A 121896-nucleotide genomic window follows, 5' to 3' on the forward strand; every position below is an offset into this window, starting at 1 on the left:
TGCATTGACTCCCCATGTTATGCGGCCCTTTCCAAAGCAAGGATTGGATGTGAGGAGGCGTATTTTCAACTACTGGTTGACTCGTGCCCGTCGGTATGTTGAGTGCGCTTTTGGAACACTCTAGCAAGTGGAGGGTGTTCTTGTCATCCATACAGATGGATCCGGAGAATGCTACCCTGGTGATTCAAGCTTGTGTTGTTCTACACAACTTCACCAGGATTAATGAGGCTTCCTCTTCTGTTGACATGGAAGATTTTCATACGCCATCAGGTTTGGGTTTGGAAAGGACCCTGCATAGACGACCTGGGACTGCAGTTCTGGAACTCTATGCAGACTACTTTTACAGCCCAGAGGGCTCCTTGCAATGGCAGAGGGACGCTATTCGTGGCAGTTTTTGAAATCTTCTGGGCTCTTTAGTTTTTTATTATTTTGCAGATAGATTATGTTAATTTATTGTGGTAGTTGAGTGTAGGGACTCGCAAGAGAATGAGGACCCTTGACGTGGGCTTGCGGGCTGAGGTTTTTTGGCCATCACATAGTTAAAAGTAAATATCAATACTAATGATGTTTTCCACAAAATGCCAACAACATTAATATCGTTAGTATTTAGTGTAATGGTCCAAAAAATCTAATACCTCATGTTCACATTACCCAAATACAGATTATGTTCCTCAAAATATAAATCTTTGTACATTGGGAACTGGTGTGCGTTTATATGTGTTTATGAAATGTGTTGAACTGTAAAAGTTTGGTGTATTTTAAAAATTAACACAAGCCAATTTAAATTTGGAAATCAAAATTTTCATTTAGAAACATGTAATGAAATAAAGGATACACAAACAAGAACAATCAAAAAATTTCACATTTTCAGAGCATCTGACATTAAATATCAAAAAGGTCTCGTGTAAATGAGCCATGACCATAGGAGGATTGTGGCCCTACATGGCCAGGATCAGTGGCCCCAGTTGCAAAACTGTGTGGGTAAGTAGGTGCTGTCGGGTCTTGGGACCGTTGGTAAGTTGGTGGGGGGGGGGGGAGATGGCCCTTCAGGTGGGTGTGGAGGCTGGTGGTAGCTGCGTCCATGCTGCTGTGTGTAGGGGGGGGGGATATTCAAGATCTGCTTGCGCAGATCATTAATTTGGGAGTGTATGTCTCCCTGGTAAGGGGAGGCATACATTTTAAGAACAAGGGCCATTGAAGCCACACATTCGTGATGCCTATCACTGGGCACTTGCTTCAATAAAAGGAGCAAGGAGCGGAGATAGGGTGGGCTTGGCCTGTGATGGCGGGTCCGGCTCCTCAGCGGGCGTTGCGGCAGGACTAGTTGCCGGGGAAAACACTGCCGGCGTATCACTTAGGGCCGTCTTAGAGTCTTCAGGCTCATCCAGACTCTCCACAGTACTGTATAGAAAAATGACATGAAAACATATATTACATCATTTGCCCACTACATTACAAAAAGTAGTTCGTTTTTTAAATAAAAACAACTGTGTGTGAACTACATATACATTGTGCATGCATATATGACAGATTTGATCATAATTTTGGATTATCACTTTCAATGTGAATTTTCCCTATAAAAAAATAAAACATTTTTTTATTAAATTAGCTCACAACGCCAAATGTGAAACTATTTGTAAAAAATTGATTTGTGTTTGGATCAGTCCAGCACAAAACGAGGTATACACATTCAAGGACCAAAAGCAGTGCTGATATTCTGTCAGTCTCTTCTGTATCTGGCCTGCGTCTACCATCTGTATGCAGGGCCGGCCTTTGAGGTGTGCGAGCTGTGCGAGCTGTGCGGCCGCACAGGGCGCCATGGCAACAGGGGCGCCCGGCGGCCGACACAGCCACTGGCGGATCCAGGGGGGGGCAACGGGGCAATTGCATCCCCACCGAGCTGGCGGCGCGGTAGGGGGCGGTGGCGGGGGGCACAGGGAGAGGAACGCTTCCATTGTGGAAGCGCTCATCTCCATAGTCATCTGTATCGCCGTCCTCAGGACAGCGATACAGATGACTGTGCTGAGGCAGGGGAGGGAGAGGCGTGTCCCTTTCCCTTCCTCTGATAGGCTGCAGGCACTAGGCCGGCAGCCCATCAGAGGCCGGCGCAGGTGGCGCGATGACGTCATCACGCCGCCTGAGCCTTACAGCGCGGGACACAGGCCGGAAGAGGCCTGCATCGCAGACACTGAGGTAAGTATAAGTGTTTTTTTTTTTTTTTTTATATATATGCAATACTTTTACTGCCACATTGGGGGGCTGTTATTACTGGCACATGATGGGGGGCTGTTATTACTGGCACATGATGGGGGGCTGTTATTACTGGCACATGATGGGGGGCTGTTATTACTGGCACATGATGGGGGGCTGTTATTACTGGCACATGATGGGGGGCTGTTATTACTGGCACATGATTGGGGGGTTGCTCTTGTTACCGGCACATTATTGGGGGCACTATAGGGGCAACTACTGAGGCCACAAAGAAGGGTTATTTTATATGGGGGGCTCTGTACAGTAGAATTTTATACTGGGACACATTATGGTGGGCACTATGGGGAAGGGGGGAGAGGAGTACTATGGGGTCATCTTTGGGGGGCACTAAGAAGGGGTATTTTATACTTGCAAATTAAGGGGGACACTGAGGGCATCTACTGGGGCATTTTACACTGGTACATTATGGGGGCACTAGAAGGAAGGGGGGAGAGGAGCACTATGGGGGCACTGTATAGGGGTATTTTATACTGGCACATTATGGGGGCACTATGGGGACATTAGCTCAACTGGGGGCATTACAAGGGGGTATTTTTTGCACTGTCACATTATAAGGAGAATTATTTCTACTGGGGGGGGGCATTATGGTGGGCTTTATTACTCCCCCATGGTATGACCCCCTAGTAGCAGCACCAGCCTGTCACGGCTGAGGATGGGGGAAATCCTCAGCCGTGTGGAGCCCGGTGATGTTACGGCTGCTTGGCCATGAAGACAGGATTAGGGAGCAGGTCACCTCCTAAACGCATCCCTAACCTGACCCTGGCTCCTAGCTACATGAGCCAACCTTGATGGTAGGAGGGCCCATGCTCCGGAACCTAAAAGTCCCTGCTAGCCCTCAAGATGACCCTCACCTAGGAGCTGAGTAAGACAAGCCCACTCCTCCTAGACACGGAGGAGCAGGAGTCTCAACGGCCAAGCTGCAGGAAAAGGGGAGACATAAACAGCTCTATGGATATGGCAGGTGAACAAAGAGTTCCACCTACCTGCCACAGCCTTGCTGACTGGATCCCTGTGTTAGCAGGGTGCAGATCACAAACGCATCCCCACACAGGGACCCAGATCCATAGCTGCACAAAATCACATATAAAACATCACACATAACTAGAAATAACTTAAAGCGACATTATGGTTATGACCACAGGGGTGGCTCTTACTGGCAGGTAATAAAGACATGAGGCTGCTCTCAGCTAAGCATGGCTGAAGCAACCTGCAGGCCTGAAAAAGCAGTGAGGCTATATAGGCCAAGAAGCCACACCCCACAGTCGGACACACCCAGTGCACACACACACACTAGGAAGGAGATTAACCCTTCCAACACCAGGGAAGGGAAAACACCACTAAAAGGGGACGTGCACACAATAACATAAAAGGCAAGTGCACACATACACACATCATACAAAACCGCACGCACAACGTAGCGAGCTGCAATGGCACAGCTCCGACTGCTACGCTGCCACATCCATACTGTTGCCAGCGGCAACCACAGGTGAGGCAAATACCACAGCCCTCACCTGTGATTGAAGACCAAAGAAAACCGCTGACAACCGCATGCGGTTCAGGAGTCACGGTCATAGCCATGGCCGTGACACTCCCACCCCTCAAAGCCCCCCCACCAAAAAAAGAAACTGGTGAGAGACTCGCACAAGGGGATAGGAGAAGGGAACGTCCACTCTCAGGACATGGTTCCCAGAAAGTCGCCGTCAGCTGCATCCTCTCCCAGCACAACACAGCCAGTCCGACGAGGCCTGCAGCCCACACCAGCGACACAGGAATGGAACCACTGAGAGTGGACGAGGGGACTCTCCACTCACGTCCCCACTCCAGTCGATGCCAGCAGACACTCCTAACCAGCACGCAGCCGGACCACTTACGGAGTGCTGCCAGCAGACGACCAGAGATGGGAACATGGAGAGGGACGAGGGATCCCCAACACGGACACGGAAGGTAAGGTGGCGGGGAATAAGCCACCAACCGTGCCGTTAACGGAGAACCCCCAGGAACGCTCTCCCTCCGGAGAACGCGCATGCAGGCCACAAGGATATGGCACTGCATGCTGCACCCTCTTTCGAAGGTGTGCAACTCGCACACCAAACAAACACCCTAGTGCTATAAAATCAGGGGGACGCCAAACGAGGCAACGGTGAAGGGAAGGCGGGGAAACGCCACTCACCGCGCCGTCAGAGGCGAAACCCCCAGAACGTTCTCCCTCCGAAGAGCGCGCATGTAACCCTTCCGCAGAGGGCGGTACATGCTTCACCCTCTTTCGAGGGATGCATACTCCCACCCCTCAAAGCCCCTCCCAACAACAAAAGGGGAAAGTTGGTGAGGCATAAGAAACAATGGGAGGGGGGGGAGGGGAAAGACAAACAAAAAGGGGACACCAACACGGACAACGGTGAGCTGGGAATGCCACTCACCGCGCCGTAAATGGTGAAAGCCCCATAACGCTCTCCCTCTGGAGAACGCGCATGCACCCCATCCGTAGATAGCGGTGCATGCTTTACCCTCTTTCGAGGGACCGCCACGTAAGAAGCGACTGTGGTCATACTGTCACGGCTGAGGATGGGGGAAATCCTCAGCCGTGTGGAGCCCGGTGATGTTACGGCTGCTTGGCCATGAAGACAGGATTAGGGAGCAGGTCACCTCCTAAACGCATCCCTAACCTGACCCTGGCTCCTAGCTACATGAGCCAACCTTGATGGTAGGAGGGCCCATGCTCCGGAACCTAAAAGTCCCTGCTAGCCCTCAAGATGACCCTCACCTAGGAGCTGAGTAAGACAAGCCCACTCCTCCTAGACACGGAGGAGCAGGAGTCTCAACGGCCAAGCTGCAGGAAAAGGGGAGACATAAACAGCTCTATGGATATGGCAGGTGAACAAAGAGTTCCACCTACCTGCCACAGCCTTGCTGACTGGATCCCTGTGTTAGCAGGGTGCAGATCACAAACGCATCCCCACACAGGGACCCAGATCCATAGCTGCACAAAATCACATATAAAACATCACACATAACTAGAAATAACTTAAAGCGACATTATGGTTATGACCACAGGGGTGGCTCTTACTGGCAGGTAATAAAGACATGAGGCTGCTCTCAGCTAAGCATGGCTGAAGCAACCTGCAGGCCTGAAAAAGCAGTGAGGCTATATAGGCCAAGAAGCCACACCCCACAGTCGGACACACCCAGTGCACACACACACACTAGGAAGGAGATTAACCCTTCCAACACCAGGGAAGGGAAAACACCACTAAAAGGGGACGTGCACACAATAACATAAAAGGCAAGTGCACACATACACACATCATACAAAACCGCACGCACAACGTAGCGAGCTGCAATGGCACAGCTCCGACTGCTACGCTGCCACATCCATACTGTTGCCAGCGGCAACCACAGGTGAGGCAAATACCACAGCCCTCACCTGTGATTGAAGACCAAAGAAAACCGCTGACAACCGCATGCGGTTCAGGAGTCACGGTCATAGCCATGGCCGTGACACAGCCTCTCCCTGCTCTGCTATCCCTCTGCCCTTTCTCCAAATCCTTATTATGAAATCTTTCTCATTAGGATAAAACACATCAGCTCCACCGAGCCCCCGGCCAAAGTGTTGCAGTGGCGTCCGAGACCCCTAAGGGCCAAGCCAAGTCATTGTAAGTTTTTATATGAAATATGTTTGTTATACACATATAGCCTACACCGTGCCACACAATATGCAGTATACCGCTACACTATGTAGTCTGTTCTATAAGCACCATTGTTTTGTGGCGGCGGACAGAAAATAATCTGGAAGTGCCCCTCCCGAGACCAGGCTCTGGATCCGCCACTGGACACAGCTCACAGTCGGTCTCTTACAGCAGGCCAGCCCGAGATTGTGTGAAAAACAGTTTGTTACAAAGATTGTTTTCCTCTTTGTGTATGTTTAGGTGAACCGGGTGGGGGGGGGGGGCACAAGATTAGCTCGCACAAGGCGCCTGAACACCTAAGGCCAGCCCTGTCTGTATGTAATGTAAACCAAAAAGAACATAATTTCCTAATAAACAACATGGACCACGCATCACAAGACCATGTTGGTAGAAGTAGTTACTATTCAGCTGTACGGACACTGTTGGAGCATCATTATACTCTATTATAAGCAGATTCTGTATGTGTCATTTTATATAGTTGAACTTTGAAGACTCCATGTTGAGGTTTATAAGCAAACATTAAAACTATGACAATTACAGTACAGAAGAGGTACCAAATCCTAAAACCACCAAAATAAAATTTGCGTGTATGTTCCACAGATTATGAACATAACAAAACATACCCAAATGGGTACGCTATTTAGGGCCACAAAAAGGCAACAGGCTTTTTCATACCTTTTCACATTTATTACCTATCCACAGCATAAATACACAAGATCATATTAGTGGGGAAACAGCCGCCCACCATGACGATGCGTGCAGTGCGCACGGGCCATCTCCCTTCTCGATTCCTGCTCTAATTGCTGAGATCTATGTGTCTTGTTCTAGAAAATAGTGGCACTGTAAGACTGTGAACCGGGGAGGGACCCCCAGGATACAGCGAAGTCATGGAATAAGGAAAGCGACACGGACACCAGCTCCTGATGCAAAAACAGTAACTTTACTGAACAGTGGTATAAACAGATATTACAACAGCAAGTATAGAGAGTATATATCACATATATATCAAATACAATGAACACCTCATATTCCTTTCTCTTGCCCCCAAATGACACTGTTCATGTGCCCCGAGTACTCCCAGCCTGGACGCTGGCGTGGCCTTGTAGTGTAGCAACAGTGGAGTGTCCTGAATACCCTATACCCCAGGTCAGAGTCACGGTACCAGCCCAACAGAAAAACCGTGGGGTGGATGTCTGATTAATAACAAACATACATATCTAAATGGCGGGGGGCGCACTTGGGCAGCTCAGCCTCTGTTTGTGGTGGACCTTGTCCCAGCCCTGCTAGCAAGCCACTCACTGCCACACCACACTAGTGGATTGCACCACAGGTGGCTAGCAATTAGCATAACCTGTGACCTTGAACTTCCTGTATGTTATTTATTTTATTTTATCAGGGATCTCAAGTCTCCCGGACTTTCAATGGGTCCGTGGAAAACTCGGAAAATGCACCGTTTGTCATCCGCGTCCGTGATCCGTGTTTCCAGACCTGTCCTATTTTTTGGACGGACAACGGTTCGCGGACCGATTCAAGTCAATGGGTCCGTGAAAAAACACGGAGGCACACAAGATTGTCATCCGTGATCCGTGTCCGTTTTTTTCCTATCATTTTCAAGGCAAACTTGACTTAGATTTTTTTTTCACTTTTCTTGTCTGGTGATCCTCCAAAAATCAAGGTAGACACACGGAAAAAAAAAATACGGACACGGATCACGGAACAACGGAACCCCGTTTTGCGGACCGTGAAAAAATACTGTCGTGTGCATGAGGCCTTAGTTAGAGACTCATTCGATTCTTTGAGTTAAAAGAACCGGGAGTCAGACTCTAGAACAGGTTACACTGAGGCTGATGACCAGGCTGCAGCAGTGATAAGGTTAAGGGACAGACTGGCAGTCAGCAGAGAGATAAGAGAAGTGACAGGACAGAGTTTAGATTACAGGTTGAATTAACCCTTTAGGGTCAAATTGGCTTCTCAAGGAGATCTATATGTTAAAATGCATCCCTTCTTCTGTCTCATTCAGTAGCTATATAACTATTGAGAGAGATGTATTTTTTTTTTTAAATACATTTACACATTTAACCCTCCATTTTAATTATATTATTTACCCCAGTGTTAAATTCACCCCCCCCTGGATGCTTGTTTTTTTCCTACAATGGGGTAGATAATTACACACAGGGTTTTAAAGAATAAACTTCCTGACTCAGACCAAGAGCCGACTCAGCAAGTGAATCGAAGCATCCGCGCATGCGCATTGCGCAACCTAAGCTTCGGTTCACTTGCTTCTTGTCAGCTCAGCGAATGAACCGATTCATGTGAAAGATCCGAACTTCCCATCTCTAGTTTACTCGCAGTAAACCTTTCCGGCAATCTGTAGCAGTGTCCCCTTCTTGGCGCGTGCAAGAAGAAGCCGATGCCAGCAGTCCGCAACGGCGCATAAGGCTGAGCCTGTGCGCACGCACGGGATCTCAAAGCGGGAGGAGGGAGAACTGAGAAGTAGAAGGCGCCGCGGGGCACGAACGGCGATGCATGCGGCCGGGCACCATGCATCCACAGACCTCCCTGCTTGGGCACCTTAATTCAATGATTGACAGGTTAGTAAAACCGGTTTTTCCGCAGAATAAAGCCACAAATAGCTTTTATAAGGCCACCTTAGAAATCAGAATGCTACCCTGGACATGAGCATATGTTTAGCTCACAGGGCTTATAGGTGGTGACAGAATCCCTTTAATCATATACATAAATATGATAATTTGGGGCAGGGTAATGAGCCCAGTCCTCCACACCATAGAGCAAAGTGTGCAGATACTGCATATGTTTGGTAAATGTAATAAAAAGTTCGTAAAAGAAAAGAAAAAAAAGAAAAAAAAAGGGAAGAAGAAAACCTCCCTGAAATGAGTTTTTGCAGGTTGGGATGTCTGTTTTATTGGCACAAGTTCTGGCAGACAGTTTTGCCATGGGAAATTCTAGAAATAAAACGGACGCGGACAACAATTGGATGAGCCTCTGCATTTTTTAGCAGTCCCATTGACTTAAATGGGTCCGCAAACTGTTTTTCGCGGACAAGAATAGGACAGGTTATATTTTTTTGACGGACTGGAACCACAGAAGCGGATGGCAAACGGTGGACTATGCGCATTTTCAACGGCTCCATAGAAATTAATGGGTCCGCATCTGAAACGCTAAAATCGGCGGAACGGACGCGGAACCAAACAACGGTCGTGTGCATGAGGCCCAAATTAAAACATCAGTGTTTATTCACACATTTGGCAAGGTCACAAAACAAAAGTGACTTTGCAGTCTAAGGGTCCATTCACACGTCCACAATTTTGTTTCGCAAAATTGCAGACCCATTCTTTTCTATGGGGCAGCACGATGTGCTGCCCGGACACGGAATTGCGGACCCACACTTCCGGGTCCGCAATTCTGTTCCTGAAAAAAATAGAAAATGTCCTATGTCCTATTCTTGTCCTATTCTTGTCCGGCAATGTGCGGTCCGCAAAATGCGGACCGCGCATTTCCGCTGTCCATGTTTTGCGGATCCGCAAACACGTTGCAGACGTGTGAATGGACCCTTAGGTCCCTTTCACACAAGCGAGTTTTCAGCGCGGGTGCAATGCGTGACGTGAACGCATAGCACCCGCACTGAATCCTGACCCATTCATTTCAATGGGTCTGTGTACATGAGCTTTGTTTTTCACGCATCAGTTCTGCGTTGCGCGAAAATCGCAGCATGTTCTTTATTCTGCGTTTTTTACGCAGCCCTGGCCCCATAGAAGTGAATGGGGCTGCGTGAAAAACGCATTGCATCCGCAAGCAAGTGCGGGTGCGATGCGTTTTTCACTGAGGGTTGCTAAGAGATGTTGTTTGTAAACATTCCGTTTTTTATCACGCGCGTGAAAAACGCATCAAAACGCATTGCACCCGCGCAGAAAAAACTGAACAACTAAACGCAACCGCAGACAAAACTGACTGAACTTGCTTGCAAAATAGTGCGAGTTTCACTGAACGCACTCTGAACGCATCCGGCCCCAATCCGCAACGCCCGTGTGAAACCAGCCTTAGGCCGGGTTCACACGAACGTGTGTGACCCGTGCCTGTGCAGCGGCCCGCAAATAGCGGGCCGTAATGCACGATCGCCGGCCGTAGGTCAGCTGCATCGGATCGCGGACCCATTCACTTTAATGGGTCCGCGATCCGGCCGTTCCGCTAAAAGATAGGACTTGTTCTATCTTTTAGCGGAACAGAAGTACGGGACGTAACCCCACGGAGGCACTCCGTAGTGCTTCCGAGGGGTCCCGTCCCGTGCAGCCGTTCCGCGATTCCGGATTAGCGGACCCATTGAAGTGAATGGGTCCGCATCCGTGATGCGGAATTCACACGGAACTGTGGCCGTGTATTGCAGCCCGCGATTTACGGGCCGCAATACGGCCACAGATCACACACGTTCGTGTGAACTTAGCCTTAGTGTCCGTTCTCACACACACAGAAAGTTCACAAAACAAAAAGTCACCTTATATCCTAGGGGTTAGTTCACACCTGGCTGGAAGTTCTGCCTCAAAGAGTCCAGACGCCTCTTTCCCCTCACACCAGGCACAAGCCTCAGATCCCGACACAGAGACATCTCTGCTGAGCCCAGCTGCCTATTTAAGAATAGCCAGGTGCTGTCAAAACCCGGACCAGCACTTAGAGTCCGGTCCGGTATTTGACCTCACCTGGCAGGAAATCAGCCCTGCAGCACATATACCAAAAAAAAAGAAAAATAAATAAATCGCACATCCAGCTTTAGTAGAAAACAGCGCTAAATAGCACATGTGTACCACCTCCTATGCTACACGAGGCATTAGTGTACATTTTGATCAAAAGGCATAAGCCCAGGGCTCGAGTCCTGCAGAAACGTGTGGGAACGGCGGTCCTGCACTTTATTCATAGCAGGAACGCTGTTCCCTTTCAGGGCCGTCTTTAGCGCCGGGCAAAAGGACCAGTAGGCGGTGAAGGCTTTGTACTCACCGCTTCTTGGTCCTCGGCGGTCGCCTGTGCAGGGCTGCGTACAGGCATGAGGGCGGTGGCGCTCTGTGACGTCACCCTGTGCGCAGCCTTCACAGCACAGCCGACAGTAGGAGGATGCAGATCGCGTAGGAGGAGAGGAGCGGCGGTGTCCAGGAGCAGGAGAGGGTAAGTGGTTTATTTATTTTATATTTTATGAGGCTGATGGAGAGGCTCTGACTGGGGGCTGGTGAGAGGCACTGGGGGCTGATATTTGTTTATTGCATGTGAATTTTGCAGTTGTTTGTGTAAACTGGCACTTTACAATAAATGTTGCACTGAATTTTCTGCGATATATATATATAAAAAAGAAAAGAAAAGAAGCAGCACTCCAAGAATGTGTGCGGGTGCAAAAAGTCCTCCTTATAAGACCTGTGACCAAGGTCCAGATTGTAAACATACAGCAAAAACGAAGGCAGCACTCCAATTTGTGAAAAAAGTGGAAGGTTTATTCACCCAACCAGCCGCAACGTTTCAGCTCTCTCTATGGAGCCTTTGTCCAGCTGAGTAACATGTGCATAATGGCATACATATATAGTGACAGTGATTAACATGATTACAAATCAGTTCCAATTGTCATAAACACAAATAAGATAAATACAAAAATTACAGTCATATAAATAGTATAGTTCATCCATACAGCTGATATACATATAGTAACGAATAAGTGCATACATAAAAATCCATAATGTGATTAATATTGTGTACAGTATACCCCGATCTTGCATAATTGGTAATTATTGCATTAGTGAACAAATGTGTGAATATATAAAAGAATATAGTTAAAAACCTTTGAATGGGTAAGAGGCTGAAGCGGCATGGTGGAGACTGCTGGCGTCCGGAAACAGCAGCGGCGCATGCGCCGCACTGTATATTATCGCGAGACTTGTACCGAAGCTGAGTATCGTTGCTGACCATAACAAAGATGGCCACAATGGAAGCATGATCTAAGGGCGCATGCGCCACAGGGCGTTAACGCCCATCCAGCTTAGAAAAGCACTGGTTGATAGAATATATACCGCATGTTCAGCAGAGAAGCCGATCCATAGATCGGGGGCCGGCGGTTCAATGCCGGTCACCGTCAGGACATCCGTCTTGACAGGGGGGCGTGGCTATCATACCAACTCCACCCCGTCGTCCAGATATATCAGCATGTCACATCACACTGACGGTTGCATAATCCTGCTTTCATCTTTTTCATATTGGATTAGTTACTACATGACAGGTATGAGCGCTTTGGAGTGGATGCGCCGATATATCTGGACGACGGGGTGGAGTTGGTATGATAGCCACGCCCCCCTGTCAAGACGGATGTCCTGACGGTGACCGGCATTGAACCGCCGGCCCCCGATCTATGGATCGGCTTCTCTGCTGAACATGCGGTATATATTCTATCAACCAGTGCTTTTCTAAGCTGGATGGGCGTTAACGCCTTGTGGCGCATGCGCCCTTACATCATGCTTCCATTGTGGCCATCTTTGTTATGGTCAGCAACGATACTCAGCTTCGGTACAAGTCTCGCGATAATATACAGTGCGGCGCATGCGCCGCTGCTGTTTCCGGACGCCAGCAGTCTCCACCATGCCGCTTCAGCCTCTTACCCATTCAAAGGTTTTTAACTATATTCTTTTATATATTCACACATTTGTTCACTAATGCAATAATTACCAATTATGCAAGATCGGGGTATATTGTACACAATATTAATCACATTATGGATTTTTATGTATGCACTTATTCGTTACTATATGTATATCAGCTGTATGGATGAACTATACTATTTATATGACTGTAATTTTTGTATTTATCTTATTTGTGTTTATGACAATTGGAACTGATTTGTAATCATGTTAATCACTGTCACTATATATGTATGCCATTATGCACATGTTACTCAGCTGGACAAAGGCTCCATAGAGAGAGCTGAAACGTTGCGGCTGGTTGGGTGAATAAACCTTCCACTTTTTTCACAAATTGGAGTGCTGCCTTCGTTTTTGCTGTATATATATATATATATATATATTATTTATTTATTATTATTATATTTTTTTTTTTTTTTTTTTGAGGGGGGGGGGGGGGGGTTGGGGTGGCAGTGGATCTTGGGTGAGTTCCCACACTTTTTTTCCCCAGGACTTTACCCCTGCATAAGCCCACTCACCACGCCAAAGGTTTCCTCTATGAGTGGGTCTTACTCTAAAATTGGCGCAGCGCTGCACGGCGACCACCAATCCGGCAGGTGGCGGGACCCAGCAGCCAACCAGCACCTCTGCTGCCTGACTATGCCATAGTTAGCATAGTTAGAACAGTTGTCAAAGCTCACAGGCTACTTTCACACTTGCGGCAGTGTGATCCGGCGGGCAGTTCCGTCGTTGGAACTGGAAGCCGGATCCACCGATCTGCCGCTGACTGAAAGCATTTGTGAGACGGATCCGTCTTGTATATTTTTTCACATTTTTACTGGCCTGTGCATGCGCAGACCGGAAGGACGGATCCGGCATTCCGGTATTTTGATTGCCGGATCCGGCACTAATACATTCCTATGGGAAAAAATGGCGGATCCGGCATTCAGGCAAGTCTTCAGTTTTTTTTGCTGGAGATAAAACCGTAGCATGCTGCGGTTGTATCTTTTGCCTGATCAGTCAAAACGACTGAACTGAAGACATCCTGACGCATCCTGAACGGATTACTCTCCATTCAGAAATGCATGGGGATATACCTGATCAGTTCCTTTCCGGTATAGAGCCCCTGTGACGGAACTCAGCGCCGGAAAAGAATAACGCTAGTGTGAAAGTAGCCTAACCTGAAGCTCTCAGGAACTCCAACTGGGAGGAAAATACCTGCCTTGCCAGACACAACCCCTCGCTCTGTCACTATATATATATATACACTTGGTGTGTGGAGGGGAAGCATTCAGGCAGAGTAGGTAATGAGGGGAGCAATGTCGGGCAGCCTGCCGCACCGGTTGCCCTGCTGTCAGCATGTGCTGAGGGGGGGGGGGGGCACTGCTGTCATCTCTGCTTTGCTGTTCCCAGATAACCGCCTCAGATATCTAATATAGGCAATTAGTAAAATGATGTATTGTCTCCCTTCCAGCCACCATTGCCCTGTTAGCGCAGGAGGCAGGGGACGCGTTACATAAGGCTGTAGTAGGCGGCCGTGCACATTAGGCGTGGGGGCAGTGCGCGGTAACGTCACAGGAGCTCAGTGCCAGTCATCCCGGGGAGGAGAGTCCTTGTGGAGGTGAGTGATGCAGCTGGCAGTGCCGGATAATCACCCTCATCATCCTCCTAATCCCCGCCTCTCCCCGGGCACACACCGCTCACTGCCTGTTATTACATTCTAGGTGGGAATAAGGTAAGGAGGGCGAATCCAGTCGCTGACTGCGGGCATCTGTGTGCCATGACCGTGTGCTCCAGGGCATTGGTATAGTGCCTGGATGTGGGCACCGAGGCATCATATCCATCATGTAACTGTGTATGCATCGTGCATGGATGATGTATATGTAGGCGCCATTCATGTCTGTGACTGGGAAGCCGCAGGGCTCTTTACAGCCTTTGTCACACTGGGATTTAGCCTCCTCTCCTTTCCAGCTTCTACAATATTGTGGACATATTGCCGGCTCTAGCAGACCTCCATTTTAGAAATGTTGCAGGCAGATACATTTCCTTTGTAGGATGGAACTAAGACTTTTCATGTTTTTGGAGCCTGGTATAGATGCCAGGACATGGGCACCAGCTGAGATGCTTCACATTTCTATCAGTATTTTCTTCAGACATGTAGATTTTGGGTGAATGGTTATGTGTGTATTACTATAGAAAGACTGCCCGCATCTACTAGAGAAGTGCTGCAACCATGTGCCCACTGCACTGGCATCATATATAGCGGTGTTCATATGTGCCCATACCTCATTATTCAGTCTGACATTATACAAGTGCTATACCTAGAAGTGTTACTATATGGCCACTGTTTACTATCCTGGCATTATATATACAAGTGTTACTATATGGCCACTATTTACTGCCCTGGCATTATATATATATATACAAGTGTTACTATATGTCCGCAGTTTACTGCCCTGGCATTATATGTAGAAGTGTTACTATATGGCCACTGTTTACTGCCCTGGCATTATATGTAGAAGTGTTACTATATGGCCACTGTTTACTGTCCTGGCATTATATGTAGAAGTGTTACTATATGGCCACTGTTTACTGCCCTGGCATTATATATATACAAGTGTTACTATATGTCCGCAGTTTACTGCCCTGGCATTATATGTAGAAGTGTTACTATATGGCCACTGTTTACTCTCCTGGCATTATATATACAAGTGTTACTATATGTCCGCAGTTTACTGCCCTGGCATTATATGTAGAAGTGTTACTATATGTCTACAGTTTATTGTCCTGACTTCATATATCGGAGCATTACTATATGTCTACGGTTCAATAACATCATATATGTGTGCTTCTATGTGTTATGTTATGTGTCCATTCCCTGCCATCATGTATAGACTTATTATATACCCACAGCTCATTACACCAGTTTCACATATGGAAGTGTTACTGGGTGCCCACAGCTCACTATTCAGGCTGGCATGATATATGGAGACAAGTGTTACTATATGGCCACTGTTTACTGCCCTGGCATTATATGTAGAAGTGTTACTATATGGCCACTGTTTACTGCCCTGGCATTATATATACAAGTGTTACTATATGGCCACTGTTTACTGCCCTGGCATTATATATATATACAAGTGTTACTATATGTCCGCAGTTTACTGCCCTGGCATTATATATAAAAGTGTTACTATATGGCCACTATTTTCTGCCCTGGCATTATATATACAAGTGTTACTATATGACCACTATGTACTGTCCTGGCATTATATGTAGAAGTGTTACTATATGGCCACAGTTTATTGTCCTGACATCATATATCGGAGCATTACTATATGGCCACAGTTCAATAACATCCTATATGTGTGCTTCTATGTTTTATGTTATGTGTCCATTCCCTGCCATCATGTATAGACTTATTATATACCCACAGCTCATTACACCAGTTTCACATATGGAAGTGTTACTGGGTGCCCACAGCTCACTATTCAGGCTGGCATGATATATGGAGACAAGTGTTGAGCGAATTGAAGTATACACGAAGTGGACTTCAATCCGAATTTCAGGGAAAATCTGATACGCTGCAAAGCCGAATTTCCTCATTCTTCGTTCTTCGAGCGCGAGGAGGCCGCCGCGGTCATCTTTATTTAGGATCCCACTTAAAACCTCGTGGTGGTCACATGCGACGTCACTATGCTGGCCAGCGTGATGACATCATCATGTACCGTGCAAGATTTCGCTCTGGATCTTCAATCAAGATGGCCGCGGCAGACTCGGGATAAGACCAGTATTCAAATTTTCTTATTTTTCATCTCAGATGCCGTGATCAGCGATGAATGCAGCATCTGAGGGGTTCAATGATGGCGGGCGGCGCAATCTCCATTCTCCATCATTATACCCACTACTTACAAAGTAATGTGCTTTGTGACAAAGTAATTCTTCGCAAAGCGAATTTCTTTTCAAATAGAAACTTCACTCATCTCTAATAGAGACACCATGATGTGCTCACAGCTCATTGCACTAGTGTCATGTATGGAAATAGCCTTCTATGCCCACTACTTATTGCACTGGCACAGTATATAGAAGCTTTCTTGTATGCAACATATTGCCCTGGCATTCTGTGTAGAAGTGTCACTATATGTCCACAGCTTATTACACTGGTATTATACGTAGAAATGTTACTATATGTCTTCAGCTTATTACACTGGTATTATATGTAGAAGTGTTACTATATGTCCAGATTGTATTACCCTGGTATTATATGTAGAAGTGTTACTATATATCCACTGTGTTTTGCTCCTGGCATTATATGTAGAAGTGTTACTATATATCCACTGTGTTTTGCTCCTGGCATTATATGTAGAAATGTTAGGCCCCTTTCACACGGGCGAGTATTCCGCGCGGGTGCAATGTGTGAGGTGAACGCATTGCACCCGCACTGAATCCGGACCCATTCATTTCTATAGGGCTGTGCACATGAGCGGTGATTTTCACGCATCACTTGTGCGTTGCGTGAAAATTGCAGCATGCTCTACTTTCTGCGTTTTTCACGCAACGCAGGCACCATAGAAGTGAATGGGGCCGCGTGAAAATCGCAAGCAAGTGCGGATGCGGTGAGATTTTCACGCATGGTTGCTAGGTGACGATCGGGCTGGGGACCTGATCTGTATTATTTTCCCTTATAACATGGTTATAAGGGAAAATAATAGCATTCTGAATACAGAATGCAAAGTAAAACAGTGATGGAGGGGTTAAAAATTAAAAAAATTAACTCACTGAGTCCACTTGATCGCGTAGTTGCGGATCTCTGTCTTCTTCTGCAATGTTGAGCTGCCGGCTAAGGACCTGTGGTGACGTCACATCACATGGTCCAATCACATGGTCCCTCTCCATGGCGATGAACCATGTGATTGGACCATGTGATGAGCACAGTGACTTCACCACAGGTCTTTTGCCAGGTCCTGAAGATAGAACAGAGACCGGCAGCTATGGAGCAGGTAAGTTAACTTTTTTTTTTTTTTTAACCCCTCCAGCCCTATTGTACTATGCATTCTGTATTCAGAATGCTATTATTTTCCCTTATAATCATGTTATAAGGGAAAATAATAAAATCTACACAACACCGAACCCAAATCCGAACTTCTGTGAAGAAGTCTGGGTTCGGTTCTGGGTACCAAACATGCCGATTTTTCTCACACGCGTGCAAAACGCATTACAATGTTTTGCACCCGCACGGAAAAAACGCAAACATGGAACGCAATCGCAGTGAAAACTGACTTGTTTTAGTGTCAAAATCGCACCATTTTCCCTGAACGCATCAGTTTTTCTGTTTTTTGTTTCCGTTGTGTTTCCATTTCGGTTCCGTTTCTCCGTTCCGTTTTTCCGTATGGCATATACAGTATACAGTAATTACATAGAAAAAATTGGGCTGGGCATAACATTTTCAATAGATGGTTCTGCAAAAACGGAACGGATATGGAAGAAATACGGATGCATTTCCGTATGTGTTCCGTTTTTTTTTGCGGACCCATTGACTTGAATGGAGCCACGGAACGTGATTTGCGGACAATAATAGGACAAGACTCAAAATGTAGCAGAACGGAAATGCGGACATACGGAAACGGAATGCTCACGGAGTGCATTCCGTTTTTGTGGACCCATTGAAATGAATGGTTCCGTATACGGAACACAATAAACGGCCCGTATACGGAACGCAAAAAACATTCATGTGAACGAGCCCTTAATGGAAATAATATACAGAGAAGGGGGTGATGTACCAGTAGGGTGCTGCACCTAGTGTGGCGTCCCACACGGTGAGAAGGGCTGCACCCTGACTGTGATTTACCTTCTTAGTAAGGTGCTAGTGTCCCAGCTGTTAGTGCATCCTTACTGCGCTCCGTAATGGCCACTCCGATGTTTCGGCGTCCCACGTGGATGTGAGGTCACCTGTATGGCATATCACGTCTCCTTCCTTTGTTCGATTCACGATCGCTGTATAGCGATCTTTTTTGATCCAATAGAGGGGTAAAGTCGATTAATTGGAAGCGCTTCCAGGATAGTCTTGTAAGCAGGTTTATTGGGGAATCACCAAAGATATATAGATGTGTTACTATATGTCCACATCTTATTACCCTGGTATTTTATGTAGAGGTGTTACTATATGTCCACAGCTTATTACCCTGGTATTTTATGTAGAGGTGTTAGGCCCCTTTCACACGAGCGAGTTTTAAGTGCGGGTGCAATGCGTGACGTGAACGCATAGCACCCGCACTGAATCCTGACCCATTAATTTCAATGGGTATGTGTACATGAGTGTTTTTTTTTCACGCATCAGTTCTGCGTTGCGTGAAAATCGCAGCATGCTCTATATTCTGCGTTTTTCACTCAGCCCTGGCCCCATAGAAGTGAATGGGGCTGCGTGAAAAACGCATTGCATCCGCAAGCAAATGCAGGTGCGATGCGTTTTTCACTGATGGTTGCTAAGAGATGTTGTTTGTAAACCTTCAGTTTTTTATCACGCGCATGAAAAACGCATCAAAACGCATTGCACCCGCGCTGAAAAAACTGAACGCAATCGCAGACAAAACTGACTGAACTTGCTTGCAAAATAGTGCGAGTTTCACTGAACGCACTCTGAACGCATCCGGACCTAATCTGTCACGCTCGTGTGAAAGGGGCCTTAGGGCTGTTTCACACGAGCGAGTCCATTGCGGGAATCGCGCTCCGTGTGTGAGTGTGAACCTCCGCTCTGGACTTGCAGGAGCGCACGGCATTATCATGATTTATAATGCTATGTGTCTCTGCATGACCTTTTTTCCACAGAATCATAGTGACATAAAGCTGTCAGTATGATTCTGTAGAAATAAGGTCAAGCAGAGACACCTAGCATTATAAATCATGATAATGCCGTGCGCTCCTGCAAGTCCAGAGCGGAGTTCCCGCAATGGACTCGCTCGTGTGAAACAGCCCTTACTGCATTTCTTTAGCTTATTACACTGGTATTATACGTAGAAATGTTGTTATATATCCGCTGTGTATTGCTCCTGGCATTATATGTAAAAGTGTTACTATATGTCCACAGCTTATTATCCTGGTATTATATGTAGAAATGTTACTATATGCCCAGAATTTATTACCCTGGTATAATATGTAGAAATGTGACTACGTGTCTTCAGCTTATTACCCTGGTATTACAGTCAGGTCCATAAATATTGGGACATCAACACAATTCTAACATTTTTGGCTCTATGCACCACCACAATGGATTTGAAATAAAACAAACAAGATGTGCTTTAACTGCAGACTGTCAGCTTTAATTTGAGGGTATTTACATCCAAATCGGGTGAACGGTGCAGGAATTACAACAGTTTGCATATGTGCCTCCCACTTGTTAAGGGACCAAAAGTAATGGGACAGAACAATAATTATAAATCAAACTTTCAATTTTTAGTACTTGGTTGCAAATCCTTTGCAGTCAATTACAGCCTGAAGTCTGGAACGCATAGACATCACCAGACGCTGGGTTTTATCCCTGGTGATGCTCTGCCAGGCCTCTACTGCAACTGTCTTCAGTTCCTGCTTGTTCTTGGGGCATTTTCCATTCAGTTTTCTCTTCAGCAAGTGAAATGCATGCTCAATCGGATTCGGGTCAGGTGATTGACTTGGCCATTGCATAACATTCCACTTCTTTCCCTTAAAAAACTCTTTGGTTGCTTTTGCAGTATGCTTTGGGTCATTGTCTATCTGTACTGTGAAGCGCTGTCCAATGAGTTCTAGAGCATTTGGCTGAATATGAGCAGATAATATTGCCCGAAACACTTCAGAATTCATCCTGCTGCATTTGTCAGCAGTCACATCATCAATAAATAAAAGAGAAACAGTTCCATTGGCAGCCATACATGCCCACGCCATGACACTACCACCACCATGCTTCACTGATGAGGTGGTATGCTTCGGATTATGAGCAGTTCCCTTCCTTCTCCATACTCTTCTCTTCCCATCACTCTGGTACAAGCTGATCTTGGTCTCATCTGTCCATAGGATGTTGTTCCAGAACTGTGAAGGCTTTTTAAGATGTCGTTTGGCAAACTCTAATCTGGCCTTCCTGTTTTTGAGTCTCACCAATGGTTTACATCTTGTGGTGAACCCTCTGTATTCACTCTGGTGAAGTCTTCTCTTGATTGTTGACTTTGGCACACGTACACCTACCTCCTGGAGAGTGTTCTTGATCTGGCCAACTGTTGTGAAGGGTGTTTTCTTCACCAGGGAAAGAATTCTTCAGTCATCCACCACAGTTGTTTTCCGTGGTCTTCCGGGTTTTTTGGTGTTGCTGAGCTCACCGGTGCGTTCCTTCTTTTTAGGAATTTGTTCCAAACAGTTGTTTTGGTCACACCTAATGTTTTTGCTATCTGTCTGATGGGTTTGTTGTGTTTTTTCAGCCTAATGATGGCTTGCTTCACTGATAGTGACAGCTCTTTGGATCTCATCTTGAGAGTTGACAGCAACAGATTCCAAATGCAAATAGCAGACTTGACATGAGCTCTGGGCCTTTTATCTGCTCATTGTAATTGGGATAATGAGGGAATAACACACACCTGGCCATGGAACAGCTGAGAAGCCAATTGTCCCATTACTTTTGGTCCCTTAACAAGTGGGAGGCACATATGCAAACTGTTGTAATTCCTACACCGTTCACCTGATTTGGATGTAAATACCCTCAAATTAAAGCTGACAGTCTGCAGTTAAAGCACATCTTGTTCGTTTTATTTCAAATCCATTGTGGTGGTGAATAGAGCTAAAAATATTAGAATTGTGTTGATGTCCCAATATTTATGGACCTGACTGTATATGTAGAAGTTTTACTATATGCCCAGAATTTATTTCCCTGGTATTATATGTAGAAATGTTACTATATGTCAAAAATGTATTACCCTAGTATTATACGTAGAAATGTGACTACATGTCTTAAGCTTATTACCCTGGTATTATATGTAGAAGTGTTACTATATGCCCAGAAATTATTACCCTGGTATTATATGTAAAAGTGTTACCATATGTCCAGAATGTATTACCCTGATATAATATGTAGAAATATATGTCCACTGTGTATTGCTCCTGGCATTGTACAGTATATGAGCCCAATGTATTACTCTGGCTTTGTATGTAGAATATACAGTGCTCCTAGCTGGCTGCTACTTTTTACTCTAGTATTTTATAATTGTATATTAAAGTGTTGTTATCTGTCCTAATCAGAGCAACTGCACAGACGCAAGATTGACAGCGCCAGGCGAGATGTTTGGCCCTGTCAATCAATGGGGTGAGAGGAGACTCTTGTGAAGTGGGTCCTGCCCCTCGCTGCTCAAGCAGACTGATTTATTAACAAATTTGATTTATATGAATCAGTTTGCTCATCTCTAGTTCCTACTTGTCCACAGCTTACTACCCTTGCATCATATATAGAAGTGTTCCTCTAGGCCAACTGCTTATATATAGACCGTGTTCCTGGTGGGAGGAAGTATTGGTTCTATTACTTGCACATCTTACGTCTTATTATCTCTAATGTTATGTACTGTATGCTGCAGTTGTGCTGTTTTTATGGAGAATTCTGTAGTATTCATAAGGTATTGCAGAGAATGAGGGGTGTAGTCCTTGACAAGCCCAGTGTGGATGGTGATTAATGGCCACCCTGACAGTCCAAAACCAGAGCAACTTTTCCAGGTAATATAGCATGGGAGAACTGAGATTATGAGTTTTGGCCTGAATATTTCTTTACTGAGTAAATTATTATTTTACTGTTTTGTCTACTATGATTAAAGAGGGAACAAATTACTATGTATCATGGTTCCTGTAAATTTATTTTCATTGATAGTTCAGTAAGGCTTAGTGCACATGACCGTATTTTTCATTTGTGTGCTATCTGTGTTTTTTACGGATAGCACATTGACCCATTCATTTCTATAGGGCTATGCACACATCCGTATTTTTTGCTGCAAATTAAAGAAATGTCCTATTCTGGTCCATATTGCGGACACGCATAGTCCTTTCTATTGATGCAGTGGGAAAAAATGCATAATGTACACAGAAGAAATCCATGTCTTGTAGATCCATTGTGTGCAGACCAATATATGAAAACAGCCATGAGCATGCCGCCTATGGCTAGATCTCCATATATCCATCCACCAGGTGTAGTTTCCCTCTGGTGTAGACCAGAAACGCTGGAGGGAAACTCATAGCAGAACTGATCCCATGGTTTTCTGTGGGATTGTTTCTGGCATCCAGTACATCATTTCCAATGTCTGATGCCTCTCAACACTGGCCAGAAAACATACAATAGGAATTCATCATTTCCCCCACGTCAACATGGACGTAAAAAAAAAGTCGTTGTGTTTGTGACTATGAGGGGAAAAAACGGGTGTTCCTGAAAAAATGCCTGGTTAATTTCATTAATACGTTAGCATGATTTTGAGAATATTATTTTAATTTCAACTGTAACTTATTTTTACTTATCTTACTAAGCAATAGAAAAAAAAAGTGACCTCCGGGCTTGCAGCATGGGAATATGGATTGATAGAAGTGTTTCTTAACTCTTCAAGTGTTTCTTAAGCCCTCAAGGAACCCAAACAGGTCATATTTGGAGGAGGTGATAATAGATTTCTTCATGGCTGGCAAAGGTCTTCCTTCCTTCTAAGAGGTTCAATTAAAAAATGACCTGTTGATGTTTATTGTGAATACAGAGAATGTGATTTGTGGCATTCTCCGTCATGGACTTTAATGTTCTTGGGTTCCTGCCCAGTTGTAGAATGAATGCCCAAACAGATACTGATGACGCTAATAGCTACAGACCTGGAGATGTGGTTCGTGGAAATGGTGGGATGAATAAGGTGGAGATCTGTTGTTACAAGACAAAATGTTCATGTTTCATAGAAGGCAAGTTTTCTCGTAAAGTGGTTGTCTCACGAAGACAAACCCTATCCATATGCTCTGTTACAGCATATGTATGTTATAGAGGGGTGGTTTCCCACTTGGGCTCTCATTCTGGTGGACTTTAGCCATCTTGTATTGCATAGATGGCGATTCCTCTGAGGAGCCGTCATGTAATGCCACTTTGCCCCTGGAGTGGCTGTTGGGTGGGAAATGCCTGGTTGGCAGGGGCGTAGCTAAAGGCTCCCTTCCCTCAGTGCTTTGTGGCCAAGGGCAGGGAAACACATTGCCTTCGTGTTCCCTGAGTCAAAAATTGAAATGGAGTTGACCAACATACACTTTCTATAATTCCGATGTCTTTTTATGTGGCACAAGGGTATTTGGGCCCCCTCAGACTCCTGGGTCTGGTAGCGACTGCTACATCTGCACCCCTATAGCTATGCCTCTGCTGGTTGGTCATAGTTTATTGTTAACTTCACTTTTAGGCCCTGTTCAGATTGGTAGCATGACTATTGTTAATACTGTAAAAAAAAAAAGTATAATACTGTGTTAGACATCAGACATACATTTGATGTACACAAAAAACATATAGGTTAACGGGTGACTCAGGCAGATGCCATACAGTGACATCTGTCACCATAGAGTTCCATTGTAAAAAAAAAGTTTACGTTTTTTGGCTGGACTTTGCAGGATGGAAAAACGTGGTACACTATACTTTCCCATCCTGCAGAGTCCTGCAAAAAAAGTCAACTTTTTTTTTTTACAATAGAACTCTATGGTGACGAATGCCACAGTATGGCATCTGTCTGAGGCACCCGTTAACGTATAAAAAAAATGGTGTATGTTAAACATATGACAAAAACCCTCCTTTATATATCAAGGGGAGAAAAACATAACTGGATCGCACATCCACAAAGCGAGTTTATTTAGATCTAAGCATAGCATTGTGGATGTGCGATCCAGTTCTGATTTTCTCCCCTTGATAAAAACCCACCTTTTATGTTCATGTTTTAAAGCTCCTTCCGGTACGGAGCTTTGCTACTGGTTATTTCAGGCACTGACAGCATCGCCGTGCTGCCAGTGCCGTTCACAGGGTGCCCTGCTCTGATGAATGGCAGGGAAAAATCTTAGGCCAAATGCACACGGCCGTGAAACATGGCCGTGAGCGGTCCGTGGTATCCCGGCCTGGCATCCGGCTGACAGCAGGAGCGCATGGTGTCATTGGTTGCTATGACGCCGTGCGCTTCATGCCGCCGCTGCACTACAGTAATACACTCATATAGATCATATGAGTGTATTACTTTAGTGCAGCGGCGGCATGAAGCGCACGGCGTCATAGCAACCAATGACGCCGTGCGCTCCTGCTGTCAGCAGGATGCCAGGCCGGGATACCATGGACCGCTCATGTCCGTGTTCCACGGCCGTGTGCATTTGGCCTTAGATGTTTTTTAGAGCGTAAAATGACTTGTACAGGAACTATTGCGACCTCTGCCTGCAGGTACGATACCTGTTTAACTGCTAACAAAAATAAAAGCAATAATGTTATATAGCGAGCTTTCCAGACAACTTAGATCTCTTCACCAGGCATAATATATGCACATGATGAAATAAATGGCCATTTTAAACAAAAAGAATAAGGTCTCATGCACACGACCATAAGTGGATCCACATAATACGGATGCCATCCATGTTGCATCCACATTTTTGGGGACCCAATGATTTCAATAAGTCTGTGGTCTGCATTTTACGGCCAAGTATAGGACATGTTGTACCTTTTTGTGGAACGGACATACAGATGTCGAAAGCATCCCTATGTCCGTTCCACAAAAAGATAGAATATGTCGCAGATTCTACTGCAACATGGCATGAGACAGGATCTGCGCCAGATATACACCACAAAAGTGAACCTACCCTAAGTTGTCTGGAAAGCTTTCTATGAAACATCATTGCTTTTATTTTTGTTAGCCATTAGGCCTGCACAATATATCGCCAAAGCAATCGCAATAAATCGCCATATCGCAATCGCCAATAGGCCGACCCAAAAATGCTGCAATTGTATTACCATATTTTTCGCTTTATAAGACAAACTTTTTTTCCCCCAAAAGTGGGGGGAAAATGGTAGGGCGTCTTATAAAGCGATGGTTGACTTTTTACGTGGCTGACACGGATGTATCGCCGGCCGCTATGTTGCACAGCGGGGAAGGAGGAGGGCTGGAGGCAAGTCGTTATTTTAATGAACAAATGTTCTTCTATTTATTCTGTTTATCTGTTCTGTGCAGTGCTATTAAGAAAATGGCAAGTTTTGTATTTTGTACTTTTGCAGTAATGCTAATATGTTGTTTCATTTAGTAAAAGATGTTTTATTTTGAAAAACACTGTGCATTTCAGTTCTTGAGTTAAGCATAACTACATTTCAGCATTATCAGTAATTTCTGTGTGCTTTTGCCTTGAAAATCCAGGCAAATAGACCTCTAGCACAATTCCCTTAAAATATCGCATTGCATATCGTTATCGCAATTTTTAGGGCCCTAATCGCAATCGCACAAAATTCCCATATTGTGCAGCTTTATTAGCCATTACAAAATATTACGTCTGGAAGACTTTTTTTTTGTTTCTCTTAGGGCTCATGCACACGACAGTATTTTGGGTTCAGTATACTGGCCGTTTTTTGAGTTCAGTATGCGGTACATATACTGAACCATTCATTTCAATGGTTCAGCAAAAAAACTGAAGTGTCTCCGTGTGCATTCAAATCACGGTGCTTGGATCCATTCAAGTCAATGGGTCCGCAAAAAAACGGAACGAAATTGCGGATGTGTGAATGGAGCCTTAATGAGAGAGGTAAAACATAATAGAAGAGATTTATCGAAACTGGTGTGGAGTAGAACTGGCTTAGTTGCCCATAGCAACCAATCAGATTCCACCTTTCATTTTTCAGAGCTCCTTTGGAAACTGAATGATGGAATCTGATTGGTTGTTATGAGCAACAAGCCAGTTCTTCTTTACACCTGTTTTGATAAACCTCCCCCAATATGTAATGGATCCTAACAAATTTTGAGGGAGCTAATTGACTGATATTGGTTGTCTTTAGGCTAACGATTTCTCACAGCAGACTACACTGATCAGAAAACAGTGAAGACTAGTGGCACTAGTGTGAACAGTGCTTTTTTTTCCATTGTTTTTAGCAAGCTACTGTCTCCTTCTTTCTCAGTGTCTTTCCAGTGATGGTCTACAGCTAAATTCACCCCTTGTCTTTATAAGGGCTCATTCAGACGGCCGTATGCTGTCCGCAAAAATGTGGATCCGTTTTTTTTGCGGACAGTTCAGCATGTCCGCAAAAAAACGGATTGCATTCCGTTTTTTTGCTGGTCCATGGACTTCAATAGGGCCATGTCCTGATTTTCACTGACAAGTATAGGACATGTTTCATTTTTTTGCTGAGCTGTGCAATGGAAGAAAAGGTCCCCATAGAAATGAATGGGACAGCATCTAATCCGCAAAAAAACAGATCTGCATTTTTGCGGACAGCATATGGCCGTCTGAATGAGCACTTAGGGCAAGGCCTCTTTCACACGGGCGTCGCTTGTGAGGGCCGGATAGGATGCGGGTGCGTCGCGGGAAAGTGTGCGATTTTTCCGCGCGAGTGCAAAGCGTTTTAATGCATTTTGCACGCGCGTGAGAAAAATCGGCATGTTTGGTACCCAGACCCGAACCCGGACTTCTTCACAGAAGTTCAGGTTTGGGTTAGGTGTTGTGTAGATTTTATTATTTTCCCTTATAACATGGTTATAAGGGAAAATAATAGCATTCTTATTACAGAATGCTTAGTACAATAGGGATGGAGTCCACCATGTGCGGCTTAGAGCAAGTTCACATCACCGTTATTTTTACGTTCTTCTTCTGTTTCGTCATAAAGATCAGTTATGCACATTTGGCATCCGTTTGAGCCATTTCTGTCAGAAATCCATTATTTTAGACAGGAAAAAATGCAAAATTTTGGTAAGGCTGTGGGCACTATTGGAATGGGTTGTGAATCAGAGGGTTTGGGTGGGTCTCTACTACTCTTGTCATCAGAAAACCCGTGTTTAAATCAAGTATTTATATATATATATAAAGAGAAAAATGGCGGCACTGGCTACAGAGAGAAATTGCGGGTGCACGTCCCTAGGGGAATAGACTGGTGTCCCCAATAAATAAATCCGGAAAAAAGAGCGGCATTCCAAAAAATAAAAGCAAGTGAACCTTTATTCACCCCAGTGGTGCAACGTTTCGGCTCTGGTCATGAGCCTTCCCCTTGAGGAAGGCTCGTGACCAGAGCCGAAACGTTGCACCACTGGGGTGAATAAAGGTTCACTTGCTTTTATTTTTTGGAGTGCCGCTCTTTTTTCCGGATTTTTATATATATATATATATATATATATATATATTTTATCAGTTATTTAAAATTTTCCATGTCACTGTCTATATTCTGTTGATTTTTTTTCTGTAATTTAAACAAAATAGTAACTTCCTGCAGTTTTCACACTAGCCTACCATACACGATACAGAGCAACAAGGCAGGCTAAACTGGCTGAAAATGTTCATCCTGTCAAAACACATTTTTGAGAGATGGCGATTGCAAATGATTGTTTGCACTATTTTTTTTCTCCAAATAATAATGAGCCAAAAGGTCACTTCACATGGAAAGGTGCTTACACATGAATTTTGCTCTGCCACAAAAAAAAACAGATAACGCTAATGCGTTTTTTAGGGCACCTGCATTTTTTTGCTGCAATTTATTAGTAGCTTTTTTTTCTAAATGGTTCTGTGAACTTTTTTTTTGTTTTTTTTTCCTTACAGCAAAGGAGATGTAAAAACGGTGTAAAAAAAGCTCAAGCAACAGCATGCTGCCATTTTGAAAAGAAGGCAGAAAGACAAAAAATGCCACCTACTTAAGAAAGATGCCAGTAGAAAAAAAAAGCTTGTGTGTCCTGTATTTCATATTTTCCATAGACCTTCAGCTAACATCTGGAGCAGGCATTTCTAACACACACACACAAAATTAAAAATTCCACAAAAAATGTAAAAATACAGAAGAACCTATGTGTGAAACCACCCAGCCTAATAACTGGTGCCACTTCCTGGTCTATACAGATCACTTTTTAACAGTCATCTCATTATCATTGGCAGATATCACCTAAATATAGATAACACAGCATAATAATAGGTCAGAAATCAGCAACCTTCCACACTCCAGCTGTTGTGAAACTACAACTCCCAGCATACACATTTGCTTGGCTGTTATCGAAACTCCTGTAGAAGTGAATGGAACATGCTGGGAATTGTAGTTTCTCAACAGCGGAGTGCGAGAGTTTGCTGTCCACTGTAATACGTGATGGTCACATCTTATCTATTCCCTTCTTCCTTGTACAATGACCTCTGCACAGGGCAGGCATGCCTAGAAAACTCTCCCATAGAAGTCACTGAGGTCTCCTACTGACCATTGTGTCTATGGCCTAGGTGGCTACTGTAAAGCCTATCTCAGAGTCAGGAAGTCTTCACATATTATTAGGCCTAGTGACTAGTGTGAAACTGCATGATATAAAGATTTTTTTGAGATCACCAAAAATTGTGAAAACATGAATTAAACAATAAATCATTTTTGATGACATATGATCCTGAGGTCACGGGTCCTCCTTAAAGTCATGCAGTAGTCAGCAATAAAGGACAACTGGGTGTTACAGTTGGGGTCGTGTCACTGCACAGTCTGACACTGGCAGCACTGATTGAATAGTGTCAGGCTGTGCAGGGACATATTCCCACACCTAATTGGACCTTTATTGTGGACTGCTAGAAACAATTGGGGGTTGGCAGATTATCATCCTTACCCCAGACCCCTCTCTTTTCTAAACCTCATCTGCCTCACCTCTATTATATCCCTAGGTTTGGATTCTGATCAGGAAAAGGGATAACAGTGTAACTGTCATTTGAGAAAACTTCTGACATGTCCTAATGAGACCGATCGCTCAAATGAAGAGACAGAAGGCTTCAGCTGAGCACCGTGGTATGCACTTTCCCTCAGCCAGTAGACCACTAGCCCTGACTCTCCAAGGATGAATCAAACAAAACCAAATGGGCACGGCGCTCAGCTGAGTGCATCTGCCCCTTCATTTCAGCAATCGGCGGAGGTCTCAGCATTTCTGCACCACCGATCAAAAGCTCGGACACGTCATTATGATGTATCAGAAGTTTTCTGAAATTGGAAGTAATCCTCAAATGGGTTGTTCCGGAATAATTTGTATTTAGCTAATGTCCACAGTCTGCCTCAGTAGATTTATAGTTACCTGCTCCCTGTCGTTTCAGTTCTCTGCGATGGCTCTGATGTGTCCATGTTCCAGATCATGGCTTTGTTTATTTCTGGTGCAGCATGGGATCTGTTTCAGTCAATGGCTGGATTCAACGGCACAAACAAAAATGGAAGAGCAGCACAACCGGACCTTTAGACCAAAACCGGAATGCAACAGCCGCGATGGGACCGCAGATCCACAGCAGTCCAGGAACAGCAATGAAAAATGGAAGTCACAGCAGCATATTCAGTGCATCTTTTATTGGAAGCCTTGAGTGCACACACAAAGTACGACGTTTCAGCTACGCAGTAGCCTTTGTCAAGATACTTGACAAAGGCTACTGCGTAGCCGAAACATCGTACTTTGTTTGTGTGTCCACTCAAGGCTTCCAATAAAAGACGCACTGGATATGCTGCTGTGACTTCCATTTTTCATGGCTGGCTTCAACGGTGACTTGCCGTTTGTAGCAACTTCACCACTGATGCCAGTCTTTGCACTGGAACATGTGACTATTTTATACTCATGCCGTGCCAAAAGTAAACAAAGACAGGGACTGCAACATGGACACACCGGAATCATCAGGGAGGACCGAAGCGGTGGGGAGTAGGTAAGTATGAAGCTTCCAATTACTGAGGCAGGCTGCAGCCATTAGCTAAAAATGAATTATTCCCGGACAACCCCTTGTATCCAACACATAATACATTTAATTTTTTTGTTGAATTCCGAAGTAGGTATGAAGTGGCCAGATATTCCCTTTTTTTAATATTAAACAGGTGGAATTCAGTAATCAGCAGAGATCAGGCAGAGGTCAGGGCCAGCAGCAGACAGACATTAAGGTCAGGGAAACAAGTGAATCATAGCCGTAAACAGCAGGAACAAATGCACACTGAAGCTGACTGGAACAAAATGGACCTTAGTTCTCAGTCCCAGAATATTATGGACCCTTATAAGGCCTGGGACATATGACCATTGGGTCCGGAGAACTTAGTGTGCACCAGCCCTTTGAGAGGCCAGGAGGTGGTGCATGCACATGACTTATAGCAGAAATGTGCACTGTGGGAGGGGAATGGTGGCCAGGAAGAAAATGCTGAGCACCCAGAACCATTAGTTGGAGAATCGTGCCACCTACCCAGTGTATATTATGTAATGCGTTCTCAAAGTCTTCAGACTGTTACGAGCTTGTGCTGAAATAAAAAAATAATTTCGTTTTCCCCCATCATTCTGTTGTTCAATTTCTTTTATTGAAAAGAGCATAAAAGGACAGTACCTCAAAAGACAAAATCAGCTCGATGACAAGTCGAAGCTGCGTACAATTAAGAGTATACACTCAAATGTTCAACGGTACAGAGAGCAATAATATGCATAGAGGGGTACAACCAGAGGTCAGTCATTACATTTAAGTGTCACAACTTATTCTGATAGTATATGTATAAGAGTAAGCGCTCAGAGGAATACATACACAGATAAACAGGTGACAAAGACGAGGACATACACAGAAAAACAGAGGAGGGGGAAGGGAGAGAAAAGTCCTGACCATAGATATAGAAAGACAAAAGTCGAAATAATAGGTTCCAATTTGAGTGAGCCAGTCTAACAAGAGAAAAATATACCCATTTCAGGTGGAGTAAACTTCCTGATAAAGGGAATAGGGTAGTGAAGATCTAGGGAGGGAGCCAAAATCTCCTCAGGGACTGGCATCATCCCTGTTCAACCAATTTATATATTCGCTAGAACCCTTAAACAAAATCCAGGGAGTCCAGATTTTTAAGAATTTGGTGGAATTGCCCAAGTCCTCCGCCCATAATTCCTCCATTCTATAGATTTTCTCAAAGGTGATTAGCCAGTCCCTAAGGAGAGGGGCAGATGTGGATTTCCAGAACCTAGGTATGACCAGGCGGGCAGCTTGAACAAAAAATCGCAACAGGCCCTTCCTCAGGGTGGAAGTAGAGCCGGGGAACATGGAGAGTAAAGCACCCTCTGGCGTCCACCTAGTAGAACTACCACAAACCAAGTCGTAAAGGTCATTAATGGCCTCCCAGAAAGGTGTAATTCTTTTGCAAAGCCACCAAATATGGGACATATTACCCTCTTCACTACCACATCTCCAACAAGTATTGGGGCATGTAGGAATGAAGGAATGTAACAGGGCCGGGGTCCTATACCATCTGGATAACACTTTAAAATTATTTTCCAGGAGTCCGCAACTAATAGAAGACTTATAAGAAAGCTCAAATGCCTTTTCCCACTGATCAACAGGAAATGTCTTCCCCAGTTCTCTCTCCCACGCCTTTACAAAGGGTAAGGTGGAGATGGTGTCGTCCTTCCCCTGGAGTAGCCCGTAAGCCAGAGACACTAAATGTGTAGGGGGGGATGTTTGAGTGCACAATCCCCCATCATTCTGCAATCAAAACCCCTTAATAAAAAAAAAGTGAAAACTGAATTTTGGCAACAAGTTATTTAACCCCAACTGGTGCAATGAGTTGCTTCTCATTTCTTAAACAACAACCATGTCGAAAGACACATCTCGTGGTCGTGGAAAACATGTTAGTCTGTTTGAGAAGGGTCAAATCATTGGCATGCATCAAGCAGAGAAAACATCTAAGGAGATTTTAGAAACTACTAAAATTGGGTTAAGAACTGTCCAACACATTATTAAAAACTGGAAGGATAGTGGGACCCATCGTATTCGAGGAAGAAATGTGGCAGGAAAAAAATCCTGAATGATCATGATCGGCGATCACTTAAACGTTTGAAATCAAATTGACGAAAAACAACAGTAGAACTCAGGGCTATGTTTAATAGTGAAAGTAAGAGCATTTCCACATGCACAATGTGAAGGGAACTCAACGGATTTGGACTGAACAGTTGTGTAGCCGTAAGAAACCACTAATCAGTGAGGAAAACCAGAAAAAAGGCTTGAATTTGCTGGGGAGCATAAAGATTGGACTTTGGAGCAATGGAAGAAGGTCATGTGGTCTGATGAGTCAAGATTTACCCTGTTCCAGAGTGATGGGTGTATTAGGGTAAGAAGAGAGGCAGATTAAGTGATGCACCCATCATGCCTAGTGCCTACTTTACAAGCCTGTGGGGGCAGTGCTATGATCTGGGGTTGCTGCAGTTGGTCAGGTCTAGGTTCAGCAAAAGTATGTGCTCCAAGAATGAGGTCAGCTGAATGACCAGGTTATTCCATCAATGGATTTTTTCTTCCCTGATGGCACGGGCATATTCCAAGATGACAATGCCAGGATTCATCGGGCTCAAATTGTTAAGGAGTGGTTCAGGGAGCATGAGACATCATTTTCACACATGGTTTGGCCACCACAGTGTCCAGACCTTAACTGCATTGAGAATCTTTGGGATGTGCTGGAGAAGGCTTTGCGCAGCAGTCAGACTCTACCATCATCAATGCAAGATCTTGGTGAAAAATTAATGCAACACTGGATGGAAATAAATCTTGTGACATTGCAGAAGCTTATAAAAACAATGCCACAGCAAATGCGTGCCGTAATGAAAGCTAAAGGCGGCCCAACGAAATATTTTTGGTGGCGACTTTTTTTTTGGACAGGCAGTGTATTTCACATGGTGGACATTAGTATTCAGACCCTTTGGAGTTCACCTGTGGTAAATTCAGTTGATTGGACATGATTTGGAAAGACACCCCTGTCTACACTCACCTAAAGAATTATTAGGAACACCATACTAATACGGTGTTGGACCCCCTTTTGCCTTCAGAACTGCCTTAATTCTACGTGGCATTGACTCAACAAGGTGCTGATAGCATTCTTTAGAAATGTTGGCCCATATTGATAGGATAGCATCTTGCAGTTGATGGAGATTTGAGGGATGCACATCCAGGGCACGAAGCTCCCGTTCCACCACATCCCAAAGATGCTCTATTGGGTTGAGATCTGGTGACTGTGGGGGCCATTTTAGTACAGTGAACTCATTGTCATGTTCAAGAAACCAATTTGAAATGATTCGAGCTTTGTGACATGGTGCATTATCCTGCTGGAAGTAGCCATCAGAGGATGGGTACATGGTGGTCATGAAGGGATGGACATGGTCAGAAACAATGCTCAGGTAGCCCGTGGCATTTAAATGATGCCCAATTGGCACTAAGAATCCTAAAGTGTGCCCAGAAAACATCCCCCACACCATTACACCACCACCACCAGCCTTCACAGGGGTAACAAGGCATGATGGATACATGTTCTCATTCTGTTTACGCCAAATTCGGACTCTACCATTTGAATGTCTCAACAGAAATCGAGACTCATCAGACCAGGCAACATTTTTCCAGTCTTCAACAGTCCAATTTTGGTGAGCTCGTGCAAATTGTAGCCTCTTTTTCCTATTTGTAGTGGAGATGAGTGGTACCCGGTGGGGTGTTCTGCTGTTGTAGCCCATCCGCCTCAAGGTTGTGCGTGTTGTGGCTTCACAAATGCTTTGCTGCATACCTCGGTTGTAACGAGTGGTTATTTCAGTCAACGTTGCTCTTCTATCAGCTTGAATCAGTCGTCCATTCTCCTCTGACCTCTAGCATCCACAAGGCATTTTCGCCCAAAGGACTGCCGCATACTGGATGTTTTTCCCTTTTCACACCATTCTTTGTAAACCCTAGAAATGGTTGTGCGTGAAAATCCCAGTAACTGAGCAGATTGTGAAATACTCAGACCAGCCCGTCTGGCACCAACAACCATGCCACGCTCAAAATTGCTTAAATTACCTTTCTTTCCCATTCTGACATTCAGTTTGGAGTTCAGGAGATTGTCTTGACCAGGACCACCCCCCTAAATGCATTGAAGCAACTGCCATTTGATTGGTTGCCTAGATAATTGCATTAATGAGAAATAGAACAGGTGTTCCTAATAATTCTTTAGGTGAGTGTATATCAGGTCTCACACCTGACAATGCATATCTGAGCAAAAACTAAGCCATGCAGAGGAAAGAGCTGCCTGTAGAGCTCAGAGATATGATTGTAATCGGGGAGAAAGTGCCTTAGTAAAAGAGGTGTCCAAGAACCCAGTGGTCACTCCGGCTGAGCTTCTAAGATCCTGTGTGCAGAAACTTCCAGAAGGTCAACCATCACTGCAGAACTCCACCATTCTGTGCTTTGTGGCAGAGTGGCCAGAAAGAAACCTCTCTTCAGTAAAAGACACATCAAAGCCTGCCTGGAGTTTGCAAAAAAGCACCTAAAGGACTCTCAGACTCAATTCTAAGCTGCATGTTTAGAGGAAAACAGGCAGTGCTCATCACCTGCCCAAAACCATCCCTATAGCGAAACACGGTGGTGGCATTATAATGTGGCTGGGACAGGGACAGAGACAGGGAGACTGGTCAGAGTAGACAGAAAGCTGAATGGAGCACAGTACAGAGATAAACCTGATCCAAAGTGCTCTTGACCTCAGACTGGGCCGAAGTTTCACCTTCCAACATGACAATGACCCTAAGTTCACAGCCAAGATAACACATGAGTGGGACAACTTTGTGAATGTCCTTGAGTGGCCCAGCCAGAGCCCTGAATTGAACCCACTCAAACATCTCTGAAGAGATCTGAAAATAGCTGTCCACCGAAGGTCTCCATCCAACGTGACAGAGGTTGAGAGAATCTGTCGAGAAGAATGTCAGAAAATCCCCAAGTCCAGGTGTGCAAAACTTGTGTCAACGTATCCAAGAAGACTGGAGGCTTGAACTAAGCTTCAACTAAGTTCTGAGAAAAGGGTCTGAGTACTTATGTCAGTGCAAGATTTTAGTTTCAAACATTCTGTTTTCATTTTCTCATTATGGGGTATTCACTGCAGAATGATGGCGAAAAATATGTTTTTTTGTTTTTGCACAAGGCTGCAACATGTGATAAAAAGTGACTGGTCTGAAGAATTTTTCGAATGGATTGTACACCTGCAAGGCTAAAATTTTTATCTTTGCTTTTGATATCAAACTTTTGTTGGCTCCTTTGTGCATTCAATATGGTCATGTACTAAATTAACCTACTTTTGGCAGGTGGCACCCAAGCTTGAAAATACGGGCACAAGGTCAGTATTCCTGATGCAGTGTTGGAAGCCAAAAGCAAGAATGAATAAAAAAAAAAAAAATAGTATATTCCGTTTTATACTTTCTCTCCTTTTATGATCCACTCCTCATTTTGGCTTCCAAAATTGCATCAGAAAACCTCAGTGTGTAGCCGTACCCTAGAATCGGACTGTCAATGCATTTCGAAATATCCTTTTTCTAAAGGTTAGTGCATAGAACACCTGGGGAAATAATGGAATATCTGTGCACTCACCTTTTTTGACACTTACATGCAGCTTCAGACAGCAGGTATAGTGAGAAGCAAGATATAAATCATTTGTACAAAACATAAGTGATTAGCTTTTCATTCCATTTTGCCACTCCCAAGTCTAAATTATTATACTTCAGTGGACATATGAGTTTATGCAATGGTGAAATCTCATTTTTGGCGTGTTTTTTTTGTGTAAACCTTTTAGAAAAAGTTCTGTTCACAATGTAGTTAGGCGGCTTCATTTGGAGCCATCAGTGACAGATCAGTTACATTTGACAGCAATCGGGGCATGTCATGAATGGAAGCCACAGGATGGATGAGAACATTTTTCCCCATGTCATCTAAAGAAAATGTCTCAAGTATTTAATTTTAGTTTAATGAATTAGCTTTACAGTACACATACTGCTCTAAAGGAATGGAACGAATCATTAATGCTACAATATACAGTAAGATCAGAGCAGTTATTTAACGACTGATATTTTTGTTATCTTTTCTAAAATTTATTTTTTTACTTTCCCGGGGGAGCGTACAGGAGGTACACACTCCATTCCTGTATTGTCTCGATGGTCAGTATAACAGGGTTATGTGTTTTTTGATGGCTGTAGTGAATAGGGAAATATAATAAACTCTTCTTCAGGATCTGATCGGAGATCATTTAGAACTGAAATCTTGGGATGGGGATAGCTGTGTTTGAAGATTTTCTATATGTTTAGTCAATCCCTTTGTCACTACTATGCAACCACACTCTGAGCCCTTTATCAAAAATGTTTCCTCGCTGAACAGAATTTTCCCTGGTGTTCTTCCTAATCTCCTATATGTATCACAAGAGTACAGAATAGTCCAGGCAAGCGTTGACTGGGTCGGTGGCTGTAGCTTCTGAAGGCATGTATTAAATCTCTGAGACAGCACTGGAGCTGAAAGAATACTGAGCTCAGCAAAACCTTAGCGACAGAGTCTGAGGATTAGAAGTAACATAAAATTAAGTTGATGACCGGAGATAGGGTACTTTCACACTTGCGTTAAGCTTTTCCGGTATTGAGTTCCATCCTAGGGGCTCAATACCGGAAAAAAACTGATCAGTTTTATCCTAATGCATTCTGAATGAAGAGCAATCCGTTCAGTATGCATCAGGATGTCTTCAGTTCAGTCACTGTACGGTTTTTCTCCGTCCAAAATTCCGGAACACTTGCCGGCATTATTTTACATTAAAATGCATTAATGCCGGATCCGGCCCTAAGTGTTCCGTAAAAACGCATGCGCAGACCTTTAAAAATGTGATAAAGATAAATATCGGATCCGTTTTTTCCAGATGACAACCGGAGAGACGGATCCGGTATTGCAATACATTTGTGAGAAGGATCCACATCCGGATCCGTCTACAAATGGTATCTGTTTGCATACAGATTGCCGGATCCCGCAGGCATTTTTGGCGACGGAACTGCCTCCCGGAATCCAACAATGCAAGTGTGAAAGTTCCCTAAGGGCCCTTTTTATATGGGCAAGTTTTGATGATGCAGCATTTTGATCGGTGCTCAGTAGGTACCGTGTACGTGTGGAAGTCATCACGAATATGGAAACAAACAATTGTGCATACTATGTTCATTTATCAGTAGCAAATCCCTGTGGTAAAAATGTGACCACCCGACAAACAAGTGTTTGGTCATTTGTTGGGTATCCACAGCTGTTTATTAAACCATACTATGTATTAGGGCTGATCGTGCTGAGTTAAACTATCCCTTTGAGATTGGTGTCCTTGTTGTAGAAAAATCTGCACTTTATTGCATATTCTAATGAAGTGTTTCAAGGGGTGGACCTAGCCCCTAAGGGCACCGTTTCACAATTGACTTTCCCCAGGGTTAGGCATCCTCACTGTCTTCCAGCCTGGCCCTGTAATCCCACACATACGCCAGTGAATGTTGAGTTGACGCGTACGCATCCCGGCAGATGCTAGGGTCTGTTGACAGGGTCAGACATCTTAATCATCTCGATCTGGCTCTGTCAAGCAAGGCAATGGGGAGGGCATAACGAAGAGGATCTAAGATGTGCCAAGTGGCTGGTCCGCCCTCTGTGCACTTAAGCCTTCATTTGCATATTATGAAAAAGTGACATATCTCTGGAATACAGTAACAGATCGGAATGAAACAAGTATGGATTTATTCAGCTTAGGCAGCCCTACCAGGCATTATGGTTTGATACTGGTTTGATACTGTTGATCCTTATGACAGATCCCCTTTAAAAAATTATACTGTTTGGGCCAAATTACATATTTATTAAGCTCTCACCTCCACGGCAAAAGTGCAGGGTGCAGAACAGTTTTCATAGCTGGCTGGAGCCTTGTGAAGGCTTCCAGGCCTGCCATTTTTATCTTACTATTGAGCCTTTCCTGTGGCAGGGCTTAATAAGAAGACATCACAGGCAACATAGACTACAGTGCTATAGTATTGCAGCTAATGAAATAACTGATCCACTAATCGCATGTTCAAGTCTCCTGGGGGGGCATAAATCAAACTAAATTAAGCAAAAATCGTTTAAATATATAGATATCCAAAAATGAAATAACCCCCCTTTTTCGAATCTTACATATTTAAAGTAAACAAAAAAAATGAAACATAACTAGTCATACTATTAAAAACTAAAAGTATTTTTCCTGCATGGTGAATCACACAATATAAAAAATCATAATGCCCGAATCTCCATTCCCCCCCCCCCAAAAAAAAAGAAAATGAACAAAAAGTAATCAAAAATTAATACAGTCGTGTGCATGAGGTCTACAGTCGATAAACTTAAAGAGGACCTTTCACCACTCCTGACATGCTTATTTTAATTTCTACATGCGTTCCCAATGTAATAACAGTTCTGAAGCATCTAGTCTTATGGCTCTATTGCTCCCTTCCTTTATTATTTCTACTAGAAGTTATGAGTGAATTGCTATTAGCCTTCAGTAAGGGTACAGAGGGGAGGTAACCAGTTGGGGGGGGGGGGGTGTACCTGCACAAATTACCTTTATCCAATCAGTGCTGCCATTTTCAGTCTGTGCAGGGACACCCCCACCTGGTTACCTCCCCTCTGTACCCTTACTGCAGACTGCTAGCAATTCATTCATAACTTCTAGTACAAACCGGATTCCAAAAAATTTGGGACACTATACAAATCGTGAATAAAAACTGAATGCAATGATGTGGAGGTGCCAACTTCTAATATTTTATTCAGAATATAACATAAATCACAGAACAAAAGTTTAAACTGAGAAAATTGGACCATTTTAAGGGAAAAATATGTTGAATCAGAATTTCATGGTGTCAACAAATCCCCAAAAAGTTGGGACAAGGCCATTTTCACCACTGTGTGGCATCTCCCCTTCTTCTTACAACACTCAACAGACGTCTGGGGACCGAGGAGACCAGTTTCTCAAGTTGTCTAATACAGGCCTCTAACTGTTCAATCGTCTTGGGCCTTCTTTGTTGCACCTTCCTCTTTATGATGCGCCAAATGTTCTCTATAGGTGAAAGATCTGGACTGCAGACTGGCCATTTCAGTACCGGGATCCTTCTCCTACGCAGCCATGATGTTGTGATTGATGCAGAATGTGGTCTGGCATTATCTTGTTGAAAAATGCAGGGTCTTCCCTGAAAGAGATGACGTCTGGATGGGAGCATATGTTGTTCTAGAACCTGAATATATTTTTCTGCATTGATGGTGCCTTTCCAGACATGCAAGCTGCCCATGCCACACACACTCATGCAACCCCATACCATCAGAGATGCAGGCTTCTGAACTGAGCGTTGATAACAACTTGGGTTGTCCTTGTCCTCTTTGGTCCGGATGACATGGCGTCCCAGATTTCCAAAAAGAACTTCGAATCGTGACTCGTCTGACCACAGAACAGTCTTCCATTTTGCCACACTCCATTTTAAATGATCCCTGGCCCAGTGAAAATGCCTGAGCTTGTGGATCTTGCTTAGAAATGGCTTCTTCTTTGCACTGTAGAGTTTCAGCTGGCAACGGCGGATGGCACGGTGGATTGTGTTCACTGACAATGGTTTCTGGAAGTATTCCTGAGCCCATTCTGTGATTTCCTTTACAGTAGCATTCCTGTTTGTGGTGCAGTGTCGTTTAAGGGCCCGGAGATCACGGGCATCCAGTATGGTTTTACGGCCTTGACCCTTACGCACAGAGATTATTCCAGATTCTCTGAATCTTCGGATGATGTTATGCACAGTTGATGATGCTAGATGCAAAGTCTTTGCAATGTTTCGCTGGGTAACACCTTTCTGATATTGCTCCACTATCTTTCTGCGCAACATTGTGGGAATTGGTGATCCTCTACCCATCTTGGCTTCTGAGAGACACTGCCACTCTGAGAAGCTCTTTTTATACCCAATCATGTTGCCAATTGACCTAATTAGTGTTAATTGGTCTTCCAGCTCTTCGTTATGCTCAAATTTACTTTTTCCAGCCTCTTATTGCTACTTGTCCCAACTTTTTTGGGATTTGTTGATTTGTGAAAATTGATATCAACGTATTTTTCCTTTAAAATGATACATTTACTCGGATTAAACGTTTGATCTGTCATCTACGTTCTATTACAAATAAAATATTGACATTTGCCATCTCCACATAATTGCATTCAGTTTTTATTCACAATTTGTTTAGTGTCCCAACTTTTTTGGAATCCGGTTTGTAGAAATACCAAAGGAATGGCACAACATAGAGCCATAACAATAGATGTTCCAGAATTGCTATTACATTGGGAATGCATGAAGCTATTAAAACAAGCATATCAGGATCAGTGACAGGTCCTCTTTAAAGCAGCATCTGAGCATTTCACAAAGCACAGTTTAATTTGAATTTGAAAATAGCATTGATTTGGAAAGCTTTTTTCTCATTCATTAGCAGAATGGTAGGTTCATGTAGTAGAATTGGGTGACATAGAAACATAGGGGATTTCCTCCTACAAGTCTGTTTTGTAATTCAATTTTATTGAAGAATTCTCTCGGCCAGGGCTGCTGCTGTAAAGTAGGTCAGAATATGCCTGTTGACTTGATACGGATAAACAGGATTACGTTATTTGCCATCAGATTAACTTTGGGAATGTTGACAGCAGAGAATTGTCAGTAGGCAGAACAAGTGTCACATCAGGCCATCGCACTTACTATTTCAGTATATGATGACGATAAATAGGCTGTTAAAAAAACATTTAAATCCTTTTAGGAGCCATTCACACAGTGTTTTGTTTAGGCAGAATTTGGAGCAGATTCCATGCCAAAAAGCTGCCGGGTGGCCGCTGGGAATCTGCCTCCCATTATTCCCAATGTGAAGCAGTAATTTATGGCCGTGCCTGCTCCAAGAACAGAATCCATGCCTAATTCTGCTTTCACAAAACGTCATGTGAACAGCTCCCTTACTCATTAAGAACACCTATTGAGTTAAATGCGTTGTCTTCAGATACATTATTATTGAATTCTGTCTTAAAGGATATTCCAAAATCTGTATTTTTCCTTATAATCAACCCATATCCCCACCAGTTAACACTTACTAATGCACTACGCCTATCCGAAATGTTCCCTTTCTTTCCGCTCCTAGTAGGTCACATGATGTCTGCAGCCTTGTCATGTGGGCATGTCATCGATGATGTTGTGTATCATGACGATCTTCTCTTTGTTCTCCGATGTGTATGCTGAACCTCAGACCTATAATGGGCATATGGGGAGGGAAAGGAACATCACGGAGCTGATGCGATGGACATGTCCAAAGAGTCCAGAGCCAGAATATACACACGTGGAATGGGGCAAACAAGGGAAAATGGTGGAGGGGTCAAAATGTATTAAGAAATTCAGGACCTTGCTTCTACCATGTGGTAAGGCTGACTAGTGTTTTTTTTTTTTTTTTTGGGGGGGGGGGGGGGGATGGAAACATCTTTAAAATGTGATGGAAATAGCTTTATTTGTCCCTACTATATATAGTTATTATCAGATGAGTCTTGACTTCTTCTGTGACGCACTGTCCCCAGTACAGTCTTCTCCATGAACTGTGTGGCATTCCTATACTAAACATGTCCAGCGATGGAAGGGCATGATGTGACCCAACACATCCATTCAGCAGCCTCCATTGAAAATAATGTATAAGAAACTAGCGCATGCGCAATTTGAGGGGGCTGTCAGGTCACATGCCCTTCCACCTGCGGCCATGTTTAGGACTGTAGTGCTGTGCAGACTGTGAAGAACACAATACTGGCAAAAATGGTTCCTCAAAGAAGAGAACATGCTGAACTGCTGATAACACTATATTAGCAAATGGCACATAAAGCTATTTACATCATATATGTGAAAATAAAGGGTAAAGTAATCCACCCCTTCAATAAAAGGGGGTCTCATATTTACGATCTTCATCGATTAGTCAGTGAAAAGAGCAGCTATAATGTCTTTCATAACATGGACAGCCAATTAATCTGGTTATGTTACAAAGCGGATGTGGATCTACTTGTCAGATTTGGCTTGGGGCTCATCGCAAGGGTGATATCTAAGTAGCCTCCCTGGTCTCCACCCATTAACCCCTGTACAGGAATCTGGACTTCACTGTAGGGGAACCACCAGGCTGCTACCTCTAGGAGTAGTCTCTGTTCAAGTGACCGCTGACATAAAGCAGTCAAGAGACACTAGTGCAGAGCACTAAGGGGATCAGGCGAAACGATAGTCAGGGACAGGCATAGGTTAGGGCAGGCAGAGCTTGTACAATCCAAAGATAGTCTGTGGGTCAGGACAAGCAGCTCTTGGTCAGTATAGAGATCAGACAGAGGTTAGGTCAGGCAGTGAAGTGAGAAATCTAGAAGTCAGGCAGAAGTTGGTACAACAAGCTGATTGCACACCTTTGCAGGACACTACAGTACTAGAACTTATTACTCAGGCACCCTCCGAAGTGGAAGGTGCCTAAGGTACCCCAAAGTGACCAGCCATTGGATGGGGAACATTAGGGTACACATGCTCTGGCCCGTTAAGAAACAGGGAGCTTGCGTGCACGCTACATGTGGACAGACAGGAAGTGGGTCTCAGCCTGTATGGAGTGGACAGAGTCTCGCTACTCTGGTGGCTTGGCCTGCTGGGTAGGAGGAGAGAGGTGGTGGTGGGCTTGAACCACCAGAGAGAAATGTAGTGCTGAAATGCCTTCATTGTTTACCAGGAAGAGTGCCACACATTTGATGGTGACTGTGCCTGGTATGAGCTGTAGTGACTTGCAGTAACAAGGTGTGCTGGGAGTCAGACCCTAATGAAGCATAGACCAGCAGAACAAAAGTCCTGGAAAAAACCCTTTTAATCATCAACATTTTGTAGGTAAAAATTCCCGGGTTAGTCCCTTGTTCTCCCAGTGCAAATTTTGCAGATAGGTCTCATATATAGGCCGAATAAAGTCACCATCCAGATATCTGTCTCTGGATCTCCACTGAGAATAGCGGGAGATTAAGGGAACCTGCCTTTAAAACTGGCTTTAATGTTAAAAACACAGCTACTTGGGTCCTGTTACACGGGTCGATGTCTGGCCAACATTAAGTTCATATAAAGGGCCTTTCACAGAGCCCTATGCATTCAGTAGTTAACAAGTGATGAATAATTGTCATTACCCCCATTCAGTTTGCATATTGTAGGCAGTATATCCCTTGTGTAAATTTTTGTACAAAATGTAATTTCCCATTTGTTGGGTGATAGGTGGAACAGTTACATCATGGCACAGTCGTTCCTGATATTTGGACTAAGGCTTTGTAATAAGGCCCTAAAGGTCTCTTTAGAGAGGAGCAGATTGTCGGGAAGGAAGTGTTCCTTCCTGATAATCGTCTGCTCGTTAGCGGAGGAGAGCGCTGCATTTACATGCAGCGATCTCCTCCACAGTATGGGGATCAGTGATTGCTAGTGCCATCGCTCTTCTCCATACTGACTCTGTGTTTGCCGGCAGGAGAGCATGATTACAAAGCACCATATGCTGCCAGTAAACAAAAAATGTTGTGTGTGCACAAATGATCGTATTCCCCCCGATAAATGAGCATTTCACTCGTGCATCGGCTAATCAGCGGTATATTAACACCGCCAGATAATCACTAAAAAGCATTCCTATTAAACCTATTATGATTTGGTTGTTAAGTCATAATAGTTTAATGATCATTAGCAGCGTATACCAGTTATCAGACTGATTACCGTAGTTCATTGATACATGTGAGCTTTCAGTGCTACATGAGACATTTAACACAATTCTAAAGAGTTCTAAAATAGTCCTCAAATTGCTAGTGCAAGAATTTATGCAAAGCTCAGGTATCAAATATCTAAGACTATAGCATGACAACGCGAACAGTACTGTAGAATATGATGGTGCCCTACCAGCAAAGGGAAGTAAATCAAATGCAGAACAATACATAGACTCAGTACTTCAAACTGTAGTGGGGCAGATTTAGGCCTCCTGCACACGAACGTTGTGTGCACCCGTGGCCGTTGTGCCGTTTTCCGCTTTTTTTCACGGACCCATTGACTTTCAATGGGTCCGTGGAAAAATCGGAAAATGCACCGTTTTGCAGCCGCATCCGTGATCCGTGTTTCCTGGCCGTGAAAAAAATAAGACCTGTCCTATTTTTTTCACGGCCAACGGTTCACGGACCCATTCAAGTCAATGGGTCCGTGAAAGAACACGGATGCACACAAGATTGGCATCCGTGTCCGTGATCCGTGGCCGTAGGTTAGTTTTTATACAGACGGATCCGAAGATCCGTCTGTATAAAAGCTTTTTCAAAGCTGAGTTTTCACTTCGTGAAAACTCAGAACCGACAGTATATTCTAACACAGAAGCGTTCCCATGGTGATGGGGACGCTTCTAGTTAGAATACACTACAAACTGTGTACAAGACTGCCCCCTGCTGCCTGGCAGCACCCGATCTCTTACAGGGGGCCGTGATCAGCACAATTAACCCCTTCAGGTGCGGCACCTGAAGGGGTTAATTGTGCTGATCACGGCCCCCTGTAAGAGATCAGGGCTGCCAGGCAGCAGGGGGCAGACCCTCCCCCCCTCCCCAGTTTAAATATCATTGGTGGCCAGTGCGGCCCCCCCCCCCCCCCTCTATTGTAATTATTCGTTGGTGGCACAGTGTGCGCCCCCCTCCCCTCCCTTCCTCTATTGTAATAATTCGTTGGTGGCACAGTGTGCGCCCCCCCCCCCCCCCTCCCTCTATTGTAATAATTCGTTGGTGGCACAGTGTGCGCCCCCCCATCGGCCCCCCCCTCCCTCTATAGCATTAACAACATTGGTGGCCAGTGTGCGGCCTCCCATCTCCCCCCCCCCCCATTCATACTTACCGGCTGCTGCGATGTTCGTGTCCGGCCGGGAGCTCCACCTACTGGTAAGTGTCATTGCTAAATGAACTGTCACTTACCAGTAGGAGGAGCTCCCGGCCGGAAGCAGACATCGCAGCTCCCAGGTAAGTATGAATCACTACTGCTAGTAACCCGCTGCCACCAATGATGGGGGGGGGGGGGGGCTAGATGGGAGGCCGCACACTGGCCACCAATGTTGTTAATGCTATAGAGGGAGGGGGGCCAATGGGGGGCGCACACTGTGCCACCAACGATTACAATAGAGGGAGGAAGGGGGGGGGCGCACACTGTGCCACCAAGGAATTATTACAATAGAGGGAGGAAGGGGGGGGGGCTGCACTGGCCACCAATGATATTCAAACTGGGGAGGGGGGAGGGGGGGGGTCTGCCCCCTGCTGCCTGGCAGCCCTGATCTCTTACAGGGGGAGATGATAGCACAATTAACCCCTTCAGGTGCGGCACCTGAAGGGTTAATTGTGCTGATCACAGCCCCCTGTAAGAGATCGGATGCTGCTAGGCAGCAGGGGGCAGTCATGTACACAGTTTGTAGTATATTCTAACTAGAAGCGTCCCCATCACCATGGGAACGCCTCTGTGTTAGAATATACTGTCGGAAATGAGGTTTCACGATCTAACTCATATCCGACAGTATATTCTAACATAGAGGCGTTCCCATGGTGATGGGGACGCTTCAAGTTAAAATATACCATCGGATTGGAGAAAACTCCGATCCGATGGTATAAAAGGGACTCCAGACTTTACATTGAAAGTCAATGGGGACGGATCCGTTTGAAATGGCACCATATTGTGTCAACGTCAAACGGATCCGTCCCCATTGACTTGCATTGTAATTCAGGACGGATCCGTTTGGCTCCGCACGGCCAGGCGGACACCAAAACGACTTTTTTTTTCATGTCCGTGGATCCTCCAAAAATCAAGGAAGACCCACGGACGAAAAAACGGTCACGGATCACGGAAAAACGGGACCTGTTTTTGCGGACCGCAAAAAAATACGTTCGTGTGCAGGAGGCCTTACTAAGGCTACTTTCACACTAGCGTTGTTTGAATCCGGCGTTCAATTCCGTCACCGGAACTGCCCGCCGGATCCGGAAAAACGTGTGAAAACGGATTACAATTGAATCCTGATCAGGATTTTGATCACAATGAAAAAATGCATTGGAAAAAACAGATCCGCCATTTATGGACTTTAACTTTTTTTTCGTTAATGCAAGTCAATGGGAAAAATGCCGGATCCGGCATTCAGTCAAAGTGTTCCGGATTTTTGGCCGGAGGTAAAAATACAACATGCTACGGTTTTCTGAAAAGCCTGATCAGTCAAAAAGACTGAACTGAAGACATCCTGATGCATCCTGAACGGATTAGGCTACTTTCACACTTGCGTTGTTCTTTTCCGGCATAGAGTTCCGTGACAGGGGCTCTATACCGGAAAAGAACTGATCAGGTATGTCCCCATGCATTCTGAATGGAGAGTAATCCGTTCAGTTTGCATCAGTATGTCTTCAGTTCAGTCGTTTTGACTGATCAGGCAAAAGAGAAAACCGTAGCATGCTACGGTTTTATCTCCGGCTAAAAAAACTGAAGACTTGCCTGAATGCCGGATCAGGCATTTTTTCCCATAGGAATGTATTAGTGCCGGATCCGGCATTCAGAATACCGGAATGCCGGATCCGTCCTTCCGGTATGCGCATGCGCAGACTGAAAAAAAGGTGAAAAAATAAATGCCGGATCCGTTTTTGCCGGATGACACCGGAAAGACGGATCCGGCATTTCAATGCATTTTTTCGACTGATCAGGCATTTTTAAGACTGATCAGGATCCTGATCAGTCTTACTAATGCCATCAGTTAGCATACATTTTGCCTGATCCGGCAGGCAGTTCCGGCGACGGAACTGCTTGCCGGATCTCTCTGCCGCAAGTGTGAAAGTAGCCTTACTCTCCATTCAGAATGCATGGGGATAAAACTGATCAGTTCTTTTCCGGATTTGAGCCCCTAGGACGGAACTCAGCGCCGGAAAAGAAAAACGCTAGTGTGAAAGTACCCTAATCCTGTCTGATATTTAGAGAGTCTGAATTTAGGGGAGAATTTATCACAAGGGGACTTTTGGAAGTAATGTTTTTCTTCGAACCGGCTCTTTCCCCACCGAGGCTAGGAACCTTGGTGACACGTACCTATCATCCACGATGATTCCTTGTACCTTCTTACAGCACGTAATGAGTGATGATGCCAGTAGTTGGCACTTGACAGCTGAGGCCATTGATTGGCAGCAGTGATTGCATGCTGGCGACTTCTGGCAGTGGATTCAAGAGGTGAGTAGTTTTTTGTTTTTTTGTAATTTGTAGCATTAAGCTGCTTTTACTGTACTATGGCAATGGTACTTTCAAGAGGTTGTACCGCGAAAAAAAATGTAACATTTTTCAAACCAGCACCTGATTCTAAATTATTTTGTAATTGCATATACCGTAATAAAAAAATGTTGCATTGCCACTGAGTTACTTAATAAAATGTATCATTATAGTGCCAAATACGAAAAACGTAAGTGTAGATAGTCACAAATGTCGGTCATGCAAAAATCAAAATATTGTCACAGAAGGCAAAAACCAATTGAACATAACTTTTAATACATATTATATAAAAAAAAGCCCAATTCAGGCTATCAATGTATATCCCAATGTAGCACTGCTATACCAATAATCAGTGATAAACTTGGCATCAGGGGCAAATAAGGGCTACATAGCGGGAAATCTGACCCTGTTGGAACCCTAGATAATGGCTCAGCCCAGAGGCACACCCTGATGGTGATGCCCGCCCTCTGTCCTCGTACCTAAGCCTAATATGCCCCTAGAAGCCCTAACAAAATTGTGACAAAAAATAATACCCTAAATCCCGATGCATTTCCCCAAGTAGATTGATAAAGGTTCATCAAGGGACAAAGAGGGCAATACAACATAAACATCTGATAAGATAATCATCCATTATTAGAGACCTTACAGAGCAATACCTGAGCATAAAAAATATGGAGCAATGACCTGATGCAAAAAGATATATGTGGGCTCCAAAAATTACCAATGTAGGCTATTTACAGTCAGCGCCATGGAAAACCAATAACAAGGCAATACAATATAGCTGTCGCTGAAATTCCTTCGACAGGTGGAAGGAGATCGGTGAGACTGGCAAAACGTAGTTTGATCTGACATGTTTTCCGTTTGGATCAAATGACGTCTGTGCTGTTTCTGGTGCTTGGCACACCTTCTTTCCCCAGGTGTGGCTATTATGGTCATTTAACCATCTCTATTTATTGTTGTTTCTCCCACTATGCTATGCGGTTTATAGATTCAGTTTGAGTTGTGGATAGCTGGTTTGTGGATCTCGGCTGAGTTCCTGGTGCTGCCATAGCCACTTGAAGTTAAGTGTTTTCTTTCCCTTTTGTATTTTGTTTAGGTTATTTTGTGTGGGGCATTTCCCTGTCATTTGTATTAAGGCCTGAGGGAGACTCCTGTTCGTCCTTCCTTTTGGAGGAACAGGTTGTCTCAGTCCTGACATTAGTACTAGGGTCCTATAGGGTAAGTTAGGATATTAGGTATTCCTGTGTATGAACTCACCTACCTCTGGGGTCTGTTTATACTGGTAGCTAGTCAGGATTTTGATTAGGGTTTTACTAGGAGGTGTCCATCTCCTTTCCCTAGTTTCCAGGCCTTATTCCTTCACCCCTTTCCCTCCCATGTTCAGTGTAGTGTTTCCCTCCCACCCCCGAATGTGACAATAGCAAGGTCCATGTGGACCACTCACGTGCGCTAACTTCCTCAGGATATAAGGATCTCTATTGAGCAGGATAGCAGCTTTTTCTCATTTCTCTGTCCACCACAGTAATATCACTGAGGTGGACGCACATGATCACTTCCATCCCTCAGCTGCCGTCAGCAGTATCTAGTGTTAGAAGCTGTGACAGTTACAGGGAGAGAGCTGCTGCAGAAAGGGCTTGTCCCTGAAAAAGAACACACACCCCTGAGAGTGGACACAGCACCTGAGCTGAAGCAGGACGGACACTCCCCTGAACTGCCAGCTTGAAATAAATCTAGCAGAGCAATTGGAGGAATGAGTATGAAGCTCTCTGGATCCATGTGACGTACAGGGCTGGTTCTAGCGTTGTCAGAGAGAGATTGTCATGTCCTATATGATGTCTGATTTTAATTTTTTACCTTAACCCTTTCCCGACTGCAATCTGTATATATACGTGATAGCTGCACATGCCCCGTGCAGCTATCACGTCTATAAACGTCAAGACAGTTCTTTAATCCAAGCGCTGCAAAGCGCTTGGATTAAAGCTTCTGCCCCCGCACTGCTGCTGTCACGGACAGCATACAGTTCAGTAATGCCGGCAAGGGACCAATCAGAGTGGCCCCTTGCCGACAATCGATCCGATTGGTTAGTCTGTGCAGACTAACCAATCGGATCGCGGCAGTGGAAAAAATGCCGGTTTCAGGCTCTGATCTGCGCTCTGCAGATCACAGCCTGAAATCAGGTAGTGTCTCTGTGGCCCCCAATCTGTGCCCCTTTCCTGTGCCCCCCGATCTGTGCTCCTCCAACACCCCCCTGTGCGCGCCTGCCCCTGATGAAGTAGTTTCCCCGTCCATATTTATGTAGTCCCTCCCTGATGCGGTCCGCCCCATGCTGTCTCCCCGCCCCTCCTGCCCCAGCCTCCCTCACCCTCAAGGTTAGCCGCCGTACCCCAATACAACCCCCCCCCCCCATTCCAGCGCTGCCCCCGATCCTGTGCCCCCGCTGTGTGTGATGGCGGCGGCTCCATTCCTGAGCCGCCGCCATCAGCAGCGAGTGTCAGCTCTATGCTGACACTCTGCTGTAACCCCATAGATGCTGCGGTTGCAGCATCCATGGGGTTAATAGAGGGAGGGAGCTCCCTCTCTGAACCATCGGGGCTGCAGCGCTGATAGCAGCGCCCGATGGTTGCCATGGCAACCGGACGCTTTGCAAAGGCGTCCGGTTGCCATGGCAAAGGCATCTGGTGCTGCCACCTACAGGGCATCTAATAGTATTATACTTTGCAATGCAAGAGCATTGCAAAGTATAGTACAGCCATCAGCCCCATTGGATCTTCATGATCCAAGAGGGACTTGATAAAAAAGGAAAGTGAAAATAATAAAAATGAAAAATAAATAAATAAAAATGTAAATTAAAAAAAGAAATTGCCTTTTCCTATAAAAAAAATAAATAAATAAAATACACAAATTAGGTGTCACCGCGTCCGTAACGACCGTCTCTATAAATATATCACATGATAGACCCAGTCCGATAAACACTATTAAAAAAAAATAAAAAAAACTGTGCCAAAAAAAGCTATTTTTGTCACCTTACATCACAAATAGTGCAACAGCAAGCGATAAAAAAGGCTTATGACCCCCAAAATAGTACCAATTAAACCGTCACCTCATCCCGCAAAACATGATACCCTATTTAAGACAATCGCCCAAAAAATATAAAAGCTATGGCTCTCAGACTATGGAGACACTAAAACATAATTTTTTTGGTTTCAGAAATGCTATTATTGTGTAAAACTTAAATAAATAAGAAAAAGTATACATATTAGGTATTGCCACGTCCGTAACGATCTTCTCTATAAAACTATCACATGACCTAACTCCTCAGATGAACGCTGTAAAAATAAATAAATGAAAGCTGTTCCAAAACAGCCAATTTTTTGGTCACCTTGCCATATAAAGTGTAATAATGAATGATCAAAAAATCCTATGTACCCAAAAATGGTACCAATTAAAACCTCAACACTTTCTGCAAAAAACGAGGCCTTGCACAAGACGATCGGCAGAAAAATAAAAAACATATGGCGTTCAGAAAACCAATCCAGCAAAATCTGCCTTCCAAAAACCGTATGGCATTCCTTTCCTTCTGCGCCCTGCCGTGTGCCCGTACAGCAGTTTACGACCACATGTGGGGTGTTTCTGTAAACCGCGGAATCAGGGTAATAAATATTGAGTTTTGTTTGGCTGTTAACCCTCAATGTGTTAAATAAAAAAATGCAATAAAATGGAAAATCTGCCAAAAATGTGAAATTTAGAAATTTCATCTCCATTTTCCTTTAATTCTTGTGGAACACCTAAAGGGTTAAAAAAGTTTGTAAAATCAGTTTTGAGTAACTTGAGGGGTGTAGTTTTTGCAATGGGGTCATTTATGGGGGTATCCACTATGTAGGCCCCACAAAGTGACTTCAGACCTGAACTGGTCCTTATAAAGTGGGTTTTGGAAATTTTCTTAAAAATTTTAAGAATTGCTTCTAAACTTCTAAGCCTTCTAACGTCCTAAAAAAATAAAATGACATTTCCAAAATGATGCCAACATAAAGTAGACATATGGGAAATGTTAAGTAATAAATATTTTATTAGATATGACTTTCTGTTTTAGAAGCAGAGAAATTGAAATTTGTAAAATTGTGAATTTTTCAAAATTTTGGGTACATTTTGGATTTTTTCATAAATAAAGGTGAAATATATTGACTCAAATATATGACTATCATGAAGTACAATATGTCACGAGAAAACAATCTCAGAATGGTTTGGATAAGTAAAAGTGTTCCAAAGCTATTACCACATAAAGTGACGCATGTCAGATTTGTAAATTTTGACCTGGACATTAGGGCATCAATGACCCTTGGTCACGAAAGGGTTAATCATGGTATAACCCCTTTAAATGCAGGCATCTAGAAGATGCTTATGAGCTGTAAGGAACTCTGGGTGCTGGGCTCCGTTATCTTATAATCCAGAACTGCTGTTTACTGCGAGACTCTATAACGCTACTCATTACTGATCAGATGGAAGCCACATGCTACTTGCATGTTTTGAATGCTCATATGCATCTTATGGATGCATGTATGTAACAGGGATTGTCTTATGACAGTCACTTAAAGATCATGAATAACATACATTTAATCAGGGGTGTCGAGACCTTTGCCTCGTATTAACTGGTTAGCTGAACTGGTAAAATGACCGGTGTCATGGGAAATATTCAACATGATACATTTTTGGATGATAATTATCAGATGTCTATGGCTAGTTTAGAGGGGTCCACCTGGCTTTTTTAGAACCTAAGGCCTCTTTCACACGGGCGAGTATTCCGCGCGGGTTGAATGCATTGCACCCGCACTGAATCCTGACCCATTTATTTATATGGGGCTGTGCACACGAGCGATGATTTTCACGCATCACTTGTGCGTTGCGTGAAAATCTCAGCATGCTCCTCTTTGTGCGTTTTTCACGTAACGCAGGCCCCATAGAAATGAATGGGGTTGCGTGAAAATTGCAAGCATCCGCAAGCAAGTGCAGATGCAGTGGGTGCGATTTTCACTCACGGTTGCTAGGTGACGATCGGGATGGGGACCCGATCATTATTATTTCCCCTTATAACATGGTTATAAGGGAAAATAATAGCATTCTGAATACAGAATGCTTAGTAAAATAGGGCTGGAGGGGTTAAAAAAAAAAATTAAAAATTTTTAACTCACCTTAATACACTTGTTTGCGCAGCCGGCATCTCTTCTGTCTTCATCTGTGAACAATAGGACCTTTGATGACGTCACTACACTCATCACATGATCCATCACCATGGTGATGGACCATGTGATGAACGCAGTGACGTCATCAAAGGTCCTAATGCTCACAGATGAAGACAGAAGAGATGCGGGCTGCGCAAACAAGTGGATTGAGGTAAGTTAAAAAAATTATTTTTTTTTAACCCCTCCAGCCCTATTCTACTATGCATTCTGTATTCAGAATGCTATTATATTCCCTTATAACCATGTTATAAGGGGAAATAATACAATCTACACTACAACTAACCCAAACCTGAACTTCTGTGAAGAAGTTCGGGTCTGGGTACCACAGTCGGTTTTTTATCACACGCGTGCAAAACTCATCGGAAAGCAATCGCAGTCAAAACTGACTGCAATTGCGTACCTACTCGCCCGGGTTTGCCGCAATGCACCGGGACGCATCCGGACACGCTCATCTGCAAGGGCCCTAATACTTTCTTCATCTCTGAGGAAGAAAGACAGATTAGTCAATAATTGCATTGCATTGCTGATGCCCCCATCTCCGCTGCACTTACAGAGTTTGTGGGCTCTTTTGCTCTGGTCCCAACCAGAAGTGTTCCCTGGTTTTCCTGTTCAGCTGCATTTATTATGCGGCTGAACAGGAAGATGAGGGAACAGGAAGACTAAGGAACACTTCCAGTCAATACCCACAGCTCCTGTGAATGCAGTGGAAATGGAGGTGCAAGGTGCAGGTAAGTATTGACTAATCTGTCTTTCTTCGCCAGGGATGATGAAAGCATATTGTTCCAAAAAAAAAGCTCAAAGAACCAATTTAACAATATGCATTTTGGAGGTTTTATTGGGTTTTATATTTTTATGAGTCTATGATGCTCTTTCTTCCTTTAGTTGCGGCTCTTTTTAGCACATGTATTTTCCCAGCCTCTGATGCTCTGCACAGTTCTCATGTTTTTGCATAGTTTTGGTTGTCTAGCTTCAGGGGAGTAAACAGGGCAGATTTTTGTGTTTTATTTGGACATTCTTTTCCACTTCAATATCCTTTCTGCATGAGGGTTTTAATGAGTGTATTTGCTCCGGGCTATATGGAACTTGCTCATCCATGCAGAATCATCCACGGCCTATCAGAGGAAGCTTCAATGATGTGATAAATATCTAAACTGACAAGCTGGTGGACAGTAGGAACAGTGAGTCACAGCTCAGTAGCAGCATTCCTAGTCACTAGTGAAAAGTACAACCATCACTGATGGAACTGCAGTGTATTATGTGGCTGAGCATGGATGCGCCATGTATGAAGCATGTATTGATTGTGTTATATGACAGTGTGGCCTGGCTTCATGTCCCTGGTGGCTCACTGGGCATGTGTTGAACACCTGGCACTTACTCTGGAGCAGCTGTGTAAGCACCTGTGAGACTATGATTTTACTTTATGTTAAAGGGATTGTCTAATCAGAGACAGCTTTTTTTCTTAATTGCCCCCCGCCCAGGGGGATCACAGCGGGTCCTGCTCCCGACACCCCTGGCAGAATACTGATTTTGTTGAGACTGCATTTCCCCTTTATGTAAGAACCTTTCAGATAAATGGCTGCCTATGTAATACAAGAATGGTGCAAGTTTGCAGAATGGGAACTGCTCAAACAGAGCAGCTTTCAGTTCTGGCTAATTTAGGGGGCACTCCCCTGTATGATAACTATGTGACCTTACAGGCCTATACCCAAGATACCCTCTTATTGGGGCATATTTGCTTCAATATATATGCAGCCAACAGGCTTGTCATATGTTTCTCATTGGTGGTTAAGTTCTTTATAGTTTGGTGGACTTGTTCTTATATGCAGCAGTCAACAAGAACAAGACGAGCTGCAGTATAAAGCATGTGGAGACTGAGCCTTTGATGAGACAAGAAGAGGATTTCTGACTACCTCATTTTCCCTGTGAACACAGATTTGTGCTAATGGAGAACATGCTAATATGCTCTGAAGCAACAATAATGGAGAAAATTCATCTGAGACCACCATTAATGAAAGCTAGAAGTCCTCGGATCCACATGTAGTATCTCAAGAGATTGCATGTACACTGCTGCTGGAAGATTGTGTGGGGGTAGATGTCATGGCGACTACAACCATCATTGACAATTTAACACTGCTGCTCTCAGGGACGTAGCTAGAACTGTGAATATGCACAAAGAAAAGTCCAGCTCAACCCAATTATCCAAACACCTGCGTGCACGGAAAAGGCTGGTGAGCCTGTATATCTTTAGTATGAAGCACAACAAAATTCCAGCACTCACGATTTTGGTAGCTAAAATCTTCGTCTTTTATTCAGGCAGTAGACAGTTTAGACAGGACATCCACCCACAAGTGTAGCAACTTTGACGCGTTTCGAACAATAGTTCTTAGTCGTAACAATGAGCTGTGTTATCTCTGGTGGTTTTATGTTGGTTTGTAGAGTAATTACTCACTGCCCCCCACCTGCAGGGCGGGGGAGCAGAGGAGGCAAAGCACACTTTAACCTCTTATTTTCCAGATGTAGCAGTGCTCATGTGTTTTACAATATGCATTGATAATTTATGCATCCACATATAGTCATCAGTTAGTCAATTAAATCAAACGTGAAATATAACATCAATAAAAACAGTATACATAATAAAATTAAGGTAGAGTATCAAATGTCGTGATAGCAGTAGAACACCACACCAGCTATATACAAACGCATCCATGCATGGATCCATATGTGACAGTGTTCCACTGCTATATCTGACATAGGCTCTTTCCCTCTCCCCGCTCCCGCTAGTACTCTCAATTGCAGTGTAAAAGGTAATATGATGCAAAAAGAGACCATTGGTCAATAGAAATACAAGAGCTCTTCTTCTTTTTTTTTTTTCTTTTTTTTTGTTTACTCTGCAATGGAACCAAATCCTCTCAAACGGCTCACTCCAACTCATGTCACTCATAGTAAAATGTGAAAGTGATAAGCTGCTACAACTGCAGGATGAAATTGAACTTTGCAAATTGTCTTTAAAACCTTTTGATTCTGGTGCTGATTTTGAAAATCTACAAACAGAAATGCTGCATAATATACACCAGATGGAAGATTTTATTACAGATATCAAACATAAAAAATTTCAAAGAGATCTCTATGATTACAAACAAGACCAAGTCTATGAATGGGGCAGAAGGGAAAATATCTACTCGACCCCAAGATCTATTTTAAAAAACAAAAATAAAAATAAAACAAAGCAAAGCAACCGCAGTTATAAGCCAAAGTCTCAGAACAAATCACCTAGGGTGAGCTTCTCCTCTGAATTAGATACCGCTGATACCTCAGATGGCTCACAGGATTCATCACAGAGTGTTCACCATGGTATGGACTATGGGGCAAAGCCCAAATTATCAGATTATAAAAAATCCCAAATTATTACTTCGGAGAATAACAAAAAGGAAGACTCCGTAACAACTTCATCTTCAAAAAACGAGAGCACCTTAACTACATAAAAAATCCGCACAGTGTGAACATATCCAATGCGGCCAGACACTTTATTTGCAAACATGAAAGCCAAGTGCGCAATTTTAAAGCTTTTGCAATAGAACAAGTGAGACTACCTAGCAGAGGAGGAGATTTTAAACGTCTAGTGAGATTGAGAGAAGCCTTCTGGATTTTCAAATTGAATACCAGGCATCCTAATGGCCCGAATATGAAAAAAGAGCTCTTGTATTTCCATTGACCAATGGTCTCTTTTTGCATCATATTACCTTTTACACTGCAATTGAGAGTACTAGCGGGAGCGGGCAGAGGGAAAGAGCCTATGTCAGATATAGCAGTGGAACACTGTCACATATGGATCCATGCATGGATGCGTTTGTATATAGCTGGTGTGGTGTTCTACTGCTATCATGACATTTGATACTCTACCTTAATTTTATTATGTATACCGTTTTTATTGATGTTATATTTCACGTTTGATTTAATTGACTAACTGATGACTATATGTGGATGCATAAATTATCAATGCATATTGTAAAACACATGAGCACTGCTACATCTGGAAAATAAGAGGTTAAAGTGTGCTTTGCCTCCTCTGCTCCCCCGCCCTGCAGGTGAGGGGCAGTGAGTAATTACTCTACAAACCAACATAAAACTACCAGAGATAACACAGCTCATTGTTACAACTAAGAACTATTGTTCGAAACGCGTCAATGTTGCTACACTTGTGGGTGGATGTCCTGTCTAAACTGTCTACTGCCTGAATAAAAGACGAAGATTTTAGCTACCAAAATCGTGAGTGCTGGAATTTTGTTGTGCTTCATACTAAACGTAGCTAGAACTGACTGGGCCCCACAGCAAAATTTTGTATGGGCCCCCCCTCCATGACTATCCTGGCATCGTATGTGTGCATATATAAGGGAGGGTTCACATCACATTTTTGCCTTCCATTTGATGTATACGTTGGAAAAAAAGGATAAAAAAAAGCGCAGCACACTTTGCTTTTGTATCCTGCAAAATCTGTATTATACGTTAATGTATAATTTTTTTATTTTATTTTTACAATGGGACTCTATGGTGACAGATGCCACTGTATGGTGTCAGTCTGAGGCATTTGTTAACATATACATTTAATGTATACATTAGACGAATCGAATAGCAAAACGTGATGTGAAACCGGCCTTAGTGTGCCATGATAGTGCCAAGTGCCAAGCACTAGAGGCAGAGAAGGGAGGCTGCAATGTACTGCAATGTACTGGCAGAGCGCACAGCCTGGTCCTGGTGATCAGTGGTGTGGACTGTATTCTACACGGCTCACTCCACAGTATCATGTACTGGAATCCACAGTAAATACTGTAAAGATATTAGCCCTGCCCCCGAATAATAATAGATTTAGTGACTACATAATCACCAACATATAGAGACTAAATAATACCACCATATTGGATAATAGCTCATACCATGAGTGGATAACAAAACACTGTAACGTTATAGATCCATATCATGACTGGATAACACCACCATACAGCGACTGAATAACCATCATACAGTTACTTGATAACCGCCATACAATGACTGAATAACACCGCCGTACATTGACTGGATAACACCGCCATACAGTGACTAGATAACACCGACATACAGTGACTGGATAACACCGCCATACAGTGACTAGATAACACCGCCATACAGTGACTGGATAACAGTGCCATACAATGTCTGGATAACACTGCCATACAGTGACTGGATAACGGCACCATACAATGACTGGATAATGCCACCATACAATGACTGGATAACGGCGCCATACAGTGACTGGATAACGCCGCCATACAGTGACTGGATAGCACCGCCATACAGTGACTGGATAACTCCGCCATACAGTGACTGGATAACAGGGTATAAGGAGACACAGTACAGTATGTGACCAGGGGCACAGTATAGAGTATAAGAGGGCACAGTACATGGTATGATTAGGGGCACTGTTCAGGCTATGGTAAGGGGACAAATTGCAGGGTATGAAGGCACAGTATAGGGTATAAGGGGGCATAGTAGAGGTTAGGAGGCATAGTACAGGGATATACCCTTATGCTCTTGTAATGTGCCTCCTACAGGGTATTATAATGGGGCATAGAGCAGGGTATAGGGCACAGTACAGGGCAGGGGGCACAGTACAGGACAGGCGGCACAGTACAGTATAAGCGGCAAAGCATAGGGGGTACAGTACAGGGCAGGCGGCACAGTACAGCATAGGGGGCACAGTACAGGGCAGGGGGCACAATACAGCATAGGAGGTACAGTATACGACGGGGGCACAATATAGCATAGGGGATACAGTACAGGGCAGGGGGGTACACAGTGCAGCATAGGGGGACACAGTACAAGGCAAGGGGCACTGTAGAGCATATTGGGCACAGTACAGGGCAGGGGGAACACACAGTACAGCATAGGGGGCACAATACAGCATAGGGGGTACAGTACAGGGCAGGGGGCATAATACAGCATAGGGTACAGTACAGGGCATGGGGGCACACACATTGCAGCATAGGGGACACAGTGCAGCATAGGGGGCAGAATACAGCATAGGGGACATAGTACAGGGCAGGAGGCGCCGAGCCGCCCCCACACTCCACCAGCGCACTCGCCACATGAATTTTTTTATTTTTTTTTAATCCTCAGCCGGCGACCCGGGCCCCAGTGGTGTAGGGCCCCATAGCCATTGCTATGGCTGCTATGGCGATCCCTACGCCAGTGACTGCTCTTGTGTCATGGTTAATCTATAAAATAATTGTATTGATGTGTATTGATTAGGAGCCTTCATTTATTTTGTGGACAATAAACTCCATGGCCTATCTATCCTATGATTGATGTTGGACCGACATCTAATTTGTTGAACTTCACCCTAAAACGCATCTAAGCTGTTGGTTTCAGTAGGAACAAACCCCTGAGTCCTGATGCAAAATCTGTAACAAGGTCCCCATCACTCTCGTGCCATCCCCATCTAAACAGAGGGGTAACAGCCTATGTGCAAGTATACAACATACCAGTGTGAATTGCCATAGACAACCACTAGTGCTAACAACTGCAAAAACAAGATGCGATAATTCGTACTGATATTTTTACTAAATTTTTGTAAAAAAAAATCCCTTTTTTTACATCATTTCGCAAAACATATCCTAAGGTCCACAACAAGATAATGTAATGCAAAAAATACGTTGGCCCACATGTAGCAATGGGAGTGCACCTAGATTCTGAAGCAAATTATGCCATATGGGGTGCAGTTTGTGGCATCTAGATTTAGTGAACGTACAGATTAACACTATGCTTTCTGTTGTTTTTGCTGTGTCACTGAGTTTACCTTACATTACAAAATGAATCTTAAAGGCATATTATCTTTTTCTGCTTCTGTGAATACAAAATAGACCAGTAATATGACAACCAAAACATGATGTCACAGTAAATAACTCTGCTTTTGTCTTTAACACATAAACATAGGAACTGTATGAAGGTTATTGGCAGGTTTAGCTGTATACACATATAAGGCTATACTAGCAACCTAGGACAGGTCTTAGCTGGCGAGCTACATTGCCAGACAAGGGGCATGACTTAATGGAAGGGTGTCTCCTAATATTCTCCATTTTGCACCACAAATCTGGTCTAAAATTCAATTTACAACTGAGCCAACCAACAATTGGTGGACAAAAATGTCTATCCCTGCACCACATTTACTATCCAGCCATTGTGATAAATTTGGTGCACGTCTAGCTAGCCTGTCTGATTCTACGTCATATACAGGCTGGATGGACATAGTAACGTCAAGATTAGACTCGTGTCTTGTGCCATGGCCCAGCCCTCGTTTGCCCCCGTTCTCACTTCCCATTTGAGAACCATGTGGGGTGAACATGAGGTTTTCTTTCTCCAGGTTGCATTTCTTCCATTTGATATTGTGTGGAGTGTTTGAGTAGTAGTGTATATAAATTATTTAGATACCGTAGTTCTTTGTGTTTTTTTCACATCTTACACATGTTTTGTGTTACTTTCAGGAATGGCCTTCCCTGCCGATCTCTTGGAGAACTGTAGCCATGATGAACTGGAGAGCCTGTCAGAGGATTATTTGTCTTACCTCCGATGTGCTGACCCTGATAATCCGGAGTATTTATCACCGCAGATTGGAAGAGAGGTGATTTGTACAAAGATTCCCCATTTCTGTAGTTGGGAGATTTAGCTTTGGACTTGATGGACTCACAGTAGACGCATCTATGACAATGCTTGCGTGTCTCTAATAGGAATTGAATCAAATGACCCTGCCATAGTGGCCAGGTAGATAGCTTTCTGCTCGTTTGCTGGGGCGGACTGGCCATAGACCTACAGTGAAATGTCCAGGTGGGCCGCTGCCCAGGGGGCTCTGAGCTCTCCTCACTGCCATGGCCAGGTACATAATGATCTGATGCTTTCAGTGGTAATTAACACTGGGAGCATCAGGTACTTATGTTTCTGGCCAGTGACTGCTGGTTCCGTCCTGAATTCAGTAGGTGATGCAGTTGATTGCTGAAGAGGGGCACAGGACCCCATGGGTCTCTGCCCTGCTATATGAGGAAGTGTAGAAATGGCACAGGGATGCAGGTGTCTCAGGCTGCAGGCTGGAAAAGGACTTTAACTTGCACTGGAGATGGTGACTTGTAACTGGACTCTGGTATTTAATTTTTTTTTCTTCTTTCCTTGGCCACCTGTGGATCATACTACATGGGCACTATAGAGGTCATTACTAGGGGAAGTCCAGGTAGCATGCTGAAGGTAGAGTTGGCTAGGTGCTGTGGCGTTGAATCCTACCTCCTAAGCACCCTGCTCCATATCTTAATTATGAACAATTGGAGGAGGAGGACAGAATGTGCCAGCTGTTGATGGCCACCACAGAACGACAGCTTCTGGGGAGATAATTTGTCCTGCTGGGACAGTATATTGTGCTGCACTACGGTATGTGGTTCTGCTAGGATGCTATTTTGTGCTGCATTATGCCACTGCTGACTCAACTCTACTTGTGTTGGTCCTACCTGCTTGTGTTGTCCAACCTTCTGTCAATTTGGACCTGTCTACAAAATGTGGGCCACTTTTAGGTTTATTTCCAGGGCCACTTAAAGTTCCCAGTCCGCTCCTGCTCTCTTGTAACCTTTCTCAAATTCCCTTTTAGGACTTGCTTACAAAAACTAGTGCCGCTGCCCTTTTGTGTGTGTGTGTATATATATATATATATATATATATATATATATATATATATATATATTTAGAGATATTTTATCAGTGGTGATCATTAATGCATGTTTTTGTCTAGGTACCAATCAGACTTAGTACAGTAGGATATGTCCCACTTTATGGAGGAGATCAGACACACAAAATCCTGGCTCTTTTTGCACCCGAAGATTCATTGACAGGTATGACTTTATGTAATGACTGTATCGTGTGTCTCTTAATTGAAATAGACAACTTTCAATGTACAATAGACCACTAAGATTTCAATAATTAATTAAATATTGAACTATAGCGTTTATAAATTCAGAGGTCCAGAGGATAACTAATCGCCCCCCTCACTGGTTCCGACACTTTTGCCGGCGAGAATAGTGCCACATTCACCACTGTTCATGTTGTCAAAACAATGGTTGCACCCCAGTATTAGGGAACAACCACACGGCACGGTCGTGATCCATTCAGGTTGCAGCCAGCTGCCGTCAAGAACCGCCCGGCCAATTAGTAAACTGCCTGATATTTAACTGAATTCTTAATGGCCATGTGGCACTTTCAAAACACGTGACCATTTGGAATTCAGACCGTTTACACAGCTCAGTCTTCATTAGATAAATATTAGGTAGCTGCGGCCTAGTTCTTGACCAAAGCCTAAAGTTGTTCGTCCACGAGATCTACTGGCACTCTAATAGGGGTAGTTTCAATCTCCACAGAGTTCTGCTTTAGGGAAAATAAATATTGTACATGTTTTGTTGTCTGGCCGAGTTGCCCTCCTCTTCACATGGCAAAAACACTTACATGCTCAGTTGATCCAAGCATACATGTTGAGGGAGATAGATGGTGGTTATATCCCATTGCTACATGCCCACCTTTAATATTACGCATCATTTCATGGAGAGAATAAGTTGTAGCAGGAAAAGGTAGAAAAATACAGCAAAAAACAAAAAAGAAATATGTAGTTTATGGGAATAAATAATCAAGTTGTCGTTTTTTTAGACTGAGGCTTTATGACCATCTTAGCCACAACACTCGTCGCGCAACCAAGATTGCTGAGTAGCAGTGCAGCCATCGAAGTGAATGAGGTCACAGTGCGACTTGTAAGTTGCAGCAATCACAACCCCAGAATCAGAAAAAAATACAACACTGTTGGATTCTTTGCAATTCTTGGGTTGCGGCAATTAACTTGTTGCTCTGCGACACCATTCAGTTCAGTGGCTGCCCTGCTATATAGTTATCTTGGTTGTGCTACAAGTGTCATGGCCAAGATCGCTGTGTAGCCCCAGCCTTACAGATAAGAAGACTGGTGGGAAAACATGTAGATTCATGAATAATATACTATTATAGTATACAGAATAATGTCTATACAGTGTAGGGTTGTTGCGGGTATCGAAATATCGATACCCAATCGATACTTTTGTCCCGGTATCGATACGATACCGGGATTTGACATTTATCGATACTAGGCTGCCCTACTGCACAGCCTAGCATCAGAGAACATGGAGCGCACTGCTGTCAGCGCACTCATGTTCCCTCAGCAGCACAGGGGAGAAGGAGTCACTCACTCCGTCCCCCCTGACTGTGCTGCCGCTGCTGCCAATAAGAAGAGAGAGGGGCGGAGGAGGGGCGGGAGCACTGTACCACCAATGATAGTAGAGGACCTTTCACAGCCAGGGAAAAGGTGAGGTTTTTTTCTCCGTGGCTGTGACGCTCTGTACTACAGCCAGGGAGAATGAACGCCCATTGAGAAAAAGGGCAGTCTCCTCCCCATTGCTCAGAAGCTTGCATTTAGCATACAGAGCAGGAGAATATACGGGGGCCATAGCGGGCGAACGGAGTAAGCGCAGTGAGATCCCTGGGCGCCGCGCTACATATCCTGATAGTTAGTTTACAATATTTGGACCCATGAAAGGTCCTCTTTAACCTTTAATACAGGAGGCGGGTGCCGGCAGCAGAATCACATAGCCGGCACCCTGCCGCTGATCTGCACCCGCCTCCTGTATTAAAGGTTAATTATCATTGGTGGCGTAGTGCGCCTGCCCCCCCCCCAGTATTAAAATAATTGGTGCCCTCCCCTTCTCTTCATTGGTGGCAGTGGCAGCTTCTGATCAGAGCCCCAGCAGTGTAATCCTGGGGCTCCTCCGATCAGGACACTATTGAAGCCCTGGCTGCCATGGTAAGCTCCCTGCTGCTGTGTGTACTATGCACAGGACAGCAGGGAGAGTGTGAAGTCCTATTCACCCTGATAGAACTCTATTAGGGTGAATAGGACAAGGGATGAAAAGATCCCAGGTTATAGCCCCTAAGGGGGCTAATAGTTATTAAATAAAAAGTAAAAAAAAAAAAAAACTAAATGTTAAGTATAAATTACCCCCTTTCCCAATTTTACATATAAAATATATAAACAATAAATAAATAAACATATTACATATCGCCACGTCTGAAAAGTCCAAACTATGAAAATATAAAAACAATCTCCTATGCGGTGAACACTGGAACAGGAAAAAAAAAAACTGCGCGATTCGCCATTTTTTTTAAATGCGGAATGCACGTGGCTTTTTTGGTGTTTTTTATTTTTTCGCATGGCATTGAATGGTATCGCAATACTTTTTTATGGTATTGAAATCGAATCAAAATTTTGGTATCGCAACAATACAGTGTGATATATGTTGTTACTCCTCTATAGCTGTGGCACTGTATCTTGGTCACCAGTGGTGGACAATAGATGACGTTGTTAGGACATCAAACTCCTCTCGAGAAGGCCTTCAGCAGGTAAGAACTGGGTGATAATCTACTGTTTACTCCTTAAAGGGATTGTATGGTTTATCAGACATACAGGTGAAACTCGAAAAATTTGAATATCGTGCAAAAGTTCATTTATTTCAGTAATGCAACTTAAAAGATGAAACCAACATATGAGATAGACTCATTACATGCAAAGCGAGATATTTTAAGCCTTTATTTGTTATAATTTGGATAATTATGGCTTACAGCTTATGAGAACCCCAAAGTCACAATCTCCGGTACCCTTTGCTCAGGGGGTATGGAATAATTAGCTGACTAGAGTGACACTTTGAGCCTAGAATACTGAACCTTTTCACAATATTCTAATTTTCTGAGATTGTGAATTTGGGGTTTCATAAGCTATAAGCCATAATCATCCAAATTATAACAAATAAAGGCTTTAAGTATCTCGCTTTGCATGTATCTCATATATTAGTTTCACCTTTTAAGTTACATTACTGAAATAAATGAACTTTTGCACGATATTCTAATTTTTCGAGTTTCACCTGTATCTTCAAATACCCTATTACATAATTCAGAGTTTTCAGAGGGAGTCATTCATTCAGGACCCTTCTCTTTTGGCTAAAGTGGAAAATGGCTAAAAAGAATGTCTCTCGCTCTGGAGGACACAGCAAGTCCATGCTAGTATTTCAGGAAGTCATAACCAGTAATTAGTTGGATAACAGCCCGTCAGTTTTGATGAGAACTTTGAACTGATTAATCTCCTATACCGGGAACACTTCACAGCTGATCGATGGGTGTATGAGCAGCCAGACACCGGTATCAATGGTTTACTGGGGAGCCCTTCTAACAAACAGGTGTTGATCAAATCCTACAGCCTCCTTAAATGGGTTATCCCATGAATAATGTAAAAAAATGAAAATAAGACATCACATAGTACATGACAACCTCATTCTAACTAAGCTAGAACCAGCCCGGTACTTCACATGGATCCAGAGATCGCCACATTCATTGCTCCAAATGTTCTGATGGATAGTGATGTGGCAGATTTTAGAACATGTCCTATTCTGCTCTGTATTGTGGACAAGAATAGCCCTTTCTATTGACGGCAGCAAGAAAAATGTGTAATACACACAGAAGGTATTTGTGGATCCGTTGTTTCCAGACTGAAATACAGACATGGCCATTGTGCATGATTCCTAAGTGGCTGATTTATTGACTTTTAATAGGGCTTTATTTTCTGAGAAATATGTTTTTGATCTTTATAATCTCCCATGTATCTCCTATTCATTGGGATGAAAAAGTAGATATGACTTTGATAAACTTTTATCACCAAAAGTCAGATGAAAGAATAACATTAGTAATAAGATATTTACAGACACATTTACAGAGGTTAATGCAGGGGTGTAGCTATGAGGGGGGCAGAACTTGCTTTCGAATCCAGGTCATGCAACGTGAAGGGGCCCAAAAAGTCTTTCTACACCATGAGAGGATACCAGTATGATGCATTATAGTTACGGGCCAATTTGCTTCATGTTACTACTGATGAGCGGCATAGGCAATATTTGAATTCGCAATATTTCGCTAATTTTTGGCCGAATATTTGCCATAAATTCGAGAATTCGTGATCTCCAGTCATTGTTTACTTGATTGCGAAAAATCAGCAATGTAATATATTCGCGATAAATTTGCGATTATAATATTCAACACTATTCGCGAATACGAATATATAGCACTATATTATAAATATTTGCGAATTCTCGAAGTGGCGATATTCGCGATTTAAAATTCGAATATTCGTGCTCAATACTACATGTTACCCCTCTCAGTTATGCAAATTACACAAATACTCATGCAGCACCGTGAAAAGGGAAAGCTTGAAGTTCATATGTGATGGATCTTGTTTGCAGGCCAGGTCTCTTGGAGAAAGAATTGTTCTATACGTGCTAAACCGAATTATATATCGAAAGAAAGAAATGGAGCGGAATGAGGTTCCCTTCCTGTGTCACAACAGCTCAGACTATGCCAAGATTTTGTGGAGGAAGGGGGAAGCCATTGGATTCTATTCTGTGAAGCCTTCGGGTCAGTATTTTTTTCAGGTGGAATAATTATATTATGCCTTTTGTTTGTCTATTCATCATAATCCTGATGGGAAATAAGTCACTGCAGCAGCCAGTCATCGGCTGCAGCGGCACATGTGGCTTAACTAAAAGCTTACAAGAGGGGAATGTAGTCTGTCAATGGCAGTGGGGACCAAAGGAGTTGGAACCCAACAGCGGGAAGCAGGTAAATATGATTCCCTCCGCAGGTCCGGTGAAGTAAGTGGTTTGGCAGAAAGGCCCCCAAAGCTGAACAACCCTATTAAGTGGTTAGCCAAGCGTGTCTTTGCATATTGAGGGCATAGTAAAGCCTGTATTACACCTGCCGATTTTTTTTTTTTTTTGACAGATGAAGTTGAATGTGATTTGTGAAATTTTTTTGTAGAATAATAATAATAATAATCTTTATTGATATAGCGCCAGCATATCCTGCAGCAATTTACAATCAGAAGAGTCTTGTACGAATTCCCTTTAAATTGTTTTATATTCATTTACCAGGAAGTATGTGCACAGCATATCTAACACAAAACTACACGCTCCCAGTTCTGGACACGATGTTTGTGAGAAAGCGATATCGTGGTAAAGATTTTGCTTTACAAATGCTTGAAGATTTTGTTGACTGTTTCACAGAAGACTCACTTGGACTGAGGTATCCTCTGTCATCGTTAATGTATACAGGTAACCTGCCGCTATTTACATGCATCCCACGTCGTCTGTGTTAAGCGCTTCGTTTTTTCGATTTTGCATTTCTTGGTCATCTTGCAATTTATGAACCTTGACATCTTTTTATTGATGCTAATCCAAGGGTTGACAGAGAAATTAAGAGTATGCACAAGCCAGGTCTACCTGACCTATATTCCTTGGGATGTAGACCCTGTAAAATGATCCCCTAGATCAGCGTTTCCCAACAAGGGGTTCCCCATGGCAAGTCCTGTCACCTTTACAGTAGGAAGGCAAACTGATTTCAGCCTGGTCAAAGATGCTTTGCAAAACAGTACAAATTCCTTAGCCAAATTCTAGTGTTGGACAAGAACTAGGGAGCAGATTGTGTTGCAGAAAATTTTTGCAACTGGAATTCAGTTCCTTTCATCTAAATGGGGATGTTTTGTTGTTATGATTTCTGCAAGCCTCGTTCAGATGAATGAAACTGGATTTTCAGTTCCAGAAATTTATTGCAACTAAATCTGCCGGGTGTGAAGGCACGCTTATAGAACTTTCAGCTGCCCCTACACCAAGCTTCTGTGAGGCAGGAATAGCTTTACAGTGACCCCTAAAGTGCATACGTTTTAATAAGTTTGGGAATCACTGCCCTAGTTGCTGGTAAATAGCTGGCTTGTGATAGAGCTTCATGATGGTGTTTTTCTGTGAAGGTCGGTGGCATTGCCAGCCACCATGCTCGTCATGCTAACCACCATTTGTTTATGATTCCCATGGCAGCTGCAGTGCTCTCCATAACATCTACAGTGCTTACCTGCTGGTCTGGTTTCTATTAGTCTATCGTGCAATTCTGATATCTGCACATCAGCTGATTCCCTGCTAGTATTCAGTTGTATACAATTCAAAATGGCAATTTCCATCCTGGAACACTCAAAATACCCAGGGTATGTGCCCCTGTACCAAGGCCTAGCGACTGCAGTGCCCAAGAGGACTACTGCATAGGGTTAGTTACTGCTAAAAGGTTTAATTTAATGTTGTTGAACCACTTGTTTATTTATGCACTGTTTATACCTAATGGCAATGAGTGGTCAATATATTGTTAACAGTGGCAAATTTAGTTATTTAGTGGAGTCATATGGTCCCTTTATACAGGACGTCGATCTAGCAAATTGTCGGGAAGGAAGCATTCATTCCTGATAATCTGCTGATCGGTAGGTAGCGGAGGAGACTAGTGCATTTACATGCACCGATCTCCTCCAGAGTATGGGGAGGAGCGATCGCTAATGCCATCACTCTTCCCCATACTGTCTCATTGTTTCCCGGCGGCAGATCGTGTTTACACAGCACCGCCATCCACTGGGAAACGATGATCTTTTGTGCTGCATTTATACCGTAAGATCATTGCTAACGAGCGTTACTAGTAACGCTGGTGATCGATGATAGTTTCAATTGTTGGCCCGTGTAAATGGCCCATTAGTTGAGCAGAGCTACAGGAAGGATGTGTGTGCGAACTCCTGCAGACTAGGCCTAAGTCTAGAGAACATTTCACTCTGAGACTACAGCTACCAAAGAAGAAACTTTGCCCCCAGTCCAGAACCAGTCGAGATTTTATGTAGAAGGAAATTATCATACAGTTGTGCAATAATATCGTAATTACGTAAATATATTGCTGTATGCTTATGCTGAGCCATCAAACATTTAAAGGCTATGGACACCTTTTGGGGGCAATTTTTATTACTCATTTTGAGCTAAAAATCATTTTATTCAATTGGTCTTTATTAAAAATGTTGAGCCCCTTCTCTGTACAGCCTTGAGATTCTCTAGCTCTGTATGTTTCCTGTCAGGCAGCTCCGCTGATGGCTCCTGGTCTCTGACCTTATAAACACTCATAATAGCTCTGATTCCCTGCTAGTATTCAGTTGTATACAATTGAAAATGGCAATTTCCATCCTAGAGCAACCAAAATACCCAGGGTATGTGCCCTGTACCAAGGCCTAGCGACTGCAGTGCCCTAGAAGACTACTGCATAGGGTTACTTACTGCTAAAAGGGGTAATTTAATGTTGCTGAATTAAATGTTGTGATTTATTGTTGAAGCACTTGTTTATTTATTCACTGTCTATACCTAATGGCAATGAGTGGTCAATATAATGATGAACGAGCGTGCAAAGGGCCCATTAGTTCAGTAGAGCCACAGGAAGGATGTGTGTGCGAACTCCTGCTGACTATGCCCAAGTCCAGAGAACCTTTCACTTTGAGACTACAGCTACCAAAGAAGAAACTTTGCCACCAGAGTACCCCTGAAAGAAAGAGACCAGCCATCGTAGAAAGTCCAGAACCATCAAGGCAATGCACGATAATGCCAGTAAGGTGTTTGCAAAAAGGGTTATATTGTAATTACATAAATATACTGTATGATTATACCGTACAAACCTCTACCGAGCCATAAAACATTTAAAGGCTATGGACACCTATGGGGGCAATTTCTTGTTACTTATTTTAAGCTAAAAATCATTTTATTCAATTGGTATTTATTAAAAATGTTGAGTCCCTTTCTCTGTACAGCCTTGAGATTCACTAGTAGCTCTGTATGTTTCCTGTCAGGCAGCTCAGTTGACTGCTCCTGGTCTCTGACTGTCACGGGGTTCCGAAGGTGCACTCGATCCCCCATTGCCCGCAGAACTGTTGCTTAGCTTTTGGAATGAGGTTCTGTGTTTGACCTCATTCCCAGGGCGGCTTTACTAGCTGGGTGGCTCCTTGCTCCTAAGTCTGCCTTGAGCGCCGAGCTGATCACTCGGTGCTCGACTGGTTGGTCTGTCGGTCATGTGACGCTGGCCACGTCACATGACCCTCACTCCCCACTATAAATACAGGCAGCCTGCTGGCTACAGGTTGCCTGTTAATTTCTAGGTTCCTGGCTATTTGTTGGACTGCTGAATACTTACCTGATCCTGTTCCTTGACCATCCTTTTGCCTGATCCTCCTGTACTGCGCATCCGTCCTGGTATTGTGACCTCGGCTCCCACCTGACTACTCTCTTAGGACTCCTCTTGTACTTCTCTGCTCTCCTGGTATTTATGACCCCGGCTTCTCCTGACAATTCTCTGCTTGCTCCATTTGTACTTTGCAGCTTTCCTGGTATTGACTCGGTCCGTTCACGTCCTGTTGTTTGTCTGTCTGTCATCCCTGCACTTACTCCAAGTTAGGGATTGCCGTCCAGTTGTCCCCTGTCATTAGGACTCGCGAGGCAAGTAGGCAGGGCCAGGGGTAAGGGTGGAGCGCAGTGGTCACTACCCTCCCCCCTGTGTGTGTGTGTACGCGACCGTTACACTGACCTTATAAACACTCAATTTTTATCTTACTGATAAGAATGTGGTAAAATAAGTGTATATATGACCCTTTAGTAATTTAGAGATAAGGATTATTAGATGACCAGCACAAAGTAAAAGTGAAAGTGTGATTCTCACAGCTAGGCAGAACTTAACCCTGTATAACAAAGCTACTGAATATTTTTTTTTATAAGGAACAATTGAAAAAGAGCCCAAAATGAGTGAAATGCAATAATTACTCGCTGCATGGCCCCATATACTATTTTGATATGCCAATAGTTTGTAGCAGGAGTGATGCAGGTTGTAGTGCAGAACAGCTGTGGACCATTTCTCATGGCCCTGCTAGCATAATTTAGACATGCCTATATTCTGTGAACGCAGTTGTAATGGGTGTCTGTTTACTGTCCTGTGAGGTTGATATAATCAGAATTTAATACAAATTAATAATGTTTCCAAGCGTGGTTTCCAAGCCAGAATGACAACTTCACAGTTATTCTGGCCCATGAGAACCGTGCTCGGCTTCCGTCAGTTCTATAGATTGAATTAAGCAGCAGTATGTGTGCTCCATTCAAATGGTGGATGCAAGACCCTGGTTCTCATGATCAGTGACGATCCAACCACTGGGACCCCCGCTAATCACAAGAACAGGGGTTTCACATCTCCTATTTGAATTGTACGGTATGTATTCCTGGAAAGGTCATATACAGTATATATATATATATATATATATATATATATATATATATAATTTTTTATTTTTATTTTTTCTTGAAAGGAACAATCCAGCATTGTGTTATGTCCAGACTCTGAGGGGGCGGAGCATGACACAGAGATTCTGTCTTTGGTGTTCTGTGGATCTCTGTGTCATTCACCGCCCCCTCATGCCCTGCACTAGACATAACAGTTTAGTCAGGAGTATTTCTTTAATCATTGCCTGGGAAATTATTGACCAGCTCTATTTTATGATAACTACAGTATATCTATCACATCTTTGTTTCATTTTCCATCTTATGTATATTTTCTCCTTTATTGTCTTTGTATTTTAGCCTGCAAACAGTATTTAGTCAAGTACCCTGGAGACCAGGAGCTGCTTTGGGAAGTTGAAGGAGTTGGTCATTGGTTCCAGAGAACACTTATCTCCACTATTATAAAGAGAGAATCACAGAGATTATTGGGTAAAATACATATACAGTTCCGCAGAATAGTTGTTTATATCAGGGATTTCAGACTTTTTCTTTGTACACTAAAGAGACTCTATCACCAAGAATTGCTTAGAGATTAACATTGGTGTTACTAAATCCTGTTTGGTCTCCTGGCAGAGCAAAAACCTTTTTAAGGGCTTGTTCACTGTGTCCGCAATGCACGGGCACCGACCGTGGCCCAGCCGCATGGGGATCGCGGACCTATTTACTTGAATGAGTCCATGATCCGTCCGTTCCGCAAAAAGATGCAAAGAGCATGTTCTATCTTTTTGCGGTGCAGAGGAATGGAACGGAACCCTGGGAAGGACTCCGTAGTGCTTCCGTAGTGTTCCGTTCCGCATCTCCGTATTCCATTGAAGTGAATGGGTCCGCATCCGTGATGCGGAATGCACACGGAACGGTGCCTGTGTATTGCGGATCCGCAAATGCGGGCCGCAATACGGCAACGAGCAGCACGCGTTCGTGTGAATGAGCCCTAAAGGTGATGTGTGCTTCAGACAATCCTACTGCAGGGATCCCCACAATCATGAGAATGGGGACACCATACTTCATTGGGCCCCCAAAATGAACATGAACATGCGCAGTGCTACTCCATTCATCCTAATGGGAGTTCTGGAAATAGCCGAACACTGTACTTGCTCTGTACTGTACACTTGCTCCTATGTCCATTTGCAAGGGGGGAGCCCTGCGGGGTAGGAGGTCCCTATTCTCATGATTGGGTTTCCTAGCAGTAGGACCTCCACCAATCTAATAGTTATCCCTTATCCTGTTGATAGTGGATAACTTGCTACAACGGGAATACCCATTTAAAGAGGACCTTTCACCACTCCTGACATGCCTGTTTTAAGTCTCATGCATTCCTGATGTAATAACAATTCTGGAACATTTATTCTTATGGCTCTATGTTGTGACATTCCTTTATTATTTCTACTAGAAGTTATGAATGAATTGCTAGCAGTCTGCAGTAAGGGTACAGAGGAGAGGTAACAAGTTGGGGGGAGGGGGGGGGGGTGTACCTGCCCAGGCTCACTCTATCCAATCAGTGCTGCCATTTTTAGACTGGGCAGGTACACACAAAATCACAGTAATATAGTGGCAAATATGGGGGAACTGCTCAAACCCCAAACACTGTAGCGTGTTTCTCATTGGGGGAGCAGTCCCACCGCAGTAACCGACTATCCCCAGCAAAAAAAATGCGTACAATGGAGGATGCCGGCGCGGTCCACATGCACCACAAAGGCATCCTACACAAAACGGAGCATTGTGCGGATGAAAATATAATTATATAAATCACAGAAAAAAATGCACCAAACGGATATGCCACTGACTATACTAGCTAGTCATACAAGCAGATATTAAAAGCTGAGACTTTTGCCAGTATATTCCTGTCAGGAACACATCGGAGCCCATCATGCACCACGTCACGGTCTCTCAGCATGGCAAGGGTCCTACCACTACGCTAACTATGGTGTGAACACGGTCGGAAGGTGATGAAATCCAGCTCACAGCCAAGCTTCCACACAACTGCATAGCAGGACAACTAATGCAATGTGAACAAAGCAAGACTGTAAGCCTGGAAGCCCAGGCGTAGTCGTTTGAAGCAGTGCAAGGGATATTTGATGAAGGGGATAAAGAAATTGAGTCCAGACTTGTATTGAAGTTGATAACAGCTTTACTTGAATAAACTTTCATCAGGAAACAATCTTCCAACCTTGTCTTGGTTACCAGTAGGTTTTAGCATAAATTCTGGCAGGCAAACACACTCGGTGCTGCTGCATCTGTCACTCTTTGGCACTGCTGTGCTATCAGGATTAAATAGAAACTTTTCCTTTCTGCTGAACTTGGCTTTCTGTAGTCTGACTCAGTCTTTATATTTATCTTTATCCAGGGAATCTGTCACGGACGTTCCCGTGGCAGGTACCAGGAGATCGGAGAGACTGGCAACTTGTGGGTTAAATTGACAAGTTCCCTGTGGATCTTATTGTGTCTGTGTTTTGGTGAATGCCACACCCCTTTCTTCAGGTGTTGCTTGTTGGTAATTTACTTTTCCCATAAGTATCCGCTTCTCACTCTTGGAGGTGCGGTTTATAGATTTTCTTCCTGCCTTCTAACTAGCTGATTGATTGTACTCTGTGGTGCTTCTCGAGTTGCCAGTTTTCTACTTTCAGATAAGTCTTGTCTTTTCTTATTGTATTGTGTTTGTTATATTCCCTGTTGTTTGTATCTGGGCCTGAGACAGAGACTTCCATTTGTCCATCTGGGGAGAAATGGGTTGTCTCTGGTCCTAACCTCATTCCAGGGCCTTATAGGAATATAAGTGCCTAGGTATACAGCTTATAAATATATTCCTACCTTCAAGGTCTATTTATATTGTTAGGTAGTTAGGGCCCGGATTAGGGTTGTTTAGGAGGTGACCTGTTCCTTCCCTAGTTTCCAGGCCCAGTTACTGTTCCCCTTCCCTCCTGTGTTCAGTGTAGAGTTTTCCTCTCACACTGATCGTGACAGAATCTTTCCTCCTTGCTTCTGAGGCTCTTGGCTTTTCTCTCTTGTTCCAGCAGAGCTGATAGTGCTCTGCTGGCTTTGGCAGGGCCTGTCTAGCAGGGACGAGGGCCTGCTGCACACCCTTCCTTTTACAGGGGGTAGACTCAACTGCCTCTAGTTAACTAAACTCCTCCCTCTCTAGAGAGGGCTAGAATGGAAAAAAGGTTCCATTCCAGGCAAACTAACTCTGCCAGGCATGCCGCCATCTGCTGGTGAATCAGGCGCATTACATGTCAACAGTCACAAAATCAGAAATACAAATACACAATGTGCAGGACCTGGAATAAATACACATGATGGCCTTGAATCAACCATAAGAGATAGTGGAGAGGTACAAAAGGTGGTAATGCCACTCTGGGGCATTACAGAAATAATAAAGGAATGGCAAAAATAGAGCCACAAGACTAGATATTCTAGAATTGTTATTACATGGGGAATGCATGAAGCTATTAAAACAGGCATGTCGGGAGTGGTGACAGCTCCTCTTTATCCCCTTCCCGCATTATCACGTACATGTATGTGGGGCAATGTGGTGCTTTACCGCATTCCCCCACATACATGTACGTGATGTGATTAAACTGTCAGCGCACGGAGCGATGCGCTGACAGTTCAGTTTTGCCAGCACACGGGGGTTGCTAGGCAACCAGTGACGCCAGTGGGGAGTGGATCGCAACTCTCCCTGGCCGGCGATCGCTGTGATTGGTCCATTACTGCACATGGACCAATCACAGCGCATTGATGCGATTTAGGGAGGTACTGTGTGTACCCTCCTTCTCTGATTGTCCCAGTTCTGGTCAGGGAAGCGATCAGAGAAGGAGCTATTGTCAGAGTTCAGTCACCAAAGTTTTAAGCCCTTTTTACCCCTTCAGTGCCAAAACGCTGCTCTTCTGTGCCCTAATCAGTGACACAGATCAGTTCTGTGGTTCATCTGTCAGCCTGTCATCATCAATTCTGTGCCTCATCCCCTGCCTCACACATAATTAACCCCTTCAGTGCCGATTTGCCACTCTTCTGTGCCTGTCACTCCAGCCTGTCCGTCCGTCCGTCAAGATACCTGTCACTCCAGCCTGTCCGTCCGTCAAGATACCTGTCACTCCAGCCTGTCCGTCCGTCAAGATACCTGTCACTCTAGCCTGTTCGTCAAGAAACCTGTCACTCCAGCCTGTCCGTCAAGATACCTGTCACTCCAGCCTGTCCGTCCGTCAAGAAACATGTCACTCCAGCCTGTCCGTCAAGACACCTGTCACTCCAGCCTGTCCATCTGTTAAGACACCTTTCACTCCTGCCTGTCCGTCAAGACACCTGTTACTCCAGCCTGTCTGTCCATCAAGACACCTGTCACTCCAGTCTGTCCGTCCGTCAAGACACCTGTCACTCCAGTCTGTCCGTCCGTCAAGACACCTGTCACTCCAGTCTGTCCGTCCGTCAAGACACCTGTCACTCCAGTCTGTCCGTCCGTCAAGACACCTGTCACTCCAGTCTGTCCGTCCGTCAAGACACCTGTCACTCCAGGCTGTCCGCCTGTCAAAACACCTGTCACACACTCCCAAGTTACATTTAAAAAAAATAATTAACCCTGTCACTACATCTGCCATCCTCCTGTGTGTACATACTCGTGTCTTGTGCTTGAGTGGCACCATTTTGTCTGTAAAATATAAGTCTCCTATGCGCCATGTGGATTTGTGCCACCTATAATTGTAAAATAATATATTAATTAATCCCTTTTCTGCCCCAGTAAGGATATTGGCACTACTCTGTGCCTCATACTAAACCCCTGTATATAATTTTCTGCCTCCTGAGGCTAATCGCCAGCCATCTGTGCTACCTGTGACACCTGTCAATAACTGCCAAGTGACTCAGGGAGTTTTTATCCTAAAGGATATACAGGATTTTAGTTTGCTGTTCAATAAAAAAAAAAATTTAAATAATAAAAAAAGACCAAAAATTTTATCTACGTTAGTTTACAGTTTAAAATGACTAAACGGCTTTTCACTGCCAAAGAGGCATATGCCGTGCTTTTTGAGGACACTGACTCCAACAGTGGAGATGAAGTGACATTTTTAGTTTCATCTTCCTCAAATGATTCATCTAATGATGAACCCCCTCTTAGGCGTCCTAGGGGTAGTGCGCAGTCGCAGCCCATACAAGTGACACTTTATGGATCCCCGCAGATAACTATGTGCCCCAGGTGCCTCAATGTACAGCCACTGATGACCTAATTAACTTGATGGTGGAACAAACAAATATATATGCAGAGCAATTTATTGCCTCCCATCCAGACAGTTATCTTTCAAGGCCCCACAAATGTACCCCTACTGACACGACTGAAATGCAAAAGTTTTGGGGACTTCTCCTAAGCATGGGCTTTATAAAAAAAAAATATGTTCATATTGGAATATTCTTTATCACACCACTCTTTACTTTCTTGCCATGCCCCTGGCCCGTTTCGAAGCTATTCAAAGATTTCTACACTTCGGCAATAATAATGAATGCCCACCCTCAAGCGACCCCAGTTATTTAAAATTAGGCCAGTGATTGACCACTACAATTCCAAATTTGGTCAAGTATATACCCCCCCAAAATGCCTCTCAGTGGATGAATCATTGGTCCACTTCAAAGGCCGATTTCTCCTTTAACCCCTTGTGAAATTGAAAAATTGGGGTCTGCTAGTAATTAATCTTTTTCACAAATGTGAGCTTTGAAATCCTTTAACAAGTGTTTCTGCCTTCTGTAAGACACCTGTTTGCTGAAAAGTACCCTTTCTACCACTTAAAATTTCCGTACGGGGGTTCTCTTTCCAAAATGGGGTCACTTCTTGGGGTTTTTAATTTCTGGGGACCTCAGGAATCTTTTAAATTTGACATGGCACCTAAAATCAATGTCTGCCAATTCAGGCCAGCAAAATCCATATTTTGCTGTTTTGACTCTAGAGCCCTGCTGTGCGTCCATACATCATTTTTTGAGCACATATGGGGTGTTCTCGTATTTGGGGGGAAATGGGGAACAAAATGTGGGGTGCATTTTGTCCTGTTACCCTTTGGGAAAGTGAAAAAGGTGGGTGTAAAGCAACTTTTTCAGGAAAAAAATGAAATTTTTCCTTTTCACAGCCAAGTGTTTCGTAATTCTGTGAAATGCCTGATGGGTCAAAGTGCTCACTACACACCTTGAAATATTCCTTGAGGGGTGTCGTTTCCGGAATGGGGTCACTTTTTGGGGGTTTCCACTATAGGGCCACCTCAGGGTGTTTCACATGCGACATAGCTCCCAGTTACCATTCCAGCTAAATCTGCTCTCCAAAAGCCATATGGTGCTCCTTCTACTCTGAAGCCTGCTGTGCGCCCATACATCATTTTTTGAGCACATATGGGGTGTTCTCGTATTTGGGGGGAAATGGGGAACAAAATGTGTGGTGCATTTTGTCCTGTTCCCCTTTGGGAAAGTGAAAAATGTGGGTGTAAAGCAACTTTTTTGTGAAAAAAAGGCAATTTTTCATTTTCACTGCCAAGTGTTTCCTAATTCTAGGACACACCTTTGAGGTCAAAGTGCTTACTACACACCTTGAAATATTCCTTGAGGGGTGTAGTTTCCGGAATGGGGTCACTTTTTGGTGGTTTCCACTGTAGGGTCACCTCTCTTCATATGCGACATAGCTCCCAATTACCATTCCAGCTAAATCCGCTCTCCAAAAGTCATATGGTGCTCCTTCCACTCTGAAGCCTGCTGTGCGCCCATACATCAGTTTTTTTTAGCACACATGGGGTGTTTCTGTAAAGTCCAGATTCAGGGTAATAGATTTTGAGTTTTGTTTGGCTGTTAACCCTTGATGTGTTGCAGAAAAAATAGATAAAAATTTAAAATCTGCTAAAAAAAGTGAAATTTTTAAATTTAATTCCCATTTTCCTTTAATTCTTGTGGGGAACTGAAAGGGTTAACAACGTTTGTAAAATACGTTTTGAATAGCTTGAGGGGTGTAGTTTCAAAAATGGGGTGATTTATGGGTGGTTTCTAATATGCAAGCTCCAGAAAGTGACTTCATAACTGAACTGGTCCTGAAAAAGTTGGCTTTTGGAAAAAAAAATTAAGATTTGCTTCTAAACTTCTAAGCCTTCTAACGTCCCCAAAAAATTAAATGATTTTCAAAATAATCCAAACATGAAGTAGACATATGAGGAATGTAAAGTAATAACTAATTTTGGAGGTATTACTGATTATAATCACAGAAAATAGAGAAATTGAAATTTGGAAATTTGCTAATTTTTCCAAATTTTTGGTAAATTTAGTATTTTTGGTCATGACGTACAATATGTGATGAGAAAACAATCTCAGAATGGCCTGGATAAGTAAAAGCGTTTTAAAGTTGTTACTACATAAAGTGACACATGTCAGATTTGCAAAATTAGGCTGCGTCCTGAAGGTGAAAAATGGCTGTGTCCTGAAGGGGTTAAGCATAAGACATTTGCATTGAAATAAATAGGCTGCCCATGTAATGCTACAATGGATCTTCTAGAGTGGAAGGCACTCTTTGCTGCTGCTTTCTGCTCTTGCTTAAAGGGATTGTTTGGGAATACATCTAACAGGCAGCCTGCTTCTCCTACTGAAAAGATCATACGTACCTGCTCCCATCTTCTCCGGTCCTCTTTGCTGGATTCTATGTCTCTATCTTCCATTCTGGGGTTTGTTTTTTTGCTCCCTGGCATGGGTATGGTACCTGATCCTCTTCAGCCAACCTCTGGCTTCAGTGTTGATGTGTCCGCAAAGAGACACATTACCGCTGAAGCCAGCAGTTGGCTGAAGAGGATCAGGTGACCATACCCATGCCAGACAGGAAGAAAACAAAACCTGGACCTGAAGATGCAGGAGCCAGCGCTGAAGGCCAGAACAGCAGGGAGCAGGTACTTTTAGTAGGGGGAGGCAGGCACATAGCACCTGTTAGAATTCATGATGACAGTCCTGAATTGGGTATTGTCTCTTTCTCCTTATTAAGATGGTATACTAAAATGGTTTTCTAAACCAGCAGAGGTTTTGGCCAGTACTTGGGATGGTTGTCCAACAGCAGTACGTTGTTCAAAGGTATGACCCATTCTGATTATAATGTTTATCGCTGAAGTTATAGCACTGAGGTTGTACCAACAAATGTGCTTTAAAATATGACTGAATCGGCCAACCCTATTAATTCAAAGTGGCAGGCATACTTTTGGTTATGTAAATGATGCTAGCTTATTAATGGGTACTCTGTATTTATAAATCATATTTGTTCTTCATTACCAAGAAATAATTATTTGCTGCATCCTGCACAGGAGTCTTTGTATTTTCTGTGATTATAATCAGCAGCCACTAAAAAACTAATAAATGTGTAGATCCTGAGTGCACAACTCCATCATGGTCACACCCCAAAAAACGCTGAGTATCTTCTGGAGTTCCTCAGCAGTAAAATCCACACATGACGGGGCAGATTTTGTAGAATTCATCTTGGAAATGTTGTGGGAACGCCCTCTGCAAAGGGGAAAACATCCATGGTGAAAATCCGCAACATAAATTGACATGCTGCCGATTTAGCGTCCGCGCCACATGTCACTTTACGTTTGGCTTTTGCCGCAGAAATGTTCAACTGCGCGTGAATAAGATTTGTTAAAATCTCATCCACTTTGCTGCGTCTGTAAATGCTGCAGATTTTCCACACTCAATTTCGTGGCAGTAAATCCACAGCACTCACGCTACATCTAGCTGCGCTGTAATGGGTCATTGTAGTCATTCTTCTCATCTTGTTTATTCCTCCAGAAACCGAAGTTGCCAAAGACGATGCAGTTCCTCAGTCTACAGAACAAGAGTCAGTGCAGCCACCAGCCGAATCCCAGATAGAAGATTCACATGAGACTAAGCAAAAGGAGGACATTCAGATAGTGGAGAGCAAGTGCGCAGACAAGCAGGTGGGAGTATTGGTCTCCATTACCTTCATAATTTGCTCTACTGTACTCCTCTTTTACATATGATATCCATGTACAGATGTGCAGCTCATAATCCCAGAAACAAGATTCTTGGCTTTTTGTTCCAATGTAACTAAGATACAAAAATCAGCTTTCTTTGAAAATAGACCTAAAGGGGTTGTCCAGCCACTCATTTTTTATTGCTTAGAATGCTTAAAAAAATAAAATTTAATACTCACCTACCCAATCCTCCAATCATGCCTGTTCCAATGCTTTCTGGGCCTTTCTACTTTGTGGTCCCTCTCAACATGGAAATGTTACTGCTCAGCCAATCACTGGCATCAAGAAGCATCGGAACAGGCGTAGCGGGGATCAGTGAGGTATTACTTTGTAAAAAAATTTGGTATGTGTAAGTAAGTATCTCCATAGTTGCTGACTACAAGCCTGTTTGTAGTATGTTTGTAGGCTCTTCACTCTTCTGTCCCTTGTCCTGCTAGTCTAGTGACAGTGGAAGAGGGAGGATTTGATTAATCACACCCAACGTACATTAAGTCTTTCTAATGCTGTTACCTTTCACTTTAGGTGGAACCAGATGAGGAAAAAACTGTTACAAATGCTGATGCCAGTACTGCTGAAGGTAAAGAACTTGTATACTTACAGAACTGAAGAAAATAATGTGTATGTAAAAAGTAAAGGGGTTGTCCCTTCTCAACTTTAGGATATACCATAAATGTCAGATGAGTGCATGTCCCACCTCTGGGACCCACTACTTTCTCTCAAATGGGGCCCCCAGAGTGAAGGAAGAGCACACTGAGCATTTTTGACATATCCTACAAATATGCCATAGATGTTCAAATGGGACAACCCCTTTATGAGATTAAGTGGAAAAAAAATAAAGTGCAGTGAAATGTGGTAAATGTCCTGCCAAAACCATATTTCCCTAATTTAAAAAAAGGAAGGCTAAAATATGTGTCTGCATTTTAGTTTTTGATATCTCTCATATGTTAGAAATACAGTTTCATAATTGCACAGAATTTAAAGGCCACTTTCACATGGTCAGTATTTGTAAGCCAAAACCAGGAACCCGCAGAGAAAAAGTATGCCAGAAAGATTGGTGCCTCTTCTGTGTTTTGGACCCACTCCTGGTTTTGACTTTACAAATACTGATGAAAAATACTGACCTAATACTGACTGTGTGAAAGTAGCCTAAGAAAGTGTGATCCAGCAGATTTAGTATATGGGCAATTAATCAGAATTACTCATTCCACTTTTATTCTAGAACATGACGTAACACCTGTCTCCACTCGCACAAGAAGCAGTCATCTGAAGCGGCCAAAGATTGGAAACAAAGTTGTTGAAACAGTGGTGGAGGAGACTGCTAGCAGTGATCTTGCATTCAAGTAATTGTGGTTTTATGTGTACATCCACTGGATTATATTATACTCCAGCTGTAGCATTTTACTTAAAGGGCTTCTGTCACCCCACTAAAGTCTTTTTTTTTTTTTTGGGCTAGTTAAATTACTTATCCTGCGATATATGAAAATATAATGGTGTTACTTACTTTGATTCAGCAGTTTCTTCTAAAAACGAACTTTTATAATATGTAAATTAGGTCTCTACCAGCAAGTAGGGCGGCTACTTGCTGGTAGCAGCTGCAGAAAACCGCCCCCTCGTCGTGTTGATTGACAGGGCCAGCCGGGATCTCCTCCTCCGGCCAGCCCTGTCGGTATTTCAAAAATCGCGCGCCTGTGTTCATTCGGCGCAGGCGCTCTGAGATGAGGAGGCTCGCCTCCTCAGAACTCCCTTAGTGCGCCTGCGCCGATGACATCACCGAAATAGAAGACGTCATCGGCGCAGGCGCACTGAGGGAGTTCTGAGGAGGCGAGCCTCCTCATCTCAGAGCGCCTGCGCCGAATGAACACAGGCGCGCGATTTTTAAAATGCCGACAGGGCTGGCCGGAGGAGGAGATCCCGGCTGGCCCTGTCAATCAACACGACGAGGGGCGGTTTTCTGCAGCTGCTACCAGCAAGTAGCCGCCCTACTTGCTGGTAGAGACCTAATTTACATATTATAAAAGTTTGTTTTTAGAAGAAACTGCTGAATCAAAGTAAGTAACACCATTATATTTTCATATATAGCAGGATAAGTAATTTAACTAGCCCAAAAAAAAAATATGACTTTAGTGGGGTGACAGAAGCCCTTTAAAGGAATTGTTTGGTTTAGAAAGCTGATTGTCAAACACCCTGATAGAGTGTTTAGAGAGAGGTCCTAACGCATGTCCCTTATCTATTAGCCAGAGTGAAGAGTGGCTACAAAGAATGTTTTTCCTTTTGAAGAACCCCAAATGTCCATTCATTACATGGACACTGCACGGATTTCATTGCAAACTGTGTAATGTTTCATCTCTCTTGTCTTGGCGCTAGAACTTTTACTGAAAGGTTCCCTTACAAATTACTTCAGCAGTAGGACACCCTGTCATCAACTTATCCTTGAGGGACCCTTCTAAGAAGAAAAGATTGTCCAAAGCAGGCAATTTAAACTTCACCATTTGGTTCACAGTTCATAAGCCATACATTTTTACAAAAAAATTGTCTTCCAGCATGTTATTTAGACAGGTTAGAATCTTGTATGGGTAGAATCTCTGAGTTTATACCAAAAAAATGCAGTCATGGTTGCTCCGAGATATCCAGCACAGAAAATTTCTAAATCACAGCATTCTAAGATAACATCAATCCAAATTACCAAAGCTTTGATTAGTATGTTCTTCAAGAGATTTTTTAGAAATGTAGATTTTCTTCAAGAGATCTACTAGTCCTTAAAGGGATAATCCAAGAGTAACACAAACCTCCCAAAGTGGCTAACCCGTGGTGATGATCATACTTACCTACTTACCTAGTCCCCATCGCTGGGTTTGGTCTCTGTCGCTCCTTGGCTGGCACTTTCTCTCCCTGCAGAACTTAAATCAATATCCATTGATGGAGGTACACATGATCAGTTGTTGTGAATCAAGGGTAGCAAGTAACAGGCCCCAGTGGTCATAATCCCCCCCCCCCCCCCTTTCATCGACGGATGTTGATATAAGCACTGCAGGGAGAGGAAGATCCGGCCTGGAAGCAACAGAGACTGAACCCAGCGACGGGGACTTGGTAAATATAATCACCACCACAGGTCGGCTACTCTGGGAGGTCTGTGTTAGTCTTGGATAACCTCTTTAAAGGTTTCGCTTGTCTGGATGAGGCTGATCTGAAGATCTTCTGTTGTCCATTTCCTGCAGCTTAAGCTACCACTAACCCTTCTCTAAATAAAAGCCCACTGAAAATTAGCTGATCACTGTAGGTCTGGCGGCTGAAACGTCCTACCAAACGGTATTTCTAGGCTTTAAGTATGGGGGCAGATACATTTTGCAGCCACAAGATCAGTAGGGTAGAAACATTTCTGCTTTGGTATAATAAAACACTGCTTTGTCCAATTGTGGGGTCTTGTCTATAGTAAATTTTTGGGTTATGATTATAATGATAACAGTGTAAATGCACATTAGGATTCTTTCTCAAAAATTGCTTGTGTCATTTTGCAATAGAAGAGCAGCAGTAAGATGCTATAGTGCATTCTGGTTTGACCCAGAACCTTTAAGTTTTTTTTTTTTTTTTATGACTTATTATTTTTTATTATGCCGTTTGGTTGCAGACTGGAGTCTAAAGAGCAGATAGTGGAGAATTTCAAAGAACTCATTCAGCAGCTCGCAGAAGAAAAAGATGAGATTGACATGAGCAAGCTACAGGAGGAGATCTCTGCCAAGCCAGTGAAGCAAATGTTAAGTGAGAGTCAGGATTCTGAAAAAGAGGAAAATAGTGAGGACAAACAGGTACAGAAGTCAGAAGTTTACATTGTTTCCCAACCACAGTATATTACACAGATAATTAAAGGGAACCTGTCACCTCCAAAAAAACATCCCAAGCCGGCAGCAGTACCTGAGAGTAGCCAGCAGCGTGTTTGTAACGATAATTTTCTTCCTGCAGGCAGATGAAGCAAAAGCTTTTAAAAACGTTCTTTAAAGGGAACCTGTCATGTGGATATTTGATTATAATCTAACTAATTACATACAATCATTAACTACTAAAAAGTACCTTAGATGTATTCACTTACTGGTGTGACAGATGGTTACCTCATAATATACACACAATTGATGCCGCATGCTAATGAGCTGATTTGAGTCCAGCGTGATGTCATTGAGTCCAGCGTTTATTTAATATAGCCACTCCCCTGCCACTATAGCCACTCCCCTGCCCACCTGCTGCTGATTCATTTGAAAAATAACTGTCAATCAGCAGCAGGTGGGCGGGGAGAGTCAGGAGCTCATAAATATTCATGACTCATCATTATCAGCTGGAGCTTTTCAATACAAGATGTTGGCAGATTGACTGGGTCAATTAAAGAAAGTGACCCAGCATTTTGCTAAGAGAATCAGTCACTTATTTATGTTGCCCTTAGTTAGGACACCATAAAACTGGTGACAGGTTCCCTTTAATCCGCTGCCCGGCGCGCGTCTCTAGTCAGGCTTGAGGGCCTCCTTGCTTCAAGTCACGGTAACCACGCCCCCTTCCCTGCCCCTTCGCTGTGATTGACAGCTGGAAGTTTGGCAAAGCCAGCTGAACTGTCGTGCATAAGCGCTGTCAATCACAGCGAAGGGGCAGGGAAGGGGGCGTGGTTACCGTGACTTGAACCAAGGAGGCCGCTGCCTCCGTGACCTCAAGCCTGACTAAAGAAGCGCGCCGGGCAGGGGATTAAAGAACGTTTTTACAGCTTTTGCTTCATCTGCCTGCAGGAAGAAAATGATCATTACAAACACTCTGCTGTATACTCTCAGGTACTGCTGCCGGCTTGGGATGTTTTTTGGAAGTGACAGGTTCCCTTTAAAATCCCTGTCCCTACACAAAGCTAAAAAAAAGTAAATGAAAATGACACTTTAAAGCTCTTCTCAAGCACCTTATTAAAGGAAATGTGTCACCAAAATTTCTTTATGCCAGTTGAAACCAGATAGCAATACATATGCTTTTTACTAATCTGTTTTATTTTCTGATTGTAGATGTTTTTATTCTGTTTCCTGAACACAATTATGGGGGCGGCCATTTTGCCTGAGCTGTTCTTAACAGCACTTAGAGAGCATTAAAAAAATTGCTTTACTTCAGCCTCATGGACCATAGACACGATGGTCATGAGGGGACCTCATTGTATTCTATAAGAGTTTTCTAGGCATGTTCTGTGGCCTGTGCAGAGGTCAGGAAGGAGCTGATAAGCTGTGATATCATTTATTGTGAATGGTGGATCCTGTGTTGTTTGTACACAGAAGTTATATAGTGAGACTGCAATGATAAGGAGATAACAAAGTGATCTGTACAGGCCAAGAAGTGGCACCTATTATTAGGCTTAGTGACCAGTGCAAAAACTGCAGGATTTATGGTTTTTGTTTAAATATAGATATTGACATTAAAAATGCCAAAAATTCTTAAAAAACTTGTTTAACATAAAAATGTGAATTAAACAGTAGGTCATTTTCTGGTGACACATTCCCTTTAAGAAAGCAGCACTCTGACAGTAACTTAATGTATTACATGTTCTCATTTACATGTTGTATACACTGCTGGTCACATTGATTGTGGTGCACTGATATTTTTAGGGCTCATGTACATAAGTAACATGGTTTGTAAGACTCAAGAAAGACATCTGTCCATCCAGTTCATTGATCCAAAGGAAGTAAAAAAAAACTTATGAGGTACAAGCCAATTTTCCTCATTTTAAGGGAAAAAATTGCTTCCCGACTCCAATCAGAATAACTCCCTGGATCAAACATCTCTTCAGAAATCTGATAACAATAGCCTGTAATATTATTACACTCCAGAAATACATCCAGGCCCCTCTTTAACTCTTTTATTGTACTTACCATCACCACCTCCTCAGGCAGAGAGTTGCATAGTCTCACTGCTCTTACCGTAAAGAATCCTCTTCTATGTTTGTGTACAAACCTTCTTTCCTCCAGACGCAGAGGATGTCCCCTCGTCACAGTCACAGTCCTGGGGATAAATAGATGATGGGATAGATCTCTGTACTGACCCCTGATATATTTATACATAGTAATTAGATCTCCCCTCAGTCGTCTTTTTTCTAAAGTGAATAACCCTAATTTTGATAATCTTTCAGGGTACTGTAGTTGCCCCATTCCAGTTATTACTTTAGTTGCCCTCCTCTGGACCTAAAGAGAATGAGCTTTGTATGAATATCAACCTCCCGCTGTTTATATTTTCTGTGTGGAAAATGACCTGCTGTGCAGATTTTTAACTCTACAGCATATCAGACATTAAATTGTTGTGGGTTTGTATTATACCCTCGAGTTCAGAGGAGAAGTCAAAATCTGCAAACAAACCCCAATTGATACTTACAGATCTACAGCAAAATCTGTTAGTCCTAAATAAAATAAAAATTTAATAAAAAAAAAAACATTATAAAAGAGCATACTCTTCCACCCTTGGCTCCTTTGCCTGCTCTCATGCAGGACTCTAAAGAACCCGTCCTCCTGCAGTGGTGTCTCATCTCATGTAACCACTGCAGACGGTCACATGTTGCAGCAGTAACACGGGATGAGACTGGGTTTTACAGAGACTGGCATGTGAGCAGTCAAGAGAGCCCGGGGAGGTGAGTATTCTTTTTTTTTCCCCCCTTAATTTCTCCTCTTGCCAGGTGCCTTATCTGAAATCCAAAAGCAAATCTTCACTCAAATCTGAACAATTTGGTGCAAATTTGCTGCCGTGAATTTCCTGCAAATACTTGCAGAATTGCTGCTGGAATTTTCTGCAGCAATTCTGCTACTTGTGGACTTACTCTTACAGTCAAGTGATGTCTGTCTCTATTTCAGTGTTAATCAGTGTTTTTCCATATAGTATGTACTATTGACATGTATTTCTCTTCCCCGGTGGATAAACTCACATTTATCAGTGGATAATTAAAAATCTCGGATAAACCTCTCAATTGGCTAATATAAAAAATGATGCTATACTTACCGCTTCCTCCAGCGCCATTCTCTGCACCACTGGTCCAGTCCTCCTGCTGATATTTGTTTACTCAGTGATTGACTGCAGCGGTCACATGACGTATACCGCTACGTCACCACTACCACTGGTAAACAAACAGGAGAAGGCCCAGACTGGAAACAGAGAGAACAGTGCTAAGTATGTCAGCATTTTTTATTTTAGCCATTTGTTGGGGGGCTGTCCAAGATTTTTAATTATCTCGGATAACCCCATTAAATATAATCTGCAAAAACTGGTATTTTACTGTGCAACCCCTCTACAAGATTATTTATAAATATAATAAAGAGAATAGGGCCCAGTACTGACCCTTGTGGTGCCCCACTGGTGACCCAATCAAATAACCACCTTCTGTTTTCTATCATTGAGCCAGTTACTTACCCACATACAGACATTTTCCCCCAGTCCAATCATTCTCATTTTATGTACTAACCTTTTATGTGGCACGGTATCAAATGCTTTGGAGAAGTCCAGATATACAGTATGACATCCATTGACTCACTGTGGTCAAGTCTAGAACTTACCTCCTAAAATAATCACAATCACCCATGCCGATACGGCGTTGTATACACTTGTTTTCATTTAGATATTCCAGGATGGGATCTCTTAGAAAGCCCTCAGTTCACCCACATCAGAGGTTTAACTTGCCGGCCTATAGTTTCCAGGCTCAGTTTTTTTTTAAACCATTTTTGAATATTGGTACCCCATTTGCTGTGCGCTATTTCTGTGGAACAGACACTGTCATTTGTAGAAAGTAAGCATCTGTCTTCATTTTATAAAGAGCCAAAAATGTAAGTTTTATTCTTTTTAGGGTTAGTTTTACTCTTTGGCTCTTTGGTTTTCTACATAATTTATTTTTTTCATCATTGTTTTAGCACTTCTTCACTACCTTCCTGCTTTAGTGATTTAAATGCTTTCTTTTTGTCATTTGCCCCCTTTACATTTCTATTCATCCACATTGCTTATTTCATTTTCCTGACCCTTTCGTTCCCATAAGTTATGTACCTCTCACAATAAAAATTTAGGATGCCTTTAAAAATGTCCCATTTAGTTTCTTATTTTTGAAGACATTGTCTCAGACAGTCTGTTGCACAAATTCATGATGCTTGTGGTGTCATGGTGTCTGTAGCTCATGCTTTACCTTTCCGTGCCTTTCATTTTAAATAAGGCACAGAGTTTTTGTCACAGATGCATGCAGCATCTGCAGGAAAAAGAATAGGTGCACATATCATTTCATGTTGCATTATGGAGGAATATTAGCAGTATTTCTAGGGGAGAGTTTAGTGCTGTTGTATGCTGTTGCACAATGAACTTAGGGGGTCATTTATTAAGACTGGCGTTTTAGACGCCGATCTTAATGAGGCTCAGCGCTGGTCCACTGAATTTATGTAGAGGCACCGGCCTCTACATAAATACTGGCTGGTACTTATGGGACACTGTGGTGACCTGCTCCGCTGGCTGTTACCCCGACACTGGCTGGTACTTATGGAACACTGTGGTGACCTGCTCCTCTGGCTGTTACCCCGACACTGGCTGGTACTTATGGGGCACTGGTGACCTGCTCCGCTGGCTGTTACACCGACACTGACTGGTACTTATGGGGCACTGTGGTGACCTGCTCTGCTGGCTGTTACCCCGATACTGGCTGGTACTTATGGGACACTGTGGTGACCTGCTCCGCTGGCTGTTACCCTGACACTGACTGGTACTTATGGGGCACTGTGGTGACCTGCTCCTCTGGCTGTTACCCAGACACTGGCTGGTACTTATGGGGCACTGTGGTGACCTGCTCCGCTGGCTGTTACCCCAACACTGGCTGGTACTTATGGGGCACTGTGGTGACCTGCTCCACTGGCTGTTACCCCGACACTGGCTGGTACTTATGGGACACTGTGGTGACCTGCTCCGCTGGCTGTTACCCTGACACTGACTGGTACTTATGGGGCACTGTGGTGACCTGCTCCTCTGGCTGTTACCCCGACACTGGCTGGTACTTATGGGGCACTGTGGTGACCTGCTCCTCTGGCTGTTACCCCAACTGGCTGGCCTTGTTTCTTAATAGAAGGTGTTTGATTGAAGAGTAAGTGGATTCAGAAGTGGTGATAGTCCCTTATATTTGCATTTTAGGAGGTTGAATTGGAGCCAGTAAATGGTGATATCACAAAGGAAGTCTTTGAGCCTCAGCTGGTAAATGCACATGAAATACCAAGAGAAGCTTCAGATGCAGGATCCAATTTAGAACCAGGGGACAGTGATGGAAAATATCTCACCACCCTGGTTTCAGTTAACATGGACTTAGAGAAATCCTTTGAAGACTCATTTCCACACCAGGTACATGATAATTCTTCTGCTTAAGGATCTATTTGAACAGTTACTTGCAGGATGATGTGCTGTCCAAGGTGATGGAAAATAGCGTGGGAAAGTCTGTCTGTGTCATATGGGGTTCAAATGCTAGAACTAAGGCTTGTTTCACACTATGTAGCATGGCGGTGTCTGATTTAGGGCTCCTATACACCAATTGATATTTCTTCAGTGCGTTATTCACATTTTTAGGGATAGCACTCTGACTATTCCATTTCTGTGGAGCCATACATTCATCTATATTTTTTCGTGGTTCTTTGTGGTCATTCCGCAAATTATATAGCAGGTCCTATTCTTGTATTTGTTTACGAGAATAGCCCTTTCTCCTGATGAGAGTGAGAAAAATATGGAATGTGGATCGAAATAGGGACATCTTTTTGTATGGTTGGTTTCAAGATATACTTACTATTTTTACTAAAGAGGCAAAGATGGAAAAGAGAGCCCTAAACACTTGTGTATCAAAGAGAAATAAACAGTATACAGCATGTTTTCACTTAACCCTTAGGATACCAGAGGTTTTTTTTTTTGTGTTTGCATTTTCACTTTTCTTCCCTGTCGTCCTCTAGCCCTAACTTTTTTATTTTTATGTTCACATATCCACATGGCACATATCCACAAGGGCTTGTTTTTTGCGGGATAAGTTATCCACAGTTTTATGGGTTTTGTCCCTGTAGCTTTCCCTTTGCGGCCCTTTGCCCTTCATTCTTTGGGTCTGTATTATTATTATGATATAACATATGTATAGGTTTCATATGTCAAAATACTGAGAAAAAAAATTTAAAATTATTTTTTTACATCACCATATTCTGACCCCCATAACTTTTGTATAATTATGTATACTGGGCTGTGTGGGCACTCATTTTTTTGCAGGATGATCTGTAGTTTTTATTAATACCATATTGGAGTGTGTCCGTCTTTTTGATCACATTTTATTCAATTTTTTTGGGTAAGAAAAGCAATGAAAAAATAACAAATAGGCTATTTTGATACTTTTTTCCATTATGCCATTCACCGTATTGGAAAAATATTTTTATATTTTAATAGTACGGGTGTTTTAAAACATGGTGATGCCCATGATATTTATATTTTTTTATTATTTTTTTTATTTTTTATTTTATTTTAAGGAAAAGGGGGTGATTTAAATTTTAATATTTTTTTATATTTTGCTTTTTTTTTTTTTTGGGAGGCTACAATGTCCACTGCTTTGTTTTTTTTAGAGGGAGTATAGAAATACATAGATGGCAGGCCAACATAGGAATTGCAGCTCTAATAGGCTGGGTCTCTTCAGAGAGATCTAGGCTATTAGAATTAATTACCGGCATCCCTGATCGCACGGATTCCAGTATTTACCCGGAAACGTGCGCTTCCAGGTTTTTCACCCTTTAGAAGCCATGATCACAGTTGATCACAGTACCTAAAGGCTGTAATGTTCACTATCAGCATTTCAAACAGCAGTGACCCGCCGGCTATGACACCCGCTGCACGCGCGAGCGGGTGCCATGTTTAAAGATCACAGACTTTTAACCCCTCAGATGCCATGGTTAGTACTGACTACAGCAGCTCAGTGGTTATTTACCTTGAGCACTGTGCTCCTGGTGACTGAACAAATCCCTGTGCAAAGATTGCGGGAGTCATTGGATTGCTGTGGCAGCCTGAGGCCTTCTCAAAGGCCTGCCATAACAAAGTTCCTATAAAGGACTTGATACGAATGTACTAATTCTCGCATAGACTGCAGTGGTAAGCCTACCAGTCTAAGGTATAAGGAACAGACGATCGCATGTTAAAGTCCTGGAGGGGGTCTAAACAAAAAGGTGAAAAAAAAAATGTAAAATGTTTTTAATAATATATAGAAAAATTAAATAGGCATAAAAATTAAAATCACCCCTTTCTACATTTCAGGGCGGGTTCACATCACGTTATTAGCTTTCCGTCAGAGGTATACGACAGGAGGATTCCCGATGTATACCTCTGATGGAGGGCTGTACCGTATACCTTAACAGTGGGATGCGTTGCTGATATGTCCTCTCCTACCTAGAGCAGGCTCAAAGCGCAGGGAACACTGAGCAGAGAGGAGTCACCTGACTCTGTGTGTCTGCCTGATTTATCAGTTAACCCTTTCCCCCAGGTAGTTCTGCAGCTCACAAGCTGCTGAACTAGCTTTGCCCCTCCTGTCGGCTCCCCCCTGCGAACACAGCGGGACATGAGTATTTACATCTCCTCTGTCCTCCTGCAGCGGTAGGACAGAGGAGTTACAAATCCTCCTCCAACCTGTTCACACCCATGCCAACAGAGTAGCAGACGGCTCCTCTCCTTGTTGGCAGGCTTGTACCCCGCTCCCTCTGCTCTCTGCCTCAGGGAGATCCTCTAACAACTGTCCATATATGGGCAGTGATGTCACAGGAGCTCTCAGAGGCATCGTTTAACGGAGGCCAGTGGCGGATATCATACAGAGGCATCCTTCATCTATAGGGCTATTACACCCTCCGTTAAACGGATCCTTTTTTTTTTTTTTTACATCCTAAAATGCCCCTATTGTTAAAATATTAAAATATTTATCCCATATGGTGAATGGCCTAACAGCGTTGAATTGTCGTTTTTGGTCCCAAAAAAATTCAACAAAAAGCAAACAAAAGGTCATACACACTCCAAAATTGCATCAATGAAAAATACAGATCGTCCTGCAGAAAGAGAGCTCCATAGACATAAATATAAAAATGTTATGAATGTCAGAATATGACAATGGAAAGAAAAAAGAAACATTTTTCACAGGTTGTTTTTTTTTAAGCACATGAGGGTTTGAAAGCAATAACTTTTTTTTCTCATTCTGTGATTCAAATAATGCTTGTATCTTTTTTGTCATACCTGGGACATCATTTTGATGCCATTTTTATATTACTGTTTTTTAAGTTTTAGAGATATCAGGGGGAAATATAATAAAAGCAAATAAGTATTTTTTAACATTGTTTCTATTGCCACTAAAATACATATTTAAGCTGTGTCCCCCTTTTTGGTCATCTTTAAATAAGGGAAGTATCGCTTTCGGTAGTGAAGGATGGGGATATTTCTGTCGTTTGTGCTAATAGTGGTTGAGTTATTTTGAGGCTTCTTGTTAATTTTATGGGCATTTTTGGGCTTGTAAAACGCCATGAAAACGCCATGAAATTCATACATTTTTACACGTGTTTTTTTGGTGGCATTTCCTTCAGACTTTTTTTCCAAAGGAAAGTCTATGGGAAAACACCTAAAAAAAAACTGCACACCCAGAGCATGCTGTGATTTGAAAAAAAACAACTGTGACAAAAACAAAAAAAACAGGAAGCTGTCTTAAAACACCACTATAAAAACACATTGTTTGTAGGGCATCTTATCATTTCCCACCATTCACCCTCATAGGCCAAAGGCCACTAGGCTTCAAGCCTATAAAACAGGGCAGGTGGTCGCAAAGCGTTGATGTTATCGTGCCAGGATGCAGGCAACTCAGGCTGCACACCAGAAGAGACCTGTGGCCTGCTTCGTAGACTGAAGCATCAAGAGGGACAGGTGAGTATTCAGTTTTTTTTTTTTTTTTTTTTCTGTCACAGGAGGACATTATAACTACTGTAGACACTACATAAGGACATAAGTACTGGGGCAATACAGGAAGCATTTTAACTACTGGGGCCACTACATGGGGGACATTATACCTACTGTACAAAGGGCACTAAAGGGTGGGTTGTATTTGGGCACTATAGAGAGTATTATAAATACTGTGGCATTTTATTAATATCGGGGGCTCTACATGGGCTTTATGGTAGGGCTCTATTAATATTGGGAGCATTTTAGGGGGCATTATTACTACTGGGGCACTTTATGGGGTCTTGTTGCAATTGAGGGCACTATGGGGCATTTTTTCTACTGTGGGGGCATTATTATATTTGGGCACAATATGGAGGGCACTACTACTGGGAAATAATTTGAATTGGTGAGACTTTTGGGAGCACTATTAGTATGGGGGGTAATCTGTATTGTAATGTTATTTCTTCAGTATATAGTATTTGGGGGCATTTGGGAACATAAACGGCACAATATTGGGGGTAGCAGCAGGATAACACTGTTGGGGTACCAGGAAGGGAAGAATGATGGTAAAATGAGTAACCTAAGATGTCTGTGTGGCAAACTCTGCAAAGATAAGATGTGGCTGAAAGAAGTCATCATGGTGGTCTGGTCTCAAAGGAGAAGATGAGGAAAGAGAACGTCTATATTAGCGGAGACGCCACTGGATATAATAGGTATGGGGTGCTGTGTTCTCCTTTATGTGTGATAGCCCTGAATGTGATGTTCATCCAAATATGGGAGGAGCATGGGGGGGGGGGTACAAACATATTTCATATTCACCACACCACAAGTTTTAAAATGCCAGGGCTGAATTTCATTCCTAGTCCGGCCCTGGTAGACAATCTCTGTCTTATCTGTAGGAAGTCCCTCTCCTGCAGCTGCAGACTCTGCAGAGGTGTTTGTAGAATTTGGGCGGTCTGCAACCAGTTAAACTAGTACCTTACACAGAGTTAAGGTACTAGTTTTCATGATGCTGTTTGATCACTAATGTTCTCTGACAAACTCGAGACCTTCACAGAACACCTGTAGTTATACTGAGAATAAATTACACACAGGAGGACTCTATGTACTAATTAGGTGACTTCTGAGGGAAATTCGTCACACAGGATTTTATTTAGGGGTATCAGAGTACAGGGGGCTGAATACAAATGCACGCCAAACTTTTCAGATTTTTATTTATTTAAAAAATAATGTATCGTTTTCTTTTCATACACACTTGCTACTTGTGTTGGTCTATCATATAAAATCCCAGTTAAATACATTTAAGTTTGTGGGTGTAAAGTGAAAAGTGTGGAAAAGTTCAAGGGGTATGAATACAGTATATAATGCTCCTCTGTCCCCCTTCTGTATTATATATATATATATATATATATATATATATATATATATATATATACATACATATATACACTGCTCAAAAAAATAAAGGGAACACTTAAACAACACAATGTAACTTCAAATCAATCACACTTCTGTGAAATCAAACTGTCCACTTAGGAAGCAACACTGAGTGTCAATCAATTTCACATGCTGTTGTGCAAATGGGATAGACAACAGGTGGAAATTATAGGCAATTAGCAAGACACCCCCAATAAAGGAGTGGTTCTGCAGGTGGTGAGCACAGACCACTTCTCAGTTCCTATGCTTCCTGGCTGATGTTTTGGTCACTTTTGAATGCTGGCGGTGCTTTCACTCTAGTGGTAGCATGAGACGGAGTCTACAACCCACACAAGTGGCTCAGGTAGTGCAGCTTATCCAGGATGGCACATTAATGCTAGCTGTGGCAAGAAGGTTTGCTGTGTCTGTCAGCGTAGTGTCCAGAGCATGGAGGCGCTACCAGGAGACAGGCCAGTACATCAGGAGACGTGGAGGAGGCCATAGGAGGGCAACAACCCAGCAGCAGGACCGCTACCTCCGCCTTTGTGCAAGGAGGAACAGGAGGAGCACTGCCAGAGCCCTGCAAAATGACCTCCAGCAGGCCACAAATGTGCATGTGTCTGCTCAAACGGTCAGAAACAGACTCCATGAGGGTGATATGAGGGCCCGACGTCCACAGGTGGGGGTTGTGCTTACAGCCCAACACTGTGCAGGACGTTTGGCATTTGCCAGAGAACACCAAGATTGGCAAATTCGCCACTGGTGCCCAGTGCTCTTCACAGATGAAAGCAGGTTCACACTGAGCACATGTGACAGACGTGAAACAGTCTGGAGACGCCGTGGAGAACGTTCTGCTGCCTGCAACATCCTCCAGCATGACCGGTTTGGCATTGGGTCAGTAATGGTGTGGGGTGGCATTTCTTTGGAGGGCCACACAGCCCTCCATGTGCTCGCCAGAGTTAGCCTGACTAGCATTAGGTACCGAGATGAGATCCTCAGACCCCTTGTGAGACCATATGCTGGTGCGGTTGGCCCTGGGTTCCTCCTAATGCAAGACAATGCTAGACCTCATATGGCTGGAGTTCCTGCAAGACGAAGGCATTGATGCTATGGACTGGCCCGCCCATTCCCCAGACCTGAATCCAATTGAGCACATCTGGGACATCATGTCTCGCTCTATCCACCAATGTCACGTTGCAACACAGACTGTCCAGGAGTTGGCAGATGCTTTAGTCCAGGTCTGGGAGGAGATCCCTCAGGAGACCGTCCGCCACCTCATCAGGAGCATGCACAGGCGTTGTAGGGAGGTCATACAGGCACATGGAGGCCACACACACTACTGAGCCTCATTTTGACTTGTTTTAAGGACATTACATCAAAGTTGGATCAGCCTGTAGTGTGTTTTTCCACTTTCATTTTGAGTGTGACTCCAAATCCAGACCTCCAAGGGTTAAAAAATTTCATTTCAATTTTTTTTTTTGTGTGATTTTGTTGTCAGCACATTCAACTATGTAAAGAACAAAGTATTTCAGAAGAATATTTAATTAATTCAGATCTAGGATGTGTTATTTTTGTGTTCCCTTTATTTTTTTGAGCAGTGTATATATATATATATATATATATATATATATATATATACACACTGCTCAAAAAAATAAAGGGAACACAAAAATAACACATCCCAGATCTGAGTTAATTAAATATTCTTCTGAAATACTTTGTTCTTTACATAGTTGAATGTGCTGACAACAAAATCACACAAAAATAAATAAATGGAAATCAAATTTTTCAACTCATGGAGGTCTGGATTTGGAGTCACACTCAAAATTAAAGTGGAAAAACACACTACAGGCTGATCCAAATTTGATGTAATGTCCTTAAAACAAGTCAAATGATATAGGGGTGCACCGAAATGAAAATTCTGGTCCGAAACCGAAACCGAAAATTCAGGATGCCCTTGACCGAAACCGAAACTGCCTTTTTGCCCAAATACTTTTAAAATACTTTTTTTTTAATGATTGGCGCTGTTATGGAGAGGGGGATCTGTGGGTGGCGCTGTTATGGAGAGAGGGATCTGTGGGTGGCGCTGTTATGGAGAGGGGGATCTGTGGGTGGCGCTGTTATGGAGAGGGGGATCTGTGGGTGGCGCTGTTATGGAGAGGGGGATCTGTGGGTGGCGCTGTTATGGAGAGGGGGATCTGTGGGTGGCGCTGTTATGGAGAGGGGGATCTGTGGGTGGCGCTGTTATGGAGAGGGGGATCTGTGGGTGGCTCTGTTATGGAGAGGGGGATCTGTGGGTGGCGCTGTTATGGAGAGGGGGATCTGTGGGTGGCTCTGTTATGGAGAGGGGGATCTGTGGGTGGCGCTGTTATGGAGAGGGGGATCTGTGGGTGGCTCTGTTATGGAGAGGGGGATCTGTGGGTGGCGCTGTTATGGAGAGGGGGATCTGTGGGTGGCTCTGTTATGGAGAGGGGGATCTGTGGGTGGCACTGTTATGGAGGGGGGCGATATGTGCACTGTTATGGGCATAACAGTGAAAAGATCCCTTTCCCCATAACAGGGCACAGATCCCCCCTCCCCATAGCAGTGCACAGATCCCCCCTCCCCATAGCAGTGCCATAGACCGATCCCCCTACCCATAACAGCCCCGGCCCTGCTGCTCACAGCATCACTCACTGCATCTTTATTTTACCTTACAATCGTGACGCTCCAGTAAGAACTCTGCAGGCAGAGCGGAGGGCGGCGTAACGTCACTTACTCACGTGACGCACCTGCTCCGCCCACTTTATGAATGAAGGAGGCGGAGCAGGCGCGTCACGTGAGTAAGTGACGTTACGCCGCCCTCCGCTCTGCCTGCAGAGTTCTAACTGGAGCGTCACGATTGTAAGGTAAAATAAAGATGCAGTAAACCGCCCGCCCGGCGCCCGCCCGCAGATGGTGGGTGACAAATCCTACACCCCATATTTTCGGCCGATATGTAACAATATCGGCCGAAATGGATTAGGTACATTTTCGGCCGATATTTTCGGCTGCCGGAATTTCGGTGCACCCCTAAAAATGAGGCTCAGTAGTGTGTGTGGCCTCCACGTGCCTGTATGACCTCCCTACAACGCCTGTGCATGCTCCTGATGAGGTGGCGGACGGTCTCCTGAGGGATCTCCTCCCAGACCTGGACTAAAGCATCTGCCAACTCCTGGACAGTCTGTGGTGCAACGTGACGTTGGTGGATAGAGCGAGACATGATGTCCCAGATGTGCTCAATTGGATTCTGTTCTGGGGAACGGGCGGGCCAGTCCATAGCATCAATGCCTTCGTCTTGCAGGAACTGCTGACACACTCCAGCCACATGAGGTCTAGCATTGTCTTGCATTAGGAGGAACCCAGGACCAACCGCACCAGCATATGGTCTCACAAGGGGTCTGAGGATCTCATCTCGGTACCTAATGGCAGTCAGGCTACCTCTGGCGAGCACATGGAGGGCTGTGCGGCCCTCCAAAGAAATGCCACCCCACACCATTACTGACCCAATGCCAAACCGGTCATGCTGGAGGATGTTGCAGGCAGCAGAACGTTCTCCACGGCGTCTCCAGACTCTGTCACGTCTGTCACATGTGCTCAGTGTGAACCTGCTTTCATCTGTGAAGAGCACAGGGCGCCAGTGGCAAATTTGCCAATCTTGGTGTTCTCTGGCAAATGCCAAACGCCCTGCACGGTGTTGGGCTGTAAGCACAACCCCCACCTGTGGACGTCGGGCCCTCATATCACCCTCATGGAGTCTGTTTCTGACCGTTTGAGCAGATACATGCACATTTGTGGCCTGCTGGAGGTCATTTTGCAGGGCTCTGGCTGTGCTCCTCCTGTTCTTCCTTGCACAAAGGCGGAGGTAACGGTCCTTCTGCTGGGTTGTTGCCCTCCTACGGCCTCCTCCACGTCTCCTGATGTACTGGCCTGTCTCCTGGTAGCGCCTCCATGCTCTGGACACTACACTGACAGACACAGCAAACCTTCTTGCCACAGCTCGCATTGATGTGCCATCCTGGATAAGCTGCACTACCTGAGCCACTTGTGTGGGTTGTAGACTCCGTCTCATGCTACCACTAGAGTGAAAGCACCGCCAGCATTCAAAAGTGACCAAAACATCAGCCAGGAACCATAGGAACTGAGAACTGGTCTGTGGTCACCACCTGCAGAACCACTCCTTTATTGGGGGTGTCTTGCTAATTGCCTATAATTTCCACCTGTTGTCTATCCCATTTGCACAACAGCATGTGAAATTGATTGTCACTCAGTGTTGCTTCCTAAGTGGACAGTTTGATTTCACAGAAGTGTGATTGACTTGGAGTTACATTGTGTTGTTTAAGTGTTCCCTTTATTTTTTTGAGCAGTGTGTGTATGTATATATATATATATATATATATACAGTGTCAGACTGGGCGTTCTAGGGCCCACCAGTAAAACTTATTTGGGGGCCCACCAAAAGGATACATCCAAGTATTACCTGCTTATACAGCAGCAGATAGCAGAAAGACGCTACAAGATGATTGATTATGGAGTCCCTGCCTCTGTACCTACTGAATATGTCCTCTTAGCCACATGAACATGTCTATAATAATAAACTGGGTAGTTTCTTAAATATTCTACCCAGCTCTTTTTTTTAATATGAACTTAGGCTGTACACTGCCTATCTAAGTAGTGCAGTAAGTCTAGTGTGTTATGTGCCACTTGTGCAGATGGTGGAAGACCAGGGGCCTACCGGGGGATTCACCTGTACCCCTGTGGGCTAGTACAAGCCCCCCCCCCCCCCCTCTCTCTCTCTCTATCTATATATATATATATATATATATATATATATATATATATATATATACAGTCCTGATCAAAAGTTTAAGACCACTTGAAAAATGGCAAAAAATCATATTTAGCATGGCTGGATCTTAACAAGGTTCCAAGTAGAGCTTCAACATGCAACAAGAAGAAATGGGAGTGAGACAAAACATTTTTTGAGCATTCAATTTAATGAAAACAACAAATAAACGGAAACAGGCTGTTTTTCAGCTGATCAAAAGTTTAGGACCACACCTCCAAAAAAAACGAAACCCCCCCAAGACAGAAATCCAACTTCCAAACATGAACTCAGTAATGAGTAGCTCCACCGTTATTGTTTATCACTTCCAAAATTTGTTTCGGCATGCTTGATGCAAGCGTTTCCATGAGGTGAGTGGGAACATTTCTCCAAGTGGTGAAGACGGCCGCACGAAGGCCATCTACTGTCTGGAACTGTTGTCCATTTTTGAAAACTTCCCTTGCCATCCATCCCCAAAGGTTCTCAATTCGATTTAGATCAGGGGAACATGCAGGATGGGCCAAAAGAGTGATGTTATTCTGGAAGAAGTCCCTTGTCCTGCGGGCATTGTGTACTGTAGCGTTGTCGTGTTGAAAAACCCAGTAGTTACCACACAGACGAGGGCCCTCAGTCATGAGGAATGCTCTCTGCAACATCTGGATATAGCCAGCGGCCGTTTGACGCCCCTGCACTTCCTGAAGCTCCATTGTTCCACTGAAGGAAAAAGCACCCCAGACCATTATGGAGCCCCCTCCACTGTGGCGCGTAGAAAACATCTCAGGTGGGATCTGCTTGTCATGCCAGTAACGTTGGAAACCATCAGGACCATCAAGGTTCAATTTTTTCTCATCAGAGAATAAAACTTTTTTCCAGCTTTGAATGTCCCATGTTTGGTGCTCTCTTGCAAAGTCCAAACGAGCAGTTCTGTGGCATTCAAGGAGACGAGGTCTTTGAAGACGTTTTTTATTTTTCATGCCGTCTGATGGTTATGGGGCTGCAGTCAGCACCAGTAAGGGCCTTAATTTGGGTCGAGGATCCAATTGGATCCTCCGGCTCAGTGCTGATGCCATTTTTTGGGGTCTTCCACTTTACTTTTTTGGTCCATAACCCTCAGGATCATTTAAGAAATTCCAAATGCCTGTCTTACTGCGTCCCACCTCAGCAGCGATGGCGCGCTGTGAGAGACCCTGCTTATGCAGTTCAACAACCCGACCACGTTCAAAAAGGGAGAGTTATTTTTGCCTTTGCCATCACAACGTGCGACTACCTGACAGAAAATGACAATGAATCCACATATTTGCACAGATTTGGCCTTTTAAAGGCATGTGGTCCTACAATTTGGATCGGCTGAAAAACAGCCTGTTTCAGTTTATTCGTTATTTTCAATTAATTGAATGCTAAAAAAAATGTTTTGTCTCACTCTCATTTCTTCTTGTTGCATGTTGAAGCTCTACTTGGAACCTTGTTAAGATCCAACAATGTAAAATATGATTTTTTGCCATTTTTCAAGTGGTCTTAAACTTTTGATCAGGACTAGTTGTGTATATATATATATATATATATATGTGTGTGTGAAACTCAAAAAATTCGAATATCGTGCAAAATTCATTTATTTTAGTAATGCAACTCAAAAGGTGAATCTAAAATATGAGATAGACTCATCACATGCAAAGCGAGATATTTCAAGCCTTTATTTGTTATAATTTGGAGGATTATGGTTTACAGCTTATGAAAACCCCAAAATCACAATCTCAAGTACCCTTTGCTCAGGGGATATGGAAACGGCTACTTTCACACTCGCGCTTTGGGTGGATCCGTCATGTTTTGCAAAAACGGATCCGTTACATTAATACAACCGTATGCATCCGTCATGAACGGATCCGTTTGTATTATCTGTAACATAGCCAAGACGTCATGAACTCTATTGAAAGTCAATGAGGGACGGATCCGTTTTCTATTGTGTCAGAGAAAACTGATCTGTCCCCATTGACTTACATTGTGTGTCAGGACGGATCCGTTTGGCTCAGTTTCGTCAAGCGGTCAGCAAAACGCTGCAGGCAGCGTTTTGGTGTCCGCCTCCAGAGCGGAATGGAGATGATCTGAGGCAAACGGATGCATTCTGAGCGGATCCTTTTCCATTCAGAATGCATTAGGGCAAAACTGATCCGTTTTGGACCGCTTGGGAGAGCCCTGAACGGATCTCACAAACAGAAAGCCAAAACGCCAGTGTGAAAGTAGCCTAGATTAGCTGACTAGAGTGTGACACTTTGAGCCCAGAGTATTGAACCTTTTCACAATATTCTAATTTTAAGGTGCATTACTGAAATAAATGAACTTTTGCACGATATTCTAATTTTTTGAGTTTCACCTGTACATACGTGTATATAATGCCCCTCCTGTAGTGCCAGTATATAATGCTTCCCCCTGTAGTACTATTATATAATGCTCCTTTTGTAGTGCCAGCATATAATTCTCCCCCTGTGTAGTGCCTTGTCAAGCACCAGTATATAATGCCCCCTATGTAGTGGCAGGTATATATATTGCTGCAAGCCCCCCGCCCAATCCCTCTGGGGCGCCCATATATCACCTGGGGCCCCCAGCACCTGAAGGCTGACATCACTTCAAGGCAGAGACTGTATGAAGAAGTGGCTCTGTCTATTTACTTCTATGGGAGTTATGGAAACAGGCAAGCAAGCCATGCACCAGGAGGAATGGGGTTTGGGGAAGCAGGTGTTGGACATAGGTCCCAGATGTCGGACCTACATTTGTCAGCCATTTATGCCATATTCTGTGGACGTGCCATAAAAGTCTAAGATGGAAATACCCATTTAAGGGGTCTGTTTGTAAGTGATGACTATTGAAAACTTTAGGCTATAAAACTATTGGTGGGATTTCTAATTTTTCACTCCATTTAATGTATCACTGGCTATTTGATTTAATATAACATATATGTATACATTTGTATTTTATATATTGATGTTCATCACATGCAGTACGTTTTTTTTATGGGTGCGCTTCCGCTCTCAGCCATATGGTGGCGCTAAAGTGTAAAGTGACTGCACGTCTCACTCTACGTGACCTGACGCCAGTAACGTGACCTCGTTGTCTTGGTGGTGGTTGCCTGGTAACGGAGGACGCTAAATAGTAACAGAAAGCCGATCGTCGGGAGTTCGTGCGCCGCGGATTCGGTGAAGCCGCCTCTATTGATCTGGCGACCGGCTGTAAGGAGATCGGAGCTCGTCCTCGCTGCCATGCCGCTTCCAGAGCCCATGTTCTGCGCTCAGCAGATTAACATCCCTCCAGAACTTCCCGACCTGCTGAAGGAATTCACCAAAGCCGCGATCCGGACCCAGCCTCAGGACGTGCTGCAGTGGTCAGCAGCATATTTCAGCACTTTATCCAAAGGAGAGCCCCTGCCTGTGAAAGAGAGGGTGGAGATGCCGATGGCCACCCAGAAGACGGACACTGGACTGACCCCCGGGCTGCTGAGGGTGCTGCACAGACAGCTGGCCGCCGGGGTCATTGTCCCTGTGGAGGAGGTGGAGCAGAAGTGGAAGGATCTGTGCCTACCACAAGCCCAGCTGCTTAGCATCCTGCAGCTGGACCATCAGGGCAGAGAAGTGGAGTGGATGAAGTTCCTGGCCCTGGCCTGCAGTGCCCTGGGGGGCAGCATCACCACAGCACTGAAGTATGCATGTGAGATACTGACCGAGGACCCGGAGGGGGGCGCCGCACGCATCCCCCTCCAGACATTTGTATTCCTCTACAAGTACCTGGCCCAGGTGGATGGAGATATCTCAGACACCACCATACAAGAAGTGCTCGGCGCCCTGCAGGAGGAGGCGGGCAAACAGGGCGGCATGATCCAGCCCAGGAACTTCCTCAGTCCTCAGTGTCCGCCTCTGTCCTAGAGAAGTGGGAATGGTGGTCTCATGGCGACTTACCATCTTGTATCCGGTTATTTAACAATAAAATTCAGTGATTTCATGGACTTTCATCTTGTGTGTTCAGCGCTGCATCGTGAGAACGATGCGGCATATTACACGTATGTTACACGCTAGTGGCATGATGTGTAGTGTGTCTCTCGCCAGCAATAGATTCCTTCTTAGGCTACTTTCACACTTGTGGCAGAGTGATCTGGCAAGCAGTTCTGTCGCCGCCTGCTAACTGATGGCATTTGTAAGACTGATTAGGATCCTGATCAGTCAGAAAAATGCATTGAAATGCCGGATCCGTCTTTCCAGTGTTATCCGGCAAAACGGATCCGGCATTTATTTTTTTCACCTTTTTTTTGGTCTGCGCATGCGCAGACTGGAAGAACGGATATAACATTCTGGTATTTTGAATGCCGGATCCGGCACTAATACATTCCTATGGAAAAAAATGCCGGATCCGGCATTCAGGCAATCTTCAGTTTTTTTGGCTGGAGATAAAACCGTAGCATGCTGCGGTTTTATCTCCATCCTGAACAGTCAAAAAGACTGAACTGAAGACATCCTGACGCATCCTGGACGGATTGCTCTCCATTCAGAATGCATAGGGATATACCTGATCAGTTCTTTTCCGGTATAGAGCCCCTAGGACGGAACTCAGTGCTGGAAAAGAAAAACGCTAGTGTGAAAGTACCCTAAGGAATTGTTGACTTGGCTGCAGTAATCAGAGTACTAGGGGTGGAGGCAGGGTCGCCAAATGTCCAGAAATTTCAGGACAGTCCATAAAATAGGTGACTTTTTTTTTGTGTCCGTGATTTTTTTATTTTGGCTGGTTGTGCTTGACTAGATTATTTTGGTATTAATGACCATCGTTATGCAGCTCACAGTAAATGCTGGTGATGAGGTCTTATCAGTATGTTGAGCTATACATTACTTATAATCTTTATAATTCATTATGGTTTTCCAGTTTGTCCGTTAAAGATTTTGGGATAAATTGTCCTGAAAAAAGAAAAATTTTGTTTGGCAACCCTGGGTGGAGGGGGTGAAGGAAGGGCGCAGAGGTCCCTCCTTCCATGAGATCAGCTTGTTTCCATAGGGCAGTGCTTCTCAATTATTTTCTGTCATGCCCCCCCTAGGAAGAAGAAAACATTTCGCGCCCCCCGCGCGACTGTAAATAGTATCATTTGTCTATAAAATTGTTATAAGTACACCTCTGCATAACACTGTATCCTTATTAACGTATAAGAGAATAAAAAAAGAAAGAAATGTGGATCGGACACACACTTATGGGGGGATCTGTGGATGACGGACACTTATGGGGGGATCTGTGGATGACGGACACTTATGGGGGGATCTGTGGATGACGGACACTTATGGGGGGGATCTGTGGATGACGGACACTTATGGGGGGATCTGTGGATGATGGACACTTATGGGGGGGATCTGTGGATGACGGACACTTATGGGGGGATCTGTGGATGACGGACACTTATGGGGGGATCTGTGGATGACGGACACTTATGGGGGGATCTGTGGATGACGGACACTTATGGGGGGGATCTGTGGATGACGGACACTTATGGGGGGATCTGTGGATGATGGACACTTATGGGGGGGATCTGTGGATGACGGACACTTATGGGGGGATCTGTGGATGATGGACACTTATGGGGGGGATCTGTGGATGATGGACACTTATGGGGGGATCTGTGGATGACGGACACTTATGGGGGGATCTGTGGATGACGGACACTTATGGGGGGATCTGTGGATGATGGACACTTATGGGGGGGATCTGTGGCTGGCACTGTTATATATGTGCCATCCACAGACCCCCCACCCCATAACAGTGCCATTCACAGTGCCCCCCCAGCCCATAACAGTGCCATCCACAGACCCCCACCCCTTAACTGTGCCATCCACAGATTCCGTGTGCCCGCCGCCGTTTAAGGTTATTAAACATGCCCCCTTCACTCCTAATAGTACCGTATATCCGAATTTCTATCTGTATAATGCCGGCGCGTCCCTCAGTGACGTCACTCGTCTGCGCCGCCTGCTTCATTCATAAAGCAGGCGGCGCAGGCACGTGACATCACTGAGGGACGCGCCGGCCGCCCGGCCTGCCGGCATTATACAGAAGAAATTTGCACACCCCAAAGGCCGGCCCTGAACGAGCCCCCCTTTACGGAGCCTGGCGCCCCCCCTGGGGGGCGCGCCCCACTATTTGAGAAGCACTGCCATAGGGTAAGTGTCTGTTCAATCCCTTCATATTATGAGGGTAAATGCACACATTTAGGATTTATGTGCGGATTTTACTCTCTCCATTGAAGTGAATGGAGAAAATCTGGTCTAGAAAAATAAAAAAAATTGACATGCTGCGTATTTTAAAATCCACACTGTAGGTCAAAATCCGGGCAGAAAAAAAATCTGCATTGTGTACATAAGAATTTTAAATTTTTATAGAATACATGACCTAAGGTGTGGAAAATCCGCACACAATCCTGAGGGCTCATGCACACGGCCGTTACGTGCATTGGGGACCGCAATTTTCAGTCCCCAATGCACGGGCATCATCTTTGTGGCTGCCGCAGACGGATCCAGACCCATTCAACTTGAATGGGTCTATGATCCGTCCGCACCGCGAAAAAATAGAACAAGTGAATGGGTCTGCATCCGTATATTACGGACCCGCTGTTTATGGGCCACAATATGGTCCCGGCCGGCACACGTTCGTGTGCATCAGCCCTAAGGCTGAGTTCACTTTTCAGTTATTTCGATCAGTTAGGGCTCATGTGCCGGCCAGGCCTGTATTGTGGCCTGCAAACAGTGGGTCCGCAAAATATGGGCCCTAGGCATTTATGCTCCGCATCACGGATGTGGACCCATTCACTTCAATGGGTCCACAATCCGGAAGGTGCGTGTGGAACGGCAGCACGTAATGCCATAGAAGCACTGCGGAGTGCTTCCATGGGGTTTTTCTCCGTGCCTCTGCACTGCCAAAAAATTGTGCATGAAGTATTTTTTTGCGGTGCGGACCATCATATACAGATCACGGACCCTATTCAAGTGAATGGGTCCGCATACAGTGGCCCTACAGTTGGTGCCTGTGCATTGCAGACCACAGTTTGCGGTCCGCAGCACGGCTGATGTTCGTGTGCATGAGCCCTTATTGTGAGCCAAAGCCAGGTTTGGGTCAAAAACACAGAACAGATGCAGACCTTTCCATTACTCTCAAAAAATCTAAGCAAATAAATAAAGTTGCCCAACCAGCGAGAGATAAACGATACCACTCGCCAGCTACCACATAAATGGATATATGCAGGAAGAAGAGGTAGCGTATTATAAAACTTAACGTTTAATAGATACTCAGATACTTTTTATCTGAGTATCTATTAAACGTTAAGCTTTATAATACGCTACCTCTTCTTCCTGCATATAGACCTTTCCATTACACCTGATCTCTGAGTAGGCTCCACTACTGGTTTTGGCTCACAATAAGGGTCCATTCACACGTCCGCAATTCTGTTCCGCATTTTGTGGAACAGAATTGCGGACCCATTCATTTTTATGGGGCCACACGATGTGCGGCCCGGATCTGGAAATGGGGACCTGCACTTCTGGGTCTGCATTTCCGTTCCCCCAAAAAATTGAACATGCCCTATTCTTGTCCGCAATTGCAGACAAAAATAGGCATATTCTATTAGTGCCGGCGATGTGTGGTCCGCAAAATGCGGAACGCACATTGCCGGTGTCAGTGTTTTGTGGATCTGCAAAACACACACGGACGTGTGAATGGACCCTAAGGGCTTATGCACACGACCGTATGTACAGTACAGACCAAAAGTTTGGACACACCTTCTCATTCAATGAGTTTTCTTTATTTTCATGACTATGAAAATTGTAGATTCACACTGAAGGCATAAAAACTATGAATTAACACATGTGGAATTATATTCATAACAAACAAGTGTGAAACAACTGAAAATATGTCATATTCTAGGTTCTTCAAAGTAGCCACCTTTTGCTTTGATTACTGCTTTGCACACTCTTGGCATTCTCTTGATGAGCTTCAAGAGGTAGTCCCCTGAAATGGTTTTCACTTCACAGGTGTGCCCTGTCAGGTTTAATAAGTGGGATTTCTTGCCTTATAAATGGGGTTGGGACCATCAGTGGCGTTGAGGAGAAGTCAGGTGGATACACAGCTGATAGTCCTACTGAATAGACTGTTAGAATTTGTATTATGGCAAGAAAAAAGCAGCTAAGTAAAGAAAAACGAGTGGCCATCATTACTTTAAGAAATGAAGGTCAGTCAGTCAGCCGAAAAATTGGGAAAACTTTGAAAGTAAGGGCTATTTGACCATGAAGGAGAGTGATGGGGTGCTGCGCCAGATGACCTGGCCTCCAGAGTCACCGGACTTTAACCCAATCGAGATGGTTTGGGGTGAGCTGGACTGCAGAGTGAAGGAAAAAGGGCCAACAAGTGCTAAGCATCTCTGGGAACTCCTTCAAGACTGTTGGAAGACCATTTCAGGGGACTATCTCTTGAAGCTCATCAAGAGAATCCCAAGAGTGTGCAAAGCAGTAATCAAAGCAAAAGGTGGCTACTTTGAAGAACCTAGAATATGACATATTTTCAGTTGTTTCACACTTGTTTGTTATGTATATAATTCCACATGTGTTAATTCATAGTTTTGATGCCTTCATAGTCATGAAAATAAAGAAAACTCTTTGAATGAGAAGATGTGTCCAAACTTTTGCTCTGTACTGTATGTTGTGGTCTGCAAAAAACGGATCCGCAAAAAATACCGATGACATCCGTGTGCATTCCGTATTTTGCTGAACGGAACAGCTGGCCCTTCATAGAACAGTCCTATCCTTGTCCGTAATGCAGACAATAATAGGACATGTTCTATTTTTTTGCGGAACGGAAATACAGACATACGGAAAAGGAATGCACACTGAGTAACTTCCATTTTTTTTGCGGACACATTGAAGTGAACGGTTACGCATACGGTCCACCAAAAAAATGCATCGGACATGGAAAGAAAATACGTTCAGGTGCATGAGCCCTAACTGATGGAAATAACTGACCAAATAACTGAAGTGTGAACTCAGCCGAAGATGCGTTTATTTTCTCTAATTTTAGAAATAGTGATTTTCAGCTGTAACTTGCTGTACCTGTACATTGGGCTCTATTCACACTACGTCTGTGGTGCTACTTCAGGGTATGCCCAAACTTTTTCTGTCCTTACCCAAAATTGCTTATTAGGTGAAGCGATTATTGCCCAGTAAAAGATATATGACAGGTGAAGGGAGGTTGGTAAAATATAGGAGGCAAACAATAATCAGTTTTTTTCTTAAAAGGATTTTCCAGAGTAGTGCAAAATTTACCTGGGATCGGAGGGGGGCAGGAATAGAATGAAATAATAAAATACATAGTACTCACCTGGTAAGTCCCCCTGCCGTCCTAATACTCAGGTGCTATGTACTCGGCTGCAGCGATGAAACCACATATCATTGTGAGGCTGCTGCAGCCATTACTGACCACAGCAGGATCCAATTTCTCCACCTGAAGGCACATTTTGCTTGATCCTGGAAACCCCCTTAAGGCCTCATGGGGGGTTTCCAGGATCATTGTTTTGGTCCGCATCCGAGCCGCAGTATTTGCGGCTCGGATGCGGACCCATTCACTTTAATGGGGCCGCAAAAGATGCGGACAGCACTTCGTGTGCTGGCGCATCTGTTGCTCAATTCCATGGCCTGCAAAAAAAATATAACCTGTCCTATTCTTGTCCGTTTTGCGGACAAGAATAGACAGTTATATTAATGGCTTTCTGTGCCGTTCCGCAAATTACGGAACGCACACGGATGCCATTTGCGGACCGCAAAACACACAATGGTCATGTGCATGAGGCCTAGTAGGAATGCTTTTAGAGACTTTTAGGCTAGGTCTACACGACGACATGTGTCGCGCGACAATAAGTCGCGAAAACACATAGGGCACAACTACACTGCCACATGTGTCGTGCGACTATATTTATAATGATAGTCTATGGTGTCGCACTGCGACATGCGACACGACAGTTGCAAAAAATCCATTCGCAATGGATTTTTCTGCGACTGTCACATCGCAGTATGTCTCATGTCGCAGTGCGACATCATAGACTATCATTATACATATTGTCGTGCGACATCAATATCGCGTGACACATGTTGCAGTGTAGTTGTGCGACAAATGTCGTCGTGTAGACCTAGCCTTAAATATATTATTCTATAATATTTTTTTTTTATTTAAAAGGGTTTTGCCAGATTTTTTATTTTACTGACCTAATCTCTGGATAGCCTATCGGCGAGGTCCCAGGTGTCGGACCCCTCCAATCACATACTGATGACCTATCCAGAGGATAGATCATCAGTAAAAAAAAAAAAAATACTTTTAAGGAAACATTCTTTTTCAATTCCACAATTCTGTCCTGCAGAAATTCCACACCAAATTCACGGAATAAACTACATGTGTTACTTGAGGTTTTTGGTGCAGGTTTGATGAGATTTTGCCGTACATCTCACCCTTGCATTACGCCTCTTTCACGCAAATTAGTTTTCCGTGGGGGTGCAATGTGTGACATGAACCCATAACACCCGCACTGAATCCTGACCCATTCATTTCAATGGGTCTGTGCACATGAGCAGTTTTTTTCACACATCAGTTCTGCGTTGTGTGAGAATCGCAGTATGTTCTATATTCTTCGTTTTTCACACAGCCCTGGTCCCGGAGAAGTGAATGGGGCTTCAGTGAAAAGCGCATTGCATTCGGGTGTAACCTGGATGCAGTCCGGGTGCAATGCGTTTTTCACTGATGATTGCTAGAAGATGTTGTTTGTAAGGCTGGGTTCACACGGGCGTTGCGGTTGACGTGCGGGAAAAGATGCGGGTGCGTTGCGGGAAAATGCATGATTTTTCCCTGCGAGTGCAAAGCGTTTTAATGCCCAACTTCTTCACTTCTTCACAGAAGTTCGGGTTTGGGTTCAGTGTTGTGTAGATTTTATTATTTTCCCTTGTAACATGGTTATAAGGGAAAAGAATAGCATTCTTAATACATAATGCATAGTAAAATAGGGATGGAGGGGTTAAATTTTTTTTTTTAACCACCTCAGCCCCCAGTGCTTAAACACCCTGAAAGACCAGGCCACTTTTTACACTTCTGACCTACACTACTTTCACCGTTTATTGCTCGGTCATGCAACTTACCACCCAAATGAATTTTACCTCCTTTTCTTCTCACTAATAGAGCTTTCATTTGGTGGTATTTCATTGCTGCTGACATTTTTACTTTTTTTGTTATTAATCGAAATTTAACGATTTTTTTGCAAAAAAATGACATTTTTCACTTTCAGTTGTAAAAAAACGACATCCATATAGAAATTTTGCTCTAAATTTATAGTTCTACATGTCTTTGATAAAAAAAAATGTTTGGGTAAAAAAAAAATGGTTTGGGTAAAAGTTATAGCGTTTACAAACTATGGTACAAAAATGTGAATTTCCGCTTTTTGAAGCAGCTCTGACTTTCTGAGCACCTGTCATGTTTCCTGAGGTTCTACAATGGCCAGACAGTACAAACACCCCACAAATGACCCCATTTCTGAAAGTACACACCCTAAGGTATTCGCTGATGGGCATAGTGAGTTCATAGAACTTTTTATTTTTTGTCACAAGTTAGCGGAAAAAGATGATTTTTATTTTTTATTTTTTTTTTCTTACAAAGTCTCATATTCCACTAACTTGTGACAAAAAATAAAAAGTTCTATGAACTCACTATGCCCATCAGCGAATACCTTGGGGTCTCTTCTTTCCAAAATGGGGTCACTTGTGGGGTAGTTCTACTGCCCTGGCATTCTAGGGGCCCAAATGTGTGGTAAGGAGTTTGAAATCAAATTCTGTAAAAAATGACCTGTGAAATCCGAAAGGTGCTCTTTGGAATATGGGCCCCTTTGCCCACCTAGGCTGCAAAAAAGTGTCACACATCTGGTATCTCCGTACTCAGGAGAAGGTGGGGAATGTGTTTTGGGGTGTCATTTTATATATACCCATGCTGGGTGAGAGAAATATCTTGGCAAAAGACAACTTTTCCCATTTTTTTATACAAAGTTGTCATTTGACCAAGATATTTATCTCACCCAGCATGGGTATATGTAAAAAGACACCCCAAAACACATTCCTCAACTTCTCCTGAGTACGGGGATACCAGATGTGTGACACTTTTTTGCAGCCTAGGTGGGCAAAGGGGCCCATATTCCAAAGAGCACCTTTCGGATTTCACTCCTCATTTTTTCCTGAATTTGATTTCAAACTCCTTACCACACATTTGGGCCCCTAGAATACCAGGGCAGTATAACTACCCCACAAGTGACCCCATTTTGGAAAGAAGACACCCCAAGGTATTCCGTGAGGGGCATGGCGAGTTCCTAGAATTTTTTATTTTTTGTCACAAGTTAGTGGAAAATGATGATTTTTTTTTTTTTCATACAAAGTCTCATATTCCACAAACTTGTGACAAAAAATAAAAACTTCCATGAACTCACTATGCCCATCAGCGAATACCTTGGGGTCTCTTCTTTCCAAAATGGGGTCACTTGTGGGGTAGTTATACTGCCCTGGCATTCTAGGGGCCCAAATGTGTGGTAAGTAGGTAAATGACCTGTGAAATCCGAAAGGTGCTCTTTGGAATGTGGGCCCCTTTGCCCACCTAGGCTGCAAAAAAGTGTCACACATCTGGTATCTCTGTATTCAGGAGAAGTTGAGGAATGTGTTTTGGGGTGTCTTTTTACATATACCCATGCTGGGTGAGATAAATATCTTGGTCAAATGCCAACTTTGTATAAAAAAATGGGAAAAGTTGTCTTTTGCCAAGATATTTCTCTCACCCAGCATGGGTATATGTAAAATGACACCCCAAAACACATTCCCCAACTTCTCCCGATTACGGAGATACCAGATGTGTGACACTTTTTTGCAGCCGAGGTGGGCAAAGGGGCCCATATTCAAAAGAGCACCTTTCGGATTTCACAGGTCATTTTTTACAGAATTTGATTTCAAACTCCTTACCACACATTTGGGCCCCTAGAATGCCAGGGCAGTATAACTACCCCACAAGTGACCCCATTTTGGAAAGAAGAGACCCCAAGGTATTCGCTGATGGGCATAGTGAGTTCATGGAAGTTTTTATTTTTTGTCACAAGTTAGTGGAATATGAGACTTTGTATGAAAAAAAAATAAAAAAAAAAAATAAGCATTTTCCACTAACTTGTGACAAAAAATAAAAAATTCTAGGAACTCGCCATGCCCCTCACGGAATACCTTGGGGTGTCTTCTTTCCAAAATGGGGTCACTTGTGGGGTAGTTATACTGCCCTGGCATTTTCCAGGGGCCCTAATGTGTGGTAAGTAGGTAAATGACCTGTGAAATCCTAAAGGTGCTCTTTGGAATATGGGCCCCTTTGCCCACCTAGGCTGCAAAAAAGTGTCACACATGTGGTATCGCCGTATTCAGGAGAAGTTGGGGAATGTGTTTTGGGGTGTCATTTTACATATACCCATGCTGGGTGAGAGAAATATCTTGGCAAAAGACAACTTTTCCCATTTTTTTATACAAAGTTGGCATTTGACCAAGATATTTCTCTCACCCAGCATGGGTATATGTAAAATGACACCCGAAAACACATTCCCCAACTTCTCCTGAGTACGGCGATACCAGATGTGTGACACTTTTTTGCAGCCTAGATGCGCAAAGGTGCCCAAATTCCTTTTAGGAGGGCATTTTTAGACATTTGGATACCAGACTTCTTCTCACGCTTTGGGGCCCCTAGAATGCCAGGGCAGTATAAATACCCCACATGTGACCCCATTTTGGAAAGAAGACACCCCAAGGTATTCAATGAGGGGCATGGCGAGTTCATAGAAATTTTTTTTTTTTGGCACAAGTTAGCGGAAATTGATATTTTTAATTTTTTTCTCACAAAGTCTCCCGTTCCGCTAACTTGGGACAAAAATTTCAATCTTTCATGGACTCAATATGCCCCTCACGGAATACCTGGGGGTGTCTTCTTTCCGAAATGGGGTCACATGTGGGGTATTTATACTGCCCTGGCATTCTAGGGGCCCTAAAGCGTGAGAAGAAGTCTGGAATATAAATGTCTAAAAAATTTTACGCATTTGGATTCCGTGAGGGGTAGGGTGAGTTCATGTGAGATTTTATTTTTTGACACAAGTTAGTGGAATATGAGACTTTGTAAGGAAAAAAAAAAAAAATTCCGCTAACTTGGGCCAAAAAAATATCTGAATGGAGCCTTACAGAGGGGTGATCAATGACAGGGGGGGTGATCAATGACAGGGGGGTGATCAATGACAGGGGGGTGATCAATGACAGGGGGGTGATCAGGGAGTCTATATGGGGTGATAACCACAGTCATTGATCACGCCCGTGTAAGGCTTCATTCAGACGTCCGGATGCGTTTTGCGGATCCGATCCATCTATCAGTGCATCCGTAAAAATCATGCGGACATCTGAATGGAGCTTTACAGGGGGGTAATCAATGACAGGGGGGTAATCAGGGAGTCTATATGGGGTGATCACCACAGTCATTGATCACGCCCCTGTAAGGCTTCATTCAGACGTCCGGATGCGTTTTGCGGATCCGATCCATCTATCAGTGCATCCGTAAAAATCATGCGGACATCTGAATGGAGCTTTACAGGGGGGTGATCAGGGAGTCTATATGGGGTGATCACCACAGTCATTGATCATGCCCCTGTAAGGCTTCATTCAGACGTCCGGATGCGTTTTGCGGATCCGATCCATCTATCAGTGCATCCGTAAAAATCATGCGGACATCTGAATGGAGCTTTACAGGGGGTTGATCAATGACAGGGGTGTAATCAATGACAGGGGGGTGATCAGGGAGTCTATATGGGGTGATCACCACAGTCATTGATCATGCCCCTGTAAGGCATCATTCAGACGTCCGGATGCGTTTTGCGGATCGGATCCATCTATCAGTGCATCCGTAAAAATCATGCGGACATCTGAATGGATCTTTACAGGGGGGTAATCAATGACAGGGGGGTGATCACCACAGTCATTGATCATGCCCCTGTAAGGCTTCATTCAGACGACCGGATGCGTTTTGCGGATCCGATCCATGTATCAGTGCATCCGTAAAAATCATGCGGACATCTGAATGGAGCTTTACAGGGGGGTAATCAATGACAGGGGTGTAATCAATGACAGGGGGGTGATCAGGGAGTCTATATGGGGTGATCACCACAGTCATTGATCATGCCCCTGTAAGGCTTCATTCAGACGTCCGGATGCGTTTTGCGGATCCGATCCATCTATCAGTGGATCCGTAAAAATCATGCGGACGTCTGAATGGAGCTTTACAGGGGGTTGATCAATGACAGGGGTGTAATCAATGACAGGGGGGTGATCAGGGAGTCTATATGGGGTGATCAGGGGTGATCAGGGGCTAATAAGGGGTTAATAAGTGACGGGGGGGGGGGGGTGTAGTGTAGTGTAGTGGTGCTTGGTGCTACTTTACTGAGCTACCTGTGTCCTCTGGTGGTCGATCTAAACAAAGGGGACCACCAGAGGACCAGGTAGCAGGTATATTAGACGCTGTTATCAAAACAGCGTCTAATATACCTGTTAGGGGTTAAAAAAAACACATCTCCAGCCTGCCAGCGAACGATCGCCGCTGGCAGGCTGGAGATCAACTCTCTTACCTTCCGTTCCTGTGAGCGCGCGTTCACAGGAAGTCTCGCGTCTCGCGAGATGACGCGTATATGCGTGACTGTGCGCAGCGCTGCCACCTCCGGAACGCGATCCTGCGTTAGGCGGTCCGGAGGTGGTTAATTAATTTAACTCACCTCATCCACTTGTTTGTGCAGCCCGCCTTCTCTTCTGTCTTCTTCTTTGATGATCCGGAGGAAAAGGACCTGTGGTGACGTCACTGCTCTCATCACATGGTCCGTCACATGATCCATCACCATGGTGACCATGTTATAAGGGAAAATAATAATGATCGGGTCCCCATCCTGATCGTCTCCTAGCAACCATGCGTGAAAATCGCACCGCATCCGCACTTGCTTGCGGATGCTTGCGATTTTCACGCAGCCCCATTCACTTCTATGGGGCCTGCGTTGCGTGAAAAACGCACAATATAGAGCATGCTGCGATTTTCACGCAACACACAAGTGATGCGTGAAAATCACCGCTCATGTGAACAGCCCCATAGAAATGAATGGGTCCGGATTTAGTGCGAGTGCAATGCGTTCACCTCACGCATTGCACCCGTGCGGAAATCTCGCCCGTGTGAAAGAGGCCTAAGTCTTCAGTTATTTTTTTTACATGCGTGAAAAACACATCAAAACTGATTGCACGGAACCCACGCTGAACAAACTGAAACACTAAACGCGATTGCAGACCAAACTGACTGAACTTGCTTGCAAAATGGTGCGAGTGTCACTGAACGCACCCTGACACAATCTGTATTGTTCGTGTGAAAGAGGCCTTATAAAGATTCGTCTCTGTACAGTATTAGAATGTATGGGCTCCGATGAGTCGAAGTAAGTTATTCACAAATTCTCACGTGACTTCATTGATTAACTTCAGTAGTTGATTTTTAAAGTGAAAACCACTTTAAAACTTAAAACCGAACTCCGCTTCTGTTCCGAGGTACTAGTCTGATCGGGCAGTTAGTTAAAAAAGTGGGCCATGCAAAGTGGCAAATGCTCATGATACACACATATGAGGTTTTAGGCTACATTCACATGACGTGAAAAAACGGACATTAAAAACTGTAAATGGTCCATTTTTAACAGAATTTTTTCCCCCCACTGATTCCTTTCTGAGAAACGGATCTTAAAAACAGTCCCCTTCAATCGTATGGGGGCTGTCGGTCCATTAAAACAGACAAAATAGAACATGTCCTATTTTTGACCTCCATTATCCTATATTGGACAGATTTGTGTTCTTTCATTGACCTATACTGATATGACATCTTCCTGTAGTATTACACGCGTGGTGGCTCTCTGACTACCCCTGTTCTTTATGTATGGCTATATTTGCTCATCATCATCTTTTGTCCCAGCGATGTGCCGGTATGAACGCTGTTTATTTACTGCGCTCCTGGCACATCGCATAAGCCACGCCTCCTCAATACACTCCCCGGCCACTTGTGTAGTTGTTGAAGTGACGTCACGGGGATTCCTGACAGGGAGGGGGGGGGGGGGTTTGCGCCTCATGCAGCGCTTACTTAAGTGGAATGGCGAGACACACGGCCCCCTCCACAAGATGAACAGTACCAGTGAGGGACGGATAAACTGAACCATATGCCCCCAGTGATCCCTTTTGGCCCTGTTCTTGTCTACCTATGGCCATTTAATTTATCATCTAATTACTTGGCACCATTTTTTTAAAAAATTTTTTATGTCATCCATACATCAGTGAGGCTAGCATATTAATCGTGTACATACAGTCAGGTCCATAAATATTGGGACACCGACACAATTCTAACATTTTTGGCTCTATTCACCACCACAATGGATTTGAAATGAAACGAACAAGATGTGCTTTAACTGCAGACTGTCAGCTTTAATATGAGGGTATTTACATCCAAATCAGGTGAACAGTGTAGGAATTACAACAGTTTGCATATGTGCCTCCCACTTGTTAAGGGACCAAAAGTAATGGGACAGAATAATAATCATAACTCAAACTTTCACTTTTTAATACTTGGTTGCAAATCCTTTGCAGTCAATTACAGCCTGAAGTCTGGAACGCATAGACATCACCAGACGCTGGGTTTCATCCCTGGTGATGCTCTGCCAGGCCTCTACTGCAACTGTCTTCAGTTCCTGCTTGTTCTTGGGGCATTTTCCATTCAGTTTTGTCTTCAGCAAGTGAAATGCATGCTCAATCGGATTCAGGTCAGGTGATTGACTTGGCCATTGCATAACATTCCACTTCTTTCCCTTTTAAAAACTCTTTGGTTGATTTTGTAGTATGCTTTGGGTCATTGTCCATCTGCACTGTGAAGCGCCATCCAATGAGTTCTGAAGCATTTGGCTGAATATGAGCAGATAATATTGCCCGAAACACTTCAGAATTCATCCTGCTGCTTTTGTCAGCAGTCACATCATCAATAAATACAAGAGAACCAGTTCCATTGGCAGCCATACATGCCCACGCCATGACACTACCACCACCATGCTTCACTGATGAGGTGGTATGCTTAGGATCATGAGCAGTTCCTTTCCTTCTCCATACTCTTCTCTTCCCATCACTCTGGTACAAGTTGATATTGGTCTCATCTGTCCATAGGATGTTGTTCCAGAACTGTGAAGGCTTTTTTAGATGTCGTTTGGCAAACTCTAATCTGGACTTCCTGTTTTTGAGGCTCACCAATGGTTTACATCTTGTGGTGAACCCTCTGTATTCACTCTGGTGAAGTCTTCTCTTGATTGTTGACTTTGATACACATACAATTACCTACTGGAGAGTATTCTTGATCTGGCCAACTGTTGTGAAGGGTGTTTTCTTCACCAGGGAAAGAATTCTTCGGTTATCCACCACAGTTGTTTTCCGTGGTCTTCCGGGTCTTTTGGTGTTGCTGAGCTCACCGATGCGTTCCTTCTTTTTAAGAATGTTCCAAACAGTTGTTTTGGCCACACCTAATGTATTTTTGCTGCTCGAGTGGTGGTGTGCACACTTTCAGTATTAGGCCTCATGCACACGGCCGTGTTCCGCGGCCGAGAGCGGTCCGTGGTAACCCGGCCGGGATTCCTTCTGACAGCAGGAGCGCACGGCGTCATTGGTTGCTATGACGCCGTGCGCTTCATGCCGCCGCTGCTGTACAGTGATACACTCGTATGATTTATACGAGTGTATTACTGTACAGCAGCGGCGGCATGAAGCGCACGGCGTCATAGCAACCAATGACGCCGTGCGCTCCTGCTGTCAGAAGGATTCCCGGCCGGGTTACCACGGACCGCTCTCGGCCGCGAAACACGGCCGTGTGCATGAGGCCTAAAGCGTATTTTTGGTAAATGTTTTAACTATATTAATAAACGCTATGTTTTAGATTACTACCACCATTTTTCCATTATTCACTGGCCATAAAAAACTGCTGTAGACTACTGTTGTTCTTAAAATACGGTAGACATGTGACGGTCGTTAAAAAAAAATTGCCGTCACATGTCCATTTTTCACTGTCTTGTGAATGTGGCCTTAGAGGACCATGGCTAGAATTTTCTAACCTGGCAGAGTGAAATCTGGCTGAAGTGTATCTTTTTTCATTAAAAACAAAACCTTTTTTTAATGAAAAAAATGTTAGTGAAAGAAAACCAACCACTTCAAGACCAGGGCATTTTTGTTGTTAAAAATCAGACACGTTAGGTTGAGGGTGTAAAAGAGAGTTCTTTTTTTTTCTCATTTGGTTATTCAAATAATGTTTGCTTATTTTTTGTGATCTATGGAACGTCATTTTTTTGGTGTTCATTAGTAGAGAATTTGAAAACAAAGAAAAAAAATCATTTTCACATTTTTATTGTTTATAGCATGAGTAAGGCTTTGGACTTTGACTCGAAACTGCAATAAAAACTGAAAGAAAAACTGCATGTGTGATTCCAGCCTTAAAGGCTATGTACACCTTTGAGGGCAACTTTTTTTTATTGCATTGTACTCATTTTGAGCTAAACTAAATTTTAAAATTGGTCTTTATTAAAAACTATGGCTTCTTTTTTCTGTACAGAGCTGACATGCTCTAGAAGCAGCCTTTGGATTGTCTCTCATTTCCGTCAGACCAGGAGCAGACAGACTCGTTGTCTCTGCTTTCTGACCTTATAAAAACTCATTGATAAGAATGTGGCTTAAATAACTCTTTATGACAATTCATTAGTTTACAGATCAGGTTTATTAGATGAATGGCACAAAGTGAAAGTACCAGTCGCACAGCTATAAAAACTGTTAACCCTTTGTGACAGAACAGCTCAATATTTTTAATAAAGGCAAATAAATAAAAAAAAAATAGATTTTCAGGCAAAAATGAGTAACATGCAATCATAAAAAGAAATTGCCTCTGAAGGTGTACATAGCCTTTAAATAGAGGTCTCTGGAATGTTAAGGGTGTCACACCACCCTTAACATAGTTCTGTGAATGGATGACAAACCTCACATGAAGTGGCCCCTGTAACTCTGTATAATTTTTCACAGGTCTTTTCTCCAGATGAGCTAGAGGCTGCCTCCGATGAAAACATGATAACCGGACTGGAGGAAACAGTCATACAAAATGAGGAGTTTAAAGAGAGAATGGTAACAAAATCTGCTGAAGACCATACAGATAATGGCCTTCCTGGCGACACAGAGGGCAGTACTGCAGAAGAGTGTCCAACATCTGACGAAACATCTACCCTGGACACCGGCTCCATAGAAGAAACAGTTCACGTCACAGCAGAAACGTTGCCTTTTCTCCGGCAAGGTGGGCTTCTTGTGGTTGAACTTCAGGATGTAGCATTCCGGCACCAATCTGATGGACAAAGGAGCATTTCTGGAGAACAGTCTGAAGGATCTGTGGAGACCGATCAGTCAGCCCATAAATCTAGAGAGAGAGGCGCCGAGAGCAGTTCAGAAGAAGTGGAGACAGAGATTCCCATAGTAGGCAGAAGAGGTGGTCTGCGCAGGAAGGGCAGGGGCTATAAAGGACCCCCCAAGAGAAAAGCCAAGTTATCAGCTTAGCTGATGGTAGTATGTACCTTACATGTTCCCCTTCACACAATATTTGTAAAACAGGATAATCTAGATTTTTTTTTTTAAAGTTCTATAAAGTTGTGCAGCATAGGTCACAGACATTTGTATTTGTTAAATTTTAAAGTTTTCTGGTTCATGTTATTTTTTTCTATTTGTGTTTTTTGTGTGTTTTACCAGTCTCACGTTTCTTATTACGTCGCACACACTTGGCACTCAGGTGTCAGAACCTAGCAAAAAGCACAAGTGTGAAATGACGGGCACATGGGAAGAGATCATGTTAATGAGAAACATTTTAAAGTTTATTGAATGAGTAAAGCTACTTTTGAATATTAATATGTCCCAGAAATTGTGTATTACCATACATTTCCAGTATTTTCTGTCGTTTGGAAAGGTAAAGGCTTATTATAGGGGTTGTCCCACGGACATCACAGATTGGGATGAGCGAATCGACTTTGGATGAAACACAACGTCTTGCAAGACTCCGCAGAATAACTTCATAAATCAATTTCTACTGTAAAAAAAACATTTCCCGAACTCTGGTTCGGTTCCAAGGTACCACTTCGGGAAATGTTTTTTTTTACAGTAATTGTTTTATGAAGTTATTATGCGAAGTAATAACTTGGGCTCATAGGAGCCAATACATTCTAATACTGTACAGAGCGCTCGCACCGTACAATATTCAAACAAAGTATTATGCAAATAGACTTTGGATGTTTCATCCGAAGTCGATTCACTCATCCCTTTTTTTTTTTCAAATCCTTTATTATTTTCTGGAACAAATATACAAATTTTCATATCAACCAGTTAAAATTTACAAATATACTTTATACAAGTTAATACACTTGTTCCTTTTAACTCACCCCATCCCTTTTGCTTCCCTGCTGCGGGGTCCATCCGCATTTTAATAACTACCTTAACTTCTGTTTCCAGAAATTCCAAATATAAGAGATCCTGGGGGCCTGAAGCGAGTAAGGGAGCCTGCCCCCGCAGGAGCAATCACTCCAATTTCCTTGTCATTCTTCTATAGGCCTCAATAGTGTCTAGCCGAGCCCTCCATTCATTAAAGCTAGGACTATTCTTCGTACCCCAATATTTAATTATCAAGGCCTTTGCGACCATAATACTTTCCATGCTAACTCGTAGTTGGTAGGGGGTCAGTTCAGAGCGGGGGAAAAGACCCAATATTGCCTGCGTAAAACTTCGCTTCAATTTGATCTTATATCTTTTATATAGTTCCTCATAGATGCTAGTCCAATACCCCCACACTTCCGGACAATCCCATAGTAGGTGACTTAACTCCGCATTTTCTGACGAACATTTCCAGCACAGGTCCTTCCTTTCCTTGTATATCTTGGCGAGGAAGGAGGGGGAGTAGTATAGGCGGTGAACAATCTTGAACTGTATCAATCTGTATTTCTGAGAGATCGATACTTTTTTTATGTTTTGATATACGATATCCCATTCCAAGCTGTTCCACTCGCCCAATTCAGCTTCCCAACCTCCCTCACTTTTAAATGTGGTTATTTCACCCAAACAGTCCCGGAGTTTATGATATATTTGAGAGAGTGTAAGTTGAGTATCCTTAAATCTAAAACAATAGTCCAAAAAGGGGCT

The 121896-nt window shown here is 43.7% G+C and overlaps 2 protein-coding genes and 1 long non-coding RNA gene across 5 annotated transcripts; all 3 read left to right on the plus strand.

Moving 5' to 3' along the window:
* Positions 1-14121: 14121 nt before the first annotated feature.
* Positions 14122-120545, plus strand: FAM169A (family with sequence similarity 169 member A). 3 transcript variants are annotated; one of them, XM_040420188.1, is made up of 14 exons: positions 14122-14237; positions 60608-60744; positions 61894-61993; positions 64486-64571; positions 66455-66626; positions 67142-67321; positions 71675-71803; positions 80150-80298; positions 80878-80932; positions 81575-81695; positions 82405-82407; positions 83981-84158; positions 89503-89706; positions 119749-120545. In XM_040420188.1, exons 2-14 carry the CDS (start codon positions 60610-60612, stop codon positions 120268-120270), a joined length of 2034 nt encoding a protein of 677 aa, XP_040276122.1. In that variant the 5' UTR covers positions 14122-14237; positions 60608-60609; the 3' UTR covers positions 120271-120545. The 3 variants fall into 3 exon arrangements, with proteins under 3 accessions (XP_040276122.1, XP_040276121.1, XP_040276123.1); XM_040420187.1 differs by having other exon boundaries at positions 14226-14351; XM_040420189.1 differs by lacking the exon at positions 89503-89706 and having other exon boundaries at positions 14226-14351.
* LOC120991359 lies at positions 93878-103670 on the plus strand. The gene is made up of 3 exons (XR_005776638.1): positions 93878-94018; positions 100492-100496; positions 103660-103670. It is a non-coding gene; the product is annotated as an uncharacterized LOC120991359 (long non-coding RNA).
* On the plus strand, positions 102694-103479 carry ROPN1L (rhophilin associated tail protein 1 like). The gene has a single exon (XM_040420190.1). The coding sequence runs from the start codon at positions 102802-102804 to the stop codon at positions 103459-103461; it is 660 nt and encodes a 219-aa protein (XP_040276124.1). The 5' UTR covers positions 102694-102801; the 3' UTR covers positions 103462-103479.
* Positions 120546-121896: the final 1351 nt, after the last annotated feature.

This window comes from Bufo bufo, chromosome 2 (genome assembly GCF_905171765.1).
Source record: "Bufo bufo chromosome 2, aBufBuf1.1, whole genome shotgun sequence".
Taxonomy (NCBI): Eukaryota; Metazoa; Chordata; class Amphibia; order Anura; family Bufonidae; genus Bufo; species Bufo bufo.

Coding starts and splice junctions, on each gene's coding strand:
- FAM169A (XM_040420188.1), top strand. CDS start 60,610: ATGGCCTTCCCTGCCGATCTCTTGGAGAACTGTAGCCATGATGAACTG. Junction 80,299..80,877: donor GCAAGTGCGCAGACAAGCAG/GTGGGAGTATTG, acceptor CTTTCACTTTAG/GTGGAACCAGATGAGGAAAA. Junction 89,707..119,748: donor AAGACTCATTTCCACACCAG/GTACATGATAAT, acceptor AATTTTTCACAG/GTCTTTTCTCCAGATGAGCT.
- ROPN1L (XM_040420190.1), top strand. CDS start 102,802: ATGCCGCTTCCAGAGCCCATGTTCTGCGCTCAGCAGATTAACATCCCT.